The sequence below is a fragment of the Oncorhynchus clarkii genome, chromosome 15 (genome assembly GCF_045791955.1).
Source record: "Oncorhynchus clarkii lewisi isolate Uvic-CL-2024 chromosome 15, UVic_Ocla_1.0, whole genome shotgun sequence".
Classification (NCBI taxonomy): domain Eukaryota; kingdom Metazoa; phylum Chordata; class Actinopteri; order Salmoniformes; family Salmonidae; genus Oncorhynchus; species Oncorhynchus clarkii.
Window position 1 is genome coordinate 227,501 of NC_092161.1, and position 117,500 is coordinate 345,000.

At 44.0% G+C, this 117,500-nt stretch overlaps 2 protein-coding genes across 6 annotated transcripts in view; both read left to right on the plus strand.

Moving 5' to 3' along the window:
- Window positions 1–36,447: 36,447 nt before the first annotated feature.
- Window positions 36,448–108,143, plus strand: LOC139366854 (membrane-bound transcription factor peptidase, site 2). 3 transcript variants are annotated; one of them, XM_071104541.1, is made up of 11 exons: window positions 36,448–36,618; window positions 53,726–53,874; window positions 54,187–54,325; window positions 54,403–54,506; window positions 71,445–71,572; window positions 72,201–72,319; window positions 72,665–72,845; window positions 73,338–73,429; window positions 87,870–88,092; window positions 88,206–88,281; window positions 107,378–108,143. In XM_071104541.1, exons 1-11 carry the CDS (start codon window positions 36,544–36,546, stop codon window positions 107,598–107,600), a joined length of 1,509 nt encoding a protein of 502 aa, XP_070960642.1. In that variant the 5' UTR covers window positions 36,448–36,543; the 3' UTR covers window positions 107,601–108,143. The 3 variants fall into 3 exon arrangements, with proteins under 3 accessions (XP_070960642.1, XP_070960644.1, XP_070960643.1); XM_071104543.1 differs by lacking the exons at window positions 36,448–36,618; window positions 53,726–53,874 and adding an exon at window positions 53,951–53,967; XM_071104542.1 differs by lacking the exons at window positions 36,448–36,618; window positions 53,726–53,874 and adding an exon at window positions 54,051–54,066 and having other exon boundaries at window positions 54,186–54,325.
- A 4,868-nt stretch (window positions 108,144–113,011) lies between these two features.
- LOC139366856 (phosphate regulating endopeptidase homolog, X-linked) overlaps window positions 113,012–117,500 on the plus strand; it is a 14,540-nt gene continuing 10,051 nt past the window's right edge. For all 3 annotated transcript variants that reach the window (XM_071104544.1, XM_071104545.1, XM_071104547.1), the window contains exons 1-5: window positions 113,012–113,653; window positions 114,242–114,298; window positions 114,370–114,531; window positions 114,632–114,715; window positions 114,840–115,066. In XM_071104544.1, coding sequence (XP_070960645.1) covers window positions 113,530–113,653; window positions 114,242–114,298; window positions 114,370–114,531; window positions 114,632–114,715; window positions 114,840–115,066 — 654 coding nt within the window. In that variant the 5' untranslated portion in view covers window positions 113,012–113,529. The remainder of the gene's footprint in view (window positions 113,654–114,241; window positions 114,299–114,369; window positions 114,532–114,631; window positions 114,716–114,839; window positions 115,067–117,500) is intronic.

Below are 117,500 nucleotides of genomic sequence, written 5' to 3' on the forward strand. Positions count from 1 at the left end.
TGTTTAGCAATAGATTATTGGGTGTTTATGTCCTGCCTTGGGATAGGCTCTGAGTTTAATTAGGCAATGATGTCACGCTCCTATCACACACCAATACTGTTGCCTTCCCATACTGTCAAATATTTAACATAAACTATTCATCTATTTATTGTGTTGGAAGATGTTTTCATCTTTTGCAGTACAATTCTGCAAAAGGACTGTCAGATTCAAAAGGACTGTGATTGGCTTCTGTTTTGGTGATACTGATTATTTGTCACCAAAGAAGGTTTTTTTATAGGGCATGTTAGGATAGTTAACGTGTCAGGTTAGGATAATTAACGTGGCAGGTTAGGATAATTAACATGGCATGTTAGGATAATTAACATGGCATGTTAGGATAATTAACATGGCAGGTTAGGATAATTAACGTGTCAGGTTAGGATAATTAACGTGGCAGGTTTGGATAATTAACGTGGCAGGTTAGGATAATTAACGTGGCAGGTTAGGATAATTAACATGGCAGGTTAGGATAATTAACGTGGCAGGTTAGGATAAATAAAGTGGCAGGTTAGAATAAATACAATGACATGTTTAACGTGACGTTTGGATAATTAACGAGCCAGGTTAGGATAATTAACATGGCAGGTTAGGATAATTAACATGACATGTTAGGATAATTAACATGCCAGGTTAGGATAATTAACGTGACATGTTAGGATAAATAAAGTGGTAGGTTAGGATAATTAACATGACATGTTAGGATAATTAACGTTGCCGATTAGGATAAATCAAGTGGCGGGTTGAGATAATTAACGTGACATGTTAGAAAAATTTACCTGACAGGTTAGGATAATTAATGTGACATGTTAGGATAATTAACATTACAGGTTAGGATAATTAATGTGACATGTTAGGATAATTAACATGACAGGTTAGGATAATTAATGTGACATGTTAGGATAATTAACATGACATGATTGGATAATTAACGTGGCAGGTTAGGGTAATTCACGAGGCAGGTTAGGGTAATTAACACAGCTGGTTATGATAATTAACGTGGCAGGTTAGGATAATTGACATAGCCCGGTTAGGTGAATTAACTTAACAGGTTAGTAGAATGAGGTTAAGGTTAGGAAAATGGTTACTCCAACTATCCAAAATGGTAGAAACATAAACAAACCACCTGAGACAAGTTATTAGTATCATAACATCGGTACGGGCCACTTGTATCAATAAATCCCTATCAGAAAATGGTTTGGCTGTTAATGATTTACTTTACGGTTGTATTCACGTTTTCAAGTACTGGTGGCAAATCATGCATTCCGATTCTAGCATAGATTTTAATGAAGCCCCCACCAAGAGAGGTCCAATGTTGCCACAGTCATTTACCTGCGACCGGGCGAGGTTCATGGCTCTGTTCAGGGCTCTGTTCAGGGCGGTCTTCGACCAACCTCCAGAGGGTAGAGAAGGAAGTGAGCGACCTTTACAACTACAACAGGGTGCCCAGACTGATGCGGAGTACGCCCTCACCTTTCAGACTGTGGCAGCCTCCAGCGGATGGAATGACCCAGCGCTCCGCACTCTATTCCGGAGGGGACTGCGCGAAGAGGTCCAGACAGAGTTGGTGTGTTCAGATGACAAGACTTCCCTTGGACGCACTCAGCGCGATTGCCATCCGTCTGGATAACCTTCTTCAGAAGCGTACGTGTCCACCTCGCCACTCGCCTCCCTCCTTTGGCTGTCCTGAGGCAGAGCCTGAACCCATGGAGGTAGGGGCCACACACATCTCCCAGGCAGAGCGGTGTTGCCGGAGACTGCTGGGGCTCTCAGCAGGAGAGTCACCAGCTTCCACGGTTTCCGGTGCATCCCAACCCAGGTTCCACTAGGGCAGAGGGACGGCCTCGTGACTATCTGTCTCCCAGGGTAGGCGTGAGTATTCCATCATCATCGTTTTCCGCTAAACCCTTTCTGGTTCCTATTTTACTGGCTGGCTGTCCCTCAGGTGTCTCTATAGCTCTAGTGGACTCGGGTGCCACATGTAATTTCATCGACCAGGCCCTCGCCTCCACCCTGAACATCACTTCCTTCTCCAGTCCTGGATATGCAACCATTGCGATCCGGCACATTCACAGCACCACTCACCCCCACCGCGGGACCCATGCACCAGGAAAGCCTTACATTCCTCATCATCACCGTACCTGTACACAAAGTCAACCTCGGCTTCCCGTGGCTCCAATGTCACAACCCCACCATCTCCTGGTCAAGGATGTGAATTACTTCCGGAAGACCTGCTTTCCATATCCTGTGGTTCCAACCCGGTTGAGAGTCCTGTAAGTGCCCTTTAGCCCATCAATCAATCCTTCTGTATCATTGGCCCCTTGTTTTGGGATGTAGATGAGGACATCCGCAAGGCTCTGGAGAGGGGACCCGCTCCTACTAACTGCCCTCCAGAATGCATCTACATCCCAACTGGGATAAGAGATCGGCTGCTGACCTGGGTACACACATCCCTCATAACTGGACACCCAGGTATCACCCCCACTGTCCAATCCCTCTCTGATAAATACTGGTGGCCCACCTTGGCGCAGGACATCGCCCGCTATGTCAACTCCTGCTCCATATGTGCCCAAGCCAAATCTCCCTGGCACGCTCCAGCTGGCAAACTACTTTCCCTTCCCGTGCCTCAGTGGCCTTCGTCCCATCTGTCCATAGACTTTGTTACTGATCTCCCCCTGTCTGATGGTTTCACCACTGTTATAGTTGTTGTGGACAGAGTTTCAAATACAGTCGTTTTATCCCTCTCTCTGGTCTCCCTACCGCTCTCCAGGTTGCTGAGGCACTGTTCCAGCAGGTCTTCCAGAACTATGACCTTCCGGAGGACATCGTCTCCAAAAGTGGCACCCAATTCTTTTTGCGGGTATGGAGAGCCTTCATGGAGAAGCCGGGGGCAAAGCCAACCTCACATCCGGGTACCGGCCTCAGTCCAACGGGCAGGTGGAGAAGACTAACCATGAGCTGGGGAGGTTCCTATGCAGTCACTGCCAGGACCGACTGGGGGAGTGGGCCCGGTTCCTTCCCTGGGCGGAGTATGGCCAGAACCCACTTCGTCACTCCTCCACCGGGCTGACTCCCTTCCAGTAGGTCCTGGGATATCAGCCGGCCCTGGCTCCAAGGACTCCGAGACAGACCGAGGCCCCTGCAGTGGACGAGTGGAGGTGGTGTGGAACGCCGACCATGTGAGGCTCCAATGCGTCATCTGCCGTCAGAATGATCAGGAGGACCGCCACTGCAGTGAGACTCCCATGTTCCATCCTGGTGATTGCATATGGCTCTCCACCAGGAATCTCCCACTCTGACTGTCCTGCTGGAAGCTGAGCCCCTAGTTTGTGGGGCTCTTCAAGGTCCTCCGGAGCGTCAATGAGGTAACTTACTGTTTACAACTCCCCACCAACAACCGGATCTGACCCACTTTTTATGTTTCCCTCAGATCCTTGTCCCCTGGCTGATGTCATCCCTCGTGACACCCCTCCATCTCCCCTGGACATTGATGGGACACCTGCCTATGCCTTGTAGATCCCTACTGGACTCCCGACGCCGTGGGGGTCGGCTTGGTGGACTGGTGATGGGAATGGCCCAGAGGAACGCTGTTGGGTTCCAGTGGCCGACATCCTGGACCCCAACATTATCCGGGATTTCCATCTCCGCAGTCCGGAAAGGTCCGCTCCTTGCCCTCGGACCGTCCTCCTGGCTGGCGTCATCCTGTGGATGGAGTTGCATCTCAGGGGAGGACTACTGTCACGCCTACTCCCACTCCCTCTCGCCAGCGCTCAAAATAACTGGTCTACTAACCACCGGCACCAGCTCCACACCATTAGACACACCAGGTCCTCAAAATTACACACACAAGGCCGTCAATACACACATCTGGTCCCAATCATTAAACACACCTGCTACCAATCATTACACACACCTGATCACCATCATTACACACACCTGGTCCCCATTATTACACACACCTGGTCATCATTACAGACACCTGCTCCCCATTATTACACATACCTGGTCATCAGTATACACATCTGCACACCATCATTACACACCTGGTCATCATCATTACACACACCTGATCATCATTACACACACCTGGTCAACATCATTACACACACCTGATCATCATTACACACACCGGGTCAACATCATTACACACACCTGGTCATCATTACACACACTTGCTCCTCATTATTACACACTTCTGGTCCCCATCAATACACATATCTGCTCCCCATCATTACACATACCTGGTCATCATTACACACACCTGCTCCACATCATTACACACACCTGCTCCCCATCATTACACACACCTGGTCCCCAGTATTACACACACCTGGTCCTCATTACACATACCTGGTCCCAAACATTACACACACCTGCTCCTCATCATTACACACACCTGGTCATCATCATTACAAACATGGTCCTCAATACAGACACCTGCTCCACATTATTACACATACCTGGTCATCAGTATACACATCTGCACACCATCATTACACACACCTGGTCATCATTACACTCACCTGGTCATCATTACACACACATGGTCATCATTACACACACCTGCTCCTCATCATTACATACACCTGATCATTACACACACACCTGGTCATCATTACACACACCTGATCATCATTACACACACCTGGTCAACATTACACACACCTGCTCCTTATCATAACACACTTCTGGTCCCCATCAATACACATATCTGCTCCCCATCATTACACATACCTGGCCATCATTACACACACCTGCTCCTCATCATTACACACACCTGGTCCCCAGTATTACACACACCTGGTCATCATTACACATACCTGGTCCCAAACATTACACACACCTGCTCCTCATCATTACACACACCTGGTCATCATCATTACAAACATGGTCCTCAATACAGACACCTGCTCCACATTATTACACATACCTGGTCATCAGTATACACATCTGCACACCATCATTACACACACCTGGTCATCATTACACACACCTGCTCCACATCATTACACACTTCTGGTCCCCATCAATACACATATCTGCTCCTTATCATTACACACACCTGCTCCTCACTATTACACACACCTGCTCCTCACTATTACACACTTCTGGACCCCATCAATACACATATCTGCTCCTCATCATTACACACACCTGCTCCTCACTATTACACACACCTGCTCCTCACTATCACACACTTCTGGACCCCATCAATACACATATCTGCTCCTCAACATTACACACACCTGCTCCTCACTATTACACACTTCTGGACCCCATCAATACACATATCTGCACCCCATCATCATACAAACATGGTCATCATTACACACACCTGCTCCACATTATTACACATACCTGGTCATCAGTATACATATCTGCACACAATCATTACACACATCTGCACACCATCATTACACACACCTGGTCATCATTACACACACATGGTCATCATTACACACACATGGTCATCATTACACACACATGGTCATCATTACACACACCTGCTCCCCATCATTACACACACCTGATCATTATTACACACCTGATCATCATTACACACAACTGATCATTATTACACACACCTGATCATCATCACACAAACCCGATCACCATCATTACACACACCTGCTCCTCATCATTACACACACCTACTCATCATTATTGCAGACTCCTGGTCCCCATTATTACACACACCTGGTCATCATTACACACACATGAGCTCCATCATTATTTATGTTTCCCTGCATTAGTCCCAAGCCACTTTGAGTGTCGCGTTTTCCTGTTTGCTTATGGGCGTATATAGTTCATCTCATGCAGTCTTAGTGCCAGCATCGGTTTGTGGTGGTAAATAGACAGATACAAAGAATATAAACTATATAAATAATATAAAAAATAAAAAATAAATGTCCCTTTTTAAAGGACCCTGTCTTTCAAAGATAACAAATAAAAATTTAAATACCTTCACAGATCTTAATTGTAAAGGGTTTAAACACTGTTTCCCATGCTTGTTCAATTAACCATAAGCAATTAATAACAATGCACCTGTGGAACGGTCTTAAAGATACTAACAGCTTAAAGACGGTAGGCAATTAAGGTCACATTTATGAAAACTTAGGACACTAGAGGCCTTTCTACTGACTCTGAAAAACACCAAAAGGTGGTAAAGGAAGGAAACGGCACCTCCACTTCGCTGATCCTCAACACAGGGCCCCACAAGGGTGCGTGCTCAGCCCCCTCCTGTACCCCCTGTACACCTGTAACTGCATGGCTACGCACGCCTCCAACTCAATCATCAATTTAGCAGACGACACAACAGCAGTAGGGCTGATTACCAACAATGACAAGACCGCCTACATGGAAGAGGTTAGTTCCCTGGTGGGGTGGTGCCAGGAAAATAACCTCTCCCTCAATGTAATCAAAACGAAGTAGCTGATCTTGGACTTCAGGAAACAGCAGAGGAAGGCGCAACAGCACGTCTTCAACCTAAGGAGGCTGAACAAATTTGGCTTGGCCCCTAAGACCCTCAGAAACTTTTACAGATGCACAAATGAGAGCATCCTGTCGGGCTGTATCACTGCCTGGTATGGCAACTGCCCGCATTCACTGGTCTCTCCAGAGGGTGGTACGGTCTTCACAACACATCACAGGGGGCACACTGTCTGCCCTCCAGGACACCTACAGCACCCAATGTCAAAGGAAGGCCAAAAAGATCATCAAGAACATCATCCACCTGAGCCACTGTTGGAGCTAGGAACACAAGCATTTCGCTACACCCGCAATAACCTCTGCTAATTTTGTTTGTGACTAATAACCTCAGGGCTCTCCAGAGGGTGGTACAGTCTGCCCAATGCATCACCTGCCCTCCAGGACACCTCCAGCACCTGATGTCACAGGAAGGCCAAAAATATAATCTAGGACAACAACCACCCGAGCCACTGTCGTCGTTCAGCCACAACTCTGTGAAACATATGATATTACAGTCTGTAATTTCCTGGTTGTAGGATAATCGTAAATCATCCATTTGATTTTCTAATGATTGGATGTTAGCAAGTATAATTGATGGCAATGGGAGTTTACTCGCTCGCCTACGGATTCTCAAAAGTCAGCCTGATCAGCGTCCTCTTTTCCTTCGTCTTTTCTTCACGCTTTTGACATGGGAAATATACATGTACTGTTTGAAAGTGTGAAGAATGATAAAATAAAATAAAATGTGAATCACATTTTATTTGGCGTACCCCCGGCGGCATTGCTCGTACCCTGAATACCTGATCTAGAACAATACCAGCTGTTGTTCCTGTTGTCATTCTCACTGCAACACTGGTGGTTGTACCACATCTTAGTGCACTTTAACAATAACCACTTTTCTCAACTTTTGGCAATAATTTATTTGACATTATAAACTGTGTGGTTCGAGCCCTGAATGCTGATTGGGTTGACAGCTGTATACCACGGGTATGACAAAACATGTATTTTTAATGCTGTAATTACATTGGTAACCAGTTTATAATAGAAATAAGGCACCTCTAGGTTTTGTGATATATTTCCAATATACCACAGGTAACGGCTGTATAAGAACAGAACTACACACCCTCGGGCCTTATTGCTTACTTAAATGACCTCTGTCAATAGCCCCCCAGGATTAGGGGACTTCCTCCAAGTCTGGTAGAGCATGGTAGTGAGGGCCTTTATGAACTCGGTCCTTAATTAAGATATCTGTACACTGGTTGCACATGTTGATCATCCTCAAGGTAGATGTCCACAACTAGGTCATTTACTATGTGGTATGCTTTCAACCACTTTGATGATGTGTTGCCACTGAGTTTAGCCTGTGGTATGAACATGAAATATGCTTTACTCTGTAGTCACACTTCTTTTGCAATTTTTCAATGTAGTCAAACTGCAAAAACATATTACCTCTCCCACCTGCAAGTTCATCTCTACCCCTCTTTTTGACAGTACATTTGACCAGTTTGTTGGCCTGGTAACCTTCCGCTAGGGGTCAGATAACAATGTTTCCCTTTTTAATCCTGGTTATTGAATATCGATTATTGGTGGAATTATGTTGGCCGATAATATTGGTTAGTGTCTAGATATTGTATATCAGCACAACCCATTAATCATGAACAGAGCCATGTAAAAAAACATTTTAAGTCAATCATTTGGTGTAGAAGTAGGTAATGTAGTTATGTTACATCTTATCTACATTTCTTCCTTTGCCAAGCAGCATATGGATTCTCCCACACAGCTCTTAAGCTGTTCATCAAGACACCACGGCATGAACTGGAGCCATGGGGGTCAAAGTCTAAGCCATCATGCCATCTTCATGCAAGAAAGGTGAGAAGGGGGAGGGCTTGGATGTAACACACAGAGGACAATAATTCAGATTTGAGGAATGATTTTAGTGTAACACACAGAGGACATGGATTTAGAATGGAGGAATGGTTTTGATGTAACACACAGAGGACATGGATTTAGAATGGAGGAATGGTTTTGATGTAACACACAGAGGAAATGGATTCAGATCGGTGGAATGGTTTTGATGTAACACACAGAGGACATGGATTTAGAATGGAGGAATGGTTTTGATGTAACACACAGAGGAAATGGATTCAGATCTGTGGAATGGTTTTGATGTAACACACAGAGGACATGGATTTAAATGGAGGAATGGTTTTGATGTAACACACAGAGGAAATGGATTCAGATCTGTGGAATGGTTTTGATGTAACACACAGAGGAAATGGATTCAGATCGGTGGAATGGTTTTGATGTAACACACAGAGGACATGGATTTAGAATGGAGGAATGGTTTTGATGTAACCCACAGAGGACATGGATTTAGAATGGAGGAATGGTTTTGATGTAACACACAGAGGACATGGATTTAGAATGGAGGAATGGTTTTGATGTAACACACAGAGGAAATGGATTCAGATCGGTGGAATGGTTTTGATGTAACACATACTGCACATGAATGGAGTCAGGGTAATGTTTTGGTTTTAACAAGTGGAAGACATTATTGCTCTTTGACCATCATATGCTCATACGTTCTTACTGATTTCAATTTAGCACTCTGGAGTTTAGAGTGACTTGTGCCTTGAGGAAAATGATCTTGGACAGTCAGCATAAAGATATATAGCGAGTTATGTGGTTCTATTGAAGTAGATTCCTTACATTGGGTAAATAGAGGAGACCAGCTGAAGAGGTCTGGACTTTATTATGTAACGATGAACATTAAGAGATCAAATAGCAGGTTTTAATCTTAACTGCCCAAACATGTGACTGACTGAGTGATTGACTGACTGACTGACTGACTGACTGAGTGACTGAGTGACTGACTGACTGACTGACTGAGTGTCGGAGTGACTGACTGACTCACTGACTGACTGACTGTCGGAGTGACTGACTGACTGAGTGTCGGAGTGACTGACTGACTGACTCACTGAGTGACTAACTGAGTGTCTGTCTGACTGACTGAGTGTCTGACTGAGTGAGTGATGAAGTGACTGACTGACTGAGTGAGTGATGATGTGACTGACTGACTGAGTGAGTGACGAAGTGACTGACTGACTGAGTGAGTGATGAAGTGACTGACTGACTGAGTGAGTGATGAAGTGACTGACTGACTGAGTGAGTGATGAAGTGACTGACTGACTGAGTGAGTGACGAAGTGACTGACTGACTGAGTGACGAAGTGACTGACTGACTGAGTGAGTGATGAAGTGACTGACTGACTGAGTGAGTGATGAAGTGACTGACTGAGTGAGTGATGAAGTGACTGACTGACTGAGTGAGGGATGAAGTGACTGACTGAGTGAGTGAGTGATGAAGTGACTGACTGACTGAGTGAGTGACGAAGTGCCTGACTGACTGAGTGAGTGACGAAGTGACTGACTGACTGAGTGAGTGACGAAGTGACTGACTGACTGAGTGAGTGACGAAGTGACTGACTGACTGAGTGAGTGACGAAGTGACTGACTGACTGAGTGAGTGACGAAGTGACTGACTGACTGAGTGACTGACGAAGTGACTGACTGACTGAGTGAGTAAGCAAGCAGAGACAAACACACTCACATTTGATTAGACTTTTTTTGACAGACCTCTACTCACAGACACCCCCCTCTCTTCTATTCCCGCCCGATCATCTACCCATGTCTTCACCCTAGAATTCCATGTATCAAGAATAACAGTATCATCTGAATATATGATACAGTATATGCTCTCTCAGGGCAGCTGCTCCTACAGTCATCCAAATATACTGTACATAGGGACAGGATAGATGACTGAGAACTGTGGTGATCCAGTTAGATTTCTTTGTACTGCACTCACTGTTGAATCTCACCCATTGCGCTCTCATTGACAAAAAAGATAAGATCCACAGAATAGGTTTTGGACTGGGTTCATATGCGCTCAACTCTTAAAAAGCTGATGGATGGGCCTGGAGAAATACGACCACTCTCAGATTAATAGACATAGCTATGGATGCAAGGACTGACCATCCATGATATCAAAACTATTGTTTTAATCATGTTTTGAGGCTGTATTGTGTTTGCTTACATTTGCTTTGTTTACAAACAAAAAACAATATTATATGTTGGGTTCTGATGGAGTGTGACAGTTGAACTAAGCTCATTAGGAATTTGTACGTTATATTCTTCAAACTGAGTGGGTATATACCATTAGACGGTTCTCTAATTAAACATGTTCCCGCATATAAATACTTAGGCATTAGGATTGATACAAATTTTACATTTAGAAAACCTACACAGTAGATGAGCTGGTTGAAAAGATAACATTTAAAGTTGTCTTTCCTACAGTCAACCTTTAATCTGTTCTTGATTATGGTGATATTATTTATCAAAGTGCAGATGCTACTACTCTTAAACCTTTGGATACCATCTACCATAATGCCCTTCGTTTTCTAACAGGGGAAAGTTTTGATACTCATCACTGCATCCTGTATCAAAAGGTTGGCTGGACTTCGCCATAGACCCACAGATCTCTACATGAATCCCTTTTTGTATACAATGCCCTACTTCATAAACTTCCGTCTTATCTAACTTGAAGTATAGACCCCTGAGTTTCCTAACCAGTTCACAGGACTGGTTAACTCTTAAGGTTCCTAGGGTCTCCATCTGCTTTTAGTTTTAATTCACCATATTACTGGAACAACATTCTAAATACATTTCATCTTGCGGTTCTGGTGCTGTTCAGGCAATTTAAAGTCATTGGGGACTTATTTGTTGAGGAAGATAACAGTTTTTCTGGGTGATTTGTGACGTTTTATTTGTGCTTCCCAAGACTGTGTTTTTTGTATTTAAATATAAGTAACATGGTTGAAATAGACATCCTTAGTTGTATAAGTTTTGTTGTAATTAAGCAGCCAGGTTAAGTGTGTGAATGTGTAGTTGTGGGGCCACCTGCTGTATTATTTGTGCAACTGCATCTCTATGCATATAAACTCAGCAAAAAAAGAAACTTCCCTTTTTCAGGATACTGTCCTTCAAAGATAATTAGTAAAAATCCAAATAACTTCACAGATTGTCATTGTAAAGGGTTTAAACACTGTTTCCCATGCTTGTTCAATAAACCATAAACAATTAATGAACACGCACCTGTGGAACGGTCGTTAAGACACTAAAAGCTTACAGACGGTAGGCAATTAAGGTCACAGTTATGAAAACTTAGGACACTAAAGAGGCCTTTCTACTGACTCTGAAAAACACCAAAAGAAAGATACCCAGGGTCCCTGCTCGTAAAGAGGCATGAGGACTGCAGATGTGGCCAGGGAAATAAATTGCAATGTCCATACTGTGAGACACCAAAGACAGCGCTACAGGGAGACAGGATAGACAGCTGATCGTCCTCACAGTGGCAGACCACATGCAACAACACCTGCATAGTATCGGTACATCCAAACTTCACACCTACGGGGACAGGTACAGGATGACAAAAACAACTGCTTGAGTTACACCAAGAACGCACAATCCCTCCATCTGTATTCAGACTGTCCGCAATAGGCTGAGAGAGGCTGGACTGAGGGCTTGTATGCCTGTTGTAAGGCAGGTCCTCACTAGGCATCACTGGCAACAATGTCACCTATGGGTACAAACCCATCGTTGCTGGACCAGACAGGACTGGCAAAAAGTGCTCTTCACTGACGAGTCGCGGTTTTGTCTCACCAGGGGTGATGGTCGGATTCCCGTTTATCGTTGAAGGAATGAGCATTACACCGAGGCCTGTACTCTGGAGCGGGATCGATTTGGAGGGTGGAGGGTCCGTCATGGTCTGGCGCTGTGTGTCACAGCATCATCGGACTGAACTTGTTGTCATTGCAGGCAATCTCAATGCTGTGTGTTACAGGGAAGACATCCTCCTCCCTCATGTGGTACCCTTCCTGCATGCTCATTCTGACATGACCCTCCAGCATGACAATGCCACCAGCCGTACTGCTCGTTCTGTGCGTGATTTCCTGCAAGACAGGAATGTCAGTGTTCTGCCATGGCCAGTGAAGAGCCTGGATCTCAATCCCGTTGAGCAAAGTCTGGGACCTGTTGGATCGGAGGATGAGGGCTAGGGCCATTCCACCCAGAAATGTCCGGGAACCTGCAGGACCTATTTCCTACAGTTTTTACACTACATACACAATTCATACATCAAACTCCTGCAGAGCTAGATGCTGATGTGACATGCTGTGACTTCTTGCGGGAGGATGTCTTTTACATCCTGAAATATATTCCTGGGGGGGTGTGTCTTCTACATCCTGAAATATATTCCTGGGGGGGTGTGTCTTTTACATCCTGAAATATATTCCTGGGGGGGGGGGGGGTGTTATTATGATTTACTATTATCATTATTGTTGTTATCTTAACTATCAAACTTACCAACCTCCTCTTTCTTAACTTACAGTACGCTCTGTACATTGCACTGGGAGCACGATGTGATTTCACTGAGGTATGTAGGAAATTCTCATCAATAGTGGATGTAATGTTTTTTGGGAAAACCATCCGATTGTGTGATTTTCTGTTTCAAAGGAAAACACACATCAAATTAGGCAATGGTGGTGCCTGGTTCTCCTGCAGAACTTTCCCATGCCGTAAGTCTTAAACATTATAAAAACCTTTCCTTTGCATCCTTAAAATCACCTGTTTCACTGTAGCCAGACTGACCTGACATACATTCAATATGAACATATATTCAGGTATGTCAATCACTCACTAAGGTCTGAAGAAGAGAGGCAGCAAAAACAAAACACACTACAGGTAGGAGGTGTCCTATGATGAGTGGTATAGTCTTAAACCAATGTTTAAAGACTTAACCCCCCCACCCTCATATGATGAGTGGTACAGTCTTAAACCAATGTTTAAAGACTTAACCCCCCCACCCTCATATGATGAGTGGTGCAGTCTTAAACCAATGTTTAAAGACTTAACCCCCCCCCCCACCCTCATATGATGAGTGGTGTAGTCTTAAACCAATGTTTAAAGACTTAACCCCCCCACCCTCATATGATGAGTGGTGTAGTCTTAAACCAATGTTTAAAGACTTAACCCCCCCAACCTCATATGATGAGTGGTATAGTCTTAAACCAATGTTTAAAGACTTAACCCCCCCCACCCTCATATGATGAGTGGTATAGTCTTAAACCAATGTTTAAAGACTTAACCCCCCCACCCTCATATGATGAGTGGTACAATCTTAAACCAATGTTTAAAGACTTAACCCCCCCACCCTCATATGATGAGTGGTACAGTCTTAAATCAATGTTTAAAGACTTAACCCCCCCACCCTCATATGATGAGTGGTGCAGTCTTAAACCAATGTTTAAAGACTTAACCCCCCCACCCTCATATGATGAGTGGTGTAGTCTTTAACCAATGTTTAAAGACTTAACCCCCCACCCTCATATGATGAGTGGTGTAGTCTTAAACCAATGTTTAAAGACTTAACCCCCCACCCTCATATGATGAGTGGTACAGACTTAAACCAATGTTTAAAGACTTAACCCCCCCACCCTCATATGATGAGTGGTGTAGTCTTAAACCAATGTTTAAAGACTTAACCCCCCCACCCTCATATGATGAGTGGGACAGTCTTAAACCAATGTTTAAAGACTTAACCCCCCCCCACCCTCATATGATGAGTGGTACAGACTTAAACCAATGTTTAAAGACTTAACCCCCCCACCCTCATATGATGAGTGGTACAGTCTTAAACCAATGTTTAAAGACTTAACCCCCCCCACCCTCATATGATGAGTGGTACAGTCTTAAACCAATGTTTAAAGACTTAACCCTCCCCTCCAATATATTTCAGAATGATGCAGAAGACGCCGACCCAGCCGCCCAAGAAGTCCCAGCATGTCACATCAGCATCCAGCCCTTCAGGATCAGCTACTATATAGGCTATTAGCTAAAGTAAGGTGCATTCTTGTACACAGATCCCTAGATGTTCCTTTACATTACTTAATGACCACAATCTGTTTTCTTTCTAGATGATACTGAAAACAAAATGCACAGCGAACTGGGAGCTGTGAACTGGGTATGTAGTCTACTGTATGTAATGCTGGAGGCTTGTAGCATGGTAACTGGGTATGTAGTCTACTGTGTGTAATGCTGAAGGCTTGTAGCATGGTGAACTGGGTATGTAGTCTACTGTGTGTAATGCTGAAGGCTTGTAGCATGGTGAACTGGGTATGTAGTCTACTGTGTGTAATGCTGAAGGCTTGTAGCATGGTGAACTGGGTATGTAGTCTACAGTGTGTAATGCTGAAGGCTTGTAGCATGGTGAACTGGGTATGTAGTCTACTGTGTGTAATGCTGAAGGCTTGTAGCATGGTGAACTGGGTATGTAGTCTACTGTGTGTAATGCTGAAGGCTTGTAGCATGGTGAACTGGGTATGTAGTCTACTGTGTGTAATGCTGGAGGCTTGTAGCATGGTGAACTGGGTATGTAGTCTACTGTGTGTAATGCTGAAGGCTTGTAGCATGGTGAACTGGGTATGTAGTCTACTGTGTGTAATGCTGAAGGCTTGTAGCATGGTGAACTGGGTATGTAGTCTACTGTGTGTAATGCTGAAGGCTTGATGCATGGTGAACTGGGTATGTAGTCTACTGTGTGTAATGCTGAAGGCTTGTAGCATGGTGAACTGGGTATGTAGTCTACTGTGTGTAATGCTGAAGGCTTGTAGCATGGTGAACTGGGTATGTAGTCTACTGTGTGTAATGCTGAAGGCTTGTAGCATGGTGAACTGGGTATGTAGTCTACTGTGTGTAATGCTGAAGGCTTGATGCATGGTGAACTGGGTATGTAGTCTACTGTGTGTAATGCTGAAGGCTTGTAGCATGGTGAACTGGGTATGTAGTCTACTGTGTGTAATGCTGAAGGCTTGTAGCATGGTGAACTGGGTATGTAGTCTACTGTGTGTAATGCTGAAGGTTTGATGCATGGTGAACTGGGTATGTAGTCTACTGTGTGTAATGCTGAAGGCTTGTAGCATGGTGAACTGGGTATGTAGTCTACTGTGGGTAATGCTGAAGGTTTGATGCATGGTGAACTGGGTATGTAGTCTACTGTGTGTAATGCTGAAGGCTTGTAGCATGGTGAACTGGGTATGTAGTCTACTGTGTGTAATGCTGAAGGCTTGTAGCATGGTGAACTGGGTATGTAGTCTACTGTGTGTAATGCTGAAGGCTTGTAGCATGGTGAACTGGGTATGTAGTCTACTGTGTGTAATGCTGAAGGCTTGTAGCATGATGAGATATAATAGTTGTGATGACAAGTTGAGTAGTTATAGATATCACTGAAAACCCCTTTAGTAATAGTGTCTTTTGTTTGCATGGTGGTATTGTGAAAGTTGGGTGTAGTTTGTCTTGATCATCCAATGAGGCACTACTCTTAATATATATTCTTCCTTTTTCTTCAAGGAAGCAGATGTCCTTCTAAGGGACACCCTAGATGCAACAAGGTGGTGCAAACGCCAAACATTTAAAGGCACCGTTTCCCTCCCTAGTATAATTAGGATGGACAGGGAAGACCGCATTACAACCCTTAAAGAACTACGGTTGTATGATGGCCTGGATGAAGAGGAAAATATTCTCCTCAAGGAACCCTTCATGTTACACAGAGATTATGAGTTGTTCTATGTGGAGGCAGTTGACAACAAGAACATTACTGTCTTTGCCTCTTCAAAGGAGCAGGAGTCAAGCCATTTTTGAGGAGTGGTCAAACCTTGTTTTTGTTGTGTTAATTGTTTCAGTTGTTAATTGTGTTGTTTAGTAAAGATGATGTAAAAGTCACCCGAGTCTCTGATCTCTGTACTGGAGCTGGTATAACTTAATGGACAAAGCACATTCAGCTTGTCAGTATGTCTATATAGTATAGTCTCCATTCTCATGAGGAAAGTAAATAGCATTATAAATCAGGACAGGTAGTAAGTGTGTGTGTGTGTGTGTGTGTGTGTGTGTGTGTGTGTGTGTGTGTGTGTGTGTGTGTGTGTGTGTGTGTGTGTGTGTGTGTGTGTGTATGCTCAATGAAATTATATAATTACATAGTTATAATATTTATCAACACAATTTTAACAGTACATGACAGACACAGTCTGTTGTTCACTGCAACAATATCAGTAGCTTGTCTCAAATATAGCATGAAGCAAAAAGTGTTGCAACACATCTGCTGGTGCCGCTTTATATAATATTTCTTACACTCTTCAAAAATGAAATATGTCTGTATTCAACGTGTGCTTGTGTTCAGTGTGTGACTGTGTTCAGTGTGTTTGTGTTTCGCTTGTGTTCAGTGTGTGTTTGTTCAGTGTGTGACTGTGTTCAGTGTGTTTGTGTTCAGTTTGTGTTCAGTGTGTGACTGTGTTCAGTGTGTGACTGTGTTCAGTGTGTTTGTGTTTCGCTTGTGTTCAGTGTGTGTTTGTTCAGTGTGTGTTTGTGTTCAGTGTGTGACTGTGTTCAGTGTGTGTTTGTGTTCAGTTTGTGTTCAGTGTGTGTTTGTTCAGTTTGTGTTCAGTGTGTGTTTGTGTTCAGTGTGTGTTTGTTCAGTTTGTGTTCAGTGTGTTTGTGTTCCGTTTGTGTTCAGTGTGTGTTTGTTCAGTTTGTGACTGTGTTCAGTGTGTGTTTGTTCAGTTTGTGTTCAGTGTGTTTGTGTTCCGTTTGTGTTCAGTGTGTGACTGTGTTCAGTGTGTGACTGTGTTCAGTGTGTGACTGTGTTCAGTGTGTGACTGTGTTCCGTTTGTGTTCAGTGTGTGACTGTGTTCAGTGTGTGACTGTGTTCAGTGTGTGACTGTGTTCAGTGTGTGTTTGTTCAGTTTGTGTTCAGTGTGTTTGTGTTCCGTTTGTGTTCAGTGTGTGTTTGTGTTTGTGTTCAGTGTGTGACTGTGTTCAGTGTGTGACTGTCAAAATTCAGATGGGCAAAAAAAGTGGGCGGGGCCAACCGTTTGACTCCTCCCACATTGAGCCCGGACCAGAATTGCACTGGACTTGTGCAGCTCCGAAAGCTACTCCATTGTTTCAGTTTAAACTGCTGTGAATAGCCTATGTTATTTGAATAACCACTCAAAAGCCTGGCGTTTTGAATGAATATTCATCACTTCAAAATAAGTGCATCTAGCCTGCCTGACTGGGAACCCATTTGGATCAGTTGTGTTTGTTTTTTTAATCAGCAGTTTAGCCTACAAGGTCCAGGCACATTAGCAGGACAGTAATATGATGTATCAGCTAACAGAAACATGCTTATACAGGGATTTCTAGTGGGTCAAATGAATTATGATAATACGCGAGCATTGAGGGAAGTTGCATCCATCTTTTCCAAGTTTGGCTTCTGAGTTTTAAAAGTGTTTGAACATTGGGTGGATAAGTAACTTCTCAAAAGCATCCGGCTACTGAAGGGGAATGTACACATAAGGCAGCGGTTCGATTGTGCGTCAAGAATTCAGCAGAGCGAGTTTGTATGAAGGTCTGGTTATTAAATGGGTACATAGTTCTATAGTAATATTCTCTAAAATGCTCTGTTGACAAACAAACTTTGCTGCCCTGTTTGCAGTCGTCCACATGGCTGGGTGAACCTATTCAAGTAAGTCAATACATTTAGAAAATGTGAGAAAAACAATGTATTATTAGCTAACTAGCTACAGTGCAGACTAACTCAAATGAGCTGCTAAATGGCTATCTATCTAGCCAACTTTACATACTGCATAGATAGCTGACTAAGATCATTAAATATCACCAGCTACCTAACTTAATATTAGCTATCTTGATGTATTTATCACTGTAAAAAAAAACAACTCCAAATGCATTTGTAGGTATCTAGCTAACAGCCATGGAGGAGGGTGAGAGACTTTCAAGGTGAGAGAGTAGGCTATTCTGGCTAGGGCAGGTACTTTTGTGTAGTTCCAGTCCCTAGAAGTGAGGATGGAGATAATAGTAACATAATATTCATTGCTGTGTAATTTATGAATAGTATTATGAAGTCTGTTTCTTGTAAGGTTTTCTGTCCTCAGATAAAGAGAGCTGTGAAAGCCAGTCTACATATGAAGAGGTCCCAATGAAGAGCAGTGGTTCTCAGTCCTGGGGACTCAGAGGGGCACATTTTTGTTTTGCCTTCGCACTGCACAGCTGATTCAAATGATCAAGTCATCATCAAGCTTTATGCATTCATTTGTGATGCCATCCTTGATACAATCCTGTTGTCACATGCTACACATGCACATATGTGTGTACACATGCATCTATCAATCCAATGTGATCATGATTTGTTATCAGGGATATTATACTTTAGTAATCCCCAATGACCTGGTGATGTAACAGTCTAATAATTACATTGTGTTCCATATTCCTACAGATACCTTGTAACTGGAGATCCCTTCAAAACGATTGCCTACAGTTAACGTGTAGGGCACTGCAAGGTTGTGTGACCAGGGCCATCTGGGACTGCCTCCTGGAGGAATTCATGTGTGTGAACCCTACCTGTGTCCTGCATAACTTCATGAGGATGGACACGAGGACCAGGAGGGGATCTGCAGCTCGCCGCTGTGTGCCAGAGGAGAAGTCTGCTGCTCTGCAGGAGGGTTCAAGGATGGGGACCAACAACACAGCAAGAGAGGCAATCTGTGTGCGGAAGATCTTCAACTCCTACTTCTTCGAACAGGGTGCTGTTCCCTGGCAACACCATAGACTACACTATGCACAACCAAAGGCTCTTTTAAGAGCCATCCATATTGCAATAAGAGTATTCTTCAATTTACTTAGCTATTTCAACTGCAGTTATTCAATTCCCAGTTTCTCTCCCTATGATTTCTACTTCTCAGGTGAGGGTGCTGTTTAGGTAAGGGTGTGATTTATTGTTATTTAAAATAAATAAAAAATTCACCTTTATTTAGCCAGGTAGGCAAGTTGAGAACAAGTTTTAATATACAACTGCAACCTGGCCAAGAATAATGCAAAGCAGTTGGACACAAACAACAACACACATGTATAGTGCCTTGCGAAAGTATTCGGCCCCCTTGAACTTTGCGACCTTTTGCCACATTCAGGCTTCAAACATAAAGATATAAAACTGTATTTTTTTGTGAAGAATCAACAACAAGTGGGACACAATCATGAAGTGGAATGACATTTATTGGATATTTCAAACTTTTTTAACAAATCAAAAACTGAAAAATTGGGCGTGCAAAATTATTCAGCCCCCTTAAGTTAATACTTTGTAGCGCCACCTTTTGCTGCGATTACAGCTGTAAGTCGCTTGGGGTATGTCTCTATCAGTTTTGCACATCGAGAGACTGACATTTTTTCCCATTCCTCCTTGCAAAACAGCTCGAGCTCAGTGAGGTTGGATGGAGAGCATTTGTGAACAGCAGTTTTCAGTTCTTTCCACAGATTCTCGATTGGATTCAGGTCTGGACTTTGACTTGGCCATTCTAACACCTGGATATGTTTATTTTTGAACCATTCCATTGTAGATTTTGTTTTGGATCATTGTCTTGATGGAAGACAAATCTCCGTCCCAGTCTCAGGTCTTTTGCAGACTGCATCAGGTTTTCTTCAGAATGGTCCTGTATTTGGCTCCATCCATCTTCCCATCAATTTTAACCATTTTCCCTGTCCCTGCTGAAGAAAAGCAGGCCCAAACCATGATGCTGCCACCACCATGTTTGACAGTGGGGATGGTGTGTTCATTGTGATGAGCTGTGTTGCTTTTACGCCAAACATAACGTTTTGCATTGTTGCCAAAAAGTTCAATTTTGGTTTCATCTGACCAGAGCACCTTCTTCCACATGTTTGGTGTGTCTCCCAGGTGGCTTGTGGCAAACTTGAAACGACACTTTTTATGGATATCTTTAAGAAATGGCTTTCTTCTTGCCACTCTTCCATAAAGGCCAGATTTGTGCAATATACAACTGATTGTTGTCCTATGGACAGAGTCTCCCACCTCAGCTGTAGATCTCTGCAGTTCATCCAGAGTGATCATGGGCCTCTTGGCTGCATCTCTGATCAGTCTTCTCCTTGTATGAGCTGAAAGTTTAGAGGGACGGCCAGGTCTTGGTAGATTTGCAGTGGTCTGATACTCCTTCCATTTCAATATTATCGCTTGCACAGTGCTCCTTGGGATGTTTAAAGCTTGGTAAATCTTTTTGTATCCAAATCCGGCTTTAAACTTCTTCACAACAGTATCTCGGACCTGCCTGGTGTGTTCCTTGTTCTTCATGATGCTCTCTGCGCTTTTAACGGACCTCTGAGACTATCACAGTGCAGGTGCATTTATACGGAGACTTGATTACACACAGGTGGATTGTATTTATCATCATTAGTCATTTAGGTCAACATTGGATCATTCAGAGATCCTCACTGAACTTCTGGAGAGAGTTTGCTGCACTGAAAGTAAAGGGGCTGAATAATTTTGCACGCCCAATTTTTCAGTTTTTGATTTGTTAAAAAAGTTTGAAATATCCAATAAATGCCGTTCCACTTCATGATTATGTCCCACTTGTTGTTGATTCTTCACAAAAAATACAGTTTTATATCTTTATGTTTGAAGCCTGAAATGTGGCAAAAGGTCGCAAAGTTCAAGGGGGCCGAATACTTTCGCAAGGCACTGTAGTTACACATGGAGTAAAACAGACATGCAGTCAATAATACAGTTGAAGAAAATCTATATACAGTGTGTGCAAATGAGGTAAGAAAAGGGAGGAAAGGCAATAAATAGGCAGTGGTGGTGAAGTAATTACATTATACCAATTAGACACTAGAGTGATTAATGTGCAGAAGATGAATGTGCAAGTAGAGAGAGAGGGGTGCAAAGGAGCAAGATAAATAAATACAGTATGGGGATGAGGTAGTTGGATCGGCTATTTACAGATGGGCTATGTACAGGTGCAGTGATATTTGAGCTGCTCAGACAGCTTGTGCTTAAAGCTAGTGAGGGTGGTAAGAATCTCCAGCAGCAGAGAACTGGAAGGAAATGCAACCAAAGGAGGAATTGGCTTTGGGGGTGACAAGAGAGATATACCTGCTGGAGCGCGTGCAGCTATGGTGACCAGTGAACTGAGATAAGGCAGGGCATTACCTATCAGAGACTTACAGATGACTTGAAGCCAGTGGGTTTGGCGACGAGTATGAAGCAAGGGCTAGCCAACGAGAGTGTACAGGTCGCAGTGGTGGGTAGTATATGGGGCTTTGATGACAAAACGAATGGCACTGTGATAGACTGCATCCAATTTGTTGAGTTGAGTGTTGGGGGCTATTTTGTAAATGACATCGCAAAAGACGAGGATCGGTAGGATGGTCAGTTTTACGAGGGTATGTTTGGCTGCATGAGTGAAGGATGCTTTGTTGGGAAATAGGAAAGGGATTCTAGATTTAATTTTGGATTGGAGATGCTTAATGTGAGTCTGGAAGGAGAGTTTACAGTCTAACCAGACACCTAGGTATTTGTAGTTGTTCACACATTCTAAGTCAGAACCGTCCAGAGTAGTGATGCTGGACGGGCGGGCAGGTGTGGGCAACGATCGGTTGGAGAGCATGCATTTAGTTTTACTAGCATTTAAGAGCAGTTGGAGGCTACGGAAGGAGAGTTGTATGGCATTGAAGCTCGTCTGGAGGTTAGTTAACACAGTGTCCAAAGAAGGGCCAGAAGTATACAGAATGGTGTCGCCTGCGTAGAGGTGGATTAGAGAATCACCAGCAGCAAGAGCGACTTCATTGATGTATACAGAGAAGAGAGTCGGCCCGAGGTTTGAACCCTGTGGCACCCCCATAGAGACTGCCAGAGGTCCGGACAATAGTCCCTCCGATTTGACACACTGAACTCTGTCAGAGAAGTAGTTGGTGAACCAGGCGAGGCAGTCATTTGAGAATCCAAGGCTGTTGAGTCAGCCGATAAGAATGTGGTGATTGACAGAGTCGAAAGCCTTGGCCAGGTCGATGAATACTGCTGCACAGTAATGTCTCTTATCGATGGCAGTTATGATATTGTTTAGGACCTTGAGCGTGGCTGAGGTGCACCCATGACCAGCTCTGAAACCAGATTGCATAGCAAAGAAGGTACGGTGGGATTCGAAATGGTCATTGATCTGTTTAACTTGGCTTTCGAAGACCTTAGAAAGGCAGGGTAGGATAGATATAGGTCTGTAGCAGATGTCTGTAATGTCTGTACAAAAACAAAACAGGCTATATTATAAGTCACCCATATAGAAAATGTTTTGAACAATTAGACACCCTATAACCCATTTACTCATTTATCAATCTGACTAATGGATTGTGTTAACCTGCTTACTGTGCAGTAAGCAGGCTCAGGTGTATAACTGAGGCTCCTTCCACCTTCAAAGAATTGGCCAGAGGACCGACCATGGAGAATAGTAAGACACTTCATTATTTCTATAACTATGCTGTATTGTTTGTCCTCGTGTGTCCGTTCATGTTTTTCAGCATAAAGTACTCTGCAGCCACTTAGTGTGGACACCAGGTGAGGCCACACACACAGATTCCTGTTGAACACTGTCGCTTTAACTACCTTGTTTTGTTAATAACAGTCTCTCTCCTTCACTTCATCCCTCTCTCCCTTTCTCCCTAAATGACCTAGGTTATATCAGTTGTCGGTGAATCCCTCCCACATGTGAACTGGCTACATAGAGAGCACAGCATGATCAGAGGTGGGAGGTCACTTGGTCAGGTCAACATGAAGTATTGTTAGAGATGCTTTACATTGAGATATAGATAGAGATGCAGTAGTCCCAGAGTTAATGATCCAAGGTCAGTTTTGCATATCACCTCCTGATGATTATGATGACTGAGAGCGTTAGCATGTTTAAGCCTTAGAATTAAAAAAATACATCTCTCTCTCTCTCCATCTGTAGGTATGTTTTGATGTGAGAGAGGATGCCAACCCCCAGTCCCGTCATCACCACGTCGTTACCCACTCTTAAAATAACCTTCGGGACAACTGGGAGCCCAAGGCTGGTTAGGAGACACCACTAGAGACACTATTATGTAATTGTGATGAACTGAGTGAATATTAGGGTAGCACTGTGATTCATTAATCATATGCTGCCTTCCCTGCTCCTGCAGTTGAAGTCGGAAGTTTACATACACCTTAGCCAAATACATTTAAACTCCGTTTTTCACAATTCCTGATATTTGATCCTAGTAAAAATTCCCTGTCTTAGGTCAGTTAGGATCACCACTTAATTTTGAGAATGTGAAATGTCAGAATAATAGTAGAGAATTATTTATTTCAGCTTTTATTTCTTTCATCACATTCACCAGTGGGTCAGTGGGTGAGACGTTTACGTACACTAAATTAGTATTTGGTAGCATTGCCTTTAAATTGTTTAACTTGGGTCAAATGTTTCGGTTAGCCTTCCACAAGCTTCCCACAATAAGTTAGTGAATTTTGGCCCATTCCTCCTGACAGCTGATGTAACTGAGTCAGGTTTGTAGACCTTGCTTGCACACGCTTTTTCAGTTCTGCCCACACATTTTCTATAGGATTGAGGTCAGGGCTTTGTGATGGCCACTCCACTACCTTGACTTTGTTGTCCTTAAGCCATTTTGCCACAACTTTGGAAGTATGCTTGGGGTCATTGTCCATTTAGAAGACCCATTTGCGACCAAGCTTTAATTTCCTGACTGATATCTTGAGATGTTGCTTCAATATATCCACATAATTTTCCTCCCTCATGATGCCATCTATTTTGAGAAGTCCACCAGTCCCTCCTGCACCAAAGCACCTCCACAACATGATGCTTCCATCCCTGTACTTTACTGTTGGGATGGTGTTTTTCTGCTTTTAAGCCTCCCCCTTTTCCTCCAAACATAACGATGGTCATTATGACCAAACAGTTCTATTTTTGTTTCATCAGACAGGAGGACATTTCATTTTCGTTGCAAACCGTAGTCTGGCTTTTTCATGGCGGTTTTGGAGCAGTGGCTTCTTCCTTGCTGAGCGGCCTTTCAGGTTATGTCAATATAGGACTCGTTTTACTGTGGATATAGATACTTTTGTACCTGTTTCTTCCAGCATCTTCACAAGGTCCTTTGCTGTTGTTCTGGGATTGATTTGCACTTTTTGCACCAAAGTACGTTCAGCTCTAGGAGACTCCATCTCCATCCTGAGCGGTATGACGGCTGCGTGGTCCCATGGTGTTTATACTTGCGTACTATTGTTTGTACAGATGAACGTGGTACCTTCAGGGGTTTGAAAATTGCTCCCAAGGATGAACCAGACTTGTGGAGGTCTACAATTGTTTTTCTGAGGTCTTGGCTGGTTTTTATTTTCACATGTTGTCAAGCAAAGAGACACTGAGTTTGAAGGTAGGCCTTAAAATACATCCACAGGTACACCTCCAATTGACTCAAATTATGTCAATTAGCCTATAAGAAGCTTCTAACGCCATGACATCATTTTCTGGAATGTTCGAAGCTGTTTAAAGGCACAGTCAAGTTAGTGTATGTAAACTTTTGACCCACTGGAATTGTGATACAATGAAATAATCTGTAATGCACAAAGTAATCAAATCACATTTTTTTATATAGCCCTTCATACATCAGCTGATATCTCAAAGTGCTGTACAGAAACTCAGCCTAAAACCCCAAACAGCAAGCAATGCAGGTGTAGAAGCACGGTGGCTAGAAAAACTCTCTAGAAAGGCCAGAACCTAGGAAGAAACCTAGAGAGGAACCAGGCTATGAGGGGTGGCCAGTCCTCTTCTGGCTGTGCCGGGTGGAGATTATAACAGAACATGGCCAAGATGTTCAAATGTTCATAAATAATAATAATAATAATAATAATCACGGCAGTTGTCGAGGGTGCAGCAAGTCAGCACCTCAGGAGTAAATGTCAGTTGGCTTTTCATAGCTGATCATTAAGAGTATCTCTACCACTCCTGCTGTCTCTAGAGAGTTGAAAACAGCAGGTCTGGGACAGGTAGCACGTACGGTGAACAGGTCAGGAATCCATAGCCGCAGGCAGAACAGTTGAAACAGGAGCAGCAGCACGGCCAGGTGGACTGAGGACAGCAAGGAGTCATCATGCCAGGTAGTCCTGAGGCATGGTCCTAGGGCTCAGTTCCTCCGAGAGAGAGAAATAACGAGAAAGAGAGAATTAGAGAGAGCATACTTAAATTCACACAGGACACCGGATAAGACAGGAGAAGTACTCCAGATATAACAAACTGACCCTAGCCCCCCGACACATAAGCTACTGCAGCATGAATACTGGAGGCTGAGACAGGAGGGGTCAGGAAACACTGTGGCCCCATCCGACCTACACATTTCTTTGTACAAAGTAGATGTCCTAACCGACTTGCAAAAACTAGTTAACAAGAAATTTGTAGAGTGGCTGAAAAACTAGTTTTAATGACTCCACCTGAAGTGTATGTAAACTAGTTTTAATGACTCCACCTGAAGTGTATGTAAACTAGTTTTAATGACTCCACCTGGAGTGGATGTAAACTCGTTTTAATGACTCCACCTGAAGTGTATGTAAACTAGTTTTAATGACTCCACCTGAAGTGTATGTAAACTAGTTTTAATGACTCCACCTGGAGTGTATGTAAACTAGTTTTAATGACTCCACCTGAAGTGTATGTAAACTAGTTTTAATGACTCCACCTGAAGTGTATGTAAACTAGTTTTAATGACTCCACCTGGAGTGGATGTAAACTAGTTTTAATGACTCCACCTGGAGTGTATGTAAACTAGTTTTAATGACTCCACCTGGAGTGTATGTAAACTAGTTTTAATGACTCCACCTGAAGTGTATGTAAACTAGTTTTAATGACTCCACCTGAAGTGTATGTAAACTAGTTTTAATGACTCCACCTGGAGTGTATGTAAACTAGTTTTAATGACTCCACCTGAAGTGTATCTAAACTAGTTTTAATGACTCCACCTGAAGTGTATGTAAACTAGTTTTAATGACTCCACCTGGAGTGGATGTAAACTAGTTTTAATGACTCCAACCCTCTTTCCCTTTGTATGTTAATGATCCAAGGTCAGTTTTGCATTTCACCTGCTGATGATTATGATGACTGAGAGCGTTAGCATGTTTAATCCTTGTATTTTTTTTATTCTCTCTCTCCATCTGTAGGTATGTTTTGATGTGAGAGAGGATGCCAACCCCCAGTCCCATCATCACCACGTGAGAGAATATTAGGGTAGCACTGTGATTCATTAATCATATGCTGCCTTCCCTGTTCTTACCGCTTTCCCTTTCTGTCTTTTACACCTCCCTCACCACCTCTTTCTTCCTCTGTTTTTATCATTCACAACTGAAGTGCATTGAAGTACAGATTGAACTTGTATTTATTATATATTACAATTAAAGTATGTATAATGCATGTATTTATAACACTTGGATTATTAACTTCTTTCAATAAAGCGTTTCACTTTCTCTACTGGTTGAAATCAAGTCTCTCATTTGATAAAATATTAAACATATCCTGTGTTTATCAGATCAATGCAGATGATATCAAAGCACAAGGCGAGACCCAGATGCAGACACAGGAGGCAGATGGTTGGAGTCTTACAATGATTAATAATCCAAAGGGGTTGGCAAGAGAATGATCGTGGACAGGCAAAAAGGTGAAAACCAGATCAGAGTCCAGGAGGTACAAAGTGGCAGACAGGCTGGTCAGGCAGGCGGGTACAGAGTCCAGGGACAGGCAAGGGTCAAAACCGGGAGGACTAGAAAAAAGAGAATAGCAAAAAGGAGAATGGGAAAAATACGCTGGTTGACTTGACTAAACATTCAAGATGAAAAATAGGCGACCCCTGGAGGGGGTGGGGACAATCAAAGGAACAGGTGAAACAGATGAGGGGGGGACAGATGAAGGAAATTACATATTGAGATGAACCGGTTTGAATATTTACATGGTGCATAGGAAGTGTAGTGTACTGTTTAAATATATTTCAGTATAAATTAATTACAAATCAGCCTTTAACTAGTTAAATCATGTTTCTAGTCTATTACATAGTTGAAATCAAAGTTTATTTGTCGCGTGCGCTGAATACAACAGGTGAAATACAGTGAAATGCTTACTTACAGGCTCTAACCAATAGTGTGAAAAAAACGTGTGTGTGTGTGTGTGTGTGGGGGGGGGGGGTAAGTAAAGAAATAAAACAACACTAAAAAGACATTTGAAAATAACAGTTGCAAGGCTATATACAGACACCGGTTAGTCAGGCTGATTGAGGTAGTATGTACATGTAGGTATGGTTAAAGTGACTATGCATATATGATGAACAGAGAGTAGCAGTAGTGTAAAAGAGGGGTTGGTGGGTGGTGGGACACAATGCAGATAGCCCGGTTAGCCAATGTGCGGGAGCACTGGTTGGTCGGGCCAATTGAGGTTGTATGTACATGAATGTATAGTTAAAGTGACTATGCATATATGATAAACAGAGAGTAGCAGCAGCTTAAAAGAGGGGTTGGGGGGGTGGAACACAATGCAAATAGTCCAGGTAACCATTTGGCTACCTGTTCAGGAGTCTTATGGCTTGGGGGTAATAGAGAGAAGTAGAGAGAACAGTCTATGACTGGGGTAAATGGGGTCTTTGACCATTTTTAGGGCCTTCCTCTGACACCACCTGGTGTAGAGGCCCTGGATGGCAGGCAGCTTTGCACCAGTGATGTACTGGGCCAGACACACTACCCTTTGAAGTGCCTTGCGGTCAGAGGCCGACCCATTGCCGTACCAGGCAGTTATGCAACCGGTCAGGATGTTCTGGATGTTGCAGCTGTAGAACCTTTTAAGGATCTCAGGACCAATGCCATCTTTTTAGTTACCGGAGGAGGAATAGGCTTTGTCGTGCCCTCTTCACGACTGTCTTGGTGTGTTTGGACCATTCTAGTTTGTTGTTGATGTGGACACCCAGGAACTTGAAGCTCTCAACCTGCTCCACTACAGCCGCGTCGATGAGAATGGGGGTGTGTTCGCTGCTCCTTTTCCTGAAGTCCACAATCATCTCCTTAGTCTTGGTTACGTTGAGGGATAGGTTATTATTCTGTCACCACCCGGCCAGGTCTCTGACCTCCTCCCTATAGGCTCTCTCGTCATTGTCGGTGATCAGGCCTACCACTGTTGTGTCGTCTGCGAACTTAATGATGGTGTTGGAGTTGTGCCTAGCCATGCAGTCGTGGGTGAACAGGGAGTACAGGAGGGGACTGAGCACACCTGGGGAGCTCCAGTGTTGAGGATCAGCGTGGCAGATGTGTTGCTACCTACCCTCACCACCTGGGGGTGGCCCGTCAAGGAGACCAGGATCCAGTTGCAGAGGGAGGTGTTTAGTCCCAGGTTCCTTAGCTCAGTGATGAGCTTTGAGGGTACTATTGTGTTAAAAGCTGAGCTGTGGTCAATGAATAGCATTCTCACATAAGTGTTCCTTTTGTCCAGGTGGGAAAGGGCAATGTGGAGTGCAATAGAAATTGCATCATCTGTGGATCTGTTTGGGCGGTATGCAAATTGGAGTGGGTCTAGGGTTTCTGGGATAATGGTGTTGATGTGAGCCATTACCAACCTTTCAAGGCACTTCATGGCTACGGACGTGAGTGATACGGGTCTGTAGTCATTTAGGCAGGTTGCCTTTGTGTTCTTGGGCACAGGTACTATGGTGGTCTGCTTGAAACATGTTGGTATTACAGACTCAATCAGGGACATGTTGAAAATGTCAGTGAAGGCACCTGCCAGTTGGTCAGCACATGCCCGGAGCACACGTCCTGGTAATCCTTCTGGCACCGCAGCCTTGTGTATGTTGACCTGTTTAAAGTTCTTATTCACATCGGCGACGGAGAGCTCTCATGCATGCCTCAGTGTTACTTCCCTCGAAGCGAGCATAGAAGGGATTTAGCTCGTCTGGTAGGCTCGTGTCACTGGGCAGCTCGCGGCTGTGCTTCCCTTTGTAGTCTGTAATAGTTTGCAAGCCCTGTCACATAAGATGAGCGTCGGAGCCAGTGTAGTATGATTCAATCTTAGCCCTATATTGACGGTTAGCCTGTTTGATGGTTCGTTGCAGGGCATAGCAGGATTTCTTGAAATTTTCCTAGTTAGAGTCCCGCACCCTGAAAGCGGCAGCTCTACCCTTTAGCTCAGTGCGAATGTTGCCTGTAATCCATGGCTTCTGGTACGTACAGTCACTGTGGGGACAACGTCCTCGATGCTCAATGTGTAACCATTGATGTCCCAGGACCAAGATTGGTAAACACTGTTGAAGTGTTAATTGTTATAATTGTAATACAAACATGTAGACACGGCATCATTCAAAGACTGGAATTTGATACTCCTGGTATTGGATATGACTGAAAAATAATCATAACGGAACTGCACCTTTTTTTTTGCCAATGTACAGTACATGATCAGTGAATATATTGTAATATGTAATAGACTAGAAACATGATTTAACTAGTTAAAGGCTGATTTGTATTTAATATATACAGAAATATAAATAAAACAGTACACTACACTTCCTATGCATCATGTAAATAGTTTATCTCAATATGTAATTTCCTTCATCTGCACTGATCTGATAAACACAGGATAAGTTAATTATCCAAGTGTTATAAATATTTTAATTGTAATATATAATATATACAAGTTCAATCTCTACTTCAATGCACTTCAGTTGTGAATGATAAAAACAGAGGAAGAAAGAGGTGGTGAGGGAGTTGTAAAAGACAAAGGGAAAGAGGTAAGAACATAGGAGCAGAGAAGGCAGCTTATGATTAATGAATCACAGTGCTACCCTAATATTCTCTCAGTTCATCACAATTACATAATAGTGTCTCTAGTGGTGTCTCCTAACCAGCCTTGGGCTCCCAGTTGGCCTGAAGGTTATCTTAAGAGCGGGTAACGATGTGGTGATGATGGGACTGGGGGTTGGCATCCTCTCTCACATCAAAACATACCTACATATGGAAAGAGAGAGATAGAATTTTTAAAAATACAAGACTTAAACATGCTAACGCTCTCAGTCATCATAATCATCAGCAGGTGAAATGCAAAACTGACCTTGGATCATTAACTCTGGGACTACTGAATCTCTATATTGCAATGTAAAGCATCTCTTTAATAATACTTCCTGTTGACCTGACCAAGTGACCTCTCACCTCTGATCATGCTGTGCCCTCTATGTAGCCAGTTCACATGTGTCGGTGAATCCCTCCCACAACTGATATAACCTAGGTCATTTAGGAAGAAGGGGAGAGAGGGATGAAGTGAAGGAGAGAGACTGTAGTAGTTAAAGTGACAGTGTTCAACAGGAATATGTGTGTGTGGCCTCACCTGCTGTCCACACTAAGTGGCTGCAGAGTACTTTATGCTGAAAAACATGAACAGACACGAGGACAAACAATACAGCGTAGTTATAGAACTAATGGGAGTGTCTTATTATTCAAAATCAAAAATCAAATCAAATGTATTTGTCACATACACATGGTTAGCAGATGTTAATGCGAGTGTAGCGAAATGCTTGTGCTTCCAGTTCCGACAATGCAGTAATAACCAACGAGTAATCTAACTAACAATTCCAAAACTACTACCATATACACACAAGTGTAAAGGGATAAAGAATATGTACATAAAGATATATGAATGAGTGATGGTACAGAACGGCATAGGCAAGATGCAGTAGATGGTATCGAGTACAGTATATACATATGAGATGAGTATGTAAACAAAGTGGCATAGTTTAAAGTGGCTAGTGATACATGTATTACATAAAGATGCAGTAGATGATATAGAGTACAGTATATACGTATACATATGAGATTAATAATGTAGGGTAAGTAACATTATATAAGGTAACATTGTTTAAAGTGGCTAGTGATATATTTTACATCATTTCCCATCAATTCCCATTATTAAAGTGGCTGGAGTTGAGTCAGTGTGTTGGCAGCAGCCACTCAATGTTAGTGGTGGCTGTTTAACAGTCTGATGGCCTTGAGATAGAAGCTGTTTTTCAGTCTCTCGGACCTCACTACCCTCTGGAGAGCCTTACGGTTGTGGGCATAGCAGTTGCTGTACCAGGTGGTGATACAGCACGACAGGATGCTCTCGATTGTGCATCTGTAGAAGTTTGTGAGTGCTTTGGGTGACAAGCCGAATTTCTTCAGCCTCCTGAGGTTGAAGAGGCGCTGCTGCGCCTTCTTCACAACGCTGTCTGTGTGGGTGGACCAATTCAGGTTGTCTGTGATGTGTACGCCGAGGAACTTAAAACGTACTACCCTCTCCACTACTGTCCCATCGATGTGGATAGGGGGGTGTTCCCTCTGCTGTTTCCTGAAGTCCACAATCATCTCCTTAGTTTTGTTGATGTTGAGTGTGAGGTTATTTTCCTGACACCACACTCTGAGGGCCCTCACCTCCTCCCTGTAGGCCGTCTCGTCGTTGTTGGTAATCAAGCCTACCACTGTTGTGTCGTCTGCAAACTTGACGAATGATTTGGAGGCGTGCGTGGCCACGCAGTCGTGGGTGAACAGGGAGTACAGGAGAGGGCTCAGAACGCACCCTTGTGGGGCTCCAGTGTTGAGGATCAGCGGGGTGGAGATGTTGTTACCTACCCTCACCACCTGGGGGCGGCTCGTCAGGAAGTCCAGTACCCAGTTGCACAGGGCGGGGTCTCGAGCTTGATGACGAGTTTGGAGGGTACTATGGTGTTAAATGCTGAGCTGTAGTCGATGAACAGCATTCTCACATAGGTATTCCTCTTGTCCAGATGGGTTAGGGCAGTGTGCAGTGTGGTTGAGATTGCATCGTCTGTGGACCTATTTGGGCGGTAAGCAAATTGGAGTGGGTCTATGGTGTCAGGTAGGGTGGAGGAGATATGGTCCTTGACTAGTCTCTCAAAGCACTTCATGATGACGGAAATGAGTCGTTTAGCTCAGTTACCTTAGGTTTCTTGGGAACAGGAACAATGGTGGCCACTCTTGAAGCATGTGGGAACAGCAGACTGGGATAAGGATTGATTGAATATGTCCGTAAACACACCAGCCAGCTGGTCTGCGCATGCTCTGAGGAGCTCGGCTGGGGATGCCGTCTGGGCCTGCAGCCTTGCGAGGGTTAACATGTTTAAATGTTTTACTCACCTCAGCTGCAGTGAAGGAGAGTCCGCATGTTTTGGTTGCGGGCCGTGTCAGTGGCACTGTATTGTCCTCAAAGCGGGCAAAAAAGTGATTTAGTCTGCCTGGGAGCAAGACATCCTGGTCCGTGACTGGGATGGTTTTCTTTTTGTAATCCGTGATTGACTAACCCTGCCACATGCCTCTTGTGTCTGAGCCGTTGAATTGCGATTCTACTTTGTCTCTATACTGATGCTTAGCTTGTTTGATTGCCTTGCGGAGGGAATAGCTACACTGTTTGTATTCGGCCATGTTTCCAGTAACCTTGCCCTGATTAAAAGCAGTGGTTCTCGCTTTCAGTTTCACGCGAATGCTGCCATCAATCCACGGTTTCTGGTTTGGGAATGTTTTAATCATTGCTATGGGAACGACATCTTCAACGCACGTTCTAATGAACTCGCTCACCGAATCAGCGTATTCGTCAATGTTGTTGTTTGACGCAATACGGAACATATCCCAGTCCACGTGATGGAAGCAGTCTTGGAGCGTGGAATCGGATTGGTCGGACCAGCGTTGAACAGACCTCAGCGCGGGAGCTTCTTGTTTTAGCTTCTGTCTGTAGGCAGGGAGCAACAAAATGGAGTCGTGGTCAGCTTTTCCGAAAGGAGGGCAGGGGATGGCCTTATATGCGTTGCGGAAGTTAGAATAGCAATGATCCAAGGTTTTACCAGCCCAGGTTGCACATTCGATATGCTGATACAATTTAGGGAGTCTTGTTTTCAGATTAGCCTTGTTAAAATCCCCAGCTACAATGAATGCAGCCTCAGGATATGTAGATTCCAGTTTGCAAAGAGTCAAATAAAGTTCGTTCAGAGCCATCGATGTGTCTGCTTGGGGGGGAATATATACGGCTGTGATTATAATCGAAGAGAATTCCCTTGGTAGATAATGCGGTCGACATTTGATTGTGAGGAATTCTAAATCAGGTGAACAGAAGGACTTGAGTTCCTGTATGTTGTTGTGACCATACCACGTCTCGTTAACCATAAAGCATACGCCCCCGCCCCTCTTCTTACCAGAAAGATGTTTGTTTCTGTCGGAGCGATGCGTGGAGAAACCAGCTGGCTGCACCGACTCCGATAGCGTCTCTCGAGTGAGCCATGTTTCCGTGAAGCAAAGAACGTTAGTCTTTGATGTCCCTCTGGAATGCTACCCTTGCTCGGATTTCATCAACCTTGTTGTCAAGAGACTGGACATTGGCGAGAAGTATGCTAGGGAGTGGTGCGCGATGTGCCCGTCTCCGGAGTCTGACCAGAAGACCGCTTCGTTTCCCTCTTTTACGAAGTCATTGTTTTGGGTCGCCGGCTGGGATCCATTCCGTTGTCCTGGGTGAAAGGCAGAACACAGGATCCGCTTCGCGGAAGTCATAGTCTTGGTCGTACTGATGGCGAGTTGACGCTGCTCTTATATTCAGTAGTTCTTCTCGACTGTATGTAATGAAACCTAAGATGACCTGGGGTACCAATGTAAGAAATAACACGTAAAAAAAAACCTAAAAACGGCATAGTTTCCTAGGAACGTGAAGCGAGGCGGCCATCTCTGTCGGCGCAGGAAGGAGTATTCTCCATGGTCGGTCCTCTGGCCTATTCTTTGAAGGTGGAAGGAGCCACAGCTATACACCTGAGCCTGCTTACTGCACAACACAATCCATCGTCCTGTCTGGTCCAGCGACGGTGGGTTTGTGCCCATAGGCGACATTGTTGCCGGTGATGTCTGGTGAGAAGCTGCCTTACAACAGGTCTACAAGCCCTCGGTCCAGCCTCTCTCAGCCTATTGCGGACAGTGTGAGCACTGATGGAGGGATCGTGCGTTCCTGGTGTAACTTGGTTAGTTGTTGTTGCCATCCTGTACCTGTCCCGCAGGTGTGATGTTCGGCTGTTCCGTTCCTGTGCAGGTGTTGTTACACGTGGTCTGCCACTGTGAGGACGATCACAGTGCAATTTACTGCCCAGGCCACATCTGCATCCACATCTGCAGTCCTCATGACTCCTTGCAGCATACCTAAGGCACATTCACGCAGATGAGCAGGGAGACATCTTTCTTTTGGGGGGTTTTCAGAGTCAGTAGAAAGGCCTCTTTAGTGTCCTAAGTTTTCATAACTGTGACCTTAATTGCCTAAGCTGTTAGTGTCTTAACGACCATTCCACAGATGCATGTTCATTAATTGTTTATGGTCCATTGAACAAGCATGGGAAACAGTGCTTAAAGCCTTTACAATGGAGATCTGTGAAGTTATTTGGATTTCTATGAATTATATTTGCAAGAAAAAGGGACGTTTTCTTTTTTTGCTGAGTTTATACACAGATGGAACACTAACCCCCCTTCTAATTTCCTTAATTTGTCACTACAGTCAAATATTTTAATTTCCTTAATTTTGTCACTAGAGTCAAATACTTTCTGTGGCACAGATCAGAGTGAAATACTTTCTATAGAGCAAACTTTATTTTAAGTACCTTGGCATCATACTTGATTCCAACCTCTCTTTTAAAAAGCATGTGAAAAAGGTAATTCAAATAACCAAATTCAAATCTAAATCTAATTTCCAATTTATACGAAATTGTTTGACTACAGAGGTAGCAAAACTGTACTTCAAATCTATGATACTCTCCCACTTAACATACTGCTTGACTAGTTGGGCCCAAGCTTGCTGTACAACATCAGGACCTATTCAGTCTGTCTACAAACAGGCTCTCAAAGTGCTTGATAGGAAGCCCAATAGGCATCATCACTGTTACATCCTCAGAAATTATGAGCTCCTGAGTTGGTAAAATCTTGTGCAATACACCGACGCATGTCTTGTATTCAAGATCCTAAATGGCTTGGCTCCCCCTCCACTCAGTATTTTTGTTAAACAGAAAACCCAAACATAGGTCTGCCATGAGAGGTGAGTATAGTTCCCTTAAGGAAAAGCACCTTTAGTGAGAGCTTCCCATGTCTGGAATACACTGCCATCAGACACACAACTGCACCACCTATCACACTTTCACAAAATGCATGAAGACATGGCTAAAGGCCAATCAGATTTGTGAACATGGTCCCTAGCTGTGTGTTGCCACTTTCCATGTTATCTGTTGTCTGTAGCTTGTGAGGTGTGGAAACACTTTGTTGCTTTTATGAATTTTGTCTTGCTGCTTTTTGTTCTATGTTGCTCGGTCTGCATGCTACGTCTTGCTTGTTCTATGTTGCTCTGTCTGTATGCTACGTCTTGCTTGTCCTATGTTGCTATTGTCTATATTGTAATTGTTTTTAATAACCTGCCCAGGGACAGTGGTTGAAAATGAGCTGTTCATGTAAAAATTAAATAAACTCAAACTCATTTTAAACAAAGGAGGGATGTAGGCAAGATATAAACATTTCAGAACAACTACTAGTCGAATAAGACTTGGGAGAGATGAAGAATTTTGACAAATAGATGTATTTATGGTCTAATACACTTGAAACAAATAACCAAACCGAAAACTGCAGACATTACTAGTGCCTCCCCCGCGATCAAACGGCCATAAAAATAAAATTTAACGCAGCCTAACGTGATCATTGACAGCTGCCCTGAAGGACACAAATAAAAAAAATGCTTCAAGATCAGTGACATGTTGGCTAAACTGACAACGGAGTGAAGAGCAGAAATTTCAACGATCAAGCAAGTCGCACCAATGAAGAACTGAGTGTGTGCGGTTTCACGGGAAGGGGGAGATTTTCGGCACCACACCGGCATTTACCCGGACGATCATTCTACACTTTACTGTCTGACCTTATCGATTGCTCTGGCCTTGCGTCATCGTCCCGGAAGTGGCGTCGCACAGTGGGGAAGATGATGAGCTTGTCTGTAACCGTGTAGAGATTGAGTGTGTTATATTTCTTCTCCCCCTGTATGTGTCTGCTCTTTCTCTCGTCATGATTCCCGTGCCGCTCGTGGTGTGTGTTTTGTGCGGCTGGTGCTTCGTCTATCTAACAGACGTGCTTCTGAAGGTAATGTTACGATCCCGGTGTTGTAATGTTTTACTGACTATATGCTCGCTAACGGTAGTCATTAGATCCGGTCCATCGACCAAGTTATCTGCACGACGGACCCGATCTAACGAGATTGTTATGTAATTAACCTGCTGTTATATTTTACTTATACGAGGTAGTTAGCTAGCTAACGTTAACTAACCAGTTCACTATTACGATACGTTTCCATCTGACACTGCAGAATGTGTTACCTGGGATGGTCAACTCCAGTCCTCGGGGGTCAGAGCGGTGTTCCACTTTCCCACATCCCTAACAAACACAGCTGATTAACTAATTGCATTCTTAACTGAAGATCATGATTCGTTGATTATTAGCTGTGGTTAAAGTGTGACACCAATTAGGCCTCAGAGGACTGGAGTTTTCCCATCCTGGTCTAGACTAGAAGGGGTAAGGCCAGGGGCTAGTTTGGACTCAGAAATGGTGTTGGGGACACTGCTATATAGGGGCTAGTCGCACCTGTTGGTCAAAATAATTTAGAATAGCTAAATTATTATAAATGACGTCGCACATGCCAGTAGCCTTTTATCTTCTACCAAACCAATCAGGTGGTTGTTCGACAAAAATAAGCATCGGACGTCATTGATCACGTATTTCTGATAAAGTGATACAAGCATCAGCACACTGTTTCGAATGAAACTGCTTAGCAATGTCGATGCATGCCTCGGAGCTTTGGAAACAACCGTAACATTACTACTGTGCTACCAACCTTTTCAGTTGGTTGCACCATTTCGTTAGTGTTCCATAATGTGCCTCCATACAGAACCAGGCTAATGATGACTAGCCATCTTTTAAATTAGCATGCCCTTGTGTTTATAGTATCATGGTCCAAACACACCAAGACAGTCGTGAAGAGGGCACGGCAACACCTTTTCCCGCTCAGGAGACTGAAACGGCAGGGTACCGGAGCGCCAAGTCTATGACCAAATGGCTCCTTGTCAGCTTCTAGCCATCAGACTGCTGAACAACTAATCAAATGGCCACTGGACTATTTACATTGAGCACCCCCCCTCCATTTGTTTTGTACACTGCTGCTACTTTCTGTTTATTATTTATGCATAGCCACTTCACCCCTACCTCCATGTACAAATTACCTCGACTAACCTGAACCACCGCACATTGACTCAGTACTGGTACCCCCTGTATATAGCCTCATTACTAACCTGAACCCCTGCACATTGACTCAGTACTGGTACCCCCTGTATATAGCCTCATTACTAACCTGAACCCCTGCACATTGACTCAGTACCCCCTGTATATAGCCTCATTACTAACCTGAACCCCTGCACATTGACTCAGTACTGGTACCCCCTGTATATAGCCTCATTACTAACCTGAACCCTGCACATTGACTCAGTACTGGTACCCCCTGTATATAGCCTCATTATAGCCTCATTACTAACCTGAACCCCTGCACATTGACTCAGTACTGGTACCCCCTGTATAGAGCCTCATTACTAACCTGAACCCCTGCACATTGACTCAGTACCGGTACCCCCTGTATATAGCCTCATTACTAACCTGAACCACTGCACATTGACTCAGTACTGGTACCCCCTGTATATAGCCTCATTACTAACCTGATCCACTGCACATTGACTCAGTACTGGTAGCCCCTGTATAGAGCCTCATTACTAACCTGAACCCCTGCACATTGACTCAGTACCCCCTGTATATAGCCTCATTACTAACCTGAACCCCTGCACATTGACTCAGTACTGGTACCCCCTGTATATAGCCTCATTACTAACCTGAACCACTGCACATTGACTCAGTACTGGTACCCCCTGTATAGAGCCTCATTACTAACCTGAACCCCTGCACATTGACTCAGTACTGGTACCCCCTGTATATAGCCTCATTACTAACCTGAACCACCGCACATTGACTTGGTACCCCCTGTATATAGCCTCATTACTAACCTGAACCCCTGCACATTGACTCAGTACTGGTACCCCCTGTATATAGCCTCATTACTAACCTGATCCACTGCACATTGACTCAGTACTGGTAGCCCCTGTATAGAGCCTCATTACTAACCTGAACCCCTGCACATTGACTCAGTACCCCCTGTATATAGCCTCATTACTAACCTGAACCACTGCACATTGACTCAGTACTGGTACCCCCTGTATAGAGCCTCATTACTAACCTGAACCCCTGCACATTGACTCAGTACTGGTACCCCCTGTATATAGCCTCATTACTAACCTGAACCACCGCACATTGACTTGGTACCCCCTGTATATAGCCTCATTACTAACCTGAACCCCTGCACATTGACTCAGTACTGGTACCCCCTGTATATAGCCTCATTACTAACCTGATCCACTGCACATTGACTCAGTACTGGTACCCCCTGTATATAGCCTCATTACTAACCTGAACCCCTGCACATTGACTCAGTACTGGTACCCCCTGTATATAGCCTCATTACTAACCTGAACCACCACACATTGACTCGGTACTGGTACCCCCTGTATATAGCCTCATTACTAACCTGAACCACCACACATTGACTCGGTACCCCCTGTATATAGCCTCGTTATTGTTATGTCATTGTGTTTTCTATAATTTACTTTAGTTTATCTAGAAAATATTTTCTTAACTCTTTCTTGAACCGCACTGTTGGTTAAGGGCTTGTCAGTAAGCATGTCACAATAAAGTCTACACTGTTGGTTAAGGGCTTGTCAGTAAGCATGTCACAATAAAGTCTACACTGTTGGTTAAGGGCTTGTCAGTAAGCATGTCACGGTAAAGTCTACACTGTTGGTTAAGGGCTTGTCAGTAAGCATGTCACGGTAAAGTCTACACTGTTGGTTAAGGGCTTGTCAGTAAGCATGTCACGGTAAAGTCTACACTTGTTTTATTTGGCGCATGTGACGAAGAAAGTTTTTTATTTTTACAGTGATTTGGATAGATTTATTGTAGCTGTTAAAGTGCAAAAAGAGACTTAAAATAAAGTACAACATTTATTTATTGCAGATTTCAATGCCATTTGTAATTTTTTGCTAAATCCTCTCGAGGGCAGAATTGGAAAAATCAATACTTGATACCACAGCAAAAAGACTGATTAACCCAAGTTTTTGTATTCAGGTTTTTTGACCAATCACTTTTTCTTTTATGATTTTTTTTATTTATTTTTTACCTTTTTATCCCCAATTTCATGACATCCAATGGGTAGTTACAGTCCTGTAGGGGGTAGGACTATCAGTGCGTACAGGGGCTAGCACCATCGGTGTGCGTACAGGGGCTAGCGCCATCGGTGTGCGTACAGGGGCTAGCGCCATCGGTGTGCGTACAGGGGCTAGCGCCATCGGTGTGCGTACAGGGGCTAGCGCCATCGGTGTGCGTACAGGGGCTAGCGCCATCGGTGTGCGTACAGGGGCTAGCGCCATCGGTGTGCGTACAGGGGCTAGCGCCATCGGTGTGCGTACAGGGGCTAGCGCCATCGGTGTGCGTACAGGGGCTAGCGCCATCGGTGTGCGTACAGGCCTAAATATCATATCTAAAAAAAATTAAAACATATAGTCGATTCACTGTATATACAGTTGAAGTCGGAAGTTTACATAAACCTTAGCCAAATACATTTAAACTCAGTTTTTCACAATTCCTGACATTTAATCCCAGTAAAAATCCCCTGTTTTAGGACAGTTAGGATCACCTCTTTATTTTAAGAATATAAAATGTCAGAATAACAGTAGAGAATGATTTATTTCAGTTATTTATTTATTTCATCACATTCCCAGTGGGTCAGAAGTTTACATATACTCAATTGGTATTTGGTAGCATTGCCTTTAAATTGATAAACTTGGGTCAAACGTTTCAGGTAGCATTCCACAAGCTTCCGACAATAAGTAAGGTGAATTTTGGCCTATACCTCCTGACGGAGCTGGTGTAACTGAGTCAGGTTTGTAGGCCTCCTTGCTCGCACAGGCTTTTTCAGTTCTGCCCACAAATTTTCTATGGGATTGAGGTCAGGACTTTGTGATGGCCACTTTGGAAGTATGGTTGGGGTCATTGTCCATTTGGAAGACCCATTTGCGACCAAGCTTTAACTTCCTGACTGATGTCTTGAGATGTTGCTTCAATATATGCACATAATTTTCCTCCTTCATGATGCCATCTATTTTGTGAAGTGCACCAGAACCTCTTGTAGCAAAGCACCCTCACAACATGATGCTGCCACCCCGTGCTTCATGGTTGGGATGGTGTTCGTCGGTTTGCAAGCCTCCCCCTTTGGCCATAACGTTATGTTTGGAGGATAAACAATTCTATTTTTGTTTCATCAGACCAGAGGACATTTCTCCAAAAAGTACAATCTTTGTCCCCATGTGCAGTTGCAAACCGTAGTCTGGCTTTTTATGGCGGTTTTGGAGCAGTGGCTTCTATCTTGCAGAGTGGCCTCTCAGCTTATGTTGATATAGGAATCGTTTATTTATTTATTTTTTATTACAAAAAACACAAGGAAGGGGTAACATTAAAGTATTAGAACATGAAGGACAAACAATACAGCATCAAGACACTATCAAACATGAATCGGTCTTTCTGCAACAGAGCCATCCTTATGTGTGAGGGTGCGTGTGCATGATAGTGATATGAAATATGTCATAGTTTCCTTTTTCATGATTACAATCTTGTGAAACCCAAACCCTCCAAGATCCCTCCACAGTTCCCCAATAGCTGTCCCTCAACCAGTCGAGATCCCTCCCACAGTCCTCCCCGAGGACAAAAAAAAATACAATTAATTCCATTCCCCACCATCAATAACCCCCCAATGCACCAACAACCAAGAGAAAAAAGGAAAAGACAGAAGAAAACAGCAAACAATGCAAAAAATAACTAAAATCATAACAGCAATGCCTACTGTATATGTTTGTGTGCATGTCTGTGCATGTGTGTGCACTGTTACATGTATGTGTGTGTTCTTGTATGTGTTTATTTGAATGAGAGTGTGTGTATATGCATGTGTACAAACACCTGCACGGCATCAGCCTTGGATCAGGATTAGTTGTAAAAACATTAAAATGTACTTTTATTGTTTTATTTAGACTTTTTCCCCCCTTTATCTTTTGACCATCATTCTCTCTCATACAGCAACTCCACTCCCACTTGTCTCCAATTCCACATACCAACCCTCAGCTTCCCTCAGCACATCCCATCATTCTGTCTCTCATACAGCAACTCCACTCCCACTTGTCTCCAATTCCACATACCAACCCTCAGCACATCCCATCATTCTGTCTCATACAGCAACTCCACTCCCACTTGTCTCCAATTCTACATACTGTTGAAGGAATTCTAAATTCCTCTGTTTTAATTCCCAATCAAAATTAAACACTCTGTCAATGCATAAGGGTGTGTAAGACCCTTATTTTATAAGAATGGACAGAGCCCCGGTCTTAAAAGTCAAGTATCAGCCTTTATCAAGAGAGTACTGAGTTCATACACATTTTACCACAGGTTATAAACTGAAAATGACGTCAGCGTTTTCTAAATGTTCCATCTCTTCTTGACACTGGTAGAAAGGCCCTATAGTTCTCAAGCCTTCCCTCCTCGCCTAGAGCCAAGGTCAGTCAGTGTAGATAAGCATTCTAGACAGTCTGTAGATAGTTCATTCATTTGTACAAAGGAACAGACCGTCATTGTTCTAACTTTTGCCCACGTTCACACACCTCCGTTCCAGTACCAAGGCTGTGTCTCAAGCCTTCCCACATCCGTGTCCCTACCAATTTAATATACTTTACGAGTCAAGGTTTTCTTGTGTAGATAAGCATTCTAGATGGTCTGATTCATTTGTACCAATGAACAGACCGTAATTGTTACTAAACTCTTGATCACATTCACTTCAGTACTGGGATCAGATAAGACAATTTATACATATACAGTAACATTTAGTATTTTGATTAGTACATATACAGTAACATAATTGTATTCTGATTAGTACATCCTGATTGAAATGTATACATAATTAGTCATCATTGATAAAAATTCCCTTAACACCTACCAACCCTCAGTTTCCCTCAGCACATCCCATCATTCTGTCTCTCATACAGCAACTCCACTCCCACTTGTCTCCAATTCTACATACTAACCCTCAGCTTCCCTCAGCACATCCCATCATTCTGTCTCTCATACAGCAACTCCACTCCCACTTGTCTCTAATTCCACATACCAACCCTCAGCTTCCCTCAGCACATCCCATCATTCTGTCTCTCATACAGCAACTCCACTCCCACTTGTCTCCAATTCCACATACTAACCCTCAGCTTCCCTCAGCCCATCCCATCTATCTCTGCTGGCCACCCTCTTCGGGTTTCTACGCAACACATATCTTTCAACTATGCTATGATTTTTACCGTACAATTTCAATCTATCTAATCGAATAGAATCTACAGAGTTGAAGATAAATAATTTTTCTAGGGTCAATTTTAGATCAATGCTATGCATTTTCAGCCATTCCTGAACCAGAGACCAGAAAGAGGCTACCTCAGAGCAATACCAAAATAAATGGTCTATTGATTCTGTATCCTCACAACAAAATCTGCATAGCTTCGATGATTTTATGCCACAAATATTCAAAATTTTGTTGGTGGCAAGAATTCTAGATAATAATTTTAGCTGAAAAGCACAAAGTCTTGAATCTTGCGTTGTTTTATATATCAACTCATAGGACTCGTTTTACTTTGGATATAGATACTTTTGTACCTGTTTCCTCCAGCATCTTCACAAGGTCCTTTGCTGCTGTTCTGGGATTGATTTTCACTTTTCGCACCAAAGTACGTGCCTCTAGGAGACAGAAAGCATCTCCTTCTTGAGAGGTATGACGGCTGCGTGGTCCCATGGTGTTTATACTTGTGTACTATTGTTTGTACAGATGGGCGTGGTACCTTTAGGCGTTTGGAAATTGCTCCCAAGGATGAACCAGACTTGTGGAGGTCTACAGTTTTCTTTCTGAAGTCTTTGCTGATTTCTTTTGATTTTCTCATGATGTCAAGCAAAGAGACACTGAGTTTGAAGGTAGGCCATGAAATACATCCACAGGTACACCTACAATTGACTCAAATGATGTCAATTAGCCTATCAGAAGCTTCTAAAGCCATGACATCATTTTCTGGAATTTTCCAAGCTGTTTAAAGGCACAGTCAACTTAGTGTATGTAAACTTCTGGCCCGCTAGAATTGTGATACAGTAAAATAATCTGTCTGTAAACAATTGTTGGAAAAATGACAAAGTAGATGTCCTAACCGACTTGCCAAAACAATAGTTTGTTAACAAGAAATTTGTGGAGTGGTTGAAAAACTAGTTTTAATGACTCCAACCTAAGTGTATGTAAACTTCCGACTTCAACTGTATTGTGTGTGTGTGTGTGTGTGTGTGTGTGTGTCTTCTCTATATAAGCTTAGTTGTACAATTTAAGATGAAATACATTGCACTTCAAACAAATTTATACCTAGGCTAAATTTAGTATAAACCTTCCACCACCAAAAGAACCATTGATAATGTTTATTATTTTATCAAAATAGTTTACCTGTTTTTTTGCAATAGACAGACATGAAAGCGACTATCTATGAAAATGACTTTTTTTTGCACATCATTTTATGCACATCTACTACTAATGACCAACATCTTGTAGCAATTATTATAGAAAATTAACCAAGGTCTCATAAACAAGTCTCTCAAACACAAGCCCACGTGTTAGTGATTAGCCAGCTAGTCTTTGTATTTAAAGTCTTGCCAACTTGGATGTATTTGCTTAATAGCAAGTTAGAACAGTTGAATTGTTATGAACACACCCTTCTGTCCATCTCCAACTGTTTGAACAGAATGCTATCCAATCCACTTTGTTCAAATGTTGAAATCAAGTGGCCTACCTTATTTTTCACAATGAGAAGAACTTGCCAATTCCTTATATAATTGTTTCATGCTTATTGCACATTTATAAAACTAGACAGCTGGTAATACAGTCTTTGGGTAAAATGCTTCTAGCGGTACATGTTACCATAATGCCGCGTTCAACAAACTGAGCATTCATTTTCCATATTCAATGTTGGTTCTAATGGTGTCTGCTCTGTGTGCGATTTGAGGAGTTGAGATGTCTCTGGTTCTAATGGTGTCTGCTCTGTGTGCGATTTGAGGAGTTGAGATGTCTCTGGTTCCAATGGTATCTGCTCTGTGTGCGATTTGAGGAGTTGAGATGTCTCTGGTTCTAATGGTGTCTGCTCTGTGTGCGATTTGAGGAGTTGAGATGTCTCTGGTTCTAATGGTGTCTGCTCTGTGTGCGATTTGAGGAGTTGAGATGTCTCTGGTTCTAATGGTATCTGCTCTGTGTGCGATTTGAGGAGTTGAGATGTCTCTGGTTCTAATGGTGTCTGCTCTGTGTGCGATTTGAGGAGTTTATTTTTTATTTTTTTATTTCACCTTTATTTAACCAGGTAGGCTAGTTGAGAACAAGTTCTCATTTGCAACTGCGACCTGGCCAAGATAAGGCATAGCAGTGTGAACAGACAACACAGAGTTACACATGGAGTAAACAATTAACAAGTCAATAACACAGTAGAAAAAAGGGGAGTCTATATACATTCTGTGCAAAAGGCATGAGAAGGTAGGCGAATAATTACAATTATGCAGATTAACACTGGAGTGATAAATGATCAGATGGTTATGTACAGGTAGAGATATTGGTGTGCAAAAGAGCAGAAAAATAAATAAATAAAAACAGTATGGGGATGAGGTAGGTGAAAATGGGTGGGCTATTTACCAATAGACTACAGTGCCTTGCGAAAGTATTCGGCCCCCTTGAACTTTGCGACCTTTTGCCACATTTCAGGCTTCAAACATTAAGATATAAAACTGTATTTTTTTGTGAAGAATCAACAACAAGTGGGACACAATCATGAAGTGGAACGACATTTATTGGATATTTCAAACTTTTTTAACAAATCAAAAACTGAAAAATTGGGCGTGCAAAATTATTCAGCCCATTTTACTTTCAGTGCAGCAAACTCTCTCCAGAAGTTCAGTGAGGATCTCTGAATGATCCAATGTTGACCTAAATGACTAATGATGATAAATACAATCCACCTGTGTGTAATCAAGTGTCCGTATAAATGCACCTGCACTGTGATAGTCTCAGAGGTCCGTTAAAAGCGCAGAGAGCATCATGAAGAACAAGGAACACACCAGGCAGGTCCGAGATACTGTTGTGAAGAAGTTTAAAGCCGGATTTGGATACAAAAAGATTTCCCAAGCTTTAAACATCCCAAGGAGCACTGTGCAAGCGATAATATTGAAGTGGAAGGAGTATCAGACCACTGCAAATCTACCAAGACCTGGCCGTCCCTCTAAACTTTCAGCTCATACAAGGAGAAGACTGATCAGAGATGCAGCCAAGAGGCCCATGATCACTCTGGATGACTGCAGAGATCTACATCTGAGGTGGGAGACTCTGTCCATAGGACAACAATCAGTCGTATATTGCACAAATCTGGCCTTTATGGAGTGGCAAGAAGAAAGCCATTTATTAAAGATATCCATAAAAAGTGTTGTTTAAAGTTTGCCACAAGCCACCTGGGAGACACACCAAACATGTGGAAGAAGGTGCTCTGGTCAGATGAAACCAAAATTGAACTTTTTGGCAACAATGCAAAACGTTATGTTTAGTGTAAAAGCAACACAGCTGAACACACCATCCCCACTGTCAAACATGGTGGTGGCAGCATCATGGTTTGGGCCTGCTTTTCTTCAGCAGGGACAGGGAAGATGGTTAAAATTGATGGGAAGATGGATGGAGCCAAATACAGGACCATTCTGGAAGAAAACCTGATGGAGTCTGCAAAAGATCTGAGACTGGGACGGAGATTTGTCTTCCAACAAGACAATGATCCAAAACATAAAGCAACATCTACAATGGAATGGTTCAAAAATAAACATATCCAGGTGTTAGAATGGCCAAGTCAAAGTCCAGACCTGAATCCAATCGAGAATCTGTGGAAAGAACTGAAAACTGCTGTTCACAAATGCTCTCCATCCAACCTCACTGAGCTCGAGCTGTTTTGCAAGGAGGAATGGGAAAAAATGTCAGTCTCTCGATGTGCAAAACTGATAGAGACATACCCCAAGCGACTTACAGCTGTAATCGCAGCAAAAGGTGACGCTACAAATTATTAACTTAAGGGGGCTGAATAATTCTGCACGCCCAATTTTTCAGTTTTTGATTTGTTAAAAAAGTTTGAAATATCCAATAAATGTCGTTCCACTTCATGATTGTGTCCCACTTGTTGTTGATTCTTCACAAAAAAATACAGTTTTATATCTTTATGTTTGAAGCCTGAAATGTGGCAAAAGGTCGCAAAGTTCAAGGGGGCCGAATACTTTCGCAAGGCACTGTATGTACAGCTGCAGCGATCGGTTAGCTGCTCAGATAGCAGATGTTTGAAGTTGGTGAGGGAGATAAAAGTCTCCAACTTCAGCGATTTTTGCAATTCGTCCAGTCACAGGCAGCAGAGAACTGGAAGGAAAGGCGGCCAAATGAGGTGTTGGCTTTAGGGATGATCAGTGAGATACACCTGCTGGAGCGCGTGCTACGGATGGGTGTTGCCATCGTAACCAGTGAACTGAGATAAGGCGGAGCTTTACCTAGCATGGACTTGTAGATGACCTGGAGCCAGTGGGTCTGGCGACGAATATGTAGCGAGGGCCAGCCGACTAGAGCATACAAGTCGCAGTGGTGGGTGGTATAAGGTGCTTCAGTGACAAAACGGATGGCACTGTGATTACTCAGCAAACTGGATGCAGTTTGAGTGTTGGAAGCAATTTTGTACATGACATCGCCGAAGTCGAGGATCGGTAGGATAGTCAGTTTTACTAGGGTAAGTTTGGCGGCGTGAGTGAAGGAGGCTTTGTTGCGGAATAGAAAGCCGACTCTTGATTTGATTTTCGATTGGAGATGTTTGATATGGGTCTGGAAGGAGAGTTTAGAGTCTAGCCAGACACCTAGGTACTTATAGATGTCCACATATTCAAGGTCGGAACCATCCAGGGTGGTGATGCTGGTCAGGCGTGCGGGTGCAGGCAGCGAACGGTTGAAAAGCATGCATTTGGTTTTACTAGCGTTTAAGAGCAGTTGGAGGCCACGGAAGGAGTGCTGTATGGCATTGAAGCTCGTTTGGAGGTTAGATAGCACAGTGTCCAAGGACGGGCCGGAAGTATATAGAATGGTGTCGTCTGCGTAGAGGTGGATCAGGGAATCGCCCGCAGCATGAGAAACATCATTGATATATACAGAGAAAAGAGTCGGCCTGAGAATTGAACCCTGTGGCACCCCCATAGAGACTGCCAGAGGACCTGACAGCATGCCCTCCGATTTGACACACTGAACTCTGTCTGCAAAGTAATTGGTGAACCAGGCAAGGCAGTCATCCGAAAAACCGAGGCTACTGAGTCTGCCGATAAGAATACGGTGATTGACAGAGTCGAAAGCCTTGGCAAGGTCTATGAAGACGGCTGCACAGTACTGTCTTTTATCGATGGCGGTTATGATATCGTTTAGTACCTTGAGCGTGGCTGAGGTACACCCGTGACCGGCTCGGAAACCAGATTGCACAGCGGAGAAGGTACAGTGGGATTCGAGATGGTCAGTGACCTGTTTGTTGACTTGGCTTTCGAAGACCTTAGGTAGGCAGGGCAGGATGGATATAGGTCTGTAACAGTTTGGGTCCAGGGTGTCGCCCCCTTTGAAGAGGGGGATGACTGCGGCGGCTTTCCAATCCTTGGGGATCTCAGACGATATGAAAGAGAGGTTGAACAGGCTGGTAATAGGGGTTGCGACAATGGCGGCGGATAGTTTCAGGAATAGAGGGTCCAGATTGTCAAGCCCAGCTGATTTGTACGGGTCCAGGTTTTGCAGCTCTTTCAGAACATCTGCTATCTGGATTTGGGTAAAGGAGAACCTGGAGAGGCTTGGGCGAGTAGCTGCGGGGGGGGGAGCTGTTGGCCGAGGTTGGAGTAGCCGGGCGGAAGGCATGGCCAGCCGTTGAGAAATGCTTGTTGAAGTTTTCGATAATCATGGATTTATCGGTGGTGACCGTGTTACCTAGCCTCAGTGCAGTGGGCAGCTGGGAGGAGGTGCTCTTGTTCTCCATGGACTTCACAGTGTCCCAGAACTTTTTGGAGTTGGAGCTACAGGATGCAAACTTCTGCCTGAAGAAGTTGGCTTTAGCTTTCCTGACTGACTGTGTGTATTGGTTCCTGACTTCCCTGAACAGTTGCATATCGCGGGGACTATTCGATGTTATTGCAGTCCGCCACAGGATGTTTTTGTGCTGGTCGAGGGCAGTCAGGTCTGGAGTGAACCAGGGGCTATATCTGTTCTTAGTTCTGCATTTTTTGAACGGAGCATGCTTATCTAAAATGGTGAGGAAGTTACTTTTAAAGAAAGACCAGGCATCCTCAACTGACGGGATGAGGTCAATGTCCTTCCAGGATACCCGGGCCAGGTCGATTAGAAAGGCCTGCTCACAGAAGTGTTTTAGGGAGCGTTTGACAGTGATGAGGGGTGGTCGTTTGACTGCGGCTCCGTAGCGGATACAGGCAATGAGGCAGTGATCGCTGAGTTCCTGGTTGAAGACAGCGGAGGTGTATTTGGAGGGCCAGTTGGTCAGGATGACGTCTATGAGGGTGCCCTTGTTTACAGAGTTAGGGTTGTACCTGGTGGGTTCCTTGATGATTTGAGTGAGGTTGAGGGCATCTAGCTTAGATTGTAGGACTGCCGGGGTGTTAAGCATATCCCAGTTTAGGTCACCTAACAGAACAAACTCTGAAGCTAGATGGGTGGCGATCAATTCACAAATGGTGTCCAGGGCACAGCTGGGAGCTGAGGGGGGTCGGTAGCAGGCGGCAACAGTGAGAGACTTATTTCTGGAGAGAGTAATTTTCAAAATTAGTAGTTCGAACTGTTTGGGTATGGACCTGGAAAGTATGACATTACTTTGCAGGCTATCTCTGCAGTAGACTGCAACTCCTCCCCCTTTGGCAGTTCTATCTTGACGGAAGATGTTATAGTTGGGTATGGAAATCTCAGAATTTTTGGTGGCCTTCCTGAGCCAGGATTCAGACACGGCAAGGACATCAGGGTTAGCAGAGTGTGCTAGAGCAGTGAGTAAGACAAACTTAGGGAGGAGGCTTCTGATGTTGACATGCATGAAACCAAGGCTTTTTCGATCACAGAAGTCAACAAATGAGGGTGCCTGGGGACATGCAGGGCCTGGGTTTACCTCCACATCACCCGCGGAACAGAGAAGGAGTAGTATGAGGGTGCGGCTGAAGGCTATCAAAACTGGTCGCCTAGGGCGTTGGGGACAGAGAATAAGAGGAGCAGGTTTCTGGGCATGGTAGAATATATTCAGGGCATAATGCGCAAACAGGGGTATGGTGGGGTGCGGGTACAGCGGAGGTAAGCCCAGGCACTGGGTGATGATGAGAGAGGTTGTATCTCTGGACATGCTGGTTGTAATGGGTGAGGTCACTGCATGTGTGGGGGGTGGGACAAAGGAGGTATCAGGGGTATAAAGAGTGGAACTAGGGGCTCCATTGTAAACTAAAACAATGATAACTAACCTGCACAACAGTATACAAGGCATATTGACATTTGAGAGAGACATACAGCGAGGCATACAGTAATCACAGGTGTTGAATTGGGAGAGCTAGCTAAAACAGTAGGTGAGACAACAACAGCTAATCAGCTAGCACAACAACAGCAGGTAGAATGGCGATTGACTAGGCAGAGGGGGGGTCAGATTAACTACACACAGAGCCTGAGTGCGGCTGGGGCCGACAGATAAAACATAAACAAGCAGAATGGATTACCGTGATTAATGGACAGTCCAGCATGCATCAGCTATGTAGCCAAGTGATCAGTGTCCATGGGGCAACGGTGGATGGGGCAGGGAAGCTGGACTGGCGAGTGTTATCCAGGTTAGAAAACTAACAATGACTAAATAGCTTGTAGCCAGTTAGCTGGTTAGCTTCTGGAGGTTCTTGAGTGTGTTCTAAAAATTTAAAAATAATAGCGGTTCCGTATCACATTGGGTGAGGCAGGTTACCGGAAGGTATAAACAAATTCAAAATCGAAAAGGGATAGAAAGTAAATATGGGTTCAGTGAGTGTTTGGGACGCGGCGATTCAGACGGTTCGCAGGCCTGTGCTAACAAGCTAACAGTTAGTAGGTCGGTGCTAAACACGGGAGCAGTTAGCGGACCGGGCTAAACAAGCTAGCAGTTAGCAGGCCGAATTTGCAAGCAAGGAGATAGCAAGGGCTAGAGAGTTAGCCTTTGGGGGACGTCGCGATGGGGTGAGTCTGTTTATTCCTCTTCATGCGGTGACATCGATGGACCGGTCGTGGGTCCGGATATTGTAGTCCAGGAGCTCAAAATGTTCCGTTTGCGGTGGGAATCCGGGGATGATAAATAAAAATAAAAATAAAAAATAGGTCCGTTATGCTCTGGTTAGAGTCGCGTTGTTCGAACTGGCGAGAGCTTTCCGAGCTAAAGGTTAGCTGATGACCGGTTAGCTGAAGGCCGCTAGCAATGTTTTGCTGACTGAATAGCTGGTAGTTAGTTGGCTAGCTTCAGTTGAGGGGTTCCAGATCCGAAGTAAATATAAATACTTTAGGAAAAATAGCTACGTTGGGTGAGGCGGGTTGCAGGAGAGTATTTAGAAGAAGTTGAGGTTCAGCAAAATGTTTTAAAAGATATGCGAAGAAAAAAACAAAAACAAACAATATATACAAGGGACACGACACGACAACACGTCCTACTGCTACGCCATCTTGGACAGAGTTGAGATGTCTCTGGTTCTAATGGTGTCTGCTCTATGTGCGATTTGAGGAGTTGAGACGTAAATAGGGTATAGTTAGGAAGGTTTTCTCCTCTATTACAGTAAAATAATGTTTTGATGTCCATTAGACCGATTCTGTTGGACCAAAGCTAAAATGCAAGTACGGAGTTCAAACCGCTTGTCTGAGAGACAGTGCTCTTATCTTTGTTGTTGAGTGGGAGGGGCTTGGGTGTCGGGGAGGGGCTTGGGGTGTGTGTGTGTAAATGAGAGAGTGCAGAGTCACAGTAGGAGTGAAGGAGACAGACCAAAAAGACAACATAAGAACAAGCGGACATAAACGCTCATAAGACTCTTTCGTATCGTCCAAGATCCCTAAAGATTGGAAAGCTGCTGCGGTCATCACTCTAATCAAAGGAGGTGACACTCTAGACCCAAACTGTTTTTGACCTATATCCATCTTGCCCTGCCTCTCTAAAGTCTTCGAAAGCCAAGTTAATAAACAGATCACTGACCATTTCGAATCCCACCGTACCTTCTCCGCTGTGCAATCTGGTTTCCGAGCTGGTCACGGGTGCACCTCAGCCACGCTCAAGGTACTAAACGATATCATAACCGCCATCGATAAAAGACAGTACTGTGCAGCCGTCTTCATCGACCTGGCCAAGGCTTTCGACTCTGTCAATCACCGTATTCTTATCGGCAGACTCAAAAGCCTTGGTTTCTCAAATGACTGCCTCACCAGGTTCACCAACTACTTCTCAGATAGAGTTCAGTGTGTCAAATCGGAGGGCCTGTTGTCCGGACCTCTGGCAGTCTCTCTGGGGGTGCCACAGGGTTCAATTCTTGGGCTGACTCTTTTCTCTGTATATATTAATGCTATCGCTCTTGCTGCGGGTCCACCTCTGATCCACCTCTATGCAGACGACACCATTCTGTATACATCTGGCCTTTCTTTAGACACTGTTAACTTACCTCCAAACGAGCTTCAATGCCATAAAACACTCATTCCGTGGCCTCCAACTGCTCTGAAACGCTAGTAAAACCAAATGCATGCTTTTCAACCGTTCGCTGTCCGCACCCGCCTGCCCGACTAGCATCACTTCCCTGGACGGTTCTGACCTAGAATATGTGGACAACTACAAATACCTGGGTGTCTGTTTAGACTGTAAACTCTCCTTCCAGACTCATATTAAACATCTCCAATCCTAAATGAAATCTAAAATCGGCTGTCTATTTCGCAACAAAGCCTCCTTCACTCACGCCGCAAAACTTATCCTAGTAAAACTGACTATCCTACCGATCCTCGACTTCGGCGATGTCATCTACAAAATAGCTTCCAACACTCTACTCAGCAAACTGGATGCAGTCTATCACAGTGCCATCCGTTTTTTTTACCAAAGCCCCTTATACCACCCATCCACGACCTGTACGCTCTAGTCGGCTGGCCCTCCCTACATATTAGGCGCCAGCCCCAGTGGCTCCAGGTCATCTGCCTTATCTCAGCTCACTGGTCACGATAACAACACCCACCCGTAGTCCAGCAGGTATATCTCACTGGTCATCCCCAAAGCCAACACCTCCTTTGGCCGCCTTTCCTTCCAGTTCTCTGCTGCCAGTGACTGGAACGAATTGCAAATATCGCTGAAGAATTATATTTCCCTCACTAACTTTAAACATCAGCTATCTGAGCAACTAACTGATCGCTGCAGCTGTACATAGTCCGTCTATAAATAGCCCACCTGATCTACCTACCTCATCCCCATGCTGTTTTTATTTGATTTAATTTTCTGGTCTTTTGCACACCAGTATTTCTACTTGCACATCATCATCTGCTCATTTATCACTCCAGTGTTAATCTGCTGAATTGTAATTACTTTGCTACTATGGCCTATTTATTGCCTACCTCCTCACGCCATTTGCACACACTGTATATAGACTTAATTTTGTTTCCATTGTGTTATTGACTGTACGCTTGTTTATTCCATGTGTAACCCTGTGTTTGTGTTACACTGGTTTGCTTTATCTTGGCCAGGCCGCAGTTGTAAATGAGAACTTGTTCTCAACTAGCTTACCTGGTTAAATAAAGGTGAAATAAAATTTAAAAAGAACAAAACCTTCATTCTTGTGATACTGGTATTTGGAATATTGTGCTAAAACATACATTTGAATGAATCAAATGTATTTGATATGTGTGTCGGGGCAGAGGTAACACGTCCTCTCTCCTCTCCCTCAGCTGTCTGAGTCATATGGTCATTGTTATGAGATGTGGCTAGGGTCAAAGGGTCTGTCTCTCTCTCCGTTCCACATCCGCTGGCAGACCTCCCTCTTCAACCGCCTCTTCTCACGCTGCGCTCGCATCAACCCACACGCCCTCTACCTCTGGTAAGACCTGACCTCTGACCCTTGGCCTCTAACCCTCACGCACACCTACCTATGATAAGACCTGACCCTTAACCCTCATGCCCTCTACCTCTGGTAAGACCTGACCTCTAACCCTTGTCCTCTAATCCTCACACACTCTCCCTCTGGTAAAGACCTGACCTCTGACCCTTAACCCTCATGCCCTCTACCTCTCTGGTAAGACCTGACTTCTTATCCCTGACCCCTCTTAACCCTAATTCCCTCGGTTCCCGGTTCCACAATTGTGTGTGTGTGTGTGTGTGTGTGTGTGTGTGTGTGTGTGTGTGTGTGTAGGTTTACCAGTGGTCTAGTGTTTGGGCTGGTGTCTATGTGTGGTTCGGTGGTGCTGCTAATTAGAACCCTGCAGCAGACTGTCCATCAGATGACATCAGACCACCCTCAGGGAGCCAATCAACAAACACTACAGGTGGTGGTACGTACAAAGAACGTGTGTGTGTGTCTCTGTGTGTGTGTGTCTGTGTACTGACTGCTGTGTATGTGTGTGTGCAGGTCCCAGGTATAAACCTGCCAGTCAGCCAGCTGGCCTACTTCTTCTCTGCTTTGCTGGTCAGTGGGGTCATACACGAACTGGGCCATGCAGTGGCAGCAATAAGGTAAGATGTATCACACACACACACTAACTGGGACCTGCTGTGAGTGAACTGAGTCACTAACTCTGACCATGCTGTGAGTGAACTGAGTCACTAACGTTGACCATGCTGTGACTGAACTGGGACAGACACACAAACTGGACCATGCTGTATCTGACCTGAGTCACTAAGTCTGACCACGCTGTAACTGAACTGAGTAAGTAACTCTGACAATGCTGTTACTGGACTGAGTGAGTCACTAACTGGACCATGCTGTACCTGAACTGAGTCACTAACAGGACCATGCTGGGACTGAACTGGGACTGAGTCACTAACTGGACCATGCTGTAACTGAACTGAGTCACTAACTCTGACCATGCTGTAACTGAACTGAGTCACTAACTCTGACCATGCTGTAACTGAACATAGTCACTAACTGAGCCATGCTGTAACTGAACTGAGTAAGTAACTCTGACCATGCTGTTACTGGACTGAGTGAGTCACTAACTGGACCATGCTGTAACTGAACTGAGTCACTAACTGGACCATGCTTTAACTGAAATGAGTCACTAACGTTGACCATGCTGTGACTGAACTGGGACAGATTCACTAACTAGACCATGCTATAACTGAACTGAGTCACTAACTGGACCATGCTATAACTGAACTGAGTCACTAACTGGACCATGCTGTGACTGAACTGAGTCACTAACTCTGACCATGCTTTGACTGAACTGAGTCACTAACTGGACCATGCTTTGACTGTGACTGAACTGAGTCACTAACTCCGACCATGCTGTGATTGAACTGAGTCACTAACTCTGACCATGCTTTTGAACTGAGTCACTAACTCTGACCATGCTTTGACTGAACTGAGTCACTAACTGGACCATGCTTTGACTGTGACTGAGTCACTAACGTTGACCATGCTGTGACTGAACTGGGACAGATTCACTATCTGGACCATGCTTTGACTGTGACTGAGTCCCTAACTGGACCATGCTGTGACTGAACTGAGTCACTAACTCTGACCATGCTGTGACTGAACTGAGTCACTAACTCTGACCATGCTGTGATTGAACTGAGTCACTAACTCTGACCATGCTTTGACTGAACTGAGTCACTAACTCTGACCATGCTTTGACTGAACTGAGTCACTAACTGGACCATGCTTTGACTGTGACTGAACTGAGTCACTAACTGGACCATGCTTTGACTGTGACTGAACTGAGTCACTAACTGGACCATGCTTTGACTGTGACTGAACTGAGTGACTAACTGGACCATGCTGTAACTGAACTGAGACACGAACTCTGACCATGCTGTAACTGAACTGAATAACTAACTGGACCACAATGTAACTGAACTGAGACACGAACTGGACCATGCTTTGACTGTGACTGAACTGAGTCACTAACTGGGACCATGCTTTGACTGTGACTGAACTGAGTCACTAACTGGACCATGCTTTGACTGTGACTGAGTCACTAACGTTGACCATGCTGTGACTGAACTGGGACAGATTCACTATCTGGACCATGCTTTAACTGAACTGAGTCACTAACTGGACCATGCTGTGACTGAACTGAGTCACTAACTCTGACCATGCTTTGACTGAACTGAGTCACTAACTGGACCATGCTTTGACTGTGACTGAACTGAGTGACTAACTGGACCATGCTGTAACTGAACTGAGACACGAACTCTGACCATGCTTTGACTGAACTTAGTCACTAACAGGACCATGCTTTGACTGTTACTGAACTGAGTCACTAGCTGGACCATGCTTTGACTGTGACTGAACTGAGTCACTAACTGGACCATGCTTTGACTGTGACTGAACTGAGTGACTAACTGGACCATTCTGTAACTGAACTGAGACAAGAACTCTGACCATGCTGTAACTGAACTGAATCACTAACTGGACCATGCTTTGACTGTGACTGAACTGAGTCACTAACTGGACCATGCTTTGACTGTGACTGAACTGAGTCACTAACTGGACCATGCTTTGACTGTGACTGAACTGAGTCACTAACTGGACCATGCTGTAACTGAACTGGGACAGAGACACAAACTGGACCATGCTGTAACTGAACTGAGTCACTAAGTCTGACCATGCTGTAACTGAACTGAGACCCTAACTCTGACCACGCTGTAACTGAACTGAGTAAGTAACTCTGACAATGCTGTTACTGGACTGAGTGAGTCACTAACTGGACCATGCTGTACCTGAACTGAGTCACTAACAGGACCATGCTGGGACTGAACTGGGACTGAGTCACTAACTGGACCATGCTGTAACTGAACTGAGTCACTAACTCTGACCATGCTGTAACTGAACTGAGTCACTAACTCTGACCATGCTGTAACTGAACATAGTCACTAACTGAGCCATGCTGTAACTGAACTGAGTAAGTAACTCTGACCATGCTGTTACTGGACTGAGTGAGTCACTAACTGGACCATGCTGTAACTGAACTGAGTCACTAACTGGACCATGCTTTAACTGAAATGAGTCACTAACGTTGACCATGCTGTGACTGAACTGGGACAGATTCACTAACTAGACCATGCTATAACTGAACTGAGTCACTAACTGGACCATGCTATAACTGAACTGAGTCACTAACTGGACCATGCTGTGACTGAACTGAGTCACTAACTCTGACCATGCTTTGACTGAACTGAGTCACTAACTGGACCATGCTTTGACTGTGACTGAACTGAGTCACTAACTCCGACCATGCTGTGATTGAACTGAGTCACTAACTCTGACCATGCTTTGACTGAACTGAGTCACTAACTCTGACCATGCTTTGACTGAACTGAGTCACTAACTGGACCATGCTTTGACTGTGACTGAGTCACTAACGTTGACCATGCTGTGACTGAACTGGGACAGATTCACTATCTGGACCATGCTTTGACTGTGACTGAGTCCCTAACTGGACCATGCTGTGACTGAACTGAGTCACTAACTCTGACCATGCTGTGACTGAACTGAGTCACTAACTCTGACCATGCTGTGATTGAACTGAGTCACTAACTCTGACCATGCTTTGACTGAACTGAGTCACTAACTCTGACCATGCTTTGACTGAACTGAGTCACTAACTGGACCATGCTTTGACTGTGACTGAACTGAGTCACTAACTGGACCATGCTTTGACTGTGACTGAACTGAGTCACTAACTGGACCATGCTTTGACTGTGACTGAACTGAGTGACTAACTGGACCATGCTGTAACTGAACTGAGACACGAACTCTGACCATGCTGTAACTGAACTGAATAACTAACTGGACCACAATGTAACTGAACTGAGACACGAACTGGACCATGCTTTGACTGTGACTGAACTGAGTCACTAACTGGGACCATGCTTTGACTGTGACTGAACTGAGTCACTAACTGGACCATGCTTTGACTGTGACTGAGTCACTAACGTTGACCATGCTGTGACTGAACTGGGACAGATTCACTATCTGGACCATGCTTTAACTGAACTGAGTCACTAACTGGACCATGCTGTGACTGAACTGAGTCACTAACTCTGACCATGCTTTGACTGAACTGAGTCACTAACTGGACCATGCTTTGACTGTGACTGAACTGAGTGACTAACTGGACCATGCTGTAACTGAACTGAGACACGAACTCTGACCATGCTTTGACTGAACTTAGTCACTAACAGGACCATGCTTTGACTGTTACTGAACTGAGTCACTAGCTGGACCATGCTTTGACTGTGACTGAACTGAGTCACTAACTGGACCATGCTTTGACTGTGACTGAACTGAGTGACTAACTGGACCATGCTGTAACTGAACTGAGACAAGAACTCTGACCATGCTGTAACTGAACTGAATCACTAACTGGACCATGCTTTGACTGTGACTGAACTGAGTCACTAACTGGACCATGCTTTGACTGTGACTGAACTGAGTCACTAACTGGACCATGCTTTGACTGTGACTGAACTGAGTCACTAACTGGACCATGCTGTAACTGAACTGGGACAGAGACACAAACTGGACCATGCTGTAACTGAACTGAGTCACTAGCTCTGACCATGCTGTAACTGAACTGAGTCACTAACTCTGACCATGCTTTGACTGAACTGAGTCACTAACTCTGACCATGCTTTGACTGAACTGAGTCACTAACTGGACCATGCTTTGACTGTGACTGAACTGAGTGACTAACTCTGACCATGCTGTGACTGAACTGAGTCACTACCTTGGCCATGCTGTAACTGAATTGAGTCACTAATGATGATGATGCTGTAACTGAAATGAGTCACTATCTCTGACCATGCTTTGACTGAACTGAGTCACTAACTGGACCATGCTATAACTGGACCATGCTGTGACTGAACTGAGTCACTAACTGGACCATGCTGTGACTGAACTGAGTCACTAACTCTGACCATGCTGTGATTGAACTGAGTCACTAACTCTGACCATGCTGTAACTGAACTGAATCACTAACTGGACCATAATGTAACTGAACTGAGACACGAACTCTGACCATGCTTTGACTGTGACTGAACTGAGTCACTAACTGGACCATGCTTTGACTGTGACTGAACTGAGTCACTAACTGGACCATGCTTTGACTGTGACTGAACTGAGTCACTAACTCTGACCATGCTGTAACTGAACTGAGACACGAACTCTGACCATGCTGTAACTGAACTGAATCACTAACTGGACCATAATGTAACTGAACTGAGACACGAACTCTGACCATGCTTTGACTGTGACTGAACTGAGTCACTAACTGGACCATGCTTTGACTGTGACTGAACTGAGTCACTAACTGGACCATGCTTTGACTGTGACTGAACTGAGTCACTAACTGGACCATGCTTTGACTGTGACTGAACTGAGTCACTAACTGGACCATGCTTTGACTGTGACTGAACTGAGTGACTAACTGGACCATGCTGTAACTGAACTGAGACAAGAACTCTGACCATGCTGTAACTGAACTGAATCACTAACTGGACCATGCTTTGACTGTGACTGAACTGAGTCACTAACTCTGACCATGCTGTAACTGAACTGGGACAGAGACACAAACTGGACCATGCTGTAACTGAACTGAGTCACTAGCTCTGACCATGCTGTAACTGAACTGAGTCACTAACTCTGACCATGCTATAACTGATCTGAGTCACTAACTCTGACCATGCTATGACTGAACTGAGTCACTAACTCTGACCATGCTGTTACTGAACTGAGTCACTACCTTGGCCATGCTGTAACTGAACTGAGTCACTAACTCTGACCATGCTGTAACTGAACTGAGTCACTAACTGGGCCATGCTGTAACTGAACTGAGTCACTAACTCTGACCATCTCATAACTGATCTGAGTTACTAACTCTGACCATGCTGTGACTGAACTGAGTCACTAACTGGACCATGCTGTAACTGAATTGAGTCACTAATGATGATGATGCTGTAACTGAAATGAGTCACTAACTCTGACCATGCTTTGACTGAACTGAGTTACTAACTCTGACCATGCTGTGATTGAACTGAGTCACTAACTCTGACCATGCTGTGACTGAACTGAGTCACTAACTCTGACCATGCTGTGATTGAACTGAGTCACTAACTCTGACCATGCTTTGACTGAACTGAGTCACTAACTGGACCATGCTTTGACTGTGACTGAACTGAGTGACTAACTGGACCATGCTGTAACTGAACTGAGACACGAACTCTGACCATGCTGTAACTGCACTGAATCACTAACTGGACCATGCTGTAACTGAACTGAGTCACTAACTCTAACCAAGCTGTGACTGAACTGAGTCACTAACTGGACCATGCTATAACTGATCTGAGTCACTAACTCTGACCATGCTATGACTGAACTGAGTCACTATCTCTGACCATGCTATGACTGAACTGAGTCACTAACTCTGACCATGCTGTTACTGAACTGAGTCACTAACTGGACCATGCTTTGACTGAACTGAGTCACTAACTATGACCATGCTGTCACTGAACTGAGTCACTAACTCTGACCATGCTGTCACTGAACTGAGTCACTAACTGGTCCATGCTTTAACTGAACTGAGTCACTTATGATGACAATGCTGTAACTGAACTGGGACTGAGACATGAACTGGACCATGCTGTAACTGAACTGAGTCACTAACTGGACCATGCTGTATCTGAACTGAGTCACTAACTGGACCATGCTGTATCTGAACTGAGTCACTACCTGGACCATGCTGTAACTGAACTGAGTCACTAATTCTGGCCATGCTGTGACTGAACTGAGTCACTAACTGGACCATGCTTTGACTGAACTGAGTCACTAACTCTGACCATGCTCTAATTGAACTGAGTCACTAACTCTGACCATGCTCTAATTGAACTGAGTCACTAACTCTTACCATGCTGTGATTGAACTGAGTCACGAACTCTGACCATGATGTAACTGAACTCAGTCACTAATTCTGGCCATGCTGTGACTGAACTGAGTCACTTACGATGACGATGCTGTAACAGAACTGAGTCACTAACTGGACAATGCTGTAACTGAACTGGGACAGAGACACAAACTCGACCATGCTGTATCTGAACTGAGTCACTAACTTGACCATGCTGTGACTGAAATGAGTCATTAACTGGACCATGCTGTAACTGAACTGAGTCACTAACTCTGACCATGCTGTATCTGAACTTAGTCACTAACTCTGACCATGCTATAGCTGAACTGAGTCACTAACTGACCATGCTTTAACTGAACTGAGTCACTTACGATGACGATGCTGTGACTGAACTGAGTCACTAACTCTGACCAGGCTGTGACTGAACCCAGTCACTAACTCTAACCAAGCTGTAACTGAACTGAGTCACTAACTCTGACCATGCTGTGACTGAACTGAGTCACTACCTGGACCATGCTGTATCTGAACTGAGTCACTAACTGGACCATGCTGTGACTGAACTGAGTCACTACCTGGACCATGCTGTAACTGAACTGAGTCACTAACTGGACCATGCTGTGACTGAACTGAGTCACTAACTCTGACAATGCTGTGACTGAACTGAGTCACTAACTGGACCATGCTGTAACTGAACTGAGTCACTAACTGGACCATGCTGTAACTGAACTGAGTCACTAAGTCTGGCCATGCTGTATCTGAACTGAGTCACTAACTGGACCATGCTGTATCTGAACTGAGTCACTACCTGGACCATGCTGTAACTGAACTGAGTCACTAATTCTGGCCATGCTGTGACTGAACTGAGTCACTAACTGGACCATGCTTTGACTGAACTGAGTCACTAACTCTGACCATGCTCTAATTGAACTGAGTCACTAACTCTGACCATGCTCTAATTGAACTGAGTCACTAACTCTTACCATGCTGTGATTGAACTGAGTCACGAACTCTGACCATGATGTAACTGAACTCAGTCACTAATTCTGGCCATGCTGTGACTGAACTGAGTCACTTACGATGACGATGCTGTAACAGAACTGAGTCACTAACTGGACAATGCTGTAACTGAACTGGGACAGAGACACAAACTCGACCATGCTGTATCTGAACTGAGTCACTAACTTGACCATGCTGTGACTGAAATGAGTCATTAACTGGACCATGCTGTAACTGAACTGAGTCACTAACTCTGACCATGCTGTATCTGAACTTAGTCACTAACTCTGACCATGCTATAGCTGAACTGAGTCACTAACTGACCATGCTTTAACTGAACTGAGTCACTTACGATGACGATGCTGTGACTGAACTGAGTCACTAACTCTGACCAGGCTGTGACTGAACCCAGTCACTAACTCTAACCAAGCTGTAACTGAACTGAGTCACTAACTCTGACCATGCTGTGACTGAACTGAGTCACTACCTGGACCATGCTGTATCTGAACTGAGTCACTAACTGGACCATGCTGTTACTGAACTGAGTCACTACCTGGACCATGCTGTAACTGAACTGAGTCACTAACTGGACCATGCTGTGACTGAACTGAGTCACTAACTCTGACAATGCTGTGACTGAACTGAGTCACTAACTGGACCATGCTGTAACTGAACTGAGTCACTAACTGGACCATGCTGTAACTGAACTGAGTCACTAAGTCTGGCCATGCTGTAACTGAACTGAGTCACTAACTGGTCCATGCTTTAACTGAACTGAGTCACTAACTTGACCATGCTGTGACTGAAATGAGTCACTATCTCTAACCATGCTGTGACTGAACTGAGTCACTAACTCTGACCATGCTGTGACTGAACTGAGTCACTAACTGGACCATGCTGTAACTGAACTGAGTCACTATCTCTGACCATGCTGTATCTGAACTGAGTCACTAACTCTGACCATGCTGTAGCTGAACTGAGTCACTAACTCTGACCATGCTGTTTTTGAACTGAGTCACTAACTCTGACCATGCTGTAACTGAACTGAGTCACTAACTGGACCATGCTGTAACTGAACTGAGTCACTACCTGGACCATGCTGTAACTGAACTGAGTCACTAACTCTGACCATGCTGTAACTGAACTGAGTCACTAACTGGACCATGCTGTAACTGAACTGAGTCACTAACTGGACCATGCTGTAACTGAACTGAGTCACTAACTGGACCATGCTGTAACTGAACTGAGTCACTAACTGGACCATGCTGTAACTGAACTGAGTCACTACCTGGACCATGCTTTGACTGAACTGAGTCACTAACTCTGACCATGCTGTAACTGAACTGAGTCACTAACTGGACCATGCTGTAACTGAACTGAGTCACTATCTGGACCATGCTGTGACTGAACTGAGTCACTAACTGGACCATGCTGTGACTGAACTGAGTCACTACCTGGACCATGCTGTAACTGAACTGAGTCACTAACTCTGACCATGCTGTGACTGAACTGAGTCACTACCTGGACCATGCTGTATCTGAACTGAGTCACTATCTGGACCATGCTGTAACTGAACTGAGTCACTAACTCTGACCATGCTGTAACTGAACTGAGTCACTAGCTGGACCATGCTGTATCTGAACTGAGTCACTACCTGGACCATGCTGTAACTGAACTGAGTCACTACCTGGACCATGCTGTAACTGAACTGAGTCACTAACTCTGACCATGCTGTGACTGAACTGAGTCACTAACTCTGACCATGCTGTGACTGAACTGAGTCACTACCTGGACCATGCTGTATCTGAACTGAGTCACTAACTGGACCATGCTGTAACTGAACTGAGTCACTACCTGTACCATGCTGTAACTGAACTGAGTCACTACCTGTACCATGCTGTAACTGAACTGAGTCACTAACTGGACCATGCTTTGACTGAACTGAGTCACTAACTGGACCATGCTGTGACTGTACTGAGTCACTACCTGGACCATGCTGTAACTGAACTGAGTCACTAACTCTGACCATGCTGTGACTGAACTGAGTCACTAACTGGACCATGCTTTGACTGAACTGAGTCACTAACTGGACCATGCTGTGACTGAACTGAGTCACTACCTGGACCATGCTGTAACTGAACTGAGTCACTACCTGGACCATGCTGTAACTGAACTGAGTCACTAACTCTGACCATGCTGTAACTGAACTGAGTCACTAACTGGACCATGCTGTAACTGAACTGAGTCACTAACTGGACCATGCTGTAACTGAACTGAGTCACTAACTGGACCATGCTGTAACTGAACTGAGTCACTAACTGGACCATGCTGTAACTGAACTGAGTCACTACCTGGACCATGCTTTGACTGAACTGAGTCACTAACTCTGACCATGCTGTAACTGAACTGAGTCACTAACTGGACCATGCTGTAACTGAACTGAGTCACTATCTGGACCATGCTGTGACTGAACTGAGTCACTACCTGGACCATGCTGTAACTGAACTGAGTCACTAACTCTGACCATGCTGTGACTGAACAGAGTCACTTACTCTGACCATGCTGTAACTGAACTGAGTGAGTCACTAACTGGACCATGCTGTAACTGAATTGAGTCACTAATGATGATGCTGTAACTGAACTGAGTCACTTACTCTGACCATGCTGTATCTGGACTGAGTCACTAACTCTGACCATGCTGTAACTGAACTGAGTGAGTCACTAACTGGACCATGCTGTGACTGAACTGAGTCACTCATTCTGGCCATGCTGTGACTGAACTGAGTCACTAACTGGACCAAGCTGTAACTGAACTGAGTCACTAATTCTGGCCATGCTTTAACTGAACTGAGTCACTTACGATGACGATGCTGTAACAGAACTGAGTCACTAACTTGACCATGCTGTGACTGAAATGAGTCACTAACTCTAACCATGCTGTGACTGAACTGAGTCACTAACTCTGACCATGCTGTGACTGAACTGAGTCACTAACTGGACCATGCTGTAACTGAACTGAGTCACTAACTCTGACCATGCTGTAGCTGAACTGAGTCACTAACTCTGACCATGCTGTATCTGAACTGAGTCACTAACTGGACCATGCTGTGACTGAACTGAGTCACTAACTGGACCATGCTGTATCTGAACTGAGTCACTAACTGGACCATGCTGTAACTGAACTGAGTCACTACCTGGACCATGCTGTAACTGAACTGAGTCACTAACTCTGACCATGCAGTAACTGAACTGAGTCACTAACTCTGACCATGCTGTGACTGAACTGAGTCACTAACTGGACCATGCTGTGACTGAACTGAGTCACTACCTGGACCATGCTGTAACTGAACTGAGTCACTACCTGGACCATGCTGTAACTGAACTGAGTCACTAACTCTGACCATGCTGTAACTGAACTGAGTCACTAACTCTGACCATGCTGTAACTGAACTGAGTCACTAACTCTGACCATGCTGTGACTGAACTGAGTCACTAACTCTGACCATGCTGTGACTGAACTGAGTCACTAACTCTGACCATGCTGTGACTGAACTGAGTCACTAACTGGACCATGCTGTAACTGAACTGAGTCACTAACTCTGACCATGCTGTAACTGAACTGAGTGAGTCACTAACTGGACCATGCTGTGACTGAACTGAGTCACTAACTCTGACCATGCTGTGACTGAACTGAGTCACTAACTGGACCATGCTGTAACTGAACTGAGTCACTAACTCTGACCATGCTGTGACTGAACAGAGTCACTTACTCTGACCATGCTGTAACTGGACTGAGTCACTAACTCTGACCATGCTGTAACTGAACTGAGTGAGTCACTAACTTTTAAATGATTGGAATGAATTATCCAAAGAGAGTATAAAGATTTTGCTGTAAAGACCATGCTGTAACTGAATTGAGTAACTAATGATGATGATGCTGTAACTGAACTGAGTCACTAACTCTGACCATGCTGTGACTGAACTGAGTCACTAACTGGACCATACTGTGACTGAACTGAGTCACTAACTGGACCATGCATTAACTGTACTGAGTGACTAACTGGACCATGCTGTGACTGAACTTAGTCACTAACTCTGACCATGCTGTGACTGAACTGAGTGAGTCACTAACTGGACCATGCTGTGACTGAACTGAGTCACTAACTGGACCATGCTGTAACTGAACAGAGTCACTTACTCTGACCATGCTGTAACTGGACTGAGTCACTAACTCTGACCATGCTGTAACTGAACTGAGTGAGTCACTAACTTTTAAATGATTGGAATGAATTATCCAAAGAGAGTATAAAGATTTTGCTGTAAAGACCATGCTGTAACTGAATTGAGTAACTAATGATGATGATGCATTAACTGAACTGAGTGACTAACTGGACCATGCTGTGACTGAACTTAGTCACTAACTCTGACCATGCTGTGACTGAACTGAGTGAGTCACTAACTGGACCACGCTGTGACTGAACTGAGTCACTAACTGGACCATGCTGTAACTGAACTGAGTCACTATCTGGACCATGCTGTGACTGAACTGAGTCACTACCTGGACCATGCTGTAACTGAACTGAGTCACTAACTCCGACCATGCTGTAACTTAACTGAGTCACTAACTCTGACCATGCTGTAACTGAACTGAGTGAGTCACTAACTGGACCATGCTGTAACTGAATTGAGTCACTAATGATGATGCTGTAACTGAACTGAGTCACTAACTCCGACCATGCTGTGACTGAACAGAGTCACTTACTCTGACCATGCTGTAACTGAACTGAGTCACTAACTGGACCATGCTGTAACTGAATTGAGTAACTAATGATGCTGTAACTGAACTGAGTCACTTACTCTGACCATGCTGTATCTGGACTGAGTCACTAACTCTGACCATGCTGTAACTGAACTGAGTGAGTCACTAACTGGACCATGCTGTGACTTAACTTAGTCACTAACTGGACCATGCTGTATCTGAACTGAGTCACTAACTGGACCATGCTGTATCTGAACTGAGTCACTAACTGGACCATGCTGTAACTGAACTGAGTCACTCATTCTGGCCATGCTGTGACTGAACTGAGTCACTAACTGGACCAAGCTGTAACTGAACTGAGTCACTAATTCTGGCCATGCTGTAACTGAACTGAGTCACTAACTGGTCCATGCTTTAACTGAACTGAGTCACTAACTGGACCATGCTGTAACTGAACTGAGTCACTAACTCTAACCATGCTGTAGCTGAACTGAGTCACTAACTCTGACCATGCTGTATCTGAACTGAGTCACTAACTGGACCATGCTGTGACTGAACTGAGTCACTAACTGGACCATGCTGTATCTGAACTGAGTCACTAACTGGACCATGCTGTAACTGAACTGAGTCACTAACTGGACCATGCTGTAACTGAACTGAGTCACTACCTGGACCATGCTGTAACTGAACTGAGTCACTAACTCTGACCATGCTGTAACTGAACTGAGTCACTAACTCTGACCATGCTGTGACTGAACTGAGTCACTAACTGGACCATGCTGTGACTGAACTGAGTCACTACCTGGACCATGCTGTAACTGAACTGAGTCACTACCTGGACCATGCTGTAACTGAACTGAGTCACTAACTCTGACCATGCTGTAACTGAACTGAGTCACTAACTCTGACCATGCTGTAACTGAACTGAGTCACTACCTGGACCATGCTGTAACTGAACTGAGTCACTAACTCTGACCATGCTGTAACTGAACTGAGTCACTAACTCTGACCATGCTGTAACTGAACTGAGTCACTAACTCTGACCATGCTGTGACTGAACTGAGTCACTAACTGGACCATGCTGTGACTGAACTGAGTCACTAACTCTGACCATGCTGTGACTGAACTGAGTCACTAACTCCGACCATGCTGTAACTTAACTGAGTCACTAACTCTGACCATGCTGTAACTGAACTGAGTGAGTCACTAACTTTTAAATGATTGGAATGAATTATCCAAAGAGAGTATAAAGATTTTGCTGTAAAGACCATGCTGTAACTGAATTGAGTAACTAATGATGATGATGCATTAACTGAACTGAGTGACTAACTGGACCATGCTGTGACTGAACTTAGTCACTAACTCTGACCATGCTGTGACTGAACTGAGTGAGTCACTAACTGGACCACGCTGTGACTGAACTGAGTCACTAACTGGACCATGCTGTAACTGAACTGAGTCACTATCTGGACCATGCTGTGACTGAACTGAGTCACTACCTGGACCATGCTGTAACTGAACTGAGTCACTAACTCCGACCATGCTGTAACTTAACTGAGTCACTAACTCTGACCATGCTGTAACTGAACTGAGTGAGTCACTAACTGGACCATGCTGTAACTGAATTGAGTCACTAATGATGATGCTGTAACTGAACTGAGTCACTAACTCCGACCATGCTGTGACTGAACAGAGTCACTTACTCTGACCATGCTGTAACTGAACTGAGTCACTAACTGGACCATGCTGTAACTGAATTGAGTAACTAATGATGCTGTAACTGAACTGAGTCACTTACTCTGACCATGCTGTATCTGGACTGAGTCACTAACTCTGACCATGCTGTAACTGAACTGAGTGAGTCACTAACTGGACCATGCTGTGACTTAACTTAGTCACTAACTGGACCATGCTGTATCTGAACTGAGTCACTAACTGGACCATGCTGTATCTGAACTGAGTCACTAACTGGACCATGCTGTAACTGAACTGAGTCACTCATTCTGGCCATGCTGTGACTGAACTGAGTCACTAACTGGACCAAGCTGTAACTGAACTGAGTCACTAATTCTGGCCATGCTGTAACTGAACTGAGTCACTAACTGGTCCATGCTTTAACTGAACTGAGTCACTAACTGGACCATGCTGTAACTGAACTGAGTCACTAACTCTGACCATGCTGTAGCTGAACTGAGTCACTAACTCTGACCATGCTGTATCTGAACTGAGTCACTAACTGGACCATGCTGTGACTGAACTGAGTCACTAACTGGACCATGCTGTATCTGAACTGAGTCACTAACTGGACCATGCTGTAACTGAACTGAGTCACTAACTGGACCATGCTGTAACTGAACTGAGTCACTACCTGGACCATGCTGTAACTGAACTGAGTCACTAACTCTGACCATGCTGTAACTGAACTGAGTCACTAACTCTGACCATGCTGTGACTGAACTGAGTCACTAACTGGACCATGCTGTGACTGAACTGAGTCACTACCTGGACCATGCTGTAACTGAACTGAGTCACTACCTGGACCATGCTGTAACTGAACTGAGTCACTAACTCTGACCATGCTGTAACTGAACTGAGTCACTAACTCTGACCATGCTGTAACTGAACTGAGTCACTACCTGGACCATGCTGTAACTGAACTGAGTCACTAACTCTGACCATGCTGTAACTGAACTGAGTCACTAACTCTGACCATGCTGTAACTGAACTGAGTCACTAACTCTGACCATGCTGTGACTGAACTGAGTCACTAACTGGACCATGCTGTGACTGAACTGAGTCACTAACTCTGACCATGCTGTGACTGAACTGAGTCACTAACTCCGACCATGCTGTAACTTAACTGAGTCACTAACTCTGACCATGCTGTAACTGAACTGAGTGAGTCACTAACTGGACCATGCTGTAACTGAATTGAGTCACTAATGATGATGCTGTAACTGAACTGAGTCACTAACTCCGACCATGCTGTGACTGAACAGAGTCACTTACTCTGACCATGCTGTAACTGAACTGAGTCACTAACTGGACCATGCTGTAACTGAATTGAGTAACTAATGATGCTGTAACTGAACTGAGTCACTTACTGACCATGCTGTCACTTACTCTGACCATGCTGTACTGAACTGAGTCACTAACTGATGCTGTGACTTAACTAGTCACTAACTGGACCATGCTGTATCTGAACTGAGTCACTAACTGGACCATGCTGTATCTGAACTGAGTCACTAACTGGACCATGCTGTAACTGAACTGAGTCACTCATTCTGGCCATGCTGTGACTGAACTGAGTCACTAACTGGACCAAGCTGTAACTGAACTGAGTCACTAATTCTGGCCATGCTGTAACTGAACTGAGTCACTAACTGGTCCATGCTTTAACTGAACTGAGTCACTAACTGGACCATGCTGTAACTGAACTGAGTCACTAACTCTGACCATGCTGTAGCTGAACTGAGTCACTAACTCTGACCATGCTGTATCTGAACTGAGTCACTAACTGGACCATGCTGTGAATGAACTGAGTCACTAACTGGACCATGCTGTATCTGAACTGAGTCACTAACTGGACCATGCTGTAACTGAACTGAGTCACTAACTGGACCATGCTGTAACTGAACTGAGTCACTACCTGGACCATGCTGTAACTGAACTGAGTCACTAACTCTGACCATGCTGTAACTGAACTGAGTCACTAACTCTGACCATGCTGTGACTGAACTGAGTCACTAACTGGACCATGCTGTGACTGAACTGAGTCACTACCTGGACCATGCTGTACCTGAACTGAGTCACTACCTGGACCATGCTGTAACTGAACTGAGTCACTAACTCTGACCATGCTGTAACTGAACTGAGTCACTAACTCTGACCATGCTGTAACTGAACTGAGTCACTAACTCTGACCATGCTGTGACTGAACTGAGTCACTAACTGGACCATGCTGTGACTGAACTGAGTCACTAACTCTGACCATGCTGTGACTGAACTGAGTCACTAACTGGACCATGCTGTAACTGAACTGAGTCACTAACTCTGACCATGCTGTAACTGAACTGAGTGAGTCACTAACTGGACCATGCTGTGACTGAACTGAGTCACTAACTCTGACCATGCTGTGACTGAACTGAGTCACTAACTGGACCATGCTGTAACTGAACTGAGTCACTAACTCTGACCATGCTGTGACTGAACAGAGTCACTTACTCTGACCATGCTGTAACTGAACTGAGTCACTAACTGGACCATGCTGTAACTGAATTGAGTAACTAATGATGCTGTAACTGAACTGAGTCACTAACTCTGACCATGCTGTGACTGAACTTAGTCACTAACTCTGACCATGCTGTGACTGAACTGAGTGAGTCACTAACTGGACCATGCTGTGACTGAACTGAGTCACTAACTGGACCATGCTGTAACTGAACTGAGTCACTAACTCTGACCATGCTGTGACTGAACTGAGTCACTAACTGGACCATGCTTTTCTGACCATCACTTCACATAGCAAATAAAATAATTCAAATGTTTAAGGATAAAAAAAAAAATCGATTTAACTTTCACCTACTCCAACCAGCGATTCATTTCCTCATCGTTGTTGTGGAGTACGGGAGCTCTGGGAAAAAATATATTTCATTTCTTCAAAAAACACCTCATTTTAGAAATGTAAACTTTCTCAGTATTGTGATGCAGGTTTTTAGATGTTGTACACATGAAAAAATGGAACCTTTAAAATAGAAAGTGTGTGTGTGTGTGTGTGTGTGTGTGTGTGTGTAGGGAGCAGGTACGTGTGAATGGTTTCGGTGTGTTTGTGTTCGTGGTGTATCCCGGAGCTTTTGTAGATCTCTTCACCACACACCTCAACCTCATCTCACCTGCCCAACAGCTACGCATCTTCTGTGCAGGTAAGATTCTCACACATTCAGACACACACCTCAACTAAGAGAGCGTGTGTACTATTGGGTCCTCTAACCAGAACATCGTCCATTGTTTTCTGTTCATGTTGAATCAAATCTGTTCGACCACTTGGCAGGTGATCACTTGTTGGTTATTACTGCATTGTCGGAACTAGAAGCACAAGCATTTCGCTACACTCGCATTAACATCTGCTAACCATGTGTATGTGACAAATAAAATTTGATTTGATTTGAAGATACCACTCTAACGGTGAACACGTTTTAACTAACCATCTTCAAAACTCGCATCTCTGTCTCTCTCTCTCTCTCTCTCTCTGTCTCTCTCTCTGTCTCTCTCTCTCTCTGTCTCGCTCTCTGTCTCGCTCTCTGTCTCGCTCTCTGTCTCGCTCTCTGTCTCGCTCTCTGTCTCGCTCTCTGTCTCGCTCTCTGTCTCGCTCTCTGTCTCGCTCTCTGTCTCGCTCTCTGTCTCGCTCTCTGTCTCGCTCTCTGTGTCTTTGTCTCTCTCTGTCTCTGTCTCTCTCTCTGTGTCTCTCTCTGTCTCTCTCTGTCTCTCTCTCTGTCTCTCTCTCTCTCTGTCTCTCTCTCTCTCTGTCTCTCTCTCTCTCTCTCTCTCTAGGGGTGTGGCATAACTTTGTGCTGTGTGTAGCAGCATTGTGTTTCCTCTTCCTGTTGCCTGTCTTCCTGTTTCCTGTTTACTACACTGGGGCTGGAGCCCTCGTCACCGAGGTGGTGCAGGTTAGTGTGGGACAGTAGTGTGAAGAGCTGAATTGATACGATAATGATGAATAGAACGCTACGTTTCTAACATGAATGTGCACCTTTGAACTACTACGACTGAAGACATCATTTGTCCCATTAACAATCCCCCAGATTAACAAACGTATTTCATTTCAAACTTGACATTTCTCTAGTATAGGCTACTTATAATGAACGATATCAGCTAAATTCCCGTGTCGATCATTTTCAGTTTATTGTCCCAGCTCTAGTGTGTTTGTGTGAACAAACTGGTTTAGCCCTCTTGTAAGTTAACAAACACTAGATTGTTACCTCTCTCTCTGTATGTGTGTGTGTGTGTGTCAGGGCTCTCCTGCAGACGGTCCTAGAGGTCTGTCAATAGGTGACATGGTGACCGGGCTGGAGGATTGTGATGTCAGAACAGTAGAGGACTGGAACTCCTGTCTCACAATCCACACTCACACACCTCAGACTGGATACTGTGTCCCAACACACACCCTGCAACCCAGCTGGGCCCATGGTCGAGGTACACACACACACACACACACATCTCAGACTGAATGCTGGGCCCACGGTCGAGGTACACACACACACACACACACACACACACACATCTCGGACTGAATGCAGGGCCCATGGTCGAGGTACACACACACACACACACACACACACATCTCAGACTGAATACTGTGTCCCAACACACACCCTGCATCCCAGCTGGGCCCACGGTCGAGGTACACACACACCAATGTTACTAATGCTTCACTCTCTCCTCTCACTCTCCTCTTCCTCTCTTTGTCTCTGTCCTCTCCCTCTCTCCCTGTAGTTTACAGGAGGTTGGATACTTCTATAGAATGCTGCAGTGACAACAGTCTGATCTCTCCCTGTAGTTTACAGGAGGTTGGATACTTCTATAGAATGCTGCAGTAACAACAGTCTGATCTCTCCCTGTAGTTTACAGGAGGTTGGATACTTCTATAGAATGCTGCAGTAACAACAGTCTGATCTCTCCCTGTAGTTTACAGGAGGTTGGATACTTCCATAGAATGCTGCAGTAACAACAGTCTGACTGATCTTTGCTTCTCCTACACCAAACTACAGGAGAAGGAGGTGAGACACACAAACAGACACACACATAAGGCTGACCCCATTTAGTTGACTGCTCGATTGTTTGGTTGATAGCCTGTTTGTCGAGCGGTCGCAAATATATGTGACACCAGTTTGAGCCGTTCCCCTCTCAGTAGACAAATCCTTTGAGGAGGCTGCAGGTATGGTACAGTCCAATAGGAACGGGATTAAGACTCAGAAGGCGGGGCTCCAGAATGCACGTTCTCCCGCCAATTCGTGCTCATTCATTATTTCATAACTTCATTGTGTGAATTGTTTACCCTTTGATTGGTAGTCTATCAATTCTCCATTACATACACTGAGTACAAAACATTATGAAACCCTGCTTTTTCCATGACAGACTGACCAGGTGAAAGCTATGATCCCTTATTGATGTCACTTGTTAAATCCATTTCAATCAGTGTAGATGAACGGGAGGAGGCAGGTTAAATAATGATTTTTAAGCTTAGAGATAATTGAGACATGGATTGTGTATGTGTGTCATTCAGAGGATGAATGGGCAAGACAAAATATTGAAGTGCCTTTGAACTGGGTTTGGTAGTAGGTGCCAGGCGCACCGGTTTGTGTCAAGAACGGCAATGCTGCTGGGTGTAACACATAGAGGTAGACCTCGGCTACCTGGCCTGATTACACACAGAGGTAGACCTCGGCTACCTGGCCTGATTACACACAGAGGTAGACCTCGGCTACCTGGCCTGATTACACACAGAGGTAGACCTCAGCTACCTGGCCTGATTACACACAGAGGTAGACCTCGGCTATAAATATGTCCATCAGGGGATGTCTGTAGGGGTTAAAGTCCCGTCACTGCAACGGTTTTCTGTCATTAGGATTCTGGAGAGGTCGTTTCCGCAATAAAATCCAAATCCATTCCTTGCTGCCAAAGTTGCCGTTGTGCCCTTGGGCAGAATATAATATTATAATTCCCTTCTCTTACAGGTTTTGGTTTTTCCATTTATGTTTTGAGGTTTGACCTTTAGCACACCGATTGGTGTCACCTCATTAGTCAGTAAATGTGCTGGCTTGACCATCTCTTTAGTCAGTAGGTGTTACACCTGTACTGGCTTGTCCATCTCTTTAGTCAGAAGGTGTTACACCTGTACTGGCTTGTCCATCTCTTTAGTCAGTAGGTGTTACACCTGTACTGGCTTGTCCATCTCTTTAGTCAGTAGGTGTTACACCTGTACTGGCTTGTCCATCTCTTTAGTCAGTAGGTGTTACACCTGTACTGGCTTGTCCATCTCTTTAGTCAGTAGGTGTTTCACCTGTACTGGCTTGTCCATCTCTTTAGTCAGAAGGTGTTTCACCTGTACTGGCTTGTCCATCTCTTTAGTCAGTAGGGGTTTCACCTGTACTGGCTTGTCCATCTCTTTAGTCAGTAGGGGTTTCACCTGTACTGGCTTGTCCATCTCTTTAGTCAGTAGGTGTTACACCTGTACTGGCTTGTCCATCTCTTTAGTCAGTTGGTGTTACACCTGTACTGGCTTGTCCATCTCTTTAGTCAGTAGGTGTTACACCTGTACTGGCTTGTCCATCTCTTTAGTCAGTAGGTGTTTCACCTGTACTGGCTTGTCCATCTCTTTAGTCAGTAGGTGTTTCACCTGTACTGGCTTGTCCATCTCTTTAGTCAGTAGGTGTTACACCTGTACTGGCTTGTCCATCTCTTTAGTCAGTAGGGGGTTTCACCTGTACTGGCTTGTCCATCTCTTTAGTCAGTAGGGGGTTTCACCTGTACTGGCTTGTCCATCTCTTTAGTCAGTAGGGGGTTTCACCTGTACTGGCTTGTCCATCTCTTTAGTCAGTAGGTGTTACACCTGTACTGGCTTGTCCATCTCTTTAGTCAGAAGGTGTTACACCTGTACTGGCTTGTCCATCTCTTTAGTCAGTAGGGGGTTTCACCTGTACTGGCTTGTCCATCTCTTTAGTCAGTAGGTGTTACACCTGTACTGGCTTGTCCATCTCTTTAGTCAGTAGGTGTTTCACCTGTACTGGCTTGTCCATCTCTTTAGTCAGTAGGTGTTACACCTGTACTGGCTTGTCCATCTCTTTAGTCAGAAGGTGTTTCACCTGTGCTATCACAGGTTTCTATTGGCTGGCCCAGTGCTCCAGTTTCCTTGAGAGAGGTGGAGGGTCAACATCTTTAGTTGGCTCCTATTTGATTTCTAGAAAAACAATCCTATATCTGATCTTCCCTGTTTTTTGTTTTGCTCCACCTTTTTGGTTTGCTTCCTGTCTTTAAGTTGGTATGGGTTATTCTTTTGTTTGCCTCTTAGTGGGCAAATTTAGTGGGCTCTCATGGTGGGTGTCTTAAGTTCCAGTTGTTGCTACTAGTCAACTGTATGAGTGTCTTTCAGAACCCCTCCTAGAACCCCACCTGTTTAGTTTTGGTTTGTCAGTGACTCTTTATTATTTCCCCCTTCTGTTTGAGTGACATTATTTGGTTTTCTTGTTGGGGAACGTAACAAAATGGGGGCTCATCCGGGAATTGTTTCCCATTTAGTATGTTAATATCTCTAATCACCTACTCTGAAGCTCTGCTATGCTCAGATATTTGAGTGTTCAAAATACACTTTTGTGGTCGAGTTTGTCACTGACATCCACCTTGAGGGGTTGGTTACAAGACGGGTAGAATCATCTTGCATAAACACTTAGAAAATAAAACAAAACATGGACTTTAAGTTGGAAGCATTTGTGAAAAACTACATGGGAGATGCTTGATAAATGTATGAAGGTGAATCTGCTTGTCATTGCAAAGCATTATGATATCAAAGTTGCAGGTGCTGACTAGAAAGCAGTAGTCAAGGAGTTAGTCTTTACTGCTTTGGTGTAGGAGGACATCCTTCCATAGAGGAAGGATGATGGAAAGGGTTCTACAGGTGGTAGAGTATACCCCATAGAGGGAGGAGGATGGAAAGGGTTCTACAGGTGGTAGAGTACACCCCATAGAGGGAGGATGATGGAAAGGGTTCTACAGGTGGTAGAGTATACCCCATAGAGGGAGGATGATGGAAAGGGTCCTACGGGTGGTAGAGTACACCCCATAGAGGGAGGAGGATGGAAAGGGTTCTACAGGTGGTAGAGTACACCCCATAGAGGGAGGATGATGGAAAGGGTTCTACAGGTGGTAGAGTACACCCCATTGAGGGAGGAGGATGGAAAGGGTTCTACAGGTGGTAAGAGTACACCCCATAGAGGGAGGATGATGGAAAGGGTCCTACGGGTGGTAGAGTACACCCCATAGAGGGAGGAGGATGGAAAGGGTTCTACAGGTGGTAAGAGTACACCCCATAGAGGGTTGATGATGGAAAGGGTCCTATGGGTGGTAGAGTATACCTCATAGATGTGCAACTGAGAGAGAGAGAACTAAAGGCAAAATGGAAACAACAGAAACTAGAACTGGAGCACAAGGAAAGGAAACGTGCAGCCACACTAGAACAAGAAGAACATTCACATGCCTTTCGATTTAAAGAGATGGATCTGGAAGCACTCTGAATCCAGTCAGGCCATCCTGCACCCTCAACAGAGTTTGATCTTGATCAGAACAGCTGGCTTGTACTGCCTTTCATGGAGAAGGAGGTGGATGTATATTTTAGTGTTTGAGCGGATTGCCACGTCCTCCAAAGTGTTCTTGTGGAAAAAGTTCAGAAAGTGGAATCTGCTTTAGCTCTTGGCCACATTTCAGATTATGACACTGTTAAACTTGCTATCCTTTGCATTTACGAGTCAGAGGTTTACAGACAATTGTTCCGTAAATTATGAAAAACAATCACAAAGCCACGTTGAGTTCGCAAGAGAATTAGCATGTCTTTTTGATCAGTGTTTGGTGTTCTCAAGAGGTCAAGGACCTTGAGGATTTAAAGACACTCATACTTCTCAAGTAGTTAAAAAATTGCGAGAGAGCTGCAGTTCTTGCAGATGAGTTTGTGTTGACACACAAAACTACTTTCACGTAACAAGGCACCCAGTAGTTATCCCTACGCAAAAAGCAATCAAGATAAGTCACCTCCTACTGCAAGGTATCAGTCATTTTCTAACAGTGAAGGGGGGGGTCTCATTCATTTTCGGAAACGATTTGGCTGGAGGGAAGTTCGTGTCAAATCTTGTTGTTTGTAAGAAACCCAGAGTAGAGGAACTTGATGGGTTATCAGAACCCTAGCGTGTCGACTGTTTATGATTTTTCAACGCCGAAACCGATTTATTGGAGGACCAAAATCGGCTAATTTTATTAATTCATTGTAAAAATAGATATATATATTTGTATATTAAAAAAAAAAAAAATAGTCTGGATATTTATTATTTGAATATTTATTTATTTGTAATGACAATTACAACAATACTGAATGAACAATGAACAGTTTTATTTGAACTTAATATAATATATAAATAAAATCAATTTAGTCTGAAATAAATATTGAAACATGCTCAATTTGGTTTAAATAATGCAAAAACAGTGTTGGAGAAGAAAGTAAAAGTGCAATATGTGCCATGTAAAAAAGTTAACGTTTAAGTTCCGTACTCAGAACATATGAAAGCTGGTGGTTCAATATCCCCAGTTCTACAACATTCCCATCAAAGAAATATTAGGTTGCAGTTATAATAGGAATTATGACGCGTCGACTAGTTCTCTCTTATACCATTTGCATTTCATATATCTTTGACTATTGGATGTTCTAATAGGCACTTTAGTATTGCCAGCCTAATCTCAGGAGTTGATAGGCTTGTCATAAACAAGTCATAAACAGCCCTGTACATCAAACATTCCTAAGAGCTGCTGGCAAATGCAGTAAAGTTTGAATGAACGCTTACGATCCTGCTGCTGCCTACCACTGCTCAGTCAGACTGCTCTATCAAATATCAAATCATAGACTTAGTTATAATAAACACACAGAAATACAAGCCTCAGTTTCCGGATTTGACCATATTAATGACCTATTGTTTCGAAAACAAAACGTTTATTCTTTCAGTGAAATACGGAACCGTTCCGTATTTTATCTAACGGGTGGCATCCATCAGTCTAAATATTGCTGTTACATTGTACAACCTTCAATGTTATGTCATAATTATGTAAAATTCTGGCAAATTAGTTCGCAAAGAGCCAGTTGGCCCAAACTGCTGCATATACCCTGACTGCGTGCAATGAATGCAAGAGAAGTGACACAATTTCCCTAGTTAATCCTCAACACTAAATCATCTGAATCTCTACATTTAACATTTTAGGTCAACAACATATTTAAAAGCAATAGCAGTGTTTTTTTACAGTGGATAATAGCTCAGAATCATTTGCCTGCTAACATGAATTTCTTTTAACTAAATATGCAGGTTTAAAAATATATACTTCTGATTTTAAGAAAGGCATTGGATGTTTATGGTTAGGTACATTCGTGCAACGATTGTGCTTTTTTCACGGACGCGAAGTTGAAGTAGGCTGTGATTCGATGATAAATTAACAGGCACCGCATTGATTATATGCAACGCAGGACAAGCTAGTTAACCTAGTAATTTCATCAACTATGTGTAGTTAACTAATGAATGTGTATTGTTTTTTTATAAGATTAGTTTAATGCTAGCTAGCAACTTACCTTGGCTCCTTGCTGCACTCGCGTATCAGGTGGTCAGCCTGCCACGCAGTTTCCTTCTGGAATGCAATATAATCATCCATAAACGGTGTCCAAAAATGCAGATTACCGGTTGTTATGAAAACTTGAAATTGTCCCTTATTAATCGGCCGACCTCTACTAACGTGATCCCAGCATGTGCCGTTACACGCGGCATGTCTAAGAAAGCCACCGGAAGCAAGTCTAGTGTTGAGGATGTCAGCGATCCCACCATGGTCGATCTGTCTGAGACGTTTATGGGTGATCCTGATTTCAGTAAACCTCCTGAGTTGACCTCTCCTTTGCAAACCCCAAAGGTGAGCGAGTTTGTAGAACCGCTGAAGGAAGAGAGGCTCCCTACAGCTGACACTTCAATGTCTAGTAAATATGTTTCCCTCTCCCCTTTTTCTGCTAAGTAATGGCCAGAGAAGGAGTTTGATGAAGTTCGTGGGGGGATTCTTTGACAGAGATGGTGTTCTAATGAGGAAATGGCGTTCTAGCAACACTTCTGGGCAGGACGAATGTCCCAGTGTATCTCAAATTGTCATTCCAATTGCACTTCAACAAGAGATAGAGGTTGGCTCACGATGGTAGTATGGCAGGCCATCTTGGGCTCAACAAGATGTATGACCATGTCTTGCTTAACTTCTTCTGGTCTGATTTGAAACAGGATGTTGTGACTAACCGAACTGGGCTGTACCGGTTGCACCTTTGCTATTCCTGCTTTTGACTAACATTTCAGCAGGGTTCTGGTGAACTGTGTTCGTCCTTTGCCCAGAGCAAAGAGTAGTAATCAGTTTTCTCTTGACAATCGTGTGCATTTAAGCTAACCCAAACCCTTTTCCTAACCTTAACTTCCCATCACTAGGAGCATGTATTAATCCTGCTGTAGGACTCATTGGAGCCAGCACTAGCAGGTCAAACGAAAGACTAAAATGAACGAGTCGCTCAGAAAAACAAATCATGACTCTCGAGTCATTAAAAATAGTTGTTAAAAAAAAGAAGAATCGTTTGCCAACTGCACATCACTAATGCACCTGTGTGCGTCCTTATTAAATTCCGAGGCTTTGAAGATAATTTACTGTATTATTCAATATTATTATATATGTTACCACATTTACTTTTTCTCAAACAGCAAAGTCACTATCCTATGTCAATCTTCTATCCCCTGTAGTAGGCCTAATAAAGTTGACCTATTCTACTGGTCAGCTTGTTCTATGCAAGAAATAAATATTCCAAACAGACTCTGGGACAGTTGTGGGACAATAGATTTTTTTTAAATTCATACAACCACTGCACATCAAAAAGACTTTCAGAAGCAATGAGGCTAATAGTACAGATCAGAACGTTTAGCTTAACATGTTGATAAACTATTATTTCTTCACATTATAAGCGCAGAAATGTGCACACGGCAGTAGACGTGCGAATGTTCCGAAATGCAATTATCCTGAAAACACTGTTCTCAAGAGCTCAATGCACATACGAGCAGTTCCATGTGACAGAGATGAAAATATTAATTAGAAATGTAGAAAGAGGGTAGATCTAAGGTTGATAATATGACTGGGTAGTAATGCCTTTGGCTACTGGACAATGAAAAAAAATGTTGATTTGAAAACCAATAGAACATGAGATAAATGCTGGTTTCAATGGCCAATGAGGAAGTGTTTATATATACTGAACAAAAATATAAACGCAACATGTAATGTATTGGCCTCATGTTCCATGAGCTGAATTAAAAGTCCCCAGAAATGTATGCACAAAAATATTATTTCACTCAACTTTTGTGCACAAATTTGTTTACATCCCTGTTACTGAGCATTTCTCCTTTGCCAAGATAATCCATCCACCTGACAGGTGTGGTATATCAAGAAGCTGATTAAACAGCATGATCATTATCACAGATGCACCTTGTGCTAGGGACAATAAAAGGCCACTCTCTAAAATGTGCAAAGATGTCTCAACTTTTGAGGGAGGTTGCCTTTGTTTGGCATGCTGACTGCAGGAATGTCCCTCAGAGCTGTTGCCAGATAATTTAATGTTAATTTCTCTATAGGCCGGCTCCACCGTCGTTTTAGAGAATTTGGCAGTACGTCCAACCGGGCCTCACAACCGCAGACCACGTGTAACCACGACAGCCCAGGACCTCTGGCTTCTTCACCTGCGGGATTGTGTGAGACCAGCCATCCGGATAGTTGATGAAACTGACGAGTATTTCTGTCTGTATTAAAGCCCTTTTGTGGGGAAAAACTCATTCTGATTGGCTAGGCCTGGCTCCCAAGAGGGTGGGCCTATGCCCTTCCAGGCCCACCCGGTGCACCCCTGCCCAGTCATGTGAAATCCATAGGTTAGTGCCTAATGAATTTATTTCAATTGACTGATTTCCTTATATAAACTGTAACTCAGTAAAATCTTTTAAATTGTCGCATGTTGCTTTTATATTTTTTGTTCAGTATTATTCCCACAATTTCTATGGTCGGATTTTGGCTTTTTGAAACAAGGTAAGACATGCATAAAATGTTTCAAACAATTGCGTGTATTGTTACATAGCTTCAAAATGCTGACTGCCTCCACTCAAATCGCAAGGTGGGGGATGTTGCAACAGGCACTGACCTTTCTCTCCTATCAGAACGAACCGTGCCTCGAGTAGGCCTATGTCGATATTAAAATGATCCTACATTTATATTAGTCAATCATAACTGGCATTTAGCCAATATACACTACATGACCAAAAGTATGTAGACACCTGCTCGTCGAACATCTCATTCCAAAATCCACTCTTCTGGTAAGGCTTGTTGGAACATTGCTGCGGGGACTTGCTTCCATTTAGCCACGAGCATTAATGAGGTCAGGCCCTGATGTTGGGCAATTATACCTGGCTCGCAGTCGGCGTTCAAATTCATCCGAAAGGTGTTCGATGGGATTGAGGTCAGAGCTCTGCAGGCCAGTCAAATTCTTCCACACTGATCTTAACAAACCATTTCTGTATGGACCTCACTTTGTCTCCGGGGTATTGTCATGCTGAAACAGGAAAGGGCCTTCCCCAAACTGTTGTCATAAAGTTGGAAGTCAGAATCATCTAGAATGTCATTGTATGCTGTAGCGTTAAGATTTCCTTTCATTGGAACTAAGGGGCCTAGTCTGAACCATGAAAAACAGACCCAGACCATTATTCCTCCTCCACCAAACTTTACAGTTGGCACTCTGCATTTGGGCAGGTAGCATTCTCCTGGCATCCTCCAAACCCAGATTCGTTCATCAGACTGCCTGATGTGGTGAAGCGTGATTCATCACTCCAAAGAACGTGCTTCCACTGCTCTAGAGTCCATTGGTGGCGAGCTTTACACCACTTCAGCCGATGCTTGGCATTGCTGGCCATGGAAACCCATTTCATGAAGCTCCTGACGAACAGTTATTGTGCAGACGTTGCTTCCAGATGCAGTTTGGATCTTGGTAGTGAGTGTTGCAGCTGAGGACAGGCGTTTTTTACGCTCTACGCCCTTCAGCACTCGGCGGTCCCGTTCTGTGAGCTTGTGTGTCCTACCACTTCACGGCTGAGCAGTTGTTGCTCCTAGAGGTTTCCACTTCACAATAACAGCACTTACAGTTGACCGGGGCATCTCTAGCAGGGCAGAAATTTGACGAACTGACTTGTTAGAAACGGGGCATCCTATGACGGTGCCACTTTGAAAGTCACCGAGCTCTTCAGTAAGGCCATTCTACTGTCACTGTTTGTCTATGGAGCTTTCTTGGCTGTGTGCTCAATTTTATACACCTGTCAGCAACGGGTGTGGCTGAACTGGCCAAATCCATGAATTTGAACTGGTGTCCACATACTTTTGTATATATACTTTATATTTTTAAAGTATATTTTCTGGTGCCTCCCTCATGTCAGCATCGGTGTGGACATGAGGCTGTAGCCAATATGCATATAACCTACACCTATACATTTGTCTTAACAAAATATCTGGAGTTTTTCGGTTTTGAATCATTTTAATTGGCTATTTGTTAATGGCTCGGTGTCCTCGCAGAAGGCCTGGATTCCCTAGTAGATTGGGCACCTCTTGAAGGGCAAAAGGCCTTGCCCCTAAAATCACATACTTCCAGGCCTGAAGCCGTCAATGCACAACAATTCTTAATGCAATTGCGGGAAAAACACTTTTCAGATGATTAATAATACTTTGTCATTATAATTCATTATTATTATAAAAAATCTGGCCTTTTCAAAGTTTATTCATCACGTGCACAGGGTTAGGGCACAGGATATAGCAGGTTTAAAACAGTACAATGAAAGTCTTACCATGATAATAATACAGATAATAATCATAAGATAAATCATAATATTGATAATAATAATATAGATAATGATAATATTGATAATGATAATAATATAGATAGTAATATAGATAATAATAATATTAATAATATATATGATAATATAGATAATGATAATATTGATAATAATATAGATACTGATAATATAGATAGTAATATGGATAATAATAATATATTAATAATATTGATAATAATATAGATATAATAATAATAATAATAATAATAATAATGATGGACTGTCGTTTCGCTTTGCTTATTTGAGCTGTTCTTGCCATAATATGGACTTGGTCTTTTACCAAATAGGGCTATCTTCTGTATACCACCCCTACCTTGTCACAACACAACTGATTGGCTCAAACGCATTAAGAAGGAAAGAAATTCCACACATTAACTTTTAACAAGGCACACCTGTTCATTGAAATGCATTCCAGGTGAACACATCATGAAGCTGGTTGAGAGAATGCCAATAATGTGCAACGCTGTCATCAAGGCAAAGGGTGGCTATTTGAAGAATCTCAAATATAAAATATATTTTGATTTGTTTAACACTTTTTTTGGTTACTACATGATTCCATATGTGTTATTTCATAGTTTTGATTTCTTCAATATTATTCTACAATGCAGAAGGGAAAAAAAGTAAGAAACTCTGGAATGACTAGGTGTTTCCAAACTTTTGACTGGTACTGTATATACAGGTCAGTGTCAGTACCTTATTCAATATGCAGGGGTACTGGAGTGGTTGTATATACAGGTCTGTGTCAAATCGAATCAAACTTTATTTGTCACATACACCGAATACAACCGGTGTAGACCTTACCATGAAATGCTTACTTACAAGCTCTTAACCAACAATGTAGTTCAAGAAAGAATATTTACCAAATAAACAAAAGTAACACAGTACAATAACAAGGCTATGTACAGGGGGGTACCGGTACTGAGTCAATGTGGAGGCTATATACAGGGGGGTACCGGTACTGAGTCAATGTGGAGGCTATGTACAGGGTTACCGGTACTGAGTCAATGTGGAGGCTATGTACAGGGGGTACCGGTACTGAGTCAATGTGGAGGCTATGTACAGGGGTACCGGTACTGAGTCAATGTGGAGGCTATATACAGGGGGGTACCGGTACTGAGTCAATGTGGAGGCTATGTACAGGGGGGTACTGGTACTGAGTCAATGTGGAGGCTGTATACAGGGGGTACCGGTACTGAGTCAATGTGGAGGCTATGTACAGGGGGTACCGGTACTGAGTCAATGTGCGGGGGTACAAGGTAATATGTACATGTAGTTAGGGGGAAGTGATAATGAATAGCAGTAGCCTAAAAGAAGGGGGGGGGTCAATGCAAATAGTCCAGGTAGCCATTTGATTAGCTGTTCAGTTGTCTTATGGCTCTGGGGTAAAAGCTGTTTTGGACCTAGACTTGGCGCTCCGGTACCGCTTGCTGTGCGGTAGCAGAGATAACAGTCTATGACTAGGGTGGCTGGAGTCTTTGGCAATTTTTAGGGCCTTCCTCTGACACCGCCTGGTATAAGATGTCCTGGATGGCACGAAGCTTGGCCCCAGTGATGTACTGGGTCGTACGCACTACCCTCTGTAGTGCCTTGCGGTCGGAGGCCAAACAGTTGCCATACCAGGCGGTGATGCTCCCAGTCAGGATGCTCTCAATGGTGCAGCTGTAGAACATTTTGAGGATCGGAGGACCCATGCCAAATCATTTCAGTCTCCTGGGGAGGAATAGGCTTAGTCGTGCCCTCTTCACGACTGTCTTGGTGTGTTTGGACCATCCTAGTTTGTTGGTGATGTGGACACCAAAGAGCTTGGAAGCTCTCAACCTGCTCTACTACAGCCCCGTCGATGAGAATGGGATCATGCTTGGGCCTGCTTTTCCTGTAGTCCACAATCATCTCCTTTGTCTTGATCACGTTGAGGGATAGGTTGTTATTCTGGCACCACTCGGCCAAGTCTCTGACCTCCTCATAGGCTGTCTCGTCATTGTCAGTGATCAGACTTACCACTGTTGTGGTACACAATGGTGTTGGAGTTGTGCCTGGCCATGCAGTCGTGGATGAACAGGGAGTACAGGAGGGAACTGAGCAAGCACCCCTGAGGGGCTCCAGTGTTGAGCATCAGCGTGGCTGGTGTATTGTTTCCTGCCCTCACCACCTGGGGGGGGGCGGCCTGTCAGGATGTCCAGGATCCAGTTGCAGAGGGAGGTGTTAAGTCCCAGGGTCCTTAACTTAGTGATGAGCTTTGCTGGCACATATGGTGTTGAATGCTGAGCTGTATTCAATGAACAGCATTCTCATGTAGGTGTTCCTTTTGTCCAGGTGGGAAAGGGCAGTGTGGAGTGAGATAGAGATTGCATCATCTGTGGATCTGTTGGGGCGGTATGTGAATTGGAGTGGGTCTAGGGTTTCTGGGATAATGGTGTTAATGTGAGCAATGACCAGCCTTTCAAAGCACTTCATGGCTATGGGTCTGTAGTCATCTAGTCAGGTTACCTTAGTGGGCACAGGGACTATGGTGGTCTGCTTGAAACATGTTGGTATTACAGACTCAATCAGGGACATGTTGAAAATGTCAGTGAAGACACCTGCCAGTTGGTCAGCACATGTCCGGAGCACCCGTCCTGGTAATCTGTCTGGCCCCGCGGCATTACTCATGTCGGCTACGGAGAGTATGATCACCCAGTCGTCCAGAACAGCTAATGCTCTCATGCATGCCTCAGTGTTGCTTGCCTCGAAGCGAGCATAGAAGGGATTTAGCTCGTCTGGTAGGCTTGTGTCACTGGGCAGCTCGTGGCTGTGCTTCCCTTTTTGTAGTCTGTAATTGTTTGCAGGCCCTGCCACATCTGACGAGCGTCGGAGCCGATGCAGTACCATTCAATCTTAGTCTTGTATTGGCGCTTTGCCTGTTTGATGGTTCGTCTGAGGGTGTAGCGGGATTTCTTAAAAGCGTCTGGATTAGAGTCCTGCTCCTTGAAGGCAGCAGCTCTGCCCTTTAGCTCAGTGCGGATGTTGCCTGTAATCCATGGTTTCTGGTTGGGGTATGTACGTACAGTCACTTTGGGGATGATGTCATCGATGTACTTATTGGTGAAGCCAGTGACTGATGTGGTGTACTCCTCAATGCCATCGGAAGAATCCCGGAACATATTCCAGTCTGTGCTAGCAAAACTGTCCTGTATCTTATGACCAGGTGATAGAAGCTGTTTAGGAGTCTGTTTGTGAGAGCCTTGATGTACCGGTACCGCCTGCCGGGCGGGATCATGGAGAACAGTCCATGTCTCGGGTGTCCAGTAGTGTAAATGCAGATGGGCAACCCCATGCTTCAGCCCATGTATTTATAGCCACTATGCTGCTTGTTGGACTATAGGTGATTTAAAAGAAATAATAGTAATAATTGAACCTTTATTTAGCTAGACTATAGGTGATAATATAGACCATGCATAGGGTTCTCACTTGGTGGACTACAGCTATGACTGGAATGTACTCTTGCGTAGCAGGTTTGGAGAATTTGGTCTTTATTTTATACTTTTATTTATCTCTGTTTTTCCAGGTAAGTTGACTGAGAACACATTCTCATTTACAACGACGACCTGGGGAATAGTTACAGGGGAGAGGAGGGGGATGAATGAGCCGATTGGAAGGTTAGGAAAAAGGTTAGCTCAAATTATACATTTTAGCTTTTACATTTATCATTTTCATTTAGATTTAATTTAGCTTAACCACGACAGTGATTTTGACAAAGATGTTATTATAGTTGAAATAATACTGTTCCATGAAAATCATAACTGGCACGCAGGTCGCTAGAAATGATAAGATACAGTTGCTGATGGAAGAGCTTGCTGACCCATGGTGTAGCCTATTACTAGTAACTTAACGAGCGTAAAGGCAGGACGATGGATGGTCCAGATTTTATTTTCTGCTTATCTTCATCTCAGGCTCCATGTCTTAATTATTTAATCAGTTAATTTAATCACACAGTGCTTAAAGCATCAGAACAGCTCAGTGCATAGAGTTAATCTAATCACACAGTGCTTAAAGCATCAGAACAGCTCAGTGCATAGAGTTAATTTAATCACACAGTGCTTAAAGCATCAGACCAGCTCAGTGCATAGAGTTAATCTAATCACACAGTGCTTAAAGCATCAGACCAGCTCAGTGCATAGAGCTAATTTAATCACACAGTGCTTAAAGCATCAGACCAGCTCAGTGCATAGAGTTAATCTAATCACACAGTGCTTAAAGCATCAGACCAGCTCAGTGCATAGAGTTCATTGAATCAAACACAGGGTGTGTCTATATATGGCAAAATACACGTTTCAAAATGTTGACTGATTGGTTGAAAGAACAAACGACTCTCGGTCGAGCCAGGGTTTGAGGGTGGGGTACAGCCCTACACACACACACACACACACACACACACACACACACACACACACACACACACACACACACACAGATATTGGACTAACTGCTGGTTGTGTTTCAGTATGCGTGTCTCCCGGCTCGTAAGATGCTGTCTGGCAGCCGTGTGTGTCGCAGCAACGCAGACTGCCTCACACACACACATCTTGACACAGACCCAGACACACACTCACCCAGTGTCTGTGTCACACCTTCACTGGAGAACCAGACCAGGTTGATCCGTCTTACTCATCCACCCAATACACAGATGCTGTTTGTGGGGTACCCTCCTCACCTCCAATATGCAGGTCAGTGTGTGTTATTGTCCCTCCTGTCTGACCAACTAACCATAACTCTGTCTGCCTGTCTGTCTGTCTTAATGCCTGTCTGTCTGTCTTAATGCCTGTCCTGTCCTCCTCAGTCAGTCTGACCAACTTTGCTCCTCGCTTCGGCTTCCTGAACCTGGACCTACCTGTTGTCATGGAGACCTTCTGCAAGTATCCTTTTGTACATTCAGACTCCATATTATGGCTGTGTTGGAAATTAACAAACCTGAAGCGGCTAGGAAACTACAGCTAACTCGCTAGCAATCACAGCTACCATGCTAGCAACCGCAGCTAACTAGTTAGCAACCCAGAGCAGATCTACTTTGTGGGAGATAGGGAAACTCCATTGGAATCAAATTAACGGCCATTGTTTACGTTACCGATGCATTGTCAATGGGCCACGCTGTGCATTCTACAACAAGGAGAGCACTCCTTCATGGAGTGAATGGGAATCAATTGGGCGCTAGCTCAAAAACCCAACATCAGCATGAATTTCGTGAACAAGAAGCACAACATTACAAATCTTTTCCAAGATGGGAGATAATTAACTTGTTCTCTGTAATATCGTATATTTTATTTTTGATTAACTTTTTTTTATTTAATCAGGGGAACCAAATTGAGACCAGGGTCTAATTTTCAATGGTGTTCTCTGAAAAATGGTATAGCTTTGGATTCGTGACATTACATACTTTCTCGACTCATACCCTGACTTTGAGAAGGGATAGCTTGCCGATTAGCTTAGCAACCACCTGACGCAGCATGACAACTTGAACTCAATTGGTTGACAGTCTGCTAGGTTCGGTGTTATACGTTCCATCATTCATTGGGATTCCCTTCTTTAACATCTTTGACCCAAGCAGATGGCAAACCACAGCTAACTAGCTGGCAAACCACAGCTAACTAGCTGGCAAACCACAGCTAACTAGCTGGCAAACCACAGCTAACTAGCTGGCAAACCACAGCTAACTAGCTAGCAAACCACAGCTAACTAGCTAGCTAGCAACATAAAATATTGTTGGTGACTTTCAGTGTTGTAGTGCTATTTATTTTTTAATAACATTTAAATGTTCTGTGTGGCTCTGTTGGTAGAGCATGGCACTTGCAAAGCCACGGTTGTGGGTTTGTTTCCCACGGAGGACCAGTATGAAAAAGGTATGACCTCACTACTGTAAGTGGCTCTGGATAAGGTCTGCTAAATTACTCAAATGTAAATCATAATTTCCTCAATCAAAGTTTGTACTGACAGATGTAGCCTATTGAATAGCCTATCATGATAGAATATGCATAAAATGCATCCTCCAATTGCAATGTCTGACTATGCCCACACAGGTCTATTGTCTCAATAAATGTTTTCTTTAATACCTGCAAACAAAATAGGCCATCACTGTCAAATGATCATTCTTCACAAGTGAAATGTCCAAACTGCATCTGCATGCAAATCATCTGATCTCAGTCAGTTTCATGGCAGCAGGCATTTAGAGCTTCTTGAATGACTGTTTCATGAGCAAATGAGGACAGATGGTTTTAACTATTAGCCTTTCTTCTATTTAGTTTCAATCAAAGCATATATCCTTCCTAGTGGTCCACTATGTTGAGTTTTGGCGCATGATAATTTTTTTTGACTATTCAGCTTCAGCTAACCATCCTAAAATCTCACTAGAAATTATGTATTTTTGGTGTAAAATAGCAGGCCTACTATGCTATTATATTTGGTTCTGTTATGTAAAATACTCATTAATCGTTATGTGATCTTGGATACATTGATTCAGCTTTGATCTAACTTTACTAAACCAGCACCATTGTGAGAAGTGATAATCTTCTATTTATAGTAATAATAATAAGTGATGAGTGGGGCTATTAGATGTAGGAAGCAGATCTTGATAATGGTTATTTTAAGAGATTGGAGTGCCCTTCCTGGTGCTGAAGGACATCCCTAGAATTGCACAATGATGTTATAGAGGTTGAACCAAATTGTGGTGCTGAAGGACAGCTCTGTCATCCGGCCAGTTCAGGAACAAACAACAATCATTTACAGAATAGGCTTACGTGGTGACAGTAGCTATTGGTAGGGTATAGCCTAATGTAAATACAGATACGTATATATATATATATATATATATATATAATATCATTGCACTGTCTGAGAGGAGAGCTTGAGCTGCAAGTAGGCATTTCATTGTATATCTTACAGCGTAGTGTATTTTTTATTTTACCTTTATTTAACTAGGCAAGTCAGTTAATAAGAACAAATTCTTATTTTCAATGACGGCCTAGGAACAGTGGGTTAACTGCCTTGTTCAGGGGCAGAAAGACAGATTTTTACCTCATCAGCTCGGGGATTCGATCTTGCAATCTTCCGGTTACTAGTCCAACGCTCTAACCACTAGGCTACCTGCCGCCCCAGAACATGCCCTGCGTCTCAACCAATAGCCAGTATAAGCTAATTATACCAAGCAGGGCTACAGGAACTTCCAGAGAGGGTCAGGCTCCTTGGGCTTTGCGGTGGCCACTCTGGTTTGGGTGTCCTCTGCAGAATGGTGTCGCATTGCATAAGAGGGGGTCCGTGCAGTTTTATGGACATCAAGGCAGTTAAAGTTCATTTAGATTATTTTCAATGTTCTGATTGGCGAAAGTGGTCAAGCTTCCACGGGCCTCCCCAGTGCACACACGTAGCCTACAGTTCTTCATCATTCTCGGCACCACCAGAGAGAAGACAGGGAAGAAACCACCATTTACATATCTCTTTGCCTACATGCTATACATATTTATTTGGTTTGTCATTCTATTTCATGGATTTGTTTGTGGTAATTAAGTAGAATTTATCAGAACTTTCAGAAATAGTTTTACCAGTATTTTCAAATTGAAAGAAGAGGGCATTCCTGTGTTCCCGCAGCACTACACCCCTCATGACCTCATACCTGATTCATTTGTTATTCTGCTCCTTTCACCTCAGTCGGCATTGTCATGATTCATATGGTGTGGTAACGTTACATTGACTTTAAATTAAATAAAACACAGTGATCTAGCTAGCAAACCACAGCTAACTAGCAGCTAACTATCTTGCAACCTCAAGCTAACTAAATGGCAACAGCTAGCTAGTAATCTCTGATTTCGTTCTGGGTCTATACTTGTTAGAAAATGGGAGTTCCAGTAAGTCTCCACGTCTAAATAATCAGTGATGAGAACCCAAACAGCGGAACTACTGGTGCATGTTATCCTCCTCCATGCCATTCAGTCCCTACAGATTATTTGATTCTCTACATTAGAGAACTCCATCTAACTTGCTACTAACCCCACGCTAACTTTGCTAGCAACCCCGCGCTAACTCGCTAGCAACCCCGCGCTAACTCGCTAGCAACCCCGCGCTAACTCGCTAGCAACCCCAAGCTAACTCGCTAGCAACCCCAAGCTAACTCGATAGCAACCCCAAGCTAACTCGATAGCAACCCCAAGCTAACTCGCTAATAATGCCAAGCTAACTTCAAAATCAAATAAAAATGTATTTGTCATAAAATGTTGATAAAATATTATTATTCACAATGTAAGCACAGCAATGCGCACAAGGCAGAATGTTTGTTCCATAATGCAATTAGTGGGAAAACACCATCGTCAAAAGTGTTTTCACATGCAAGCAGTTTTATGCGACCGATATGAAAATATCTGTTAGAAATTTAGAAAGAGAGGAGATCTAATAAGATACGTTGCGCCATCGCGCACATGTTGATTTTGTCCAACCACACCAGTCGCGATCAGGATACACAGGTTGAAATATCAAAACAAACTCTGAACCAACTATATTCATTTGGGGACAGGTTGAAAAGCATTTAACATCTATGGCAATTTAGCTAGCTAGTTTGCTGTTGCTAGGTCATTTGTCCTGGGATATAAACATTGGGTTGTTATTATACCTGAAATGCACAAGGTTCTCTACTCTGACAATTAATCCACAGATAAAAGGGTAAACCAAGTCAGTTTCTAGTAATCTCTCCTCCTTCAGGCTACTTCTTTGGAGTTTATATGGTGGTTGTCAACCAACTTTAAGGTGCATTACCACCACCAGTGTGGACCTCAGTTCATCTTTCAGTCACCCACATTGGGTCTCTTAAAAATCATTGATGAGGTGGGAGATGCGTAACTTGCAGCGCATTAAGCATCACAAATAGAACCAAACGCAGACGCTCAAATAACCAAGTTCTATTTTAGCACCTGGCTATGCAGACGATCGTTGACACGCCTGAGCAGTGTGGGGATTGAATAACATGTATCATATTAATAAGTTCAGGTTTCAAAGAATGCAGTATATGTTTGTTTTTAAAATGCATACTGCCTCTAGATCTCTGTTTTTATCGGACAAAAGCCGTCTATTACCGGCTAACAGAAACTGTGGTGTGTTGGGGTGTCAGTGTAGTGTGTGTTGGGGTGTCAGTGTAGTATGAGTGGGTGTGTGGGTAGAGTCTAGTGGGTGGGTGTGTGGGTAGAGTCCAGTGGAAGTGCATAGAGCCAGCACAACAAAAAAAGGGGGTTAATGTAAATAGTCTGGGTAGCCATTTGATTAACTGTTCAGCAGTCTTATGGCTTGGGGGTAAAAGCTGTTCAGGAGCCTTTTGGTCCCACACTTGGTGCTCTGGTACCGCTTGCCGTGCGGTAGCAGAGAGAACAGTCTATGACATGGGTGCTGGAGTCTTTGACAATTTTGTGGGCCTTCCTCTGACACCGCCTAGTATATAGGTCCTGGATGGCAGGGAGCTTGTACTGGGCTGTACGCACTATCCTCTGTAGCGCCTTGTGGTTGGAGCGGATGCCAAACTGTGATGCAACCAGTCAAGATGCTCTCAATGGTGTAGCTGTAGAACCTTTGGAGGATCTGAGCGCCCAAATCTTTTCAGCCTCTTGAGGGGAAAGAAGTGTTGTCCTGCCCTCTTCACGACTGTGTTTGTGTGTTTGGACCATGATACACTATATGGCCAAAAGTATATGGCCAAAAGTATGTGTGGACTCTCGTAAATCATCTCATTTTAAAATCATGGGCATTAATATAGAGTTGGTCCCCACTTTGCTGCTATAACAGCCTTCACTCTTCTGGGAAGGCTTTCCACTAGATGTTGGAACATTGCTGCGGGGACTTGCTTCCATTCAATCACGAGTATTATTGAGGTTGGCCACTGATGTTGGGCGATTAGGCCTGGCTTGCAGTCAGCGTTCCAATTCATCCCAAAGGTGTTCAATGTGGTTGAGGTCAGGGCTCTGTGCAGGCCAGTTAAGTTCATCCACGCCTAGCTCGACAAACCATTTCTGTATGGACCCCACTTTGTGCACGGGGGTATTGTAATGCTGAAACTGGAAAGGGCCTTCCCCAAACTGTTGTCACAAAGTTGGAAGCACAGAATTATCTAGAATGTCATTGTATGCTGTAGCGTTAAGATTTCCCTTCACTGGAACTAAGGAACCATGATAAACGGCTCCAGACCATTATTCCTCTTCCACCAAACTTTACAGTTACGTTTTCCTGGCATCCGTCCAACCCAGATTCATCCGTTGGACTGCCAGAGAACGAGTTTCCACTGCTCCTAAGTCCAATGGTGGCAAGCTTTACACCACCCGACTCATGGTGATCTTAGGCTTGTGTGCGGCTGCTCGGCCATGGAAACACATTTCATGATGCTCCTGACAAACAGTTCTTATGCTGACGTTGCTTCCAGAGGCATTTTGGAATTCGTTTGTGAGTGTTGCAACCGAGGAGAGACAATTGACCGGGGCGGCTCTAGCAGGGCAGAAATTTGACGAACTGACTTGTTGGAAATGTGCATCCTATGTTGAGAGTCACTGAGCTCTTCAGTAAGGCCATTCTACTGCCAATGATTTCTATAGAGATCGCTTGGTTGTGTCCTTGATTTTATACACCTGTCAACAACGGGTGTGGCTGAAATAGCTGAATCCACTAATTTGAAGGGGTGTCCACATACTTTTGGCCATGTAGTATAGGTCCTTAGTGATGTGGACACAGAGGAACTTAAAGCTCTCGACCCTACAGCCTCGTCGATGTAAATGGGGGCATGCTCAGCCCTCCATTCCTGTAGTCCACGATCAGCTCCTTTGTCTGACGTTGACAGAGAGGTTGTTGTCCTGCCTACCACCGTTGTTGTCCAGGCCTACCACCGTCATGTCATTGGCAAACTTAATGATGGTGATGGAGTTGTGTGCACACACACAGTCGTGGGTGAACAGGGAGTACAGGAGGGCACTAAGCACACACCACTGAGGGGCCGCCGTATTGAGGGTCAGCGTGGTAGATCTGTTGTTGCCTACCCTCACCATCTGGGGGTGTCCCTTCAGGAAGTCCAGGATCCAGTTGCAGAGGGAGTGTGTTCAGTCCCAGGGTCCCTAGTTTACAGGCGGACTACACCACTCTCGTTGCGAGCATTGTAAAATAAATTTAGAAGTCTATATTATTCAATTATTGCACCCACACTGCTCGCGCGCACCAACGAGCGTCTGCATTGCCAAGGGCTAAAATAGAAGTCGGTTCTATTTCTGACACAGATCGCACTGCAAGTCCTGCTTCGCCCATCTCCTCATTGGTTTATAGAAGCAGGTACCCACCCACGTGCCACCTCCTCATTGGTTATACACATGTGGGTGACTGAAGACGAACGAGGTTAGTGGCGGTATCACCTAATTTATGAAAGTTGCCAATCGCATTATAAAGTCAAGAGAAGAAAAAGCCTGGAAGGAAGAGAGATGACTAGAAACGATTCGGTTTACCGTTTTGTGTGGATTAATTGGTGGTGTAGAGGACCTTGTGCATTTCAGGTAAAATAACAACTCAATGTTTATATCCCAGGACAAATTATCTAGCAACAGCAAGCTAGCTAAATAGGACAAATTAGCTAGCAAGTGCAAACTAGCTAAATTGCCATAAATGTTTAATGCTTTTCGACCTGTCCCCAAATTAATATAATTGGTTCAGAGTTTGTTTTGATATTTTAACCTGCGTGTCGTGATCGCGTTTGGTGTGTGGGAACAAAATACATTTATGCACGATGGCGCACGCGCACAGCCGGTTCTGTGTTAGAGCCAACCAAGCTCAACTCTATGGTGTTGAACGATGAGTTGTAGTAAATGAACAGCATTCTCACGTAGTTGGTCCGTTTGTCCAGGTGGGAAAGGACCGCATGGAGTGCAAAAGTGATTGCGACATTTGTGTGTCTGTTGGGTGCGAATGAGTGCTACGGAGCAATAGTAAGTATTGCATGTATTTATTACAGACTGGGTCAGGGAGAGGTTGAAAATGTCAGTGAAGACTCAGACTTCCGGAACAGCTGGTGCTTTCCACTAAGTAAGCATACAAGGCATTTAACTCGTCTGGTAGATTTGCGTCACTGGGCAGCTCAAGGCTGGGTTTCCCTTTGTCATCCGTTTGCAAGCCCTAACACATCCGACAAGCATCAGAGCTGGTGTAGTAGGATTTGATCTTAGTCCTATATTGCCGCTTTGCCTGTTTGATCGATCAATCTATCAAGTTTATTTATAAAGCCCTTTTTACATCAGCTGATGTCACTAAGTGCTGTACAGAAACCCAGCCTAAAACCCCAAACAGCAAGCAATGCAGATGTAGAAGCACGGTAGCTAGGATAAACTCCCTAGAAAGGCCAGAACCTTTTAGAATCTAGAGAGGAACCAGGCTCTGAGGTGTGGCCAGTCCTCTTCTGGCTGTGCCGGGTGGAGATTATAACAGTACATGGCCAAGATGTTCAAATGTTCATAGATGACCAGCAGGGTCAGATAATAATAATCGCAGTGGTTGTAGAGGGTGCAACAGGTCAGCACCTCAGGAGTAAATGTCAGTTGGCTATTCATAGCCGATCATTCATAGTTAGAGACAGCAGGTGCGGTAGAGAGAGTTGAAAACAGCAGGTCCGCGACAAGGTAGCACGTCCGGTGAACAGGTCAGGGTTCCATGGTTCGTCGGAGGGCATATCGGTATTTCTTATAAGCGTCCGGGTTAGAGTCCCACTCTTTTGAATGCGGCAGCACTAGCCTTTAGCTCAGTGCTGATGTTGCCTGTAATTCATGGCTTCTGGTTGGGATATGTACAATACTTTAGGAAAGTATTCAGACCCCTTTCATTTTTCCACATTGTCACGTTACAGCCTTATTCTAAAATTGATTGAATACATTTTTCCCTCGTCAATCTACACAACACCCCACAAACTGTTTAGATTCTTAGCTTTTATAAAGAAGTGCATCATTTTTGTAAATGTGACATTCAGCAGATTGTGTGTAAATTGCAATTAGTTGTCTATGCAGATTTAAGATAGCACAAGGTTGATAGACGGATGAGCCTTCGAGCTAACTGCGTACACAACAACACATACTATAATGTGCACCTTTCTGTAAGTTTCCATACATGTGACTTTCTGTAGATGGGAAACCCACGGGATGTCACATGCTGCGGTCACACCCAAGCGGACCTCAGCTTTACGCCCAGTCTGATGACTAAGTCACACAGACAAGTTTGTATCAGGTTAGGAAAAACACTAGCATATAACGAGACAATTCTTTATACAGTAAAACATAGGATAGCATGACTAATTATGTAATTTCCCATGACATTTCTTCCCTTTTTAAGACTCTCAACCTAATAGAACATGACTTACAAGCATTTTCATTAAACAAGCGTTAACATGTGGAAAAAGGAAATACTTTCTTACACTTAGTATATTACAATTGTAATTGACTTCCATTGTCATTGAGTTTCAACCCTTTACATTCTCAGAAGGGGGAAAGGAATGTATGAATTTAAACATCAGTACATACTTTTTCACCACACACAAGGCAATAGCTTCGTTGAGACTGTCCATATTGCCACAGGGTCACCATGACGGTAGGCCCTTAACTCTACCGTGGGAACATTATTCACCCCTGCCGTGAGCATGGTGCACCATTAACTTAATGTTTTTTACCTCGATGTTATGGATTATAATCAGACCTGTAATCAGGCATAGGAAGTAAATCAGGTAAATAGGGTTCTGAGGCCTCTCCTTCAGCGGTCAGTAATGGCATGGCAAGAATAGTTTCAACGGCTTTGCTGCACAATTTCTTAACACAATAAGTATTATTGTAAAAAAAAGAAGAAAAAAAATAACTAAGCCACAAATCAACCAATGAAATATTGTATCTCCCAATACACACCAAATAATAACTGAACACATCCAAACGGATTCCAATCACCACTGAGCTCTTTCAGATGCTCCACTACAATAGTCATGTTACCATGTTATCATTTGGCACACTCTTATGCAAAAAGTCTGTCTGCGTATGTACTTAACTTCCGGCTACAAAAACATTTGCACATAGAATGATTTATCTAACCCATAACATGTTAGTCACTAATGCTAGTCCACTTTCATAGTTATAAACATACTAAAACATGTTCAAGTCAATTGTACTATGTCATCCAGAAATCCATGTTTTGCTGCGTTTTAAACCTCTTTGGGATAGTATTTTCTCGTCTGGATGAAAAGCGTGCCCAAAGTAAACTGCCTGCTACTCAGGCCCAGAAGCTAGGATATGCATATCATTTTTTTTTCACCTTTATTTAACCAGGTAGGCCAGTTGAGAACAAGTTCTCATTTACAACTGCGACCTGGCCAAGATAAAGCATAGCAGTGTGAACAGACAGCAACACAGAGTTACACATGGAGTAAACAATAAACCAGTCAATAACACAGTAGAATTTCTTTTTTAATAAGGAAGTCTACATTGTGTGCAAAAGGCATGAGGAGGTAGGCGAATAATTACAATTTAGCAGATTAACAGTGATAAATGATCAGATGGTCATGTGCAGGTAGAGATACTGGTGTGCAAAAGAGCAGAAAAATAAATAAATAAAAACAGTATGGGGATGAGGTAGGTAAATTGGGTGGGCTATTTACCGATGGACTATGAACCGCTACAGCGATCGGTTAGCTGCTCAGATAGCAGATGTTTGAAGTTGGTGAGGGAGATAAGTCTCCAACTTCAAGGATTTTTGCAATTCGTTCCAGTCACAGGCAGCAGAGAACTGGAAGGAAAGGCGGCCAAATGAGGTGTTGGCTTTAGGGATGATCAGTGAGATACACCTGCTGGAGAGCGTGCTACGGGTGGGTGTTGCCATCGTGACCAGTGAACTGAGATAAGGCGGAGCTTTACCTAGCATTGACTTGTGGATGACCTGGAGCCAGTGGGTCTGGCGACGAATATGTAGCGAGGGCCAGCCGACTAGAGCATACAGGTCGCAGTGGTGGGTGGTATAAGGTGCTTTAGTAACAAAGCGGATGGCACTGTGATAAACTGCATCCAGTTTGCTGAGTAAAGTATTGGAAGCCATTTTGTAGATGACATCGCCGAAGTCGAGGATCGGTAGGATAGTCAGTTTTACTAGGGTAAGTTTGGCGGCGTGAGTGAAGGAGGCTTTGTTGCGAAATAGAAAGCCGATTCTAGATTTGATTTTGGATTGGATATTCTTAATGTGTGTCTGGAAGGAGAGTTTACAGTCTAAACAAACACCTAGGTATTTGTAGTTGTCCACATATTCTAAGTCAGAACCGTCCAGAGTAGTGATGCTAGTCGGGCGGGCGGGTGCAGGCAGTGATCGGTTGAAGAGCATGCATTTAGTTTTACTAGCATTTAAGAGCAGTTGGAGGCCACGGAAGGAGTGTTGTATGCCATTGAAGCTCATCTGGAGGTTTGTTATCCTCTCTGGGGTAGGTGGGACGCTTGCGCTATTTATCCAAAAGTGAAAATGCTGCCCCCTACCCCAAACAGGTTAACACAGTGTCCAAAGAAGGGCTAGATATATACAGAATTGTGTCGTCTGCATATATACAGACAAGAGTTGGACTGAGAATTGAACCCTGTGGCACCCCCATATAGACTGCCAGAGGTCCGGACAACAGGCCCTCCGATTTGACACAGAAGTAGTTGGTGAACCTGGCAAGGCAGTCATTTGAGACACCAAGGCTATTGAGTCTGCCGATAAGAAGACGACTGCACAGTACGGGCTTTTATCAATGGCAGTTATATCGTTTTGGACCTGAGGTGCACCCATGACCAGCTCAGAAACCAGATTGCATAGCGGAGAAGGTACGGTGGGATTTTAAAGGGTCTGTGATCTATTTGTTAACTTGGCTTTCGAAGACTTTAGAGAGGCAGGGCAGGATGGATATAGGTCTGTAACAGTTTGGGTCTAGAGTATCTCCCCCTTTGAAGAGGGGGATGACTGTTGCAGCTTTCCAGGGATCTCAGATGATACGAAAGAGAGGTTGAACAGGCTAGTAATAGGGGTTGCAACATTTGCTGTGGATAATTTTAGAAAGCGAGGGTTCAGATTGTCTAGCCCAGCTGATTTGTAATGGTCCAGATTTTGCAGCTCTTTCAGAGCTATCTGGATTTGGGTGAAGGAGAAGCGGGGTGGCTTGGGCAGGTTGCTGTGGGGGGTGCAGAGCTGTTGGCCGGTGTATGGGTAGCCTGGTGGAAAGCATGGCCGGCCGTAGAAAACTGCTTATTGAAATTCTCGATTATCCTGGATTTATCGCTGGTGACAGTGTTTCCTAGCCTCAGTGCAGTGGGCAGCTGGGAGGAGGTGCTCTTTACAGTGTCCCAAAACCTTTTGGGAATAAGAAGATGCACATTTATTTTGGAAAATCTAGCCATAGCTTTCCTGACTGATTGTGTATATTGGTTCCTGACTTCCCTGAAAATGTGCATATTGAGGGGGCTATTCGATGCTAATGCAGTACGCAACAGGATGTTTTTGTGCTGGTCAAGGGCAGTCAAGTCAGGAGTGAACCAGGGGCCTATATCTGTTCTTAGTTCAACATTTTTTTAAAGGGGCATGCTTATTTAAGATGTTGAGGAAAGCACTTTGAAAGAACAACCAGGCATCCTCTACTGATGGGATGAGGTCAATATCCTTCCAGGATACCATGGCCAGGTCGTCTAGAGAGGCCTGCTCGCTGAAGTGCTTTAGGGAGCATTTGATAGTGATAAGTGGTGGTCTATAACAAGCGGCAACAGTGAGAGACTTATTTCTGGACAGGTGGATTTTTTGGGGCACAGACCTGGATAGTAAGACCGAACTCTGCAGTAGATTGCAACTCCGCTCCCTTTGGCAGTTCTATCTTGATGGAAAATGTTGTAGTTGGATGGAGATTTCAGGGTTTTTGGTGGCCTTCCTAAGCCAGGATTCAGACAAGGCAATGACATCAGGGTTGGCAGAGTTTTCTAAAGCAGTGAATAATGATGTTAACATGCATGAAACCAAGGCTTTTATGGTTACAGAAGTCAACAAATGTGGAATAGGTGTAGAACTAGGTGCCTGGGTTAATCCTCTACATCACCAGAGGAACAGAGAAGGATTAGGAAGGCTATAAGAACTGGGTGTCTAGTGCGTTGGGAACAGAGAATAAAAGGAGCAGATTTCTGGGCATGGTAGAATAGATTTATGCCATAATGTACAGACAAGGGTATGGTAGGATGTGAGTACTGTGGAGGTAAACCTAGGCATTGAGTGACGATGAGAGAGGTTGCGTCTCTGGAGGAACCTGTTAAGGCAGGTGAGGTCTCTGCATGTGTGGGAGGCGGACAAAAGAGCTATCTAAGGCATGTTGTGCAGGATTGGGGGCTCTACAGTGAAATAAAACAATAATAACTAACCAAAACAGCAGTAGACAAAGCATATTGACATTAGAGATAGGCATAAAGCAATCACGAGCGTTGTTCGGGAAAGCTAAGACCACAACGGGGAAATGGCGATGAATGGGCAGAGGCAGTCAGTTAGGTACATACAGGACCTGAGCTCGAGGCTGGGGCTGACAGATAAACAAAAGGAGGTACAGTGTTAATGAACAGACCAGCAGGCATCAGCTGTGTAGCCGAGTGATCATAGGGTCCAATGAGCAGCAATAGGTGAGTCATGGAGCCATTCAGTAGTCGCTACTACGCTGGGCGAGCGGGAGACACGGCGTTCAGAAAGCTAGCGGGCCGGGGATAGCAGATGGGTCTTCAGTGACATCGCAACGGAAAAGCCTGTTGAAACCACATCAGGCGATTTACGTTGACAGACCAGTCGTGATGGATCGGCGGGCTCCGTGTCGACAATAAAGGGCCCAGGGCAATTGGAAAAAGAGGTATTGTAGCCTAAAAATTTGTTGGTATACTCCGTCGGCTGACCGGGAGATGGGCCTAGCTCGAGGCTAGCTCAAGGCTAACTAGTGCTTGCTTCGGGACAGAGGCATTAGCCAACAGTAGCTAGCCACTCGGTTGCAGCTAGCTAGCTGCGATGTAATGGTGCAGAGCTTGCGGCAGGAATCCGGGGATGTGGTGGAGAAAAGCAGATACGCTCTGGGTTGATATTGCGCCTTTGCAGACTAGCTAAGCTAAAGCTGGCTAGTGTCCGAGCTAAAGGTGAAGACCGCTAGCAGTGTCAAACAGTGACTTTTAGCTAGTAACTAGTTTGCTGGCTAGCTTCTGATGGAGGTTCCAGTTATAAGGTATAGAAAAATAGCAGATCCGTACCACATTGGGTGAGGCGGGTTGCAGGAAAGTAAGTAGATGGAAAGTGAGATTAAAATATATACGAAAAACAGATAACAATAACAAATCAAATTTAGAATGACAACAACATGAGGAAATAATTGTATCCCATAAGGTAATGGTAAAATAGACTAAAGACAGGTGTCCCTCATTCAGTGCAGCAGTCTCTCTCCTTCTCGTGTTCTGAATCACACAGGACTATTGCTAATTTATAAACTTCTTCCTAATTATTAGTGTTTACATAGCCCATTTAAATGTCACCCAATGTCTTCAGTCTTTCTAGTGCGTGTGTTCAGGCCTCACCAGGAAGTCAGAACAGAGGTTATTCAACCCCATTAAGTATTTCCTTTCCCTGTTCCAAACTCATTTCAAACCTTTCAAATATTTCCATAATTCTGCTTACCTGGTTTACAAACAAATTAAAAAGACCCCACACAATAAATCAAAAATGGTATTAAGACCACTTCACCAATATTCACAGGTGAGTTGTGCGTGATAAAACGTAGGGCAAAAATAAAGAAACCAATGGCCAGGCCTTCGTTATGTTTTTTTCCACGACACCACCTGTGGTAAATTCAATTGATTGAACATGATTTGGAAAGACCTGTCTATATAAGGTCCCTCAGTTGCACTGTCAAGTCAGAGCAAAAACCAAACTGAGGTCGATGGAGTTGTCCGTAGAGCTCCTAGACAGGATTGTGTCATTGAAGGTCCTGAAGAACACAGTTGCATCCATCATTCTTAAAAGGAAGAAGTTTAGAACCACCAAGACTCTTCCTAGTGCTGGCCACCCGGCCAAATGGAGCAATCAAGGAAGAAGGGCCTTGTCAGGTAGGTGACCAAGAACCTGATGGTCACTCTGACAGAGCTCTAGAGTTCCTCTGTGGAGATGGTTGTCCTCCTGGAAGGTTCACCCATCTCTGCAGCACACCACCAATCAGGCCTTTATGGTAGAATGGTCAGATGGAAGCCACTGCTCATTAAAATGCACATGACATTAAGGCACAAAGGACTCTGACCATGAGAAACAAGATTATCTGGTCTGATGAAACTAAGATTGAGCTCTTTGGCCTGAATGCCACGTCACGTCTGGAGGAAACCTGGCACCATCCTTACGGTGAAGCATGGTGGTGGTAGCATAATGCTATGGGGATGTTTTGTGGCAGGGACTGGGAGACTAGTCAGGATCGAGGGAAAGATGAACGTAGCAAAGTACAGAGAGAGAGATCATTGATGAAAACCTTCTCCAGAGAGCTCAGACTGGGCCAAGGTTCACCTTCCAACAGGACAACGACCCTAAGCACACAGCCAAGACAAATCTAGAGTGGCTTCGGGACAAGTCTCTGAATGTCCTTGAGTCACCCGGCCACCACCATGCTTCCGGAGAGACCTGAAAATAGCTATGCAGCGACGCTCCCCATCCAACCTGACAAAACTTGAGAGGATCTGCAGAGAAGAATGGGAGAAACTCCCCCGTACAGGTGTGCCATGCATGTAGCGTCTTACCCAAGAAGACTCGAGGCTGTAATTCCTGCCAAAGGTGCTTTAACAAAGTACTGTGAAAAGGGTCTGAATACTTATGTAAATTGTTTTATTTATTAATTTGCTAAAATTGTTTTTGCTTTTTCATTATAGGGTATTGTGTGTAGATTGAGGGGGGGGGGGAAATGTTTTAATACATTTTAGAATAAGGCTGTAATTAAACAAAATCTGGAAAAAGTCAAGGGGTCTGATTACTTTCCGAATGCACTGTACTGGTCATTGTGGGGACGACCTTGTCGATGCACTTATTAATGAAGCCGGTGATTGATGTGGTCAACTCCAATGACATCAGATGAATCCCGTAACATACTCCAATCTGTGATAGCTACAGTCCTGTAGCTTAGCATCCGCTTCATCGGACCACTTCTGTATTGAGCACGTCACTGGTTCTTCCTGGTTGAGTTTTTGCCTGTAAGCAGGAATCAGGAGGATAGAGTTATGGTCAGATTTGCCAAATGGAGGGCGAGGGAGAGCGTTGTATGCGTCTCTGTGTGTGGAGTAAATGTGATCTCAAGTTCTTTTCCCTTTTAGTTGCACAGCTGACATGCTGGTGGAAGTTAACTGAAATCCATTTTACCTTTCCTGCATTAAAATATCTGGACACTAGGAGTGATGCCTCTGTGAGCATTTTCTTGTTTGCCTATGGCCTTATACAGCTTGTTGAGTGTGGTTTTAGTGACAGCATCGGTTTGTGGTGGTAAATAGCTCTTTGTAAATAGTATGGTCTACAGCTTATCATGCGGTATTCTAGCTCAGGTGAGCAGAATCTCCAGACTTCCTTAATATTAGAGATTGTGCACCAGTTGTTGTTAACCAAGCGACACACACCCCCTCTGAGTTTACCAACGCTGCCGTTCTGTCCTGCCGATGTATAGAAAAAACAGCTAGATTTATATTTACTATGTCCTTGTTCAGCCACGTCTCAGAGAAACATAGGATATTACAGTTATTCAAATCATGTTGATAGGATAGTCTTGAAGGGGGCTCATCCAGTTTATTCTCCAGTGATTGCACATTCGCCAATAGAACTGAGGGTAGAGGTGGTTTATCTGCTCGCCAACATAGTCCCGTCAGGTATCCCACACGCCTGCCTCTATAACGCTGCCTCTTCCTTTTTCGGGTGTCGTGGATTTGGGTCTGGTCCAGGATAGGCAGTATGTACAGTGGCGTGCGAAAGTATTCACCCCCCTTGGCATGTTTCCTATTTTGTTGCCTTACAACCTGGAATTAAAGTTGTTGTTTTTTTTTTGGGGGGGGGGGGGGGTTGTATCATTTTATTTACACAACATGCCTACCACTTTGGATGCAAGTGCAAGATGCAAGATGCAAAATACTTTTTATTGTGAAATAACACAAAAAAAACACAAAGAAAAGTCAATACTTTTTAGAGACACCTTTTGAAGCAATTACATTTGCACGTCTCTTGGGGTATGTCTCTATAAGCTTGGCACATCTAGCCACTGGGATTTTTGTCCATTCTTCAAGGCAAAACTGCTCCAGCTCCTTCAAGTCAGATGGGTTCTGCTGGTGTACAGTTATCTTTAAGTTATATCACAAATTCTCAATTGGTTTGAGGTCTGGGCTTTGACTAGGCCATTCCAAGACATTTAAATGGTTCCCCTTAAACCACTAGAGTATTTCTTTAGCAGTATGCTTAGGGTCATTGCCTGCTGGAAGGTGAAACTCTGTCCCAGCCTCAGTCCCAGTCTCAAATCTCTGGAAGACTGAAACAGGTTTCCCTCAAGAATTTGACGACTTAACTTCTTATGGGCAGGTGGAACGGTAGCGTCCCACCTGGCCAACATCCGGTGAAATTGCAGAGCGCGAAATTCAAACTACAGAATTATAAATATTTAACTTTCATAAAATCTTGAGTGTATTGCATCAAAATAAAGCTTAACTTCTTGATCATCCAGCCACTGTGTCAGATTTCAAAAGGGCTCTACGGCGAAAGCACACCATGCATTATCTGAGGACAGCGCCCCGCATACAAAAGCATGAAAAACATATTTCAACCAGGCAGGTGCCTGTTAGTCAGAAAGTCAGAAATTGCGATATAATAAATACCTTTTAATGATGTTCTTCTGTTTGCACTCCAAAAGGTCCCAGATACATCACAAATGGTCCTTGTTCGATAATGGCCTTCTTTATATCCATAAAAACTCAGTTTAGCTGGCACGCTTCAGTCAATAATCCACCCAGTTTCCCTCCATCAAAATGCATACCAAATGAATCCCAAACGTTACTAATAAACTTTTCCAAACAAGCCAAACAATGTTTATAATCAAACCTTAGGTACCCTAATAATAATAATAATAATAAATAAATAAACAATCAAATTTAAGACAGAGAATGGTTATTGTCTTTACCGGAGAAAAATACCAAAGAACACGTTCTCTTCCACGGTCTTGGAAACACTACAGCCAAAATGGGAGCCACCTAGAAAAGCCACAATTTCTGGCTCATTTTTCCAAAAACCAGCATGAAACTCTTTCTAAAGACGGTTGACATCTAGTGGAAGCCCTAGGAACTGCAATCTGGGAGGATTTCGCCTTGTAATAAAAGTGACAGCCATTGAAAACAGTGGTAGGCTGAAATGTTGTTTTTTGGGGGGATGGTTTGTCCTCTGGGTTTCACCTGCCATATCAGTTCTGTTATACTCACAGACAATTTTAACAGTTTTAGAAACTTTAGTGTTTTCTATCCAAGTCTACCAATTATATGCATATCCTAGCTTCTGGGTCTGAGTACCAAATCAAATGTATTTATATAGCCCTTCGTACATCAGCTGATATCTCAAAGTGCTGTACAGAAACCCAGCCTAAAACCCCAAACAGCAAGCAATGCAGGTGTAGAAGCACGGTGGCTAGGAAAAACTCCCTAGAAAGGCCAAAACCTAGGAAGAAACCTAGAGAGGAACCAGGCTATGTGGGGTGGCCAGTCCTCTTCTGGCTGTGCCGGGTGGAGATTATAACAGAACATGGCCAAGATGTTCAAATGTTCATAAATGACCAGCATGGTCGAATAATAATAATAAGGCAGTTTACTTTGGGCACGCTTTTCATCTGGATGTGAAAATACTGCCCCCTACCCAAGAGAGGTTAAAGTGGTCCTATGGACAGATACTCCAATCTCCACTGTGGAGCTTTGCAGCTCCTTTAGGGTTATCTTTGGTCTCTTTGATTAATTCCCTCCTTGCCTGGTCCGTGAGATTTGGTGGGCGGCCCTCTCTTGGCAGGTTTGTTGTGGTGCCATATTCTTTCCATTTTATATTAATGGATTTAATGGTGCTCAGTGGGATGTTCAAAGTTTCTGATATTTTTTTTTAACCCAACCCTGATCTGTACTTCTCCACAACTTTGTCCCTGAACTGTTTGGAAAGCTCCTTGGTCTTCATGGTGCCACTTGCTTGGTTGTGTTGCAGACTCTGTGGCCTTTCGGAACAGGTGTGTGTATATCCTGAGATCATGTGACACTTAGAATGCTCACAGGTGGACCTTATTTAACTAATTATGTGATTTCTGAAGGTAATTGGTTGCATTAGATTTTATTTAGGGGCTTCATAGCAAAGGGGGTGAATACATATGCACGCACCACTTTTCAATTTTGTTTTCTATTTTATAATCAAGTAATTTTTTTCACTCCACCAATTTGGACTATTTTGTCTATGTCCATCACATGAAATCCAAATAAAAATCCATTTAAATTACAGGTTGTAATGCATCAAAATAGGGAAAAAAATGCCAAAGAGGATGAATACTTTTGCAAGGCACTGTACTTCACCCCTGGCTCATTGAAGTAGAAAACCTAAACCAAATGGAGGTTAGTGATTGCTGTTCTGATGTACAGAAGCTCTTTTCGGGCATATGAAAAGATGGCGGAAACATGTACCAAAAAAGTTAAGATAAGAAGCCAAAAAAACAGAAAATTACACAATTGTTCAGGAGCCCTTAAAACTGCTGCTAACTCGCTAGCAACCCCATGCTAACTAGCTGGCAACCTGTTAGGGTTGACCACAAGCCTCCTCCAGAACAGTAGGTAGCTAGAAAGGTTTGCAATTTGTGTAGTGTGTATATGTACTGTATATATCTTAACCCAGTGTGTGTACTGTCTATCTGTCCTGTAGATATCTTAACCCAATGTTTATCAGATACGTTGTGTCCCTGTCTGGAGCGTTAGCCGTGGTCAACTCTGTTCCATGCTTCGCTCTCGACGGCCAATGGATGCTCTCCGCTCTGCTGGAGGCCACGCTGGTCACTGTGGTTACAGATCGGCAGCACCGGGAGCTGATTGGCTTTTTCCTGTTGCTGGGAGGAAGTGCTCTGCTGGCCGCTAATGTAGCGCTGGGGCTGTGGATGGTTACTGCCCGGTAACGGTAACTATGACTACAAACCACCACCAACGCCTTCACGGCAACCAACGCCAAGAGACTATCTCCCGGGGTGCTGTGCCGTGCCTCTGCACAAAGGCATTGTGGGTCTCTTCCTGCTCCTCTCTGAGAGAAAGACTCCAGTTCCCATCAGGCACTGCGGTGCACATGGTGACTAAGGGATGCTGGGGAAATGTTGTGTTCAGCTGCACCTTCTCTACTCTCTGGAATGTGTGTGTGTGTGTGGGTGTGTCGCGTCACACGCGCTGTGAAGAGGTATGTGTTTCTGTTTTCTAGGGATTTCATGATACTTTGTTGTTTTATCTATTTGTCCCACCTCTTTCTGTCTGTGTCTGTCTCTCAATTTAATTCAAGGGCTTTATTGGCATGGGAAACATATGTTTACATTGCCAAAGCAAGTGAAATGGATAATAAACTAAACAAATTAAAAGTAAACATTACACTCACAGAAGTTGCAAAAGAAAGACATTTAAAATATATTGCTCTCTCCCCATCTCTCTATGTGAAATAAAGAGGAATTATCTCACTGGAATTTTCAGTTCTTCATATTCCTACGTGTGTGTGTGGTGTGTGTGTGTGTGTGTGTGTGTGTGTGTGTGTGTGTGTGTGTGTGTGTGTGTGTGTGTGTGTCTAAGTAGGTGATAGTGTAATTTACTGGGGTGTGTATCCCACAGACAAATGTCAGTAAATACGGATTCTATTTCTGTCTAACCACAGAGATGCGTGTGTCTCCAGTCTGTGTTTAACTTTGTCATGATAACACACATCTAGTAGTGTATGTATGTGTTTCAGACAGTGAAGTGTGTAGGGGGATGGTGTATTTCCTTCAGAGTAATGACAGGCTGGATAGAGGTTTGTATAAACATGGGAGGGAGGGGTGAAAGAGTTCTCTATGTTCTGAACAACTGAAGGTGTGTTTGATGAGTGGTTTTAGTTGCAAGGGAAGTCATGTCTTTTTAAGGATACTGGCCCAGCGTTTTTAACTGCTGAACTACCTGCCGCCCTCATGCAGAAACATCATGGTCCCTTCTGTATTGTGTTTGTACTGTTAGTGTCTGTCGATGGTTAGACCAGTCACCTCTATCCTAAGGCTACACCACTCTGGTCTGTCTTTTCAGATCTGATTACGTTTGAGACCAGAACATCCCAGTGTCCAGAACAAGAAATACAAAAATGCATGCAAACACAGGGAGATGTTAATATGATTTACCATTACCATGTTTCTCTAGGATGCTACACACAGACACACTCACTGAAGGAAGACCGACACTCACTGAAGGAAGACCGACACACTCACTGAAGGAAGACCGACACACTCACTGAAGGAAGACAGACACACTCACTGAAGGAAGACCGACACACTCACTGAAGGAAGACAGACACACTCACTGAAGGAAGACCGACACTCACTGAAGGAAGACAGACTCACTCACTGAAGGAAGACCGACACTCACTGAAGGAAGACAGACTCACTCACTGAAGGAAGACAGACACACTCACTGAAGGAAGACAGACGCACTCACTGAAGGAAGACAGACACACTCACTGAAGGAAGACAGACACACTCACTGAAGGAAGACCGACACACTCACTGAAGGAAGACAGACACACTCACTGAAGGAAGACAGACACTCACTGGAGGAAGACCGACACACTCACTGAAGGAAGACAGACACACTCACTGAAGGAAGACAGACACACTCACTGAAGGAAGACAGACACACTCACTGAAGGAAGACAGACACACTCACTGAAGGAAGACACACAGACACACTCACTGAAGGAAGACACACAGACACACTCACTGAAGGAAGACCGACGCACTCACTGAAGGAAGACCGACGCACTCACTGAAGGAAGACAGACGCACTCACTGAAGGAAGACGGACGCACTGACTGAAGACGGACGCACTGACTGAAGGAAGACGGACGCACTCACGGAAGGAAGACGGACGCACTCACGGAAGGAAGACGGACGCACTCACGGAAGGAAGACGGACGCACTCACGGAAGGAAGACAGACAGACACACACTGAAGGAAGACACACAGACACACTCACTGAAGGAAGACACACAGACACACTCACTGAAGGAAGACACACAGACACACACTGAAGGAAGACACACAGACACACACTGAAGGAAGACACACAGACACACTCATTGAAGGAAGACAGACACACTCATTGAAGGAAGACAGACACACGCTGTTAGAGATCAATTTATGCAACCCATCATCATTGGTGTATGTGTGGGAGAGAGAAAGTGGTTTAAACATGCATATAACAGTAGAATGAACTGGAGAAGTGAATGTCTGTGAGAGTGAATGTCCGTGAGTGTGAATGCCTGTGTACAGATCAGAAATGCAAAAGTGTACAGTATGTCTAATTGTCTCTATTTGACCTATATCGACCACTTGGCCTCTCCAGTAGTGAACATCCTTCAGACATATTGAATACTGGATCTAGAGGAGTTGTGTTCTTCCTGTCAGACATATTGAATTTGGGATCTAGAGGAGTTGTGTTCTTCCTGTCAGACATATTGAATACGGGATCTAGAGGAGTTGTGTTCTTCCTGTCAGACATATTGAATACGGGATCTAGAGGAGTTGTGTTCTTCCTGTCAGACATATTGAATACGGGATCTAGAGGAGTTGTGTTCTTCCTGTCAGACATATTGAATACTGGATCTAGAGGAGTTGTGTTCTTCCTGTCAGACATATTGAATACTGGATCTAGAGGAGTTGTGTTCTTCCTGTCAGACATGGAGGAATGCCAAAGCTATTTTAAGTAGTTTTTTTCCCAGTGAGTGGTTAAAAGGAAGACATGTGGAATCCAGTGTTGTCCTATCAGAGAGGAATCAAAGGTTTGCTTTTTAGTTAGCTATGCAATAGTATTGTGTGAGCAATGATGGGACCAGAGTTTTTATAATCAGGTCACATGGTGTAAAAACAACTCCTGGCCTTAGGGAGGATGAGAAGCCTGTCAAACTGCAGCAACTTTGTACTTGTTCATATGAATTATATTTTATAGACGGACTAGGGGGGGTTCCTATACACAGAGAAAGCAACATGATTGGACAATAAAACTCACAGGGCTGATCTTGCTTTATACAGGATTGTATCGTGTAGTCATGCCCTATGCAACTGTAGGCTTAATTAAACATGAACTCGGTCTGCTTTTGTGTTTATTGATTCATTGCAGTTAATCATTTAGGATTGAAAAGGTCGAGGTAGCCTAGACAGCCCAAGTTTGAAGAAATTACCAAATTTGATCCCATTCACATTTTCTCACAAATGGGCTATAAATACATGTTACCGATCTGGCTAGAGGGACATAGAATAGCCTGCTCTATTCCATGTAGCAGCTGCTGTTCTTAGTAGCAGTTGATAAGACTGAACAATTTGGTTGTTTCCATGTAATCCAGCATGTCAGATGGCTGGTGTTTATGAATATACTGTAGGCTAATACATTTCTGGAAGAGTTTTTGCTTGTGTCTGTCGGGAGTGATGTCTTATCACGTTTGCTGAATAAATACCCGCTTTGATGCGTTGTGCCCGCACGCGTGACCTGCGATTTCCTTGAATCTGATTGGTCCGGACACTGATGATTGGTCAAGACAAGAGCCTTCAGCACTACGATGTGAAGGGCAGAGATATTGTGTGCAAGTTGACAAATCTTCTGGCAAATCGGTCTACAAAACAGCTCTTTACTCATCATTTTAACATTTTGCGTAAACTAAATCAAACATGGGATTGGAAAGTGCTGATGCGGCCTCACCACACATTTTCTGGCAGCCCTGAATGGAATTGTTATAGACAAGTATGGGAGCGCAGCTAAATTGCCTCAATTAGCTGTGCTACATTAGCTAGCTGACTACTATAGCTAACTGACTACTGTAGCTAGCTGACTACTGAAGCTAGCTAGCTTCTCTACAACGATTTGATGCAGTCAAGAAAGATACTACCAGATGGTATGATAGAACCTATGACAGCAACATGTTTGTCTAACTAGTGCAAGTCAGTTTGGCTACTTTCCCTCTCTTTCCCTCTGTCCCACACACAGACTGTCCCACACACAGACTGTCCCACACACAGACTGTCCCACACACAGACTGTCCCACACACAGACTGTCCCACACACAGACTGTCCCACACACAGACTTTCCCACACACAGACTGTCCCACACACAGACTGTCCCACACACAGACTGTCCCACACACAGACTGTCCCACACACAGACTTTCCCACACACAGACTGTCCCACACACAGACTTTCCCACACACAGACTTTCCCACACACAGACTGTCCCACACACAGACTGTCCCACACACAGACTGTCCCACACACAGACTGTTTCCCACACACAGACTGTCCCACACACAGACTGTCCCACACACAGACTTTCCCACACACAGACTGTCCCACACACAGACTTTCCCACACACAGACTGTCCCACACACAGACTGTCCCACACACAGTCTGTCCCACACACAGACTGTCCCACACACAGACTTTCCCACACACAGACTGTCCCACACACAGACTTTCCCACACACAGACTGTCCCACACACAGACTGTCCCACACACAGACTGTCCCACACACAGACTTTCCCACACACAGACTTTCCCACACACAGACTTTCCCACACACAGACTGTCCCACACACAGACTGTCCCACACACACACTGTCCCACACACAGACTGTTCCATGGTTCCAGCAGAAGGTTTGTAACTCTCCACATTGTTCCAGCAGAAGGTTTGTAACTCTCCACATGGTTCCAGCAGAAGGTTTGTAACTCTCCACATGGTTCCAGCAGAAGGTTTGTAACTCTCCACATGGTTCCAGCAGAAGGTTTGTAACTCTCCACATGGTTCCAGCAGAAGGTTTGTAACTCTCCACATGGTTCCAGCAGAAGGTTTGTAACTCTCCACATGGTTCCAGCAGAAGGTTTGTAACTTTCCACATGGTTCCAGCAGAAGGTTTGTAACTCTCCACATGGTTCCAGCAGAAGGTTTGTAACTCTCCACATGGTTCCAGCAGAAGGTTTGTAACTCTCCACATGGTTCCAGCAGAAGGTTTGTAACTCTCCACATGGTTCCAGCAGAAGGTTTGTAACTCTTCAGATGGTTCCAGCAGAAGGTTTGTAATTCTTCAGATGGTTCCAGCAGAAGGTTTGTAACTCTTCAGATGGTTCCAGCAGAAGGTATTTGAGCTGTCTCTTGTGAGTGTCTGAGGGTAGCATATAGGGAGGGGAAACGTGGGAACGATAAAGAGAGGGAGGAGACAGAGGGAGGGAGGGGGAGTCCACTTTGAGCAGGAGAGTCAGGTTGAACCACAGTTTGGAGAGGATTATGGCTAGAGAGAGAGAGATACGGAGACAGACAGAGAGAGAGTGAGTTACAGAGAGAGAGACGGAGGCCGACACAGTGAGAGGGTGGGAGAGAGAGAGACATACGGACACATACACAGAGCAAGAGGGAGGGAGAGAGACAGAGAGAGGGAGGGAGGGAGAAAGAGAGAGACATACGGAGACCGACACAAAGGGAAGGAGGGAGAAAGACACAGAGAGGGAGGGAGGAAGGGAGAGACATACGGAGACCGACAGAGGGAAGGAGGGAGAGAGACACAGAGGGAAGGAGGGAGGAAGGGAGAGACATACGGAGACCGACAGAGGGAAGGAGGGAGAGCGACACAGAGAGGGAAGGAAGGAGGGAGAGAGACACAGAGGGAAGGAGGGAGAGACACAGAGAGGGAAGGAGAGAGAGACACAGAGAGGGAAGGAGGGGAAGACAGAGAGGGAAGGAGGGAGAGAGACACAGAGGGCAGGAGGGAGAGAGATATAGATTTGGAGACCAAAGAGGTGGCTGAAAGTGAGATAGTGTGAGCGTCTGTTTTGATTGGAGACATGGAGATGGAGCCTCTAGGTGTGTGTGTTTCTAAACCAGAACAAGGAAACAGTCGTGTCCTAAAGGCTGCGCTGGCCGCATGTGTGTGTTTCTGCATCGCTCTGCTGCTTGCTGTCATACTGGGTGAGTAGACTCACTACTGTTTTACACAGAGTTACACTCACAACCTCTTTCCCTGAGTGAGTTTAGTCTTGAAAAAGCTGGTGTTGCAGTAACTGGAGTGGTTGAGGCGTGTGTTGCTGAGGGTGGGGTAGAAGTGGTAACTATTATGTCCTTGTTATTGTATGAAGCCAACATTTTTGTGGTGAAATGTTGTTTTAATGATATATGTTTCTGTAGATACAGTACACACACTCCTGTCTTTGGTCATGCAAGTGAATAGACAATGGCTATTTTATTTACTTTGGTTCTTTTTAACGTGTGTGTGTGTGTGCGTGCATGTGCGTGTAAGCTGTTTGGCATATGTGTTATTAAAATGGAGTCAGCTTTCTCCATGACACTCAAACCGTAAACAGCTGATGACTGCGTGAATGTCTGTGGGGGTGGGGGATTCCTTTTTAGGTCAGAGGGACACCATACAGGCAAAGAGTGAGAGAGAGGTCAGATGGTAGTGGGATTGTTTCAGGACATACTGTATATGTCTGTTTATGATTGTATGTGGGTTTGGGGGGGTATGTTGTAATCTTCATCAGGTCTCATCCTTTTCCTCAGTTTCCCAGAGAGCCAATCAGGATGTCTTCTGCTTAACTCCAGAATGTATTGAAGCAGGTAGGCCCCACCCACCTTACAGGAAATTGTTGCATGTAAAATGTTGCAATCAACTTGTAATGTGTGTGTAGCTGGTTCTATCCTCAGTAAGATGGACCGGGCTGTGTCTCCCTGTGACGACTTCTATGGGTTCTCCTGTGGTAGCTGGCTGAGAGACAACCCTATTCCTGAAGATTCCTCTTCTTACGGCGTCTACCCCTGGTTACGCCAACACGTTGATATCACACTCAAGGGTGAGAGAGAGAGAGAGAGATAGAGAGAGAGAGATGAGCCCATACACACTCTCATACCCTGACTACACTCCCCCACCTCTAAATGTTGTCTGAGTTGTAGATTTGCTGGAGGCTCCATCAGACTTAGATGAGATAGAAGCTGTCAGGAAGGCCAAGGTCTTCTACCGCTCCTGTATGGACGAAGGTAACCTACAACCACACACACACACACATGAGGAAGCCGAGATGGGAGCTGAGGTTACATGAAAAGCATCAAGTGCTATAGTGGTACAAAGTGTGTGTTTGTGTGTGTGTGTGTCTATGTGTAGCTATATTGGAGAAAGTGGACAGTGGTCCTCTGTTGAAGCTTTTACAGCAGCCTGAGTTCCACTGGCCCGTCCTGGGGGACGGGCTTGGGGGGGAGTGGCTCTGGTCACCAGGACGATGGGACCTGCTGCAGACATTGGCTCAGATTAGGAACCAACACAGCAAGAGTGTTCTGATTCGATTATACATCGCCCCAGATGACAAGAACTCCACCAACTACATAATTAAGGTGACCCCTCTGACTGAATGTGTGTGCATGCGTGTGTGTGTGCACAACCAAGACAGCTTCCAGGCTTCTGTAAACATAGATAGCATTAACTTCTTATCATGCAGTTGGACTAGGCCTTGTAATAACTTATTCTGTATAAAGACCAAGCATGGTATATCATACACTGCATTTGAGGAACAATGGGAAAGTAATTCTGCTTTGAAAGTTGAGCCAGGCTTTGTACTAACTTATCATTCTGTCTCGGTAGTTGGACCAGGCCTTGTACTCACTTATCATTCTGTCTCTGTAGTTGGACCAGGCCTTGTACTAACTTATCATTATGTCTCTGTAGTTGGACCAGGCCTTGTATTTACGTATCATTCTGTCTCGGTAGTTGGGCCAGGCCTTGTATTAACTTATCATTATGTCTCTGTAGTTGGGCCAGGCCTTGTATTTACTTATCATTCTGTCTCGGTAGTTGGACCAGGCCTTGTACTAACTTATCATTCTCTCTCGGTAGTTGGACCAGGCCTTGTACTCACTTATCATTCTGTCTCTGTAGTTGGGCCAGGCCTTGTATTTACTTATCATTCTGTAGTTGGGCCAGGCTTTGTACTAACTTATCATTCTGTCTCGGTAGTTGGACCAGGCCTTGTACTCACGTATCATTCTGTCTCAGTAGTTGGGCCAGGCCTTGTATTTACTTATCATTCTGTCTCGGTAGTTGGACCAGGCCTTGTACTAACTTATCATTATGTCTCTGTAGTTGGACCAGGCCTTGTATTTACGTATCATTCTGTCTCGGTAGTTGGACCAGGCCTTGTACTAACTTATCATTATGTCTCTGTAGTTGGACCAGGCCTTGTATTTACGTATCATTCTGTAGTTGGGCCAGGCCTTGTACTAACTTATCATTCTGTCTCGGTAGTTGGACCAGGCATTGTAATAACTTATCAATCTGTAGTTGGGCCAGGCTTTGTACTAACTTATCATTCTGTCTCGGTAGTTGGACCAGGCCTTGTACTCACTTATCATTATGTCTCTGTAGTTGGACCAGGCCTTGTATTTACTTATCATTCTGTCTCGGTAGTTGGACCAGGCCTTGTACTCACTTATCATTCTGTCTCTGTAGTTGGACCAGGCCTTGTATTTACGTATCATTCTGTCTCGGTAGTTGGGCCAGGCCTTGTACTCACTTATCATTCTGTCTCTGTAGTTGGACCAGGCCTTGTACTCACTTATCATTCTGTCTCTGTAGTTGGACCAGGCCTTGTATTTACGTATCATTCTGTCTCGGTAGTTGGGCCAGGCCTTGTACTCACTTATCATTCTGTCTCTGTAGTTGGACCAGGCCTTGTACTCACTTATCATTCTGTCTCTGTAGTTGGACCAGGCCTTGTATTTACGTATCATTCTGTCTCTGTAGTTGGGCCAGGCCTTGTATTTACTTATCATTCTGTCTCTGTAGTTGGACCAGGCCTTGTACTAACTTATCATTATGTCTCTGTAGTTGGACCAGGCCTTGTATTTACGTATCATTCTGTAGTTGGGCCAGGCCTTGTACTAACTTATCATTCTGTCTCTGTAGTTGGACCAGGCCTTGTACTAACTTATCATTATGTCTCTATAGTTGGACCAGGCATTGTAATAACTTATCATTCTGTAGTTTGACCAAGTCTTGTAATAACATATTATGTTGTTGGACCAGACCTTATTTTACCTTTATTTAACTAGGCAAGTCAGTTAAGAACAAATTCTTATTTTTATAATAACTTATCATTCTGTACTTAGACCAGGCATTGCAATAAAATATTATTCTGTCTCTATAGTTGGCCCATTACCTTGTAATGACTTATCATGCTGTCTCTGTAGTTGGACCAGGCTTTGAAATAACTTATCATTCTGTAGTTGGACCAGGCCTTATAATAACTGATCATTATTTATCTGTAGTTGGACCAGGCCTTATAATAACATAGCATTCTGTAGTTGGACCAGGCATTCTAATAACATAGCATTCTGTAGTTGGACCAGGCATTCTAATAACGTATCATTATTTAGCTGTAGTTGGACCAGGCCTTATAATAACATAGCATTCTGTAGTTGGACCAGGCATTCTAATAACATATCATTCTGTAGTTGGACCAGGCCTTATAATAACTGATCATTATTTATCTGTAGTTGGACCAGGCCTTATAATAACATAGCATTCTGTAGTTGGACCAGGCATTCTAATAACATAGCATTATTTATCTGTAGTTGGATCAGGCCTTATAATAACATAGCATTCTGTAGTTGGACCAGGCATTCTAATAACGTATCATTATTTATCTGTAGTTGGACCAGGCCTTATAATAACATATCATTCTGTAGTTGGACCAGGCCTTATAATAACTGATCATTATTTATCTGTAGTTGGACCAGGCCTTATAATAACATATCATTCTGTAGTTGGACC

Bases quoted from the DNA above. Each gene is read 5' to 3' on its own strand.
- LOC139366854 (XM_071104541.1), top strand. From the start codon at position 36,544: ATGATTCCCGTGCCGCTCGTGGTGTGTGTTTTGTGCGGCTGGTGCTTC. The intron at 71,573-72,200 runs GTAAGATTCTCA...CTCTCTCTCTAG, and splicing joins GCTACGCATCTTCTGTGCAG to GGGTGTGGCATAACTTTGTG. The intron at 88,093-88,205 runs GTCAGTGTGTGT...TGTCCTCCTCAG, and splicing joins TCCTCACCTCCAATATGCAG to TCAGTCTGACCAACTTTGCT.